Source organism: Arvicanthis niloticus, chromosome 14 (genome assembly GCF_011762505.2).
Source record: "Arvicanthis niloticus isolate mArvNil1 chromosome 14, mArvNil1.pat.X, whole genome shotgun sequence".
Lineage (NCBI taxonomy): Eukaryota > Metazoa > Chordata > Mammalia > Rodentia > Muridae > Arvicanthis > Arvicanthis niloticus.
In genome coordinates, this window is record NC_047671.1 from 15,858,325 (window position 1) to 16,002,503 (window position 144,179).

A 144,179-nucleotide genomic window follows, 5' to 3' on the forward strand; every position below is an offset into this window, starting at 1 on the left:
TAAAGTTTCTCCAATAGAAATGATTTAGTCTAATAGCGGGACTTGAAGGAATCCTGATGAAAGGGAACAAGGAAACAAAAAGACACCATGTAATTTATGTTTTCTAGACGTCTAAATAATCTTAAAGCTAGGGTCTCGCTATTTAGTCCTGGTCTGAAATTTGCCTTGTAAATTCACCAGTCTGGAGATCCTCCTGCCTCTGCTTCTCAAGGGCTAAGATTACACGGATGCGTTGGAATTCAAAGCCAGGGACCATACGGTAGGCTTGTGTTCTAGTTACTAAGTACAAAATTCATAAAATTATAAAAGAAAGTAGGTACAACGTTAAAATCAGAGACGGTCCTTTTGCCACCAAATGCAACCTTCGACTTTTGTGGTGCTGGCTGGGACAGATCCAAGGCTTTGTAATATGGACAACAGATTTTGAATTGTCCCTTTAGGTTGCTCTGAAAGTTTTAGATACCGGGCCACCTAAGTAATGGGAGACAGTTTTGACTTGTAAGGCGTCAAAAACGTTCTGAAACTGAGCCTTACATGCCAGCGTGCACAACCAATTTAGCAGGTGTACAGTAAGCAAGTCTTGAAAGTCGCCTCCAACTCGAAATTCCCGCCTCTTTTCCAAGTGCTCACGTTTGGCCACACCGGGCAAGGCCCTGGAATGTGTGACTCCATAGTTGTCCCGCCCGCCTCCGAGTCTAACCTCTGGAGCCGGTGTGATGAAAGGGACAGAGGCTTGCTCCTCACCCCACCCCCGCTCCAAAGTAAACTGCTACAAACAGCCGCACTCGGTACGGCTGTGTCCACCAAGGTCTGCGAAACCCAACGCAACCCGCAGGCCTGCCCATCGCTCATCCCGAGCTGTCCCACGCTGCTTGGGTTCTCTTAGAATGGCTCTCCGTTTCCGAAGACCGTCGCTGCGCTCACCCAGCCTGGGCCGCCGGGCTGCCCGCGGGCGCCTGCGCACTGGGACCCTCCCAGCTCTGGGCGGGAGGCGGGGGCAGCCGGGAGAAAGGAGCGCTGCGGGGGGGAAAAGGGCCAAACCCTGAAATTACCCGGATGTGGTCTCCGCGCGCGCATGCTCAGTGTCCTTCCGACAAGTTGGCAGCAACAACACGGCCCTGGTCGTCGTCGCCGCTGCGGTAACGGAGCGGCTCGGGTGGCGGAGCCCGTGTTCGTGCCCGCCCGCCCGCCGTCCTCGGGAGGCCCTTCCCGCGCCGCGCTCCGCTCCGCCGCCGTCCCCGGGGCGGGAGCGCGTGACCGGAGCCGGCGCCCGCGAGCGAGGCCCCCCGCGGCGGGGCGGCTCCGGAGCTCCAGCGGCCCGGCCGGCGCGGTCCGCGGCGCGGAGAGGGGCCGCCTGGGCCGGACGCCGCGGGCGGGGCCCGGGAAGCGACAGGCGAAGCGCGGCGCGGAGCCCAGGTAACGCGCGGTCCTCCCCTGCCCGGGCCTCGGCGCCCGCGCTTCCCCGCCCCGGGGCGGGCTCCCGCGGCGGCCGGCGCGAGCGCGGGCCCGGCGGGGCTCGGGTGGGTCGCCCTCGCGCGCCCCGGCTCCGCGTGCCCGCGCGTGGGTCCCGGGCCCCAACTCCGCTCGCAGTTAGGCGCGCCCGTCGTCCCGGGAACTCGGGTGCCGGTCCGGTCCGCGCTGCCGCTCTTTGTTGTTCCGGAGGAGTTTGGCCGCGGCCCGGGCCGTCGCTTCGGGCCGGCCGGAGTGCGTTGTACGCGGGGTACCCCGGGTCGGTCCTCGTGCCTTAACCCCAGCAAGTGTTTGTTTTCTCTTTGTCCCCACTTTCTCTTCCTGGTTGTGTGCTCTGAGTTTACGTTTGTAGCTTTGATTTGTTTACTTTTTGGGTATTGTGGGTGATGGCGGCATGCGGGAAACATTCTTAGCGCCTAACTGAACCACCTCCCTCCCCTAATAAAACGTGTCTCCTAATAAAAGGCGTAGTTTATTTTATTGTTAGGGCTACATGCACGGAGCGTGAAATTGGTGGAGGGTGGAGGGCGTTGGCTTCAGCACCCCAAACTGCTGTTATGATTTCTCAAGCCAGGTTTTCAAAGACAAGGGCGTGTTTCGTTAACTTGAAAGGTTCCTTTGCCAGAGGTTTTAAAAAGCCCTGTTTTTTGATAGCTCCTCCCCACTGCCCCACCCCCACCCCACAAAACCTGGAGTAAACTTAATTTTTAAAGTTGTTTTTCAGGTAACTCATTTTAAAATTACTTTTATTAGTGCCTTCAGTTTTTGATAACTTAAGATGGGATTGTCACTTACTTAGAAATAAAATAGCATGATAAAGAGAGACTTATTTTAAGCACCCGGAATTCATGTTTTGCAGGCTTGTAATCTTGCTTAATTTTTAAACAATCGTTGAATTTTGCCAGATTTAGCATCCTTTTCCTCTCAGCAGCTTGATTCTTTGAACGTTTTAGTAATCAGGTTCAGGACTTTTCTGCTGACAGAAACCATGTGGAATCTTAACTGAAAGTACAGAAATGTATAAATTCCACAAAGCAATTAGATTTCAAGCACTGCATTTGAATAGTTTTTATTATAGATTTTATAAATTTACCTTGCATTCCAGACACGAAGCACTTACAGTTGAAATGTAGTATAGCATATTCAGAGAAATAAATTTCCCTACTGTAGACTCTGTCTCTTGGATGTATCTGATAGGATTAGTACAAGCTATTTCCGAGTGTAAAGGATTGCTATAATATTTTTAAAAATACAGTTTTCCCCTAATGCTTTGTTCAGTATACTGTCATTAGTCTATAGGGCTTCCTGCCCCTCTCTTCTTCAACTCCTGACCATTCATGTCTCTCAGCTTCCCTGGTGCTATAACAAAATTGCCACATGATGTTCAGACACTCACGATTTTGTTCTCTTCAATGAGCTTGTTACAAACACGCACAGAGGCAGACTAAGACCCATGACCTGAAGCAGCTTTAGATCTTGATGTGATGAATTATGTAGGCTTAAATTGCTGGAATTAAAACAAATCCTTTCCAAAGAGAGTTGTCATAACCTTTTTTAATTTTTTTGTGACTGTCATAAGACAAGTGACTTTTTTCTTTGCTTTCTAGGCTTTTGAGTGAGTATGCATTAAAGAGGTATTACATACTTTTGTTTTTGAAGAAGTAGTTGATACTTTGGGTTAAATGCTTCCACTGTAAATATTAAGTTGGGAAGAATTAAAATTGTGTTTACAGAATTAAGGAAAATTTTTGCTAAGCGAGTCAGTGCTGTAATTTGGAATATGTTTTATATGGACCTGAACTTTCCTGATGGCTTTGCTCTTGAAATAGTTTTGCTTATAGGAGGTGTACAGATCTTGCTTTCTTTAAGGCCACTTTCACTTATGCTACATATTAATTGAAATATTTCTGTTTGTGAATTTTGTCTCTGGATTCTTCACACACACACACACACACACACACACACAGTTGGGGTGGGGATTAAAAATGGAGCATTAAACTTATTTATGCAGACCTGTCACACTCTCTCACACTCACAGCCCACTGTCTCCATCAGAACCTGTTTTTTTCTGATTGAGTCAGAGTTATAGTAACATTGGCACACACTATTCTAATTGAGTTGTGGATGGCTAGGGCCTCTATCAGGGCAGTTAAGTCTGTGGAGTCTGCAGAGTTGGTTAAATCTAAAGTGCAAATTTGGGCTTCTTTAAAATTTGATCTCTTGATCTCATAATCCTTTTTTTTTGATGAACTATCACCTATTTCATTTCTGTTTTGTTCCCCATCTAGTTGATGCCTAGGTTTTTGTTTTTCTTTTCATTTTTCATTCATCCAGAATGAATATCTCTTTATAAATGTCTTGTAATAGCTTTTTCAGTGTGTCCTTGTATGGTTGGATCCCCACCCTGCACTGTGTGGTGGTAAAGCCAGGAGGAAGACTGACTCAGGTGATCTTGATTATGTACACAGCTAACCTGACTAAGTGCTTTTACTGTTTTCTGTGCTAAATGAAAGCTAAAGTTAGAGCCGAATGTCACATTTAGTACAGCTTTCTCAAGTATTTAGTTCTTTTTCCCATCTGTTGATTGATTCACTCCACGTAGACATTCAGATAACTGATAATTATGTATAGATAGTACACATATGAGCTACTTTGTTATGATACTGTAAGGATAGCATCCTTAGCGCATGCTAATGAGTCACATTTAGAGTTGTTGGGATTTTTTTTCCCTTTATTTTAAAATGTGTAATTTTGGTAATGGAAAATTTGGCTGAATACCAGCTTCTCAGAAACAAGATATTTTGGATTGTGTCACCTTGACACTACTACATGATGTAGCTGGCATCCAGGAACATTTATTTTGAATATGAAAGTGAATGAGGACTAGGACAGCTAAGGACGGTGATGGTGCTTACTTATGTAAAACTAGACTGCTAGGTGCTCAGGTGCTGAGATTGCTAAGGTTCATAGGTCAGACACTTACTAGAGACAACTGTATTTACTTGTATTAATCAGTTTGACATTGTAAGTCTTTTTGACAACAACCACATTTTATTATTCATAAATAAGATTTTCCCATTTTAGAAAACTTGTTATCATGTGGGTTTATTTGTTTATTTATTTTATTGCCTCTAGCCCTCCACTGTTGCTAGGGATAGAACTTAGGTCCTCATGAATGCTAGGCAAGTTCTGCCACAGAGCTGTGCCCTTCCAGCTCTTCCTACTGCTTTTTTTTCAATCTCAAGGTTTAGGGGCAATGATTTCAGTCTTGTTTGAACATTGAGATTTTTTGGAGAGCTTTACAAAACACTGATGCCTGACTCCTACCCACAGAAATTTTGATTTGGTTGGACTGGGCTGTGTAGCCAGCTTAGAAACCACAGTAGTTGAGCCTTAGGGTCCTCATCTTTTAAGCTGGTCGTTTTACATTCTTTTCTCTCTCTTTTTTGTTTGGGGGACAGGGTCTTACTTATGATGTAGATGTGGCTGGCCTTGAGCTTTGGGCAATCCTGCTGTATCTGCCTACTGAATAATGTGATTACAGGCCTGTGATACCTTGCTCAGATCTCAGATCAGCTTTATGTTCTTGTTGATGCAATCAATGGTCTGTTCATGAAGAAGGTAACCATTGCAAGTTTGATTTAGTGGGTTCTTCCTCTCCTTCCCATTCCCCCTTCTCGACCCCCTTACTTATTTTCAGATTATTTGTATTGTTTAGTAACATTTTAGGAAGCTTTTATTATGATTATGAAATTGTTTTCTAAATTAACATCTAAACTTTCTAGTGGAATTTGGTTTCTTATTTAAAAGATTTATTTCTATTAATTAAAAAATATCCAATGGCCGGGCGGTGGTGGCGCACGCCTTTAATCCCAGCACTTGGGAGGCAGAGGCAGGTGGATTTCTGAGGTCGAGGCCAGCCTGGTCTACAGAGTGAGTTCCAGGACAGCCAGGGCTACACAGAGAAATCCTGTCTCGAAAAACCAAAAAAAAAAAAAAAAAAAAAAAAATCCAATGAATATGGATGTTTTGCCTGCTTGTGTGACTTCACCACTTGCGTACCTGGTATCTGGGGTGGGGGTGGGGGGCAAGGAGAGAGGGCTATGGATCCACTGAAATTGGAGTTACAGATGGTAGGGACCCACCATGTAGGTTCTGGGAATTGAATCCATGTCCTGGAAGAACAACCAGTGCTTTTAGCCTTTGGGCCATATCTCTAGCCCCTTATTAATTTTTAGCTCTGTGTGTGTGTGTGTGTGTCTTTGCAGGTGACTAAGGAGGCCATACACCCAAAGTGGGTGCTGGACCCAAACTCCAATCTCTATAGAAGAAACAGTGTGTGCTCCTAACTGCTTAGTCAGTTCATCAGCTCTGGAATTTGGTTGTGTTAAGGGTTAGTCTTCTTGGAAGTAATAAAGTTTTCTAACCACGACTTTACTGGCCTTTTAGAAGAAAGTTGCATTCATTAAACCTGTACAGTTGGGGTTTGATTTCTGCATTGTGAGAAAGTTGCTCAACTAGCCCAACTAGCTGGCAGCTCTGTGGGGAGATCCTCTGGGTGTGTGTTCTCTTTTTAAAGTTTTGAAGTGATTACAGTTAGGGCCTTACACTTGGTTAGACTAGTGCTATGCCACTGAGCTACTCCACCCTCTCCTAGTTGTTGAACCTGAGGTCACCGCAGAGTGCTGATCTATAAAAGTTATCTGCATCTCTTGGCTTTGGAATAACTGTTTATAAAAATCTAACTGTTTTTGTCCTGTAACTCCATCACTTCACTCACACACACGGACACACACAAAAGCACATGCACAGGCACACACACTTCAGAACGGGAGTGAAATGGAAAGAAGCATGGCTCTCACTGTTAGGAAATGAAGCCCCCTTGATTGTGAAGGTTTGGTTATTTGTACTCCTTACTCTTATTTCTGTATTTGTTTATACCTTTTGATCATCAATACTTTTGAGTGTTTTATTCAGAACTTACCAAATTCTAATTTACATGTTTTGAATGCATCTTTTATTATTAAATAGAAGATTTCTGATAAATAATTGGTCTCCTAGTAAGGTATAATTTTTGTAAATATTAGTCTCCTAGTAAGGTATAATTTTTTAAAAATATGGATGAATGTATACAGCTTGAGCTTTCTCGGGTTAAATGTGTGTGTATATGTCTGCTTGTGTCTGTGCTGTGTGTGTGTATGTATGTTTTGCCACAGGACCTTGAATTTCAGATCATCTTTCCTTGGCCTCTTGAGTAATGGGATTACATATTTGTGCCCACACCTGCCTTCAAAATATATTCATAAATGCAGAACTGAATTAAGGGAATTTATTAGTGGCAACTACTGACTAGTTATTCCCAGAGAAGTTAATTAATAGGTGGACAATCACTGTATCAGTTGAATCATTTGGTTGAAGAATGATAGAACTAGTGCTTAAGTAGCCAACTGAAGCCAGGAGTTGTTAACCTGATCTACATAGTGAGTTCTAAGACAGCCTGGGCTACAGTTTGACCCTGTGTCAAAACAACAAATGAACAAACAAATAAAATAATTCTGTAAGGGAATGATTCAGCATTTGGAAATCTGGACAACTCAATGAACCAGAGTTTTCCTAGGTTACCAGTTCCCAAGATAAGATGTGGAGAGATTCATTTTCATAGGACACTGAACACATCTAATGCTATAGACCCTGTGTAGATCAGATGAAGACTAGTGTGATGGTGCAGTCTCTTTAGTCCATCATTTGAGAGGCAGAAGCAAGAGGATCTCTTGAGTTCCAGGCTAGCCAAGGCTTCACACAGTAAAATGCTTTTTCAAAACAAACCAAAAAACAAAAGTGATAAACTTTTAGTTGAAAAAATAATTTTATGGGTGTAATTACTGAAATGATGTTAGTAATTATTTTTAAAAAGCTACTTTGTTATCATTCTTAAATTAGGTGTATTTATTCATGGTGTTATAATTTGTTTTACTGTGTTTTTGGTGATGTGTGAAGAGAAGCCGGTGAATTAGATCAGTGCTTTGTAGAACTGACAGCACTTCAGACTTGGGCTCTTTAAGGTAAGCCTTCACCTGCTGTAGCTACTTGTAGCTTCTGTGGAACTCTGATATAGCCCTCGTCCAGTTGCCAGGTATTAAAATTCAGCTTCATTTCCAGTCTTTTAAAACAGTGGTTCTCAAAATATACTTTGTAGACTGCTGGGAAGCCCCATGCTCCTTTTATTAAAGAGGTCATGAGCTCAAAATAATTTTCATAGTAGGGCGGAGACATAGTTTGGTCTTCCCTGTGTCATTTGCACTGTGGCACAAGAGCAGTAGTGGGTAGAGCAGTAGGTAGCTCCTTGGCATGGCTTAAAACAGTTTACTTGTCTTTTTCACATGCAGGTAATAATGTTGAGCATTTGAAAAAAAAATTATAGTTTCACTTAAGAATGCCAGTGGTGAAGAAGTAAACAAACAGTCTATATTTTGTGTGGTTAAATAGGAAGTGTGTATGAAACATTTGTGCATGTTCAAGTATACTGCTCATGTCTACAACTGCATATATGACTGATGGCTGCATGTTGCTTCTCAAATGGAGCACCGTTTTTATTCTCCCTTCACAGAAGAATGTCTGTAGATAGACTGCCGTCCTTTAGACCTGGCTTGTTGGTGAAAGTGAATGACATGAGCCAACACTGCAAGGAAAGTAACTGAGCTGTCAAAGAAAACGCCAGTCTTTAATATGACAATTAGACTTTTGGAAAACTTGGTTCTGCCAGCATTAGTTAGCTAGTTTTCTAATACTTAAAAGATTTTCTAGGGGCTGGAGAGATGGCTCAGTGGTTAAGAGTACTGACTGCTCTTCCAAAGGTTCTGAGTTCAATTCCCAGCAACCACATAGTGGCTCACAACCATCTGTAATGAGATCTGATGCCCTCTTATGGGGTGTTTAAAGACAGCTATAGTGTAATCATATAAATAAAATAAATCTTAAAAAAAAAGTATTAACTTTGAATGGTGTATGCCTTGAATCCCAGCACTTGGGAGGCAGAGGCAGGCAGATTTCTGAGTTCGAGGCCAGCCTGGTCTACAGAGTGAGTTCCAGGACAGCCAGAGCTATACAGAGAAACCCTGTCTCAAAAAAAACAAAAAACAAAACAAACAAAAAACAGACAACCCCCCCAAAAGATTTTGTAATGAGATTGTTGGTGATTTTTAAGGAATATGGTTTTTTAAAAACGCATGGCCAGTCTGATCTACATAGTGAATTCTAAGACAGCCTGGGTTACAGTTTGACCCTGTGTCAAAATAACAACAAATGAATATTCTGTAAGGAAATGGTTCAGCATTTTGGAAATCTGAATAACTCAGTGAACCAGTCAGTGTTTTCCTAGGTTACCAGTCCCCAAGGTTATAAATATGTTTAGAGTAATATGTGGAGAGATTCATTTTCATATGGGCAGTGCCTTGTGTACTGCGTGCAGCCTCATGTGGAAGTCAGAGGATTAACTGCTTGTTAGGAGTGGTCTACTTTGCTCTTTGTCTCTCTTGAGTTTGTTTTGTTTTAGTACTCAGCTCAGAGAGCTGTCTGTTTTTACTTCTCAGCACCGTCATTAAAAGCATGGCCACCAAGCTCAGCTTTTCTTTTCTTTTTCTTTTTTCCTTTTTTGGCATGGGTTTAGGGAATCAAACTCAGGTCTCATGCGTGTTCCCTGACTGAGCTACTTCCCTAGCCTAAACCCAGTGAGTTTCTCTACAACAAGCCAAGAGTCTCAGAATTCAGATCCCACTTAATAACCTTAATTGATCTCCATTTGCTAAGCGTTGTCATTGGATAAAAGATGAATATCCATTATTATCTGAGAGGGATGTTAAAATATTCTTTCCAGTTATACATATCTCTGCATTACATATTCTTCCTGTGCTTTAAAATCTACAGCAGATTGAATGCTAAAGAAGGTAGAATCCAGCTGTCATCTGTTAATCTACAAAGTAAAGAAATTTGTACAGATGTAAAATAGTGTCATTCTTATTACTAAATTTTGTGTTCTGGAAAAGACTATTTCATTAGATATTTTATTTATATTTCAGATGTTATCCCCTTTCCCCATTTCCACCCAGAAACCCCCTATCTCATCCCCCCTCCTCCTGCTTCTATTAGGATGTGCCCCACCCACTCCCACCTCCCCACCCTTGAATTCCCCCACACTGGTGCATCCAGCCTTCATGGGGAAAAGATGATTTTTTCATAAAAAATTAAATTAGTTACTTAGGCTATCATTAGTGGGCCTTTTGAAAATGAATTAAAATTTATTTAAAAATTTATTTGTTTTAATTTGTAATAAGATACATGTTGATACAACCCATATTTTAAAAAAGTAATTAGGGTCAGAAAATATACAAATATGTAAATAAATAGAATCAATAAACAGTGTGACAGGTATAGTTTCAAAGTAACTAGTTCTGCATTTTTTTTACTGCATTGCTAATAGGATATTTTATTCATATGCTTTGGCATATCTTGATGATATTTCTGAGATACAAATGATGTAAATTTTGTTCAGTTGTGCATTCAGGAACATGTAACAGGGACTTTGTTGGCTTGAGTTTAGATAGCTAGATTCAGGATCTCAACCATTATTGTCAAAACTACCTTTTAGATTTGATTTCCTGTTAAATTCTCAGGTTAGCTCTTACCAGTATTAGGTCTAGTATGAAAGAGACTTCTTTCCTTCCTTTGTAGAGAATGTCTCATCGATTTCAGGTTTGTAGCCTGCCTCCCACTCTCCAGTGTCAGGATTTTAGGTGTGTGCTACAATACCTAGTTATGTGGGCCTGGGGCTCAGTCCAGGCTGTCTTGCTAGGCAGGCAGGCAGTCTACCAACCAAGCTCATCTCCAGCCTTCAAAGGGCTCAATTTCTTTTTCTGACGCCCTTTCCCCATTTTCCATCAGAAGTTAATGTCATTGGCCTGGGTTCTTTCCATACCTGGGACCACAGTGTGGCCAGGCTTTGGTTCAGTGTACTCTGCCTGGGAATTGTCTCACCTGCCTAAGTGAGATTTTTTTTCCCTAGAAAATCAGACTGTCTTCGCAGAAGGGGAAGTGTATGCTGGCAAATGAAATAGATGCCATATAGAGTATTTATTGATTCCTTTTAGACAGTATAATAGATACTCTATGTGTGGCTTTTAATTTATGGCAATCCTCCTGCCTCAGCCTTCCAAGTGCTGAGATTACATATATGCATGATCCATCATGCCTAGCTTCAGAACCTGTTAATTCTAAAATCAAATTATTTCATTTAAAGCTGGTGTTGTGAAAACATTTAAATCTAAGACTTAGGAGTGAGCAGAGGCATGTCAGTTGTCTCCTGTTGTCTGTCAGACTTAGGAGTGAGCGGAGGCACATCAGTTGTCCTCCTGTTGTCCTGCTGTCCATCCTAGGAGCTCGTTTGCAGACACTGTTTTTGCTGCATTGGCTGTATTCTTCTACATCATGCTTTCAGATGTTCTTGAGCTACTCCACCATCAGCATAGCATCTGAGGTGTGACTTGTCACAGGGACGTAAGTCTCAACACTTGCTTTTCTTGCTTGTGTTTAGAATTTCTTCCCAGTCATATTTCACTAAACCAGTACCAGCAAAAGAGCAAACCTCCTGATCTTTTAAAAAATATTTCCATGCTAAGTATTAGTTTTATAATCATTTATCCAAACATGTATCTTCTAGGAAATTATGCTCTGTATATGTAGTACATATTATATATTCTCTTTGTCCCTTTTCACCTCTTCCCACACTCTTCTGTTGACACTCTATCCCCAGCTCCTGAAGTCTCTTCACTATAAACAGGTGCTGTTCTTCCTCCTCTTTCGACAGAAACCTACTCTGACAGACTATGTGACTCTTGTTTCTCTGCTTTTTTTTTTTTTTTTCCTGTGTTCCTTTCACACACACACCCACTCCCCTAAGGCTGGCAGTTTATTTTCATGTGTGTAGACAGTATTATTTAACCAAGTATTCTGATGTTTCCCTCTCCTTGACATTTGTGATAGTCCAGGAACTATTGTCATTTTGGGTAGTTTTGTCCTGAAGGATAGTCTATCTGTCTTTTGAAGGATGCTTGTTCCTATCCTATCCTGTACTGTTAGACAACCAGTGGTACTCTGCTTCTCACCTTTCCTTCCCTTCAGTGACCATCAAAAATTACGCCACCTAACCAGGCCTGACCCTGCTCCACTTCTGATATCAGAGAAAGGCACGTTCAGAGTGTTATGACCAGAGACCAAAAATGTCTAGACATTGCCAGATGTCCCTTAAGAGACTAATTTGTCCTGTTGAGAATCACTGGTATTGTCATGTGACTATGACCAATCAAAGGCAAGGATAAGTAATAACCTTTAAAAAGTAACGTGTGACTGTTCCTTTCCCTCTCCTTCTACCTGACATGGAAAGATGGCGCTCTGTCAGTCTCTAAGAGGGGCAGTGGGTGGTACCACCACTCATCTGTGCTGAAGGAGGAGCTTAGTCAGTCTCTAAGATGGGCAGTGGGTAGTACCACACTCATCTGTGCTGAAGGAGGAGCTTAGTCTCTAAGAGGGGCAGTGGGTAGTACCACACTCATCTGTGATGAAGGAGGAGCTTAAACAAGATACACTTGTAAATGGTAGGTATTTAGGGACTTGGTTATAGCTGTAGCATAGCCCATTCTAATTTGACTAATGTATTATATCATGATGGGAATTTTTTATGTTGTCCCATCTGCTTCCATACCTCTTTAGTTCTTATGTGTTTGTAATATGCTAGCTTTTCTAGATATGTCGCGCACAGACTCATGAACTGGGGATTGAATCCAGTACTTCATACTATATAGGTACATGTTTCACCACTACTTTTAAACCCTAGATTCCAGCACTTGGGAGGCAGAGGCAGGCAAATCGAGGCCAGCCTGGTCTACAGAGTTGAGTTCCAGGACAGCCAAGGCTACACAGAGAAACCCTGTCTTGAACTCCCCTCACACCCCCCCCCCAAAAAAAAGAAAAATAAGAAAAGAAAAAAGTATTTTATTTATTATTTTATGAGTTGAAATCTTGCTGTGTTGCCCAGCTTTTTAAACCTTTGTACTCAAAACAGTTTTTATTTGACTTGGATATATAGCATTTAAAAATAGGTATACAATTCAAATATTGACTGGTAAAGCATAATTTATTTAATAATTTTTGGCTGTACATAAAGTTCTACAATTTATTGAAGATCAAAGTAAATTTGTGTACTAAAGGATGGACATGCTTGTTGATTTTTACATAAAGAATTATGTCTTTGCTAAACATTTGAAGCTGCCAAATAGAGGATATTTTCATTATTTTCAGATTTGGTCAGTATTTTGGTTTTATGATCATCAGTGCTGAGAATACTGCTTCACATAGACACAGTACAAGGTAGAAGAAGGATGTGTAGGGCCATTTCACAATTGGTGGGAATCTAGTTCCAATCTCAAACTCATTAAGCAAATAAAAGAAAATGAAATTCAGGTCAGCCACTCTAATGACAGTTTTTAAGAGCAAACATTCTAATACAGCATAATCCAATACACTAACTTGATACATGTCGAAGAATGCTGCCAGGAAAATGCTGGCTTTGACTTCTGCAGTTAAACCATTCTGTTGTAGTAAGAGCTGGAGACTGCAGTAAGAACATTGCAATTTGTAAAGAGTCGTCTGGAGTCACACGCTGAGTGCAGGGAAGCACCGCCAGGAATTCCGTGGCTTTATTACTTGTTTTCTGTGGGTTCAGAAACCCCTTACTACTGGGTCTGTGTGTGTGCGTGTCCTCTACATTTAATTTCAGGACCCCCAGATGGGATTATAAATTTATGATCATAAGTTTAAGAAACTGTGGCCCTTCCTGTCTTAGCTTCCCTGTTAGCTGGGGCTGCTGATGTGCACACTACACCCAGCCAGAGTCAGTTCTTTCTGAGTAAGCAATGCTCTTTAAGGGGTAATAGAGACAGTTTTATGAGAGGGCCTTGTAGATGGGGGCCTAAGTGATAGCATTCTGGAAGACTCAGTGAAGAATTATCTTGGCACCTCACAAGACTTGAAAATGTCCTACCAACTCACATGGGAGGAAAGTATAATTAGTGTATAGTCCAGTTTTAGGAATTCAGTTTTTCTTATTTGAAGCTTTTTTTTTTTTTTGAGCTTTATCTGTTCACCATTTGAGAAAAATCAATGTTGCCAACATGTCCTAATATAATGTTTGTTTTAAAAACTGTGACTGTGTAACTCTGATATTTATGAGACCACACAAAGTACAGGCATCTTACCTCCTTGGTAAAATGGGTTCCAGAGTTTAACTCATACTAAATATATATTCTGTCTGCTGAGGTGCGGTCTGGGGCCTTATCTTCTTTCTTTACATTTCTGAGTTGGTATGCCTTATATCAAAATACTTTTTACTACGTAAGTCTTTTCCTCCTTTAACTATTAAGACAGTTAAATTTCTTAAATAGATTGATTGTGTTTTAATTTCAAGACAACAAAGGAGGTGCTCTAGGTTGTTACAGAAATGGGATGCTGGTCTGAGAAAATACTTTCTTGATACATGCCTACCAATGTGTAACTCTAGAGTGTCTGCAAATGTGGGTTACTTGCCTTAGTTATGGTTCCTACATGGTTTGTATACACTGTTGCATTTTATTACTCTGTATTCGTCTGCAGGGTGGGCAGGACAGATAGATGCTGTGCCTATTGCCCAGTTCATAGACGAGACCACTGAGCGATTTAAGGCGGTCACTTATGGTATTAGAACTTTAGTTGGAACATACAGCTTTACTTACATCATGTCAGTATTTGCCCATGTCCACCACATTTTATAGTCTAAAGCCATATAATGTAGGAATACATTTATATATTCCCGCTGATACTATTTTCCTGTAAGAAACTTCTAAATTATATATAAGATCCTTATGATCTAAGGAATACAATAAAATCTAAGATATGAGAAAGCTGTTTTTATGAAAATTAAGTTATTTTTGTGTTTAAAGAAACTTAAAATTGATACAGCTTTTGCAATACTGCCAGACCCCAGACAGCCTAAGTTTACTAAAAGAGTAACTTTTAGTATTGACACTGGAAAAATGGTTAGATGCAGTTATAAATTGGTACAAATTTATAATAATTATGGAATACAAGTGAACTTCTTTGCAAACTAAATTTGTCCTAAGACAGTACCACAGAATAAAAATGGTATAGCCAGTCTATAGATACTTGCTTGGTATGTGTCGGTGTCTTTTTTTACGTTTTTTTACTGCTGCAACAAAGCACCATGACCAAGGCAACTTAACAAAAGAAAGTGTGTGATTGGAGCTTGCTTCCAGTTTTAGAGGGTCAGTTCTTGGTCATCATGGTGAGGAGTGTACAAGCAGCATAGAGGCACCTGAGCAGGAGCTGAGAGCTTGCTGTTGAGACAACAGCCATGAGGTGGTAGGCACAAGGACAATGGTGAGAACACCCTGAAGCCCCACCCCCAGTGACACACCTCCTTCAACAAAGTCATACCTCCTAGTCCTGACCAACTTGGGATATAGGAGGTGTGGGGTCACTTTTATTCAAACTACCATAGTCAGGAACTACATGGTGTTGGGAGTTTGAAAAGTGAGACTGTGTTTTCTTGACCCTCTAAATTTGTAGTTATTTTTTTTAACTCTTAGAACTAAGAGACAAATATGATGAAGTTATTATAATATGTTGTATAAAATATAATAAAGTATAAGAAAGATGTACCTTAAATTTGAGGGAGGGGATCAAGTGATACAATAAGAAAGAAACATAAACATATTAGGGAAGTAATTCTTGGGGACTGAGAGCAAGGTAACAGCTTAGTAGGGGAAACCCTTGGGGGTAATTAAAATATTTTGACTGTAATTTGGAAGGAAGCTAGAGCTTAATTACTGAGTGGTTAAAGTGGGGGTGAATGTTTTAGGCCAAAGAAATGCTATGAGTTAAGCATGTGAAATACAGCAATGTGTTTGTTGGACAATATGTGGGACTTATCTGTCCTAGGAATGGGTATATAATGATAATGATGAGGATGACAGTTCCAGTTTTGGTTCAGAGGTGCTTTAGTCATGCTGTTCATTTGCTGCACAGTGAGACAGAAGAGACACCAAGACCAAGTTAGTTGGGGGCTTGCTTATAGTTTCAGAGGTTTAGTGTTTAGTCCATTATCATCGTGGGAGCATGGAGCAGTAGCCGAGAGCTACATCCTGTTCTGCAGGCTGAGAGGGAGTGGGGAGGGCTTTAGAAACTTGAGAGCCTATCTCCAGTGACATACTTCCTCCACCAAGACTATATCTCCGAATCCTTCTAATCCTTTCAAATACTGCCACTCTCTGGAGATGAAGCATTCAAATATTTGAGCCTGTGGGGGGTATATTTATTCAAACCTCCACAACAGGTGTTTGTAATTCAGAAATTAAACTAGTGAGTCTGGCAGTGAGAGGTATAAGACTAGTAGTTCTCAGGTTAGATTGGAGGTTTTTCTGTTTTTCCAGTCTGAAGATTGAATCTTGGGTCTTCAGCACTCTAAGCAGGCATTTTAGTACTCACCCATATCCTAGCCTTAGGAAAGGGGTGTGTGTGTGTGTGCGCACGTAGGGGTGCTGACTGAGTTGTACAGTCTGGTGTTGAATGTATGATCTTCCTGCTCAGTCTCCCAAGGAGGTGGGATTGCAGGTGTGCACTACTGTGCCTAGCCAGAGCATATGTTCTCGCTTTCTGTACACTGTTTTTTTTTTTTTTTTTTTTTTGACTATACAGCGACTTCTTGTACTTCTCCCTTCCTCCTTTTCTCCATAAATAAATCATTACTTAAAAGTAAGACCTTGCACACAGTGCTTCTATGCTATGCTTTATTAGGAGATGATATAAATGAATGTGTTTTGGATAACATCCTTTAAAAACAAATATCTTAGGATTCAGACAGTGAGTACTTTGTACTGAATACTATGTACAGTACAGTTCATATTGCTTTTTCTCCTGTGAGTTCTCCTTTATTTTCAGAATCGGGTTAAATAACTCTAATCCTGATCTCTGATTCCATCCACCCTTGTGCAAATAATTTTTATCTGGAAAGTGTCTCTTCGATGACTGTTTATTAGCTGGGTGTAATCTTAGCAATTGGAAAGCTGATGGAGGGTTATTGTGGAAGGTCCAGGCCAACATGGGATACAGAGTAAGACTTTGCTTCATCTTTTTATTTATATTATACATATGAGTAAGTGATAACTATTGACAGACATGAAAATTTGCTTTATATGGAGATATAATGAGTTGAGAAGCATCTTAAAAATAACTTTAGAGCAGCAGTTTCAAACTGAGGGTTGTGATTCCTTTGAAGGTTGAACGGCCCTTTCACTGGGGTTGCATATTGGATATCCTGTATATCAGATATTTTCATTATGATTCATAACAGTAGCAAAATTATAGTTATGAAGTAGCAATGAAATAAGTTTATAGTTGGGGGTTATCACAGCATGAGGAATTGTACTAAAGGGTCCCAGCATTAGGAAGGCTGAGAACTGCTGATTTAGAGGAGGTGAATGTTAAATACCAGTGAATAGTATGAATTCTAAGGGTCAGGATTGTAGCAGTGGCATAGAAAATAGGGTACAGAAATAACTAAGTAAAAATTTGGGGTAATGGCACATTTAATAAGACTTGATTTAGTGTACCTTTGCAACAATGAGAAGACCTGAATGTTTAATGAGTTTTAGAGTATCAAAACTAGGTATATTTATAATTATAATTTATAATTAAGCCGTTTCAAACTTTAAACATTCTTAAAACTATGGGGATTGAGTCTTTTGACTTAAATGGAACAGTTTTTCTTCCCCAAATAATTGTATCTACCTTGTGAAATGTGTTCTCACCCCCCTCTCTTTCTCAGATTATCCTGCTCACCAGATGTCTTGACAATTTTTCTTGCAACATTGGCCATTGGTTTTCACTGCCTTCAAAAGATCAAAATTACTCCAGAAATTGGAGAGTTCGATTTAAAAGAAAAAACGTGAACAAATGGACAATATGTCTATAACAAATACACCAACAAGTAATGATGCCTGTCTGAGCATTGTACATAGTTTGATGTGTCATAGACAAGGTGGAGAAAGTGAAACCTTTGCAAAAAGAGCAATTGAGAGTTTGGTAAAGAAGCTGAAAGAGAAAAAAGATGAATTGGATTCTTTAATAACAGCTATAACTACAAATGGAGCTCATCCTAGCAAATGTGTCACCATACAGAGAACACTGGATGGACGACTTCAGGTTAGTCTTAGAGTTGTTTTGTATGTCTTCTGTGGTGGTAGAGTAATGTTTTACAATTTCCTCTTAAGTTACTACGAATTTAATGTGAGCTCCATCTCTATATTTTTAGTTCATATATTTAGAGATTTATTTTTATCACTTATGTGTGTATATGTGCACATGTGTATACAGATACTGGAAGAGGCCAGAAGAGAGCATTCCCAGATGCTGCCATCAAACGGCTTGTCATAATAGAGCATTGGGGATTCTCCGTGCTGGGCCATCTCTCGAGCTCCATGGCTCTGTTTCTTGACGTCTGTGCATCTTTTGCCAGTGTGCGTGATGAGAGTGTGTGGAAGAATACACAAAAGATGGATGCTATCTTTTTTTATGTCATTCAAAAATCATGCAGTGAAGAAAAATTGAAAAATAAGTGAGAAGCCCTCTGTTGAGAACTACCTACCTTTGTAGCACGTCAGTCTTCATTTCATAGTTCCCACTCCCCACCTGCCAGCCCTCTTTGGTGTTATAAAGATCCAAACTGATACATTGGTCTCTTGTCATTTAGGTAGGTTACACTACTTTCATTGGTAGGAGACATTTAGTGCTCACTTTTTTCATTTAAAGGTATATCATATGCGTGAAGAAGTATGGAAATGTGATAGCAGATTTTAGAATTTTATTTCTAGATTTTAGACATAATTTTTGACAAACTCATACTTTTTGCATCTTAAGAACCTCAATGCAGGCCTTGAAATTGAACTCAGGTCCAATTCTTGCTGTAATGTGTGATCCTGGATAGGTTATTTATTTATTCTTTGTAACTCAGCCTAACCTAGAACTTGAAATTTTTTCTTCCCACCTCAGCCTCCTGAGTGTTGAGATTACAGGTGTATACTCGAATGCTCTAATTATTTTGAACTTTGGATTTCTCATCTATGAAAGGATAGTTATAATCTAAAATTGGCTGTGGGTGTGGAATTGTGTATGGGACTCTCAAACCTGTTTTTCTTAGTGTATGCTGAAGACATATCTCTTCTGTGACCTTAAAAGGTGTGAAGATTTCTTTTATCTTGGCAGATAAGCAGGTCTTCAGGTAACGTACCTGAGCATCCTCTAATTCAGTTCACGTCTGACCCAGTCTACCTGGAGATGCCAATCATAATCGTCTGGTTGTTTTACCTGTGCTTCTGTCTGTCTGCTGCAGAGAGTTCCCACAGTCCCACCCACAGGCTCAAGTAATTTCCTCAAGCATCTCCCATAACTGAGGCAACCAAATTTACCATTATGAAGGGTATTGCAAAGGCTACAGATTGAGAGATGCATAGGCAAGGTAAACCTCCATAGCCTCTCCAGGAAGACCAGCCTCCAGCGACCACATGGCCAGTTATCCCGAGCTCTCAAACCATATTCTTTCTTTTCTTTCTTTTTTTTCTCTAGCAGGTTTAAATACCTAGTCATCATTTAAGTCATTGTAATTAATTCTACAGTATAACCTTTCCCTTCAGCAGAGGTTGGGAGTGGGGGTTAAAGTTCTGCCATTGTCTTTCTGTGATTGTCCCCTACTGGTGATACTTAGGAGCTGTAGCCTTCAGCTAGCTTAGACCTCAGAAAAAAAGAGGCTGCTTTTAGAAGCCTACCATGTTAGATGGATACAGGGAAATCGGAGCAAAGCCATGTGTGTGTTTTGAAGTGTCACAGATGCTCACTCTGTATAGGAAGTCCCTTGAACGACTTAGACTTAGCAAATGATTGCTTCTTTTCCTAGGTGGCTGGTCGGAAAGGATTTCCTCATGTGATCTATGCCCGTCTGTGGAGGTGGCCTGATCTACACAAGAATGAACTAAAACATGTTAAATATTGTCAGTATGCATTTGACTTAAAATGTGATAGTGTCTGTGTGAATCCATATCACTATGAGCGGGTTGTTTCACCTGGAATTGGTAAGTTGACTGTCACTGCAGAACCTTCGTAAATGTGTAGAGGGAAAAGACCCTAGTAATATTTTAATTTTTCTAAGTTACAGCTTGTACTAGAGGACTACTCAAGACTTCAAATGAAGTTAAAGAATCAGAATTAAAATTTTATTTAAGACTAGGTCAGGCTGGCCAAGAGCTGTCTGTGTAGCCAAAGATGACTCTTGGTCTTCGTCCTTGCAGTTCTTGAGTACTGGCAGTGGAGGCCCGCACCACCATGCCTGGCTCAGGAGTCAGGTGTTTTCAGTGAAATGTAAATACTTAAATCAGAACAAATTTGTGGTTTTTTTACTTCTAAAACTGAGTATATAAAATTGATCCTTTACCTACTTTGTACATTGTTGCAAATAAGATGGGATATGTTAGAAATTTAAACTGTGTGTGTGTGTGTGTGTGTGTGTGTGTGTGCGCACACACATTCATTCTCTGGCTTAAATTGATGTCCTATAATTTAAAATGTAATGGAAGATATGTGCATGGTAATGATTTATGTTTTATTTTCTCTCCCTTTTAAAAAAATAAGATCTCTCAGGATTAACACTGCAGAGTAATGGTAAGTAACTGGATTCTTGTAACTTTTTCTATTTTCTTTTAATGTCTTTATTTTTTGTTCATAAACAAGTAGTTTGTACATCATGTAGGCGCTAATAACACTAACAAAAAAAATGCTACACTGAACATGTAGATTTTGTAGAGGAGGTATGCAGTAACATTGAAAATTGGATTTATTACATTTTTTATTTTATGCATTTGAGTGTTTTGCCTGCATGTATGTCTGTATTGTGTGTATGTGTGTGTGTGTCTGCTCTCTGTGGAAGCCAGAAGGGTTATCATAGCCCCAGTGAAACAAAAGGCTAAAGTGTTTTGAGATGACAAAATCCCTTGGTTTTAATTTGGGTGTTTTGGTATATATATATATAAATAAATGGAAATTTAAAAATCGGTTTATTAACAAACTGAAATTTCTTTTAAAAAACCTAATTTGTGGAAATGCTTTTTCATAGTCATCCTAAAACAATAAGCTTGAGTTCTGCACCAGGGAGTAATGGGGCACTTTTTTTACTCAACTTTACAGTTCTGCAAAAGGCTGTTTGGCTCTAGTCTCTTTCCTTCCACGTGCCTGGTAATAGCGGCATGCCATTATTTTGGCTTCAGGTTTCTAGAACTGTGGTTGGAGGTAGTGTGAGCCCTGATGGTCTGGGAATAGTGACTTTAGGATTGCTGAAATCTCTGCCTCTGCCGACTTAGGACATCTTGTAAATAAGCATTCTTCAGGATGTCACCATTCTCTACCCATGGTTTTAGAATTAGGGTTTAGGAAGCTGTAGTGATAACTTCTAATTTCAATATGGAGTGGCTGTGAGGGTTCCACAGTAGCCTTGTGGATCCCCCTAGTGGTAGTTCTGTAGACAGTCTTGCCTCCTTTAATTTGCTTAGAAAACAGATTTTTCACACATTTCACTTTTGAACTGGACAAAGAAATAATAGTAGGCTAGGTAACGAAAAGTGAAACATTTCCTTCCTTGTTAGCTGGGATTATGTGGTCATCAGTTCTAGCACGGCTTATCTCTTTCCTGAAACTGTGACCATACTGACCCATGTATTCATTTTATAAATATTTAGTGAGTTTTTTATTGCCTGCTACTGTGCTAAGGGATATTAAGAAAAATATGGCACATTTCTTTTATTCAGAGTTCAGAGTCTTTTGGAGGAAAGAAAAAGTTAGCAAGACATAGCATGCTGTGTGGTGAGTGGCTTGCCTGTGTCAGTAACAGAATACCCAGTGACTTAAGCTTTCTTTGTCACCTGTGGAAAATTCATTTTTACTCTCATACAAAACTTTACAATTAGCCGGGCGGTGGTGGCGCACGCCTTTAATCCCAGCACTTGGGAGGCAGAGGCAGGTGGATTTCTGAGTTCGAGGCCAGCCTGGTCTACAGAGTGAGTTCCAGGACAGCCAGGACTACACAGAGAAACCCTGTCTCGAAAAACCAAAAAAAAAAAAAAAAAAAAAGTTTACAATGTTATGACTACTCTAAAAATATGCTTTAAAATAGCTTACTGTTATTAAATGATCATTGTATGTAAGGTACTGAGCTAAATGATTTATGATTGTTTTAGTCATGTTCTGTTGCTGTGAAGAGACACCATGACCACAAAAACTGTTATAAAAGAAAACATTTAATTGAGGCTTGCTTATACTTTCAGAGGTGTAGTCCATGGTGAGGAGCATGGTCCCATTTGCACACACGTGGTAGCTGAGAGCTCTACATTTGAATCCAAAGGCAGCAGGAAGGGAGACAGATATTTACCCTGGCTTGAACTTTTGAAACCCAAAGCCCATACTTTGTCCAACAAGGTCATATCTGCTCCAGCAAGGCCACACCCCGTAATCCCTCTCAAGTAGTGTCACTCCCTAAAGACCGAGCATTCAGATATAGGAGGCTGTAGGGACCATTCCTATTCAAACCACCACAGTGAATATCGTACCATTGTTTACTTAACACTTCTATGTGCTAGGTGATACTATTTTTATTTTTCCTGATTAAGAGCCTAGAGAAGAGCGAGGAGCTTGCTCAGCTAGGAGTCACAGTAATATGGGTTTGCTATGAAATAGTAAACCACAGAAAAGTGTCATAAAGTCAGGATCCATGAAGTTAGAGAGTCATATTTGTTTTTATTGATATATCTATTTTGTTTGTTACAAGAATATGTGGAACATGGGTACACAATCCATTTTTTTTTTTCAGTAAACAAATTTGTTGACTATAAACTCTGAAAGGAAAATATTTCACAATTTGGTATCTATAATGGCTATTCTTAGTTGTCAACTTGACTACATCTGTAATTGACCAAAAGAAAAAAAAGCCCAAGCAGTGGGGCACACCCGTGAGGGACTTTTAATTAATTAGAAAATCCAGATCATTGTAGGTTGGAAGACTCGCCTTAAATCTGAGCCACAGGTTTTTAAAATACATGGAAGAAGGAAGCTTTGTTCTTTGCCTGTTTACCCTCTATCTCGCTGGCAAGTTCATTTGTTCACTGTTATTAGAGCACACTTCTAGTAGATTCCAGTGTCTGCCGAAGAGCAGTTAACTCATTAAGCCTTGTGGACTGGGCAACTACTGGATTCTTGGATTTTCTTTAGGAAGACAGCTGTCATTAGACAAGCTTGACCACAACCTGTAAGCCACTCAAATAAATCCATATTTTTTTCAGCCATTCTATTGGTTCTCTTCCTCTAGAGAACTCTGACTAATAAAGGGTTGTAGTTATAGGGAAACAGAACTGTAAGGATGAATTGAAGTATCTGGAGCAGGCTTGGACATTTGCCAATGCCTACAATTACGGAAGACTCCCCTGAAAGTATGGAGAACACTCAAAGCCCACGGTTTGAAGTATTTAAAGGTTTGCTGTTTGAGTAGAGAATTTAGTGATGTATAAAAACTATTCTGGGAGGCTGGAGAGATGGCTCAACAGTTAAGAGCACTGACTGCTCTTCCAGAGGTCCTGAGTTCAATTCCCAGCAACCACATGATGGCTCACAACCATCTGGAATGGGATCTGATACCCTCTTCTGGTGTGTCTGAAGACAGCAATAGTGTACTCAATTACAATAAATAAATCTTTTAAAAAAAACTATTCTGTATATAAAACTATTGATAATATGTAGAATAAGGAAAATAATGATGTTAGCTGGCTGCTTCTAGCATTTCTGCATAAATTGACAATTGACAAAAATAAGTTTATGGATAAAATTAGCCAGGTGAAGGGAAAGAGACATCCCGTGCCTGATGGAGGAACTGACTTCAGCATGGGGACTTTCCCTTAATGTTCTTCCTTCATGAGTTGATGATCTTCAGAAGGATTGCCAAGGTGAAGTCTCAAAAGGACAGTCTTTGGGTCTTTATTAGGTTCCTTTTTTCTGCCAGTTAAAGAATTAAAAGGCAAGAAACATGAAGTGGAGAGTCTCTGAAGACTGCAGACATCACCGAAGAGAATCAATAGATTCTGAGCTCTAGGAAAGAGTTTCCTGGGGTGAGGAGACACAGAAAGCAGACTGAGCGAGAAGGATCTATCTGCTGGAAAGCAGGCGGGGGTCAGGGGGAGGCCGGAAAGTCCAAGTTCAAGTCCAAACTTGTGTTTGGGAAAGGAGGCTTAGCCATTTAAAGGAGACAGCAGCTGGGTCTTCTGGATGTCACAGTCGCCCGTGGAGTCTTCTCAGAGCAGTTCCTTCAAGTTCACAGCTGCTTCCTTTTGTATTAGCATTGCCAGTAGGTTAAAAAAAAAAAAAACAAAAAACAAAAAAACTCGGTCATTTCAACAAAACCCGAAATGTCCAGGGATTCGAGATGCCAAGATCTTTCTGAAGAAAAATCCAGAATTTGGCTAAGAACATAATTAGAAAACTAAAAAAGCTTAACCATACCCAGCTTATGCTCTAAACAGGACTTTATTTATTATTATTTGTTCGACATTAGTGAGTATTTAGGGTCAACTTTTAATTTAAAATTCCTTTTTACATAGAATATATTTTGTTAATATTTCTTCTTCCCTAACTCCTCCCACATCCTAACCACCTTCCTGTTGCATAAGTGTGTATGCCCCGCCTAGTCACTCAAAACCTTCATTAAACAAAAACAGAGGTCCAAATAACCATCAAGGCAAAAAATATCAAAACAAAACCACACAATTGATTTTGTGTTGGCCAGATGCTTTGGCCACGGGGCCTGCCCTGGAATGTGGTTCATATACCCAGTGATACTCCACTGGAGAATTTTTATGTCTGGCCTCATCATCTTGGTGCTGGGATTTTTGTATGCCTTGAACTTGCACAGGTCTTGCATGTGTTGCCAGTCTCTTGAGTTCATATCTATATCAGTCCTGTTGTGTCTTGAAGATAGTTTCCTTGGAGTCATCTACTGCCTCAGGCTCTTAAAATCTTTCAGTCTCCTCTTCAGTTCCCTTGGCTTGAGGGGAGGGGTTTGAAGAAGACTCATTGGGCATTCCAGAGTCTCCCAACATCTGCAGTGTTCAGTTGTGAGTCTGTTAATTTCCACTTACTACAAGAGGAGCTTCTCTGATAAGGGATGCGTGATGCGTTGGTCTATGAGTATAGCAGTATGCACTTAGAAGCCATTTTGTTGCTTTGTTCCTTTAGCAGAATAATAGTAGTAAAATTTCCTCTAGGGCCTGTTGAGCTATCTAGTCTCAGGTTCCTGACTACCTTAACAGTGTCAGGTGTGAGTTCCATCTTAGGAAGTGGGCCTTCAATCCGATAAAAAAAAAAAAGAGCCATTGGTTACTCCTAAGACATTTGTACCACTGTTACACCAGTAAATCTTGTAAGCAGGTTGCTTTTGTAGGTTTGACTTTTTTACTGATACATGATCATGTGTAAGGTATCGTTATTATTGAATTGTTTTCCATGGAAGTTTCTTTAAGGTGTATTTTTTATTGTGTGTATATTTTTGTGTCTGTGAGTTTGTACACATATGTGCAGGTACTTTTGAGGCTAGAGGTGCATTGGGAACTAGAGTGATAGGAAGTCATGACCTGGGGTCTGGGAACCAAGCTAGGATAAGGAAGCTGCTCTCTTTAACTGCTAAGCCACCTCTCCAGTCTTCACTGGAATATATGAGTTTAACAGATATCTTATTAACATTTTCATGTTTCAAAGGTCAAAAAAGAGGTTGTGTGCAGAAACTTGAACAGATATGGAACATTTCTACTGTTAGAAGTCTCAATTCAGTAGAGAAATGGGATAAGGAAAATAACACACTAGTTTTTCAGTTGAAGAGAATGTCTCTGTGACCCTTACTTAACAGCTCTAAGAAGATACCTAATACTAGAATCCAGTTGATTGTAAACTTTACAGTAGTTATCTACAATTATTAGTTCAGAAAGACTAAAGGCTGGTTTTACTGGAGAGACAGCAGAGCCCAAAACAGTGGGCCAAGACCATATAAGAAGGCTCTAAACAGAGAACTAATTGATAGGAATACAGTTCAGTTTCACTTAAAAAAAAAAAAAAATACAGCAAAGCAAATCAATCCTTAGTTGATTATTAAAGATATTGTTCTTCATGACTTAGACACTAGATTTGCTCATTAAACTGTGAAAAATTTTAATTATTGAGTGTTCTCATCATTTTTATGTAGATTGGGATTCTGAAAAGAAAATTGCAGTTTGATGGTTTGTGGTCTTCTTAGCCTGCCTTCTGAATGCCGCGTTACTTGCAAACATCCCATATCTGGCTTTAGTTTGACTTTTTAAAGGGACTTTGATTGTATAGCAACTCCAAATGACATGTTCATTGTAACCTTTGGTCCTGGTTTGAATACCTTTCAAATCCCACTGTACCACATTGTAAAGTTCAGAAAGATAGAACTGAGTCTTCATTCACAGTTTGCCTTGAGTGAGTGGTCTTCACAGCTGAGGAAATGTTTTGCTAGGCATTTGGTTTTTACCTATTTAGATGATTATGTACTTTTTAGATGAGTTTGTCAGAAAACTGAAGAATATGTCTTCAAATTTTAGTGAGTCTAATAAAATCTCTAAAGTAGTTATAGTTGATAAAATGCTTTTCTGTAATATGAAAAAAAACTCTAGATTTGAATTATTTATACTATGGTTAAGTTAGATACTGTTGTATTACTTGTGTATAGTTTTTTTTGTGGAAATGGAAGAATATAAAAACATAAATGTGTATTTTTTTTGTATTATTTATACTATGGTTAAATTTTAGATACTGTCGTATTGTGTGTATTTTTTTTTTGTGGAAATGGAAGAATATAAAAACATAAATGTGTATTTTTTTGTTTGTTTGTTTGTTTGTTTCTGGGTATAGCTCCACCACCAAGTATGTTAGTGAAGGATGAATACGTCCATGACTTTGAAGGACAGCCGTCCTTACCCACTGAAGGACACTCAATCCAGACCATCCAACATCCACCAAGTAACCGTGCGTCAACGGAGACATACAGTGCCCCAGCTCTGTTAGCCCCATCTGAGTCTAACGCCACGAGCACCACCAACTTCCCCAACATTCCTGTGGCTTCCACAAGTGAGTGTTGCAATCAGTCAGATGGAGTTGAATATTGATGTGTAGTGACTTGGAGCTGTGGTGGTCTTTCTGGTGCTGGGCATGGTTATGGAGCCTGATACATGCCAAGTGACTTCTCACTCCTCAGCCAGGAAGGAAACATGTCAAATTGGTGTTTGAGTTCATTCTGGACAAAGTAGTGTTTGTAATTTATTTAAAGTTTCTAATACTGATACACAGTCAAATATAATGACCTTGATTGTAATCTTAAATTGAAAACTTACATATGTTGTTTATGATTACATGTATAATAACTAAGTCTCCTGTATTTTTCAGATAAATTTTAGAAAAATATTTAAGTAGTTAACAAATAATTTTTAATTAATTTTTACTATTGTATGTGTTTTAATGTGTAATTTGTGTGTGTGTGTGTGTGTGTGATGAGCACATGTGAGTCACAGTGTGTTTGTGTAGTCATTTCTGTCCTTCCATCTTTACCTGAGTTTGCTGACTAAGGTTACCAAGCTTGTGTAGCGAGAACCTTTACCTATTAAGCCATCTCATGGGACCAGCAAACAGCTTTGAACCAAGATGCTTATAAAATGTGTCAATTGCAGTTAAAGCCCTTTTTTAGTCCATTATTTTATCTGAGAGTGTAACTTTGTAATAGTCTTCTCAATTTTCTTTTGTGACTACTTGGGAATAAAGGCTCTTAAACAAACTAGCTTTCAATATTTATTTCCCCGGTAGACATTCAAGTATTTTGACCAGTTTCAGTAAAAAGCTAAAACCCACATCTTTGAAAAGGATTCTTGCGGTAAATATGTTTATATCATATCACAGGAGGCTTAGTCTCTGTTCTGTCCTCTTCCTTCTTTTCCTTTTTTTGTTTCTTGATCACTTCAGTTAAGACCTTGCCCATGCTTGGTAAATCTTGACCACTGAACTACACCTTTAGCCTAGGCTAAGCTTTTCTGGGAGCCTAACAAAGATGGTGTGATCTGGTTATATTTGCTACTTGCTTTTACAACACCAAAGGATGAACAACTTTCTGCTTTGCAAAATAATTTGCTTGTTTAACTTAAAATTTTTTTAGACTTTTTTTTTAATGTGTATGATACATACGTGTACGTGTGAATGGTGGTGTGTATGCTGTGGTGTACATACAAAAGTCGGGGACAGCTTCTATCAATGGTCCATCCTTTTCATCTTGAGTCGAGGTCTTGTTTGAGCTGCATCTGCCAGGCTAGCTATCTGGTGAGCCTTTGATTCTTGTTGTTTGTAGCTTTATGTGGATTTAGGGGATTAGAATTAAGGTCCTCATGCATGGGGATCAAATGCTTTACCACAGAGACATCTTAGCCCCTAATTATTATTTTTAAATTTAAATGACTTATGGAGCATGTGAATAGTGTTAATTGCATTTGATTGCTAAGAGTATTGTTTTAAACCTATATTGGCAAGAGATTTTGATTGATAAGGATTGATACTTTGTTACTACCTAAGAGAATGTTCTTTTATCTATGTTAGATTCAACATTGAACTTTTAATCTTTGGAATAAGTAGATTTGTTTCTGAAATTTTTTTGCCCCACCCCTTTTCTCCCAGGCTGGGGTCTAAGCTAGTGTGTCACCCATGATAGTCAAGACGTTTCCCACCGGGCACGCCCAGCCCTTGTCATATTTTCACAATTTCTCAGTCCATTTCTACCACTTGAAAGCAGTATTTTTCAGTGGTCACAATCTAAGCATAGATGATCTGTGTCCACATTTGATGTATGTGTTTGTATAGCTTTTGGGGGCCAGGGGTGGAGACGAGGTTTCATTCCATAAGCCAGATCAGCTTTGGACTCCTGGTTTCCATGTCTCTACCTCTGTAATGCTAGGGTCACATGTATGGCCGCATGTCACCTACCTCACATTTCTGGCTTCCTGTCTGTATTTACTCATTTGGAGTGTGGTTGACAGAAATGGTGGAGATGGAAAATGGAGTAGATGACATCCTCTTATGTGGAGATCACTGCTGGGGCCCAGGCCTACACTTGTTTTATAGTCTCTGGAGGTCAGACTTTGTTTAGGGATTTCCAAAGTGACTTCACCCTGACCTTTTGTCCCTCTCCTCCTCTCCCTTCCTTTGTTCCCCCTCATCTCCCCTTCCCTTCCTGCTGGGAAGAGTTGTGCTTCAAGGCCAGTAAAAGATGTGAATGAAATCTATCCAGTTCTGCCTTAGTACTTTTTAAAGTAGATTTTTGTAATTGAAATGTAAATATTGTAGATTCTAGAACTTGTGGTAAGATTTTTTTTTTTCTTATATCTAAAAAGACATATTGGTAGAATTAAAGGAAAGACATTAGACAAGCAGAGGGCTGGGAAGGCCTTTGCATAAGCTGGGCTCACACTGTGACACTGTGGTGGCAGTGCTCACTAGAGATGAGTGGAGTAAGGAGTTATGCTATGTAGGGAGGAGACATTGTCCTTGTTTTTGTTTTTATTATTTTGAGACAAGAATCTTATCAGTTATAGCTCAGCTGGCCTTGAATTTGTCTTGCTTTCCTCAGGCTGGGATTATGGCCATACCTCTAAGCCTGGCAAGTTCCTTTTTCTTGGTATTTTGGATTGAAGTGACTTAGTTTGTGATTGCACTCGACAGTGTCAGTGACAAATAATAGTAAGAATCTTTCAGTGTTTTCCACATGGGATAAACATGGCTTAATGCTTGCTTTAAGAAATACACTTTTTCCACTTACAAAATAAAACCTTAAAATGCCAGATAGTATAACATAATGAAACTTATTTTGAGCAGAATAGGAGCCAATCAAAACTTATTTTCTTGATGTATTACATATAAATATGGGTGTACAGTGACATTCTTGGCATGATTCTGATTGTGTAAAAAGGACATGAAAATGTTTAAAATTTTCTGATAGGCTTTTGTTGGTTGTTTTACAAATGCTGTATTGGTTTGATGTGGAACTAGTTGTTTTATTTTCTGTTATTTTTCATCCTTGCCATCCTATTCCATCTAAACCATGTGCCTCCTGTGCTTGTTGTTGTTGTTAGATGCCATTGTCCTGCATCACCAGCACCAGTGCCATGATCATAACTTTATGTTGGCAACATTTTCTTGCCTGGGTTTTGAAGATCCTAATCAGTTAAGTCCAGCGTGGTCTGGGAGAAGTGCCAGAGGGTTGAACTGATGAGCTTCTAACGCTGTTATGATAACCTAGACATGCAGCTGCATTTCTCCGCATTTGAGACTATCTGTGAAGAAATAGGCCACTAATGTTAGGAAGACATGGCTTAAGAAAGGGACATTTTGAACAGCAACTGAAGGTTTGCCTTTATAGATGCTTTTAGATTTTTATTTGATTGGCAATGGATGAGTTCTACTTTTGGCCCACTTTTATAATTGTGGATTATCAGATATAATTAGACCTTTATTTTTGTTTAAAAGCATAAAATTGCATCTATACATGTGCCGTGTTAATGTCTTCTTGTTTCTCTAGGTCAGCCGGCCAGTATTCTGGCAGGCAGCCATAGTGAAGGACTGTTGCAGATAGCTTCAGGGCCTCAGCCAGGACAGCAGCAGAATGGATTTACTGCTCAGCCAGCTACTTACCATCATAGTATGTACATACTTTTTAAAATTTTTTAAATAGTTGAGAAAAAATAGGCAGCCTTTATAAAAGCAAATTAATGCATATGGGCCTTAATTTTTAGACAGCACTACCACCTGGACTGGAAGTAGGACTGCACCATACACACCTAATTTGCCTCACCACCAAAACGGCCATCTTCAGCACCACCCGCCTATGCCGCCCCATCCTGGACATTACTGTAAGCTCTCGTTTTCATTGTAAGCAGGGCCCTTTTCTTTTCTAGCTAGGACTTTGATTTCTATTTTCTTAAAAAATGGTTTTGCATCTTTTATTCATCTTACAATTTAATTTTATTAAAGATTAGTGCTTTTTACTTTTTCAGTATTTTTTTTATAAACAATTCTTTAAATAGTTATCATACCTCTGTGTTACACAATGTTCACTAAGTACATTCATTTCACTGTTGCCGATGGTTCATCAACACTGCATTGATTCCATTCATTTGTTTGCTTTATGTTTTTAGGTCTTGTATGTGTATCCACCGACAGTCAACTTAAGCCCCGAGAACTAGGATCTCAAGGTTTCCCTCACCACAGAATCACTGCGATAGATACAAGAGATCCTTAGATGTTGAATCTATATAGGTGTCCCTTTCATATAGGCATCATTGGGAACGACACCCTACAGACAGTCCAGTTTCAGGCAGAATAGGAACATTGTTCATTTGACTTTAGAAATCATGAGTATAGGGATGAACTAAAAAGTGAGGAGTATAAGTCTTCCCTGTCACTCTTCTTTCATTTTAAGATTAGTAGTACAAAATAATGGAAAGTACAAAAGGCATAAATAATAACACTAGAGTCTTAGAACCCAGGATGCTTCTAGTATTATATTCTTCCAGTCACATAATGAGTGTGTGTGTGATATGTATATATGGGGGGAGGGTCATGCTATATGCTTATTATTACATATCAGTTACATTACTATCTTCCTATGTGTTCAGAGAATGTGATTTCTGGACCAGTGTTACAATTATTGGGTTTGCTCTATGATTGCTGGTCACTTGTTTAAACTTATTAAGCCTTAAGGGTTGTTAATTTTTATCTTCTTAAAGTAATATTGTAAAAAGTAATTCTGTGAAGTTTTTAGCACAGTGTGTTAACAAATAGTAAGCTTTCAATTATGATTGCTACTGTTCCAGTATATAAATGTCCCTAACTTAATAAATGTAAGCATTTATTTTTAGAAAGGTTAGCAATTTAAATCATTATACATTGCATTATTAATTATACTATTATGTTATATAAATAATTAATTTATAATTGTGTTAAGTATTACATGTATAACTGGTAAATTGTTAAATAGGATTTGTCAGCTAACACTAAGAGGTTAGCTGTTAATATCACAAAATAATTCACGAAATAAACTTTTAAATTCTTGGCATAAACTTGATCTAAACAAATTTTAAGGCTTATGATATTTATATTTAAGGTTTATTAGAAATTTTAGCACTGGAAAACTTTTAATAAATAAAATGGGGTTTTTATTATGTTTTCTTTAGGGCCAGTTCACAATGAGCTTGCATTCCAGCCTCCCATTTCCAATCATCCTGGTAAGTATATTTCAATATTGATTTTCTGTATGTAGATTTATTATGATAATTGGTATGCATATACCAGTGAAGTGTATTACAGGGTAACTGAACTCAGTGTAACATTCAGTGACTTAATGAGCAGTTTAAGAGCGGCTGATAGTCACACAGACTATATTTAGTTAAGTTTTAAATGAAAGTAAAGTAAAAAATACGTTGTAAAATGAGATGCTAAGTATAGAATTGCCAGGTTTTGGCACTGAATACATAAATATGCAGCAGAAAGACACTAAGCTTAAGTAGAGGAGCTTTAGAATTGGAGCTTAAAAATCCAGGGAAGAGGCTAGTGGTGTGCGTTAGTGGGGGAAGGAGCGTGCTGCCAAGTCTGATGAGACTGAGTGTGATCCCCAGGGCCCATGTGTTAGAGACAGACTTTGACAACAGAAAAACCCTGAAAACTTGAGATGTCAAAGGCACAAACAGTAGGAGCGTGAGGTTTTCTAATTCTGTTTCTTTTTAACTGTTTTTCTTCACTTCAAAGATACACTTACAGTTAGTTGCCTCTCAGTATTCATGAGGTTCTGATCCGAGGATTACCCTCAGATACCCAGTTCTAAGACTACTCAGGTCCTTTATATAAGACCATGTAGTATTTATTCTCATATGATTTACACATGCCTTTTAGTATATTACTTGCAAACATAGCATCATTTTACATAAGAGACTTGAGGCAACTGCAGGTTTTGGTGTCTGATGGCTCTTCTGGAACAATCCTTTTTGGACACAGGACAACTGTATGTTTCTAATAAAGACTTTAAAAATATAGCTACAATGACCCTTACCTGCAAGTTAAAGGATAACTTAGTGTTATATATAGCTCAGTAGGAGATGGTCTAAAGAAAGAGTACTGAATGGAATGTATAGTGGAAATAAGTAGCGGCAGTTTAAATTTGCTTCATTCTTCTCACAATGGTCCCTACTGCTTAGAGAATAATATTGATTCCATGAGGTACTTCTGTAGCAGCCTGTATTAACATTGATACCTGCCTTTTGTAGAACACACAAGTGGCTTAATGGCAAATGCATCCCGAAAGGGACTTTAGTCCACCTAACTGCCAAAAGGAGTAGTTGTGCAATTATACTTTTAGTGAAGCAGCCATACTTAGAACTCAGGTTTTGCTTGATGATTGATATGAGAGGGCCCAGCTTACTCTAGGCAGTGCCATTCCCTGGTTGCTGGTTCTGGTTACTAGAAGAGGAGCAAGCCAGTTAGCAGTGTTCCTCCATGGGCTCTGCTTCAGTTCCTGACCTAAGCTGTGCCTTGATTTTGCTCAGGGATGGATTGTGACCTGAGACTTGTAAAGTGAAATAAACCCTTTTCTCCCTAAGTTGTTTTTGTCATGGTGTGTTATCACAGCAATAGAAACTCCAAGACAGAGATATACAAAGATGTTAGTATCACGAGGCAAACCTTACCTTCCCCTCCTGTCTGTGCTGCTGCTGCAACCCAATGCTAGCCATATTTACATACAGTAACCAGCATACACATCTACTTTCCTTAATGGATAAATAGAAAAGAAAGTCTTCTCCCCACTGTAGCCCTGGCTGTTCTGGACACTTACTATTTAGACCAGGCTGACCTTAAATTCTCTGCCTCTGGAGTACTGGATTAAAGGTATACACTACCAATGCCTTACCTAAATATTCTTTTTTTTTTTTTTTTTAATATCCCAGAAATTTATTTGATGTTTGCTTGAATACATTTTATATAGAAAGATTGGGATTGTTTGTGTTTGGAGCCCCTGGTAAATCTCTGAACCATAAGGGTGCCAATCCAGAGACATCAGATAGGAACAAGTCCAAGTTTAGGACTGCTGTTTAAGATTTGTCTCTTTACCTAAATATTCTTTAAAAGGTCAGTCACTCTGTTAAATGTTTTCTTCAGTATCTCTGAGGTTGTTTGTGTCTCAGGAGTATATTCATATGCTCACAACAGATTTATAGGCATCACGTTCATATCTGAGTTATAAAAAGAGTAAGTAACTCAGTGAGTTCATTAGATATCCATCCATAATTTATATTACCTTATTTTTATTTTCAGGAATTAAACATAAAGCTTTGCAGAGATACATTTTTCATTACAACTGTATAGTATTTGTAAAACCTGTGGTTTGCAATCCACCCCTCCCTTTACAAATAGTATTTAGCTGAGTTCTTATATTACAAGAACAAAAGAACCTCAAATCATGTGATTAATGTCTTCAATTTTTTCATTTATTTATTCACTTTAGCATCCCAGTCGCAGCCCCCCTCTGGCTTCTCTTCACAGACCTCCCTCACAAGCCATCTCCTCCACTATTCCCTCTCCTTTACCTCAGAGTAAGGGAAGCCCTTCTCCCTAACCTGCCCTGGCACATCAAGGAGAAACAGGGCTGAGTGCACCTCTCTCACTAAGGCCTGACAAGGCAGCCCAGCTAGGAGAATGGGATCCACAGAGTTAAGAAACAGCTCAATTGCTAGGGGATACACATGAAGACCAAGCTGCACACTTGCTACACATTTGTAGGGGGCCTAGGTCCAGCTCATACATGTTCTTTGGTTGGTGGTTCAGTCTTTGTTGAGCCCCTGCAGGCCTAGATTAATTGACTGTAGGTCTTCTTATAGTGTCCCTAACCCCTATGGCTCCCTCAATCCTTCCCCCAACTCTTCCACAAGACTCCCTGAGCTACACCTAATGTTTAACTGTGGGTCTCTGCATCTTTTTCCATCCAGTGCTGTATGAAGCCTCTCAGGAGACAGGCTAGGCTCCTGTCTACACGCATAGCAGAGTATCATTAATAGTGTCAGGAGTTGGCTCTCTTCCATGGGATGAGTCTCAAGTTGGGTTAGACATTGGTTGACTATTCCCTCAGTCTCTGCTCCATCTTTATCCCTGTGCGTCTTGTAGGCAGGACAAATTTTGGGTCATAGGTTTTGTGGGTGAGTTGGTGTCTCCCTCCCTCCACTGGAAGTCCTGCTTGGCCAGAGGAGGTAACCACTATCTCCAGTTACTAGGAGTCTCAACTAAGGTTCACCTCCAGATTCTTGGGAGCCTCCCCCATTTCAGGTCTCTGGCTTGTCCCAGAGATGCCCCTCAATTTCCCTTCTTCCAGTCTTTCCCCACACCTGATCCCCTCTCCCCTCCCTCCAGTTTCTTCCCTCTATCCACCCTCGGTGTCTATTGTATTTCCCCTTGTGAGTGGGATTCAAGCATCCTCCCTTGGGCCTTTTTTGTTGTTTAGCTTCTTTGGGTCTGTGGATTTTTAGCATGGTTATCCTGTACTTTATGGCTAATGTACACTTATAAGTAAGTACATACCATGTGTGTCTTTCTGGGTCTGGGTTCCCTCACTCAGGATTTGCCTGTACATTTCATGAAGTACTCTCTGGACTGAATAACCCCAGTTTCTTGTTTCCTGCTAGTCCTGAGAAGCTATAGAAGTTTCTTTCATGTGGTTTGTCTTTGAGGCAAAATAGCAAAGATATATGCAAAAAAGCTTAGGGTTTGTTTTTTGTTTGTTTTTTTTTTTTTTTTTTTTTTTTTGAGACAGGGTTTCTCTGTGTAGCCCTGGCTGTTCTGGAACTCACTCTGTAGACCAGGCTGGCCTCGAACTCAGAAATCCCCCTGCCTCTGCCTCCCAAGTGCTGGGATTAAAGGCATGTGCCACCACTACCCAGCCTTAAGGGGTATTTTCTATTTGTTTTCCATTATTTTTAAGATAAAACCTTCCCTTCTGACTGCTGTGAATGAAAAAGTTGTAGGTTGTAGCCCAGCAGTACCAAGCTCTCCTACTTAGGTTACCTGTAGCCTTGTGTCCTGATAGATAGAGACTCCTCCTTTCCACCTTCTTGGGTTTCCATCGTTGGTCTGTGTTGTGACCTAATACAACTTCCTCTTTATTCTCAGTTGCTTAGCATGTTACCCTCCATAAGGCTGCAGCTTAGATAAGCACCGCTGTGCTGTGCGATGTCTGGGGTATTAGGCAGACAGGATCTTTCTTAGTGGCAGGGAAGTAATGAAAGGTTTTATGTGTTTGCAGGTATTTCAGTTGATAATGATAAAAGTTGGTTTTTCTTAAGAGTGGAGGCTACAAACTTACTTTTTTCCCCAGTTGACTCTCGCCTATAATGATGAGGCTTCAGCTTCAGTAGAGACTAGGAAATACATTGTAATTGGAATCCTCACCTTCAGCATTATAGTTATTTCATAACAAAAATTTTTTATACTATCTACTCAAAGATCTTGTAAATGGTATTAGTTTTTATTACTGTTGTAAAATTTGGGTAGTTTTTTAGATTCTGTCAGTTGTAGCTTCAGTCAGTATACCTACTTGCTTGCTGATAACTGTTGTTTATAACATAATATGATACCTTTAGTAACTACAGGTGAGAGCAATGACTACTCTTCCAAAGGCTGGGTTTGCTTTTCAGTGCCCACATAGCCGCTCACAACCTTTTTTATAACTGCAGTTCTAGGGGCGCTGGTGTTTTGTTCTGGCCACTTTGGGCTCTTCATACATGTGGTTCACATACACATGCAGACAAACAAATGAGATGAAAATAAATAAATCTGAAAGATTTTTACTATAGAAAATAACTTCAGAAATGTTTCAATAACTGGTGTTTAATCGGGTATGTTTTATATGTTCTAAACAAATATATTTAAGGAATTATATTTGCAGTGAATTAATTGGATTGATGTTACAAAGTATTCAAACATTTCTGAGTCATCTACTCTTTTTCCCTTCCTTCCCTTCTTTCTCTCTCTTTCTCTTCTCCTTTCTTTCTTTCTTTCTTTCTTTCTTTGTCTTCTTTCTTTCTTCTTTCTTTCTCTTTTTCTTTCTCTCTTTCTCTTTCTCTCTTTCTCTTTCTTTTTCTTTGTCTTTTCTCTTTCCTTCCTTCCTTCCTTCCTTCCTTCCTTCCTTCCTTCCTTCCTTCCTTTTCTCACAATCTTCTTGTATAATCCTCCATGGTCCAGGCTGACTTACCTCCCTGAGTGCTGATGCCACAGGCTTGCCTTTATGCGCCTTAGTAACTCCTCATTGCAAAGGACTTTCTGTGTTGCTTGACAGAGCTTTGCCAAGCAATTAGGTGCCTTTGTGTATTAGCTTCTTCTCTTACTGCTATGACCATACCTGAACAAAGCAAGTTAAGAAGGAAAGGATTGATTTTGGCTCACGGTTTGAGAATGTAGTTCACCGTAGTGGAGGTGTGACGTTTACTGCTCTTGTTACTTGTGTGTGACTTAAGCTCACATTTTTGTTATTCTTGGCCAACTGTCTTTTTCATGTCTTAGTGCTCAATTTTTTGCTCTTTGACTGTAGACCTGAATGAGAGCTGTGAGCAGTAGCTGACACAGGCGGTGCTCTGCTGAGACTCACTCCATCCACCAAGCACAGGAGCGCAGTACTTTAACTTTGTCCTCACTAAAACTTACAGAACACGGGAGGGGTTCAGCCAGAGTCTAGCCAGGCTATAAGAAGAATGGCCTCTAGCCATTTCAGATGGAGTGCCTAGCCGCGACAATCTGTGTTTCTCTAGCCATTTCAGATAGAGTGCCTAGCCTCGACAATCTGTGTTTCTCTAGCCATTTCAGATGGAGTGCCTATCCTCGACAATCTGTGTTTCTCTTGGCATTCTGCTTTCAAACTCACACCAGAATGACCCTATAAGCTCTGTGACCCTGTAAGCATTCTAAGGCTTTTCCAGATCAAAGTTCTAAACTTCCACATTCCCCTTAGTTCCCAAGGCTTAAGAACCACGTGGTCAAGTGGCTCACAGCAGTGGCCCCATGTCTCAGGACTGTGTGACCACGTGGTCAAGTGGCTCACAGCAGTGGCCCCATGTCTCAGGATTGTGTGACCATATGGTCAAGTGGCTCACAGCAGTGGCCCCATGTTTCAGGACTGTGTGTCTGTTGCGCTTGTTTGAGAAAATGTGGGATGTAAGAAAGGAAGGTTTCATTCCAGCTCGGGTACAGTTCCACAGAGTTGTGGTGTCATTGTGGCAAGAGGGTTAGGAAGGAGTTGGGCACATTACATCTGCAGTCAGGAAGCAGGACCTGTGCCCTGCTCTCTTCTCCTGGGTCAGCCCAGAGTGGCAGCCTGTTTACACTGGTGCCATTCACATTTAGAGTAGGTCTTTCTACCTCAGTTAACCCAGTATAGAAACTGTCACAGACATTCTCAAAGCTTGGTCTTTTGGGTGATTATAGATCCTGTTGACAGTATTAACCAGCATCCTGTAAAGTGTTTAGGGTTTTTCTTTGCTTGTTTTTAATTAAAATTTTCCCTTTTTTCTTTTCTTTTTTTTTTTTTTTTTAATGTTTTATTTTTTGGAGACAGAAGTTTTCTACATAGCCCTGTTTTTCCTGGAACTCACTATGTAGACCAGGCTGGCCTTGAGCTAACAGAGATTTACCTGCCTCTGCCTCTGGAGTCCTGAGATTAAAGGTGTGCATTCACTACTCTTGGCTCAATTAAAATTTTCTTTTGGGAAATTCATTCATTAGTATTATATTTATGTCATTTCTTTTTAAGTTTCAAGTGTCAATACATTGGGGAGGCTTGAAATGAAGGGGTTTTTTTTTGTCATGCTAAGTATTGTTTTAGATTACTGAAAGTTCATATTCAGATTATACAGACTATAACATATTATGATACAGATAAATCTGCAGACAAAACTATTACTCCCATCCTAATTTCTCATAAATTCTTCCACTGCTGGGCCAGTGCAGGGCTTTTTACTCGGGTCTTGAATTTTCAGATAGGTTGTCCCTCAGCTTTGTAGGCTGAAGTGTCCGCCGGTCATCTTCTGTCCTGTGACACTCTTCTTCCTATCCACTGCCTGTCCTCCTCCTCTCATTCTGATTGTCTCTGCAACGTTGCTCATGATGTACATTTCATGTTCCTTTGTTCATTTGCCCTATACATGCTTGAGGTATATCTGTGAGGGACTGGAAACTCTTTCATTTACTGTTTTATATATATCACCAAAAGATTCCCTAGATGTTCTGTGTATGTCTGTTAGATAAATATAAAAGGAAAACCAAAAACTTACATGTATATGAATTTTCTTTAATAATGCAAACAAAATCAGAAGTAATTAGCTATATTGGCAATCCAAACCAAGCACTGTCTCTTCTCCCCACGCCACCCTGATTGATAGTCATTTCAATTGAATATATGTTCAGAGCTAAAATTGTACTACTTCACCAAAAAACTGCTAAAAATATACCTTGCTCTACTTGGGATGTATGTACATTGGGCAAATGACCTTTCACTTTTGAGAGACAGTATTCTCCCTGTAAAATAACTACATAATTGTAAGTGTAAGCAGGAATATGTTGGCTGATTTAGGGACTTTCTCTTAATTAGGGGTCTGTGAAAATATAACAAAGACTATGTGTTAGGGTTAGTGTATTTTTTAAAATTGAAAATTCAGACCATAGAACAGATGTATAATCGAATCAACTATCATAATAGAAGTTTATTTTAGAGTCTCATTGATTCAGCTAAGGGTTCACTGAGTAGCCCTGCTTGTCCTGGACCTTACTTTGTAGACCAGGCCTATCTCACAGAAATCTGCCTGTCTCTGCCACTGCCTCTGCCTCCCAGGTGCTGGCATGTGCCACTGCCACTTGACTAGTCTGATTTCTCATGTGCTTTAAATTCTCAGTTGACTTGCTCCTTAGAGTGTCAAGGTATACATACTGTAAGTACAATATGGAAATCACTATTCTTTCAGTGGTTATATTCTTTTATTAGACTTCTTTGGTTTGCTTCCCTACCCCATCACCCCTTCTTTGGTTTAGGTTTGCTTGGTGTAGTGAATACCTCCCTCACTAATATCTGTTACAAAGGTACATGCTCTTATTCACTTGTTTTCTGTAGCTCCTGAGTATTGGTGTTCCATTGCTTACTTTGAAATGGATGTCCAGGTAGGAGAGACATTTAAGGTTCCTTCAAGCTGCCCTATTGTGACTGTGGATGGATATGTGGACCCTTCTGGAGGAGATCGCTTTTGCTTGGGTCAACTTTCCAATGTCCACAGGACAGAAGCTATTGAGAGAGCAAGGTATGTTTAGAGAGTCAAAACATTGAATAATACATTAACTTTTATTCAAGACTATGAGTCTTAATATAGATGAGTTAAGTCGTTTTCAATACTTAGAACTTGTAAGCTTTCATTTTAATTGTAGGTACTTGCTAAATATTGAGTTAAAAAATAGAAAGTTTTCTTTGTTTTATAACTATGATTTCTGTCTGTGCTATGCCATTCAGTAGCCGTTAATCATGTGTGGCTTTTGAACGCTTAAAATACTGTTCATGTAATTGAATAGCTGAATTTACATGTATTTTAAATAGCTTTATGTTTTTAGTGGCTGATGATTTGAGCAGTATAGCATATAAGATTCAATTTTCTTATAAAAAAATAGAAATTATATAGAACTGGAGAGATGGCTCAGTCATTAAAAACATTTGTTAAGCTACTATATGAGTGGAGTGCAGTTCACAGTACCCACAGTTCCCCGGGACTGTAGCTTCCAAGGATCTGGTGCCTACTTCTGACCTTCATGGGCACCTCCCCCAACACATACACACACACACACACACACACACACACACACAAATAAAATCTTAAAGCATAGAATTTACCTTACCTCACTGAGTTATTTGGAAATTTGTTTGAGTACTTCTGAACTATAGTAAGTACTGTGTCTGTTTATAAAGAAATTAATATATTTATTTGTTATATACAAAAAGAAAAAGAAGGAAATATAAAAGGTTGTTAAGGATGGCTGTCTCTTAGGTATTATTTTGTATTCTTTATTCTTTACTATTGCTCTGCTCCTGTTATAACAAGATGAAATGTAAGTTCTGTCTTTCCCTCCTGAGGTTGCACATAGGCAAAGGTGTGCAGTTGGAGTGTAAAGGCGAAGGCGACGTTTGGGTCAGGTGCCTTAGTGACCACGCGGTCTTTGTGCAGAGTTACTACCTGGACAGAGAAGCTGGCCGAGCACCTGGCGACGCTGTTCATAAGATCTACCCAAGTGCATATATAAAGGTCAGTTGCATTTATATATAAGTATTTTAAAGGTTTTAAGCCTGGAAATGGAGATGAGGGAAGTAGAAAGCTGTCTTAGGTTGACATGTTTTGGCCAGAGGTGGAGAGACTATCTTGTAGTGGGAACGTGTGAGTTGAAAGCATGCTGGGGTTTGTAAGTTCCAGGCCAGCCTCATCCGCATGCTACTACTCCATCTCAGCAAACAGAAGCACCCCACAGCAGCGTGTGCATGTGTGCCGAGTGCAAACCGCGTCCGTCCACTGGGCTCTGGGCTCTGCTGTAAGCAGCTCTGCAGCCTTGTGCTTGCTTTTATGTCCTAGTGTCCAACTTCTCAAGTCGTTTAGAGTAATACATACATTCTTGAAAACATGGACTAAAATCTCCAAACCTGTATTCTGTAACACGAAATTGGTGAGAAAAGAAACTAAAATTTCATTTCAGCCAGTGTTTAAGAGTTTTTGAGGACTGTTTTAAGGTTAAGAGTTTCAAGGGATGGAGTGTCCTCATCCCTTTGTAAAACTGCAAATTAAGATACCGAGAAACAGATTTTTCTTTTTATTGTTGATACCTATTAAGCACAGTTCAATTTTATTTTTAACACTTGCTCCTTTGGGAAGAGAAAAATAGGTGCAACGAGTTAAATCTAGTTTGAGTTTCAGACTTTTCATCCTGAAACCTAGCACCAGTCACACCTTCCCTAGCAGCAGTCACACACAGTAGGACTGTGCGTTTGAGCACCTTCCCTAGCAGCAGTCACACACAGTAGGACTTCGTGTCTTAACCACTTCCTTCTGGAAGTGCTTCAGATGATTCAGAGAATGTGCACAAATGTGGAGAGCTTCCCAGTGGCTAACCCACTCCTAACCACTCCATCCTCTGCATTACAGTTGGAAAGTGTGCTTGTGGCCTAGCCGGTTTTGGCGACAGTGTTTCCCTCTGTAGCCCTGCCTGGCTTTGAATTCCTGAGGACATTATATGACCCTCCCACCCACCATCTGGCTTCTGTTGTGAGACGTAGAAACAGGCGGAGTGTAGAGGCAGTGGCCCTCTCCCGTGGACTTCCAGGCTGTGACACTATCTGACGGTCTTGGTTGTTGCTCTCTGTAGCTTCAGTTGTTAGTTTTCCCATGGAGCAAGTCCACAGCTATGTGTTGTCATGTGTGTGGTCCGCTCATAGAACATCCGTCAGAAAGGATTTGCAGTTACAACTTTTCTACGAGGAATTTTTGTGTTTGTCATTTGTATGACTTCTTTTGTTTTGTTTTGAGGCAGGCTCTCTGGAGCCCAGGTTGGCCTTGCACTTGTTAAGTAGCCGAGATTGATCTTGAACTGCTCATCCTCTTCCCTCAACCACTGAGATTCCAAGCAGAAGACATTACACCCAGTTTAACAGGATGCTAGAAGCACACCAGAGCTTTGTTTAATCTGGTGCTGACCGTGGATTTATAGGACTTGTGCTTCACTTTGGTTGGGTGGAAATTTTGTTTTGAAAGAATCTTTTTCTTTTTTTTTTTTTTTTTTTAATTAAAAAAAATTTTTTTCCCTGTCATTTGCCTATTGGGCAGTTTTGGTTGCCACTGGAACCCACTTTTCAGAACAAATTTTATAAGTAGGAGGTAGGGAGACTCTGTGTTTTAGAGAACTAATTTCCACGTCTGGATATGCACAGAATTGAATTCCCTTGAGTTTTTCTGCTACAGGCTCTGTTTACACAGCAAGGGGCATACCCGAGCTGACTGTCAGACTATTGTGCTAGTGCTTGAGTCATTGGCAGAGGCCTAGTTGTAGCCCTGAAAATTAGACTGTTGTTCCTTTTCATACACAGAGTCTGAATTTCTGTTTTTACCTTCTTCCGGTCATGGAAGTGCTAGTGACTGTCTCAGTCTCAGTGGCTGCCTGCCTATGGCTGTTTCTCAATCTCAGTCTCTCTTTTGTCATTTTATTTGGGGGGAGGGGGGGTTGTTTGTTTCTGTGTCTGGCTAGTCATCTTTTGGCTGAATCATTCATTGAGCATTTGTGTTTAAGTTCTGATAAATCTTTTTGATATTTCACTGTGTGGATAGATTTTTATGGTAACCACACACTTTTACGGTAGGTGTGGAGCAGAGTGTGTGGCATTGAAACCATATTCGATTTTGTTCTACTAGTTGTCTAAGATTTAAAGAGTCATTTATTGATTTTGTATTTCTGGCTATTCCAGAATTCACCTGGCTGGCTTTAAAGTACAGAGATCCTCCTGTCTCTGCCTCTTGAGTACTGGGATTACAGGTGTGTGCCACTGCCCAGCTGCTCACTTATTTGTGAGACAGAGTCTTCCTGTATAGCTGTGTACAGAGAGCAGGCTAGCTTTGAACTTACAAAGATCTGCCTGCTTCTGTCTCCCAGGTGCTGTGAATAACTGTGTACCACTGTGCCTGCCAAGGAGTCTTTGTTTTTTTCACATGTTCTTCATGTTTTCACTATGTTCTTCAGAATAATCTTATTAGACTGGTATAAAGATAGCTTATATTGAACTACTGATATTTTCTAATTTGATGATTCTTTTGGCAGTGGTGAGTAAAGGGTATATTTCAGTTACTGTTCCCAGGCAGAGTCTGACCAATGAAGAGAATTGTATGCAAATACTGTGAGCCCCTAGAAGTGCCTACACATTGAGAAGCACACATACACACAGACAGGTAATTTCCCTGTTGAATTAAAACAGGATAAACAAATGTATTAGTGTTTTTAGTTTTTGAGATAGGGTTTCATGTAGCCCCATGAGTTGGCTGGCCTTGAGTTTGTCATATAGCCATAGATGACCTTGAACTCATCTTCCTGCTTCTACCTCATGGATACTGGGATTATAGGCATGTTTCACTACACCTGGCTTTTACGGTTTTAATAAAGATTTTTTCTTTTCTTTCTTTATGTGGCTTTATTTTTTATTTTCTTTTATATGTGTGTATGAGTGCCTTCATGTATATAGTGCATTACACAGGTGCCTGGTATCTGCAGAGTCAGAAGAGGGCATCAACTCCCTTGGAACTGGAGTGGTTGTGATGAACCACATGGGTGCTCTGCAGTAGCCTTGTGTGCTCTTAGCCACAGAACCAATTCTAGTTGCTTTGTTCTTGTACCCCCAGAAGCAAGGTCTGTCTGTTAGTCCTGAGAATTGTGGTTTTCAGCAGCATTAGTGAGGCAATTGTAATTTATATGTCACACAAATCATTGTAAGTATTCAGTACTTTTAATGTTCACAGACTTGTACAACCAAACCATTTTATAGTGTTTCTTTCTTCTAGAAGGAAGACCCATATCTTTTAGGTAATGTTAATTATACATAGTAATATATTTAACAGTGACATTTTCATACATTTGGTAACCTATTCTGATCATTTCATGTATGACTTAGTGTTGCATCACAATTGACTACAGAAGCATAGCTTCCTAAACAGTGGCTACGTCGTATTTCAACAGTTTGTGATGAGCCCCTCTGCGCCTCTCTTCCACGACAAGATATTGATGGGTCCAGTTGTGGATAGCTCTTGTACAGGTGATTGCAGCTCCTGTGAGTTTGAGTCAATCCACCATGTCAGTGTTCAGAAGTCAGCACTCACATCACTTCTCCTCTTCCTCCAGTTCTTATGTTCCTTCTGACTCCTCCTGCATTGTTCTCTGAGCACTAGAAAAGGTGATAGAGATTTCTTATTTATGAATTGCATCTAGAAGGTACTTGTTAGCACTTTATCTGCGGTTACCACTGACTACTGCAAAAAGAAATATTTCTGAACAAAATTGATGGCAACACTAATCCATGGGCGTAAATGTAGACACTAGAAGGCAATTTGATGGGCATGTTATGGCCAGTTAGCAAAATAGCAGTAGTTTCCTCATTGGGGCCTCTGACTTCCTCAGCTACTGGGTTTTGGTCAGGTTTTATATACCAGAGGTGTACATCAGCATAAGGAGGAGTGGTTGGTTACTTCCATAACAGACTTGCTACTGTTGCACCAGTAGACACATCAGTCAGTTGTATTGTACCCAGAATCTACAGCTGAGTAACAGTGTTAGGACAGTTCACCAGTTGCCTGCCAGGCATCTTCTGAGAGCTTCTAGACCAGTTCCTGCTTGATTCTCTGTCCTTCAACCAAGGCTTGTGGTATCTCCAGGATGGGCCTTAACCATTATGAACTCCCAGATTTTAAAGTAAGTTTTACTTCTGGAAGGTCTGTGTGCTGGCTACTTTTTATCAGTGTGATACAAGCTAGAGTTATCTTCTCAACTGAGGGAGCCTCTCTTGAGATGTCTCCAAAAGATCAGGTTGCAGGCAAGCCTGTAGTACATTTTCTTAATTAGTGATTGATGAGGGAGGGCCCGGCCCATTGTGTGTGGTACCATCCCTGGGGAAGGTAGTCCTGGGTTCTCTAAGAAGGCAGGCTGAGCAAGCCATGAGGTGCAAGCCGGTAAGTAGCACCTCTCCATGGCCTCTGCATCAGCTGTCCAGGTCCCTGTCCTGCTTGAGTTGTCGCCCTCACTGCTATGAGTGTGAACTTGTGATATGGAACTGTGAGTGAAATAAGCCTTCCTCGGTTGCTCTTGTTCACGGTGTTTCATCAGGCAGTAATAACCTAACTAGGACAATCTGCTAAACTGCTTTACAAAACCATATATTCTTATTAGTGTGTGATGGTTTCAGTTTATCTATTTTTCATCAATACTAGTGGAATCCCATTGCAGTTTTTATTAGCATTTCTTGAATATTGATTCTGATTTGTTTTTGAACATACACATATGGGGGTGAAAAACAGAAGATGCTTTTTTTTTTTCATATTTTTTATTGGATGTTTACATTTCAGATTTTATCCCCTTACCACCCAGGAACCCCCTACTCCATCCCCCTCTCCTGCTTCCACAAGGGTGTGCCCCCAGAAGATGCTTTTAAAACAAAAATTTGTTTATAGAAAGCTAGTTTGAAAAGTATTATGAACCCATTAAGTTTAATTTATTCCCAGCATCTGGATAAATAAATATTTTTTAAAAACTTTTTAATGTATGGATGTTTTGCCAACATGTGTGTTGCAGAGGTCAGAAGTGGCTGGCGAGTGTCGTGGAAGTGGGATCATAGGTGGCTGTAGCCACCACTTGGGTCCTCTGCAAGAACAGCCAGTGCTCTTAGCACTGCACTGTCCATTCCTCAGCCCCCATCTGTGACCCCTACCTTTAGTTAGTTCAGTAACTCAGCGAATCCTGTGTGCAGTGTGGTTTTCCTCTAGGCTATTTCCTGATGTTAGTTTAAGCTGATACAGAATTATAATTGAGGCTTATAAAAATGCAAAATTTGGCTCTTGATTGAAAGAGATAATATACTGAAGTATTATGTTCACATGTGATTTGTAATGAGTTTGTAATAAACTTACATGAGAGTAACCATGATCATAAATATTCATAGTTAACTTGTTCCTTAGATTAAGAAGGGCGGGTCAGAAATACTGTTTTGTATTTTTGCTAAAGAGAATATTTATAGCCTTTGGTCTCTTTGAATTACTTCTATCAACAACTTAGATGATTCTGAAAGAAGGATGGCTCCATTTAGTGAGTGCACTTGTTTTCCCATTCAGGGAGTCTTTGTATAGAGCTAACCTTTTCTGTGGGAAGCCAGTAAGCATACAGGTCTTAGAAAGGTTGTATGGCTTGACTGAAAACTTGGTTTTCCACTCTTAGCTTCGTAGTTACATGAAGGATGTATGGAAGAAAGGGTTCCTGTAGTATCTGGCACATCGTTTTTATTCATCTTCAGATTCAAGTCATCAGTTTTCATTTTTGTGATTTCTTGTAATATATGCCACTGGTGTACTATTTGTTCAGCTGATGCAATCACTTACAACATAATTGTACTGTACCCATATGTGAAGATTATTTGGTTGATTTTAATGATTTGGTGGGTGGGGAGGAGGGTTGAACATTTTTTTTTTTTTTAGCCTATATTTAATAAGATTACATAAGGGCTAGGCATGGTGGCACATCCTTGTAGTCTAGTACTTGAGAGGCAGAGACAGGAAAATCTCTGTGGGCTCTAGGCCAGTCTAATCTACACAGTGAGTTTCAATCCAACCAGGACTACATAGGGACTCCACCCCAACCCCCCAAAAAACAATTACATGTCTTATACTTGATTAGTGATCAGTTTTCAAAAAGTGATTGCATATAGGCAATGTAAAACACAATAAAATGTGAATTTCATATAAGCTATCAGAATTAAACCTAGATGATTGTTGATAACTTTAAACACCAAAGGCCTGATTTGTAAAAACAGTTCATAATTTGGACTTTATTAAAACTAAATTCTAGGGTAAAGATTAGAGAAATGGCTCAGTTGGCAAAGTACTTTCTCCACAAGCTTTAGAATCTCAGTTTAAAGTACTTGTCAGTCCTCCAGAAGGCCCAAGCTCTGTTCTAGGCCTACATGAGATATGTCACAGCTCCCTGCAGTTCTGGCTCCAGGGACTTAGATACCCTCTTCTAGCTGTCTTGGGCATCTGCATACACATTGCATGCACATGCACACGCACACGCACACACACACACAATGTTTTAAATATAATAACTATACATGTTTTCTTATATAGTGACAATGCAGTTTGCTATATTTTCCAATTTTAAGCATTGTCAAAGATGTTGTCTAGATATCAAAGCCATCCCTTGTAGCTTAAAAGACAACTTAATAGTTTGACTCTAAAAGGATGAACTGTTTCTTGTTATTTTGGCACAGAGAGGTAGCTTATCACAAAGCAAGGGACAGCTGGCTCACATGGATCTGTTCCAGACACTGAAATGATGTACCTCTTGCTGAAAACCAAACTGTCAAATTTTAAAAACTTATCTTGAAAAATTATGTGTGTGTCTGGGTGCTTTGTCTTCATGTCTGTCTATGCCCCGAGTGTCTGGAGCCCTTGGAGGCTAGAAGAGGGCATCAGATCCCCTGGGACTGCAGTTACATAGTTACACGCTGTCACGTGGGTGCTGCGGATCCAAACCTGGGTACTATGGAAGGCCCTGAAATGTAAAAGCTTCTAGTTAGCTCTTTTCCTGTGAGAGGCAAATGGATCTCTGGGTTGTTGATATATTGCTTGTTGGAATGCAATCTTTGATAGTGCATTCATATATTAAATTTACACTTCTGCTTTTAAAAGGTATTTGATTTGCGGCAGTGTCACCGGCAGATGCAGCAACAGGCGGCTACTGCGCAAGCCGCAGCTGCTGCCCAGGCAGCAGCTGTGGCAGGAAACATCCCTGGTCCTGGGTCCGTAGGTGGAATAGCCCCAGCAATTAGTACGTATGCCTTTGATTTTTCTGTTCAAAATGCAATGGTGGCTTTTAATCTTGATTCTCAGTTGATTGTTTTAAGCAATAATAGAAATTAAATTTTTACTGAGTTATAACATTTGAATTTGTAAAAACCTTTCTTCTATTATAGTTTCACTTTTCCTAGGATAGGAGCCTGTTTGCATCAGGGCATAAAGGGGATTGGCATATTTCAGTCTCTCCTATGACACTTGCTGAGTGCTTGGCTTTGTGCTGATGGGAACAGCTATTGCAGGTTCAGAACTGGACAGCTCCATTTAGAAACAGTATTCTGGACACAGAGAGAGCTAAGTGAGGGTGGCAGTTTATAACTTGTAGACTTTTAACTTTAGGGTAAAATTGATCTGTGCCAGGTTTCACACTGATGGGGAATTTTTTACTGCAGAGTTAAACTCCTGGCTATAGACTTTTTTGATGGAAACACGTGGCACCCGTCTTGCATGTCTGAAGGCATAGCTAGTGATTCATTCAACCCCTGTTCTTAAACTTCTGCAGTGTGGTAAGCAAATCACACTGGTGCAGAGATCTGCAGAGACCCTGTGGGCTCTCCACAGCACTTGCAAATTCTTGCCATTAGTTTCAAGGTACTAATGATAACATGATGACATGACTGTCTGTTCTGACTAGGAAATGAGAGAGTCTGTTGTGACATAGTTCAAGAGTTACAATTTAGGTATACACACGACATCACTAATTCAATTAGATTGGGGATCTTAAACTATTGGCTAGTTTTAATGTTGTAGACATGATCTGTTTTCTTAAGAATTCAGACTAGTATTGAGTTTCTTACTTTTATCCATGCTTCCCCTCCATATTAGCTCAGAACTGAGAGACAGACACAAGTCAACTGAGATGTCTAAGAACGGCCAAGTACATGAGCTTCTGATTATTAGTCCTGTCTTACTCTAGTGTGGCAGTTTTGATGCTGAGGCTCTTAGAACTGTGGACATGCCCTGTCTTTCACCAAGAAGTTGGTTTTTACTCCTATACTCCTGAAGAGGAGAGTGGGGGAATTATTGGTGGCATATGGAAATGTATTTGTTCTCTGGTAGTTTGTGTGTGTGTGTGTGTGTGTGTGTATGAAATATAACTGTCTTAACCAAAATTTTCACTCACCACTGCTAAGGTTTAGGTCTGCAGTTACTGTTGATACTTTGACAGAGAAGTTGTATGCTGAGAGGAAAATAAGGTGGCAGACTGTGGAAGGGGGGATGGGAAGAGAGGCCCCTGCTCCCTGACGCCCTCCACACTTGTGCTTCTGTTAGGTCTGTCTGCGGCTGCTGGCATTGGTGTGGATGACCTCCGGCGCCTGTGCATCCTCAGGATGAGCTTTGTGAAGGGCTGGGGCCCAGATTACCCCAGACAGAGCATCAAAGAAACCCCATGCTGGATTGAGATTCACCTCCACAGAGCTCTGCAACTCCTGGACGAAGTCCTGCACACCATGCCCATCGCGGACCCACAGCCTTTAGACTGAGATCTCACACCACAGACGCCCTAACCATTTCCAGGATGGTGGACTATGAAATATACTCGTGTTTATAATCTGAAGATCTATTGCATTTTTTGTTCTGCTCTGTCTTTTCATAAAGGGTTGAAAGATGTGTTTGCTGCCTTGCTCTTAGCAGACAGAAACTGAATTAAAACTTTTTTTCTATTTTAGAACTTTCAGGCATGGCTCAGAGCTTGGAGATCAGGAAGATCCAATTCTTACTAAATCTTCACTGGTTGTTGTGTATGAAGGAGTCATTCCAGTGCTGGGGACTCAGCCTTTAAGTCTGTGAGAGCTCCTCACATGCAGGACACGGGGTGTGACTGCAGAGTACAGCCAGTGTTGCTGCTGTTAAGGCTGACGAGTTCTCAAAGTCAAGTCACCTGTTACTTAGAGGGAAGTTACTGTTGAACAGACTGTGCGCGAGTGGCACGTGGGTGAGCCAGTTTTACCAAGAGCAACTTCACTCTTAAAAACCTCTTATCAACCTTTTACTCAGAATGGTTTTTGCAAGTTAAACAGTGAAGGTGAATTAAATTCATACTGTCTTGCAGACTTCAGGGTTTTTCCCCCCAAGACAAAACACTAATCTGTGTGCATATTGACAATTCCTTACAATTATCAGTCAAAGAAATGCCATTTAAGATTACAATTTTTATCCCTAATGGATGACCATTATCAAGATGTGTACTTTGCCCTGTTAAACAGTAAATGAATTCTTCTATATTTCTAGGCACAAGGTTGGTTATAACAAAATAAAGCCTAGGGGAGGAATTGTTTTCCCTTCATTCCTAGGGAGAAGGTTTTGTATTTATAAAACACTAAAGCAGTGTTGCTCTGCCTGACGCTTCCCTGTTCTGCAAGGTGGCAGTGCTTCAACTACAATAATGACTAGTTTGGAAACTGCTAAATTCTTTGTGAAATACTGTGCAGAATAATGGAAACAGTGCAGTCGGTAACAGGTAGTTTGGATATTTTTGTACTTGATTTGATGTGTGACTTTTTTTCATATACTGTTTAAATCATGTATGCTTTGACATTGTTTAAAATTCAGTTTTTGTATCTTGGGGCAAGACTGCAAACTTTTTTATACCTGTTGGTTATTCTCAGCCCTTTCTTTGCCATCAGTGGTCACTTGGCGGTGACTGTACAGAGACTGAAGTAGAGCTGAGACACATTGACTGTACCACAGACACAATATGTATACTTTTTACCTAGTTACTAGCGCAAATAAAACTGAGTCAATATATGAAGTTGAATTCTAGGTTTGGTTTTTAAAATGCTTTCCTTTTGCACTTTTGAGTCCAATCTCAGTGGCAAGACACCTTCTACTAAATGACAGGCGACAGCCAGCTGTACTGTGCAGCTCTGGTTCCCTCCACACTCTACCAGGACTTTCCCATGTACACTATGGATCATGTGTAGAGTTAGTTAGTTTTTAAACTTTTATTTTACTGTAGCAAAAAAAAAAAAAAAAATAGGCTTGGATAAATAGTGTGACTGCAATCAAGATCATCAGTGAGGTGGTTTTACTCTTTGAGAGTTTTCTGTGAATTTTAAATTGTAGTAGGCATTTGAGCTCTGGAAACACTGTGCATAGCAGTTTTCTCTGTGCCAACAGAAATGACCATGCTGTGCAGCCTGCTTCAGAAGCTTCGGGAGGCTCCTAGAAACCAGAGCGCTGCTGACTGTACATCTCAGTCCAACGTACACATCTTGTTTTGTAAAAAGCTTCACCAGTTTCTACTCTTATGTACTTATAAATACTTTTGTTACAGACCTAATTTTATCTGTATAAGTTTGGTGATTTCTTTTTAAAATGTTGTATTGACAGAATTATAAAAAGATACCTTCTTTAGAAATGTTTGTCTTTAGATCCATTTCACTATGATTGGGGAATAGGAGTGAGAAGAGTAAGCTTTAGTGTAACAGGTTTTTAAAGTCCAGGTTATCTGACCAGGCCATGCTGTAACTTGATGCTTCCTTTTGTACTTTATGGAGTTTCCCATATTTAATCATCTTCATAAACTATGTGGGAAATGTTTGTTAAGAAGTATCTCTTCAGAGCCAAGCTACCTGTCTTGGTTTTCTTACTAAGAGCCATAGAAATTATTTCTAGTTATTGATGAAGTTTGTAATTCGCCTGTCCTATGCTTTTAAGGAATCTAGAATTCCTGACAGCTTAGTTAAACTGTTCGTTTTGTTCCTTATACATTGCTATCTTTGAATAAGACTTTAAAAAAAAAAAAAACTTCCCTAAGTTTAAAAAGTTTGGGATAAAATAGTTCCCATGTTCTTAGAGTCTGATTGTGATGTGGGTGTTTTCTGAGTCGTAGCTCAAAAAGTCTCCCAAGATTAATTTCAGTGGACACTGGGTGAGAAGTGAATTCAGCCCACCCAGTTTGAACCCGGTCTACTCTTGTCTTGTGCCTTTTTGTGCATGAGAATCCGTAATGGCATTGCCTTTCTTTGCTTGGAAGTAGATTCTTTTCTGGGATAGAGTCTACCTTAGTTGTTGTACTTTACTGCCCCGCTGTACAGAGGGGGAAAAGCACTACCGTGAGCTTGCTTTTCCACAGTCATTGTACTGTGCTAACCCATTGCTCCTGTAAATGGTGCAGGTTCAGACAGGATGAGCTGGCCGAAGGAGCACACCTGCAGAGTCCAGCAACCAACGCATGCTTAGCTGTGCTGGATTTGAAAGTTAAAAATCCAACTTTGTGGGGTATGGTGTGGTTTGTGTTAGCAACTTTGAAAGGCAAAGTAACTCAGAAGTTTTACAGCCTGGAGAAGGGAGTCTCCCTGGAACGCTTGTGAAGTCTCTGTGGAGGGGAAATGTGTGTGCTCCCAGTCTGCTAGTCACTGGCTAATTGTCACTCTTCCAATTTTCTAAAATTTTATTTTGTTGTCCCATTATTTGAGAGCCCTTGGTAGAAGTAGTTTTGTTTGGAGCTGGCCAGAGATGGTTTTGGTAGTTCCTGTAGGTTCTTGTCTTCGTCACTGTTTTATTTAATGGTCGAGTAGCAAAGTCTGAGTTAGGTCACTGCCGTGAGTGGAACATGGAGCCACTCTCACAGGCGGGGACCTGGAGGGGACTAGCCACATGGAACCATCTGCAAATAGCCCCTGAAATCCTCCTCTGCAACTCCTGCTCAGGCCTCCCTGGTTTTCCCTTCTAGCAACCAAGCAGTCTCTTCTCTCCTGACACAATAAGCAGTATGTAAAAAGCCAGTGGCCTTATTCCTAGCAGCGTCCTTGTCAGGGCCTTTTTCTCAGTGCTGTGAGGCCGTTCATCTGGCATTCCAGAGGAATGAAAGTTTTCATCATCTTGCCTTATTAAGCAGTAAAACTTTTGAAAAATGAGCCATTTATTGGCAGGAGCTATTTACACAAATCACAATATACTGGTATACCATTTCTTCTTTTTCTGCTGTCTCTGTGGATCTCGAGGGCTTCTAAGAGAGACAGTACTGCCTAGCCATTTGTAAATGCCCAAGACCTGTCCTTTAGATGTTTCAGTGTTGGGCTCCTCTCCCATCCTCCATCCTGACAGCTGCCGCTTTGTGAGTGCCTACTGAGCCACTCCTCAGTGTTTTCTGGTTGACTCTCCTGCTTACTTAGCTGAGGGAACCAGGCAAGTGAGGTTGTTAGTGTTCACCCAGGACGCGTCCTGTTGGGTTGAAAGAGACTTCAATGCAGAGATTCTGTGGTTGACATGGAGAGTTAATATTCATAGCCCATAGCTGCCCCTCTCCCCGGTGCTCTGAAAGATTGAGTTTCCACCGAATTCACTCAGAAAGCTGTACTGTTGGCTAGATGCACCAGCAAACCACACGCTTTAAACATCTTTTGCTTGTTTCGTGTCCTGACCCTGCCTGACCTCTGGCCTCCTTCCTCTCTGTAGCTACTTCTGACCTATAGGTGCCTTTATGAGAATTGAGGGTCTGATACCATGCCCCAAGAAATAGCTGATGCAATGAGTGATGTTTTCAGGGATTTTAGCATCAAATGAAATAAATGAATGAAGCTTTTAAGTCCTTTTTTCTTTTCTTTTTTTTTAATATAGGAAGGACTGAGGAGAGTTTTGATGAAGACAATCATTTATTTCTCTGTGTTGCTGAAAATGCTTTTCACACGGTTTCAGATGCTTTTCTCAGTAGCTCCAGAGTTCATGCTCTTGTTCAACCTGAGGCTGTCTCTGGACTCACTCAGACCATTGCACTTGTAGTTCATGACGTCATGTGTCCTTGGCAAGTCATTCCCTTCTCTGGGCCTCGGCTGCCTGTCTGTGAAATGAGGGGTTGACCTCTTCTGCCAGCTCTGGCTTCTAAGTGACCTTGCCCACCCTGCAGCAGTTTGAGATTTGTTCTTTACCTTTTTTCTGCTGTTTGAGGGGGATCTTACTTTTTTTCTTTGTTATTCAGTGAGACTAGGCTTGGTCTTTCAGTACTCGTTCTTCTGTGGACAAGTAGTTACATACGTCCTTATGACTTATTTTTAACCAAAGGCCTAGCACCACCTTAGGGGCTGCAGTAAGTATAATACAGAACACTGGGGAGGGGGGTGGGGGGCACCTTCATTTCACTGTGTCATCTGTGTTCAGAGCCTCTCAAAAGCTCTTGTCTGTCATGACATTCTGACTTTGAAGTTAGTATATGTATGATACTGTCCTCCTAAGTGCTGCCAATTCTTCACCTAAAATGGATTGAGATCCTGTTGTTAATGCCTAGTAATTAATATTAGAGGTCCTTTCTCTGGGTCTTTAGTAGCTTAATTCTTCTATGCTCAAAACAGGAAGTTCTTCAGAAATTATATCAATATTTTCATTGATGCTATGAAAAACAGTCCCAGTGAATGACTGTTCACTTTATTTTTGCCTTTTTTATACCCATTTTGATTAGACAGCTTTTAGCTGGATTATGCCTTTCAGAGAGTTTTCTTCCAGCCTGCTTGGATGAGTATAATAACTGACTTTGTTATTTTTAAGGACCTGGGAACCTTTCTAGGGGGTGGGCTGAGGGTGGGGGTGGGGAGTCCTGGTAGAGGCCACATCTGTGGCAGCTGTGAAGCAGGGATGAAGCCAGCTGCTCTTGCTAAGGTTGCTTGTCATTGGTAGAAGGACTCACAGGTTTGGATTAGTTCAAAGGCTAAATATAGAGTTGGTAAACTTCTCCAAACAGGGAGGGGGTTTTGTTCAATGCATTTAACGTGACTTAAAAGCATGACTCCCTATAGGTTATGAAGACCAGTGTGCTGCAGATCCAGTGTGGAAGAGGTGACTGGGCACTGGGGACAGATTGGGTGGTGACACTCCCAGCTCTGTCTCCTGCTCTGGGCCCACTCTTAGCTTGTGCTCTTAGGAAAACCTGGTCAGCTAAAGGCCCACTTTGTTTCTATAGACTTTTGCCTGGTTGAAGTCTGTGGCTTAAAAAAAAAAATAGTTGAATCTTTCTTGAGAACTCTGTAACAAAGTATGTTTTTGATTAAAAGAGAAAGCCAACTAAATCATCATGTGCTCATTTGTTTTCTTAAGCTCATGGATGTCTCGGACCTGGGAAGAGTTCCTGATTGCTTAAAGAACTTTTACACTTGACATCAACAGCTTCTTTTCTTTGTAACTTTTGAGATGGGGAAAAAAAATCACATTCTAGAGACAACCCGGGAATAACAGTCCTCAGTCTTGTCTCTGAAGCTGGGGTGGGAAGTTAGTGACTCGAGGACAGTGGGTGCTGAGGAGTGGGCGCCCAGGGTGCATACAGGAGAGACAGAGTGAGACAGGACTGAGGAAAGCTCGTGCCCTCTGTTTCAGGCTCTAGGAAAGAACATAGTCTGTCAGCTAAGTGTGCGGACAATAATGCCTCATATGACCACATCTGTTCTTGATGTGAGTTTCCGAGATGTTTAATCAGGTCCACAGACTGGTTCTGTCTTGTTTGCTAACCTGAAGTTTGCAATATTTTAGGAGAGAACTTGAGGGAAGTAGATAGACAGTCTTAGGGGAAAATTCCTTTGTGGACCACATTTCAGGAGAAAGGGAAGCTGTATATTTTTATCCTTTTGCCCTTTGCTGCCCTCTCCCTTTTTTTTTTTTTTTTTTTTTTTTTTTTTTTTTTTTTTTTTGTGCGACAAGATCTCACTGCATAATTTTGGCTGGTTTTTGAACTCACCATCCTCCTGTGTCAGCCTCTTCTACGCCAGAATTGCAGACACATGCAACATCTCATAAGGGGGACGAAGGCAGTCCATTCAGGAGACAGGAATCCTAGACAGCAACCATCTGACAGTTGACCTACAAAATACATGAAGCAAAAGGTGCTTGAGAGACTTAAGCAACTTAACTGAGGGCACTTAACACCACCTGCCGCTGACAGGGTCTGATGGACATGAAGGGGAAGTCACACATGTCATAGCTTTCTGCTGCTGTGAGACGGATCATGACCAAAAGGGGTGGTGCAGTCCCTGGGCAGGCAGTCCTGAGCTGTGTAAGAAAGCAAGCCGAGTAAAGCCACGAGGAGCAGGCCAGTAAGAGTGTTCCTTGGCTTCCGCTTTCATGCCTGTCTCTGGGCTCCTGCCCTGACTTCCCTTCATGAAGAACTGGCAGCTGCAAGGTGGAATAAACTTTTTCCTCTTCAACTTCCTGTTTAATTGGATGCAAGGCCTCAACAGAAGGGAAACCATGCCTGGTATAATGAACCCAGCCAAGTACCTGTGTCTGTTGCAGTCATAAATCCTGGAGTATCTGTTTCTACCACTTTGCTAAACCAGTAGAAGTCCTATTCCCATGTATTCTGAACAGTTGCACCCATGGTTAAGTGTAGCTCTCATCCTGTATCAGAGAAGCTTCTTTTGCAGAAGACCCCAACTGGTCAAAATTCAGAGAACGACTGGGGTGCACAACCCCAGTTGATCCATCTTCACACGGCCCCTACATGTAAGATTCGGGGAACATGGAGAAAGAGTGAACAAAGAAGCCAGGGGACCAAGAAGTCTGCTGCAGCAGTTGTTTTCTAGATGTGACAGGGAAGTCCCAGTCATGAAATCTCAACAATATGGTAACAAGTTGTCAGCAATGACTCTAATTGACATACCAACCTGAGGCCAGACTCATGAAGCCCCACCCCTCAGATGAAGAGCTACAGGCAATTAACTGCTGAACAAGGGAGAATTAGCCTTGTGCAGGGTGAGCTCTCTAGTGGATTATCCAACACTAAGTCACCAGCCTTGAAAACACAAATGACACTAAACAGACTCAGCAGATTTTATATATAACATATCAAGCAGATGATGTGTATATTATATAGTTTATATAATACAATTATATACACTGTATGATATGTATAATTAAAAACTAGGAGACTTGAGTTTAAGGGAATGGGGCATGGGAGAGGTTGGAAGGAGGCGAGGTAAAGAAATAACTATATTTTAATCAAAAATGAAAGAAAGTGGCCATATTACCCAAAGCAATCTTCAGGTCCATTTCAGTCTCCTTCAAATTTTTACTTACATTCTTCACAGAGTTATAAAATACAACCCTAAACTTCATACAGCGCACAAGGTGCCCCAAACTGTAGAAGCAATCCTTGGCAGAAAGAGCAGTATCAGTGCTATAGTAATATTTAATCTCATATTACAGAGCTGTAGTGACAAAAACCGCTCACACTAGCACCGAAGGTGTAGAACAGAAGAGTGGGATGGAAGACCCAGCAAGACAACTACATGTTTTGGCCACATCATTTTTGGCCAAGTTGTCAAAAGTACATGTTTGCAAAAAACAGCCTTCTTGACAAATTGTGCTAAGAAAATTGCATTTCCATAGTTAGGAGAATGGAATTAGATCCATATCTCTCCCCTTGAAAATGAATTCAGAATTGATTGTAGACTTTAAGATTTAAAACTTTGAAATGGCTGAAAAAATCCTTTCAAGAGGTAGACATAGCAAGGTTTTTCTGAGCAGGACTCCAGTAGCACAGAGAATAGTACTAAGAGATGACAAAAGGGATTATATGAAGTTGAATTTTTGTATGACGAAATAATCACCAGAGTGAAGAGATTGCCTACAGAATGAGAAAAAGCATTTGTACCAACTATACATCAGACGGGGGATCGGTAGCCAAGATAAGTGAAGAACTACAAAAAAATTAAACATCAAAAGTCAAAATTATTGGCTCAATAAATAAGCTAGTTAATAGGACAAGTTCAAAAGAATTATGAATGGCTTCCAGTTACTCAGAAAGTTGTTTAAGATCTTTAGCCATCAGGGACGAATGTATTGTTTTCGGTTTCTAGAGTGGGTACTGTCAATAAAAGCCAGTGGTATCAAATGCTTGCTAAGGTTGTGGGCAATTAGAACCAGAATTACTGCTGGTAGGAGTGTACACTTGGGGAGCTTCTATGGAAATCACTTCCCCAAAGTAGAACTACCATGTGACTCAGACAGAGTACTGGGGTATGTACCTGTAGGACAGACTGTAAGTCAACTTTCCAGATGTACTTGGACATCATGTGTGTGTTGTCCACAATCACCAGGAAATGGAACCAGTGCTGATGACCATCAACAGATGAATGGGTAAAGAAAATGTACCACGGACACACAACGGGATTCCGTGCAGCCGTAAGGAGAATAAAGTCATGGAGTCTGCAAGGAAGTGGGTACTAGAATGTTAAGTGACTTAGAGAAAAACCACCACGTTTTCTCCTGTGCAGAAACTACATTTAAAGTTACATAAATGCTGGGATAGGTGTACATTTGTAGGTCATGAAACTAGAAGGGGGGGGGAGGAAAAGATCTTAAGGGAGAAATAGGGTGATGGTACATGGGATAGGAGAGCAGAAGGAATCGGCTGAGAAAGGAGCTGGGAGGGCAGAGGGCAGGCCACGAGAACAGACCTGCACAAAGATGCAGCACTCGAATTGTTACCTGCTGTGCTAACCTAAAAATGCCAATAACAAAAAAGTAGCAAGATCTAAGTTGGCACAGTGATATATGCTTGTAATCCCAGGGTTCAGGTGACTGAAGCAGGGGCTTTGTTAGTTTGAAGCCAGGCTGTGCTACATAGCTAGATCCTATCTCACAATTTAAAAAAGCATTTTGCCTTGGTTTATAATCCATTAGACCAAGATTGAATATCTGAGGGTCCCTTGGTTTATAATCCATTAGACCAAGATTGAATATCTGAGGGTCAACAGTAGGTTTTCCCTAATAGTACAATAAAGTCCAAATTGGACTGGTAACAAAGATTATGACCGATCTGCCCTCCAAAGAAACAAATTTAATATTCTGAGAGACAAGATAATTGAAGGTGCCATAGAGGAGAGGACTAAGGGACTGGAGAGTTTAGAAACTTTTCTATTTCCTGCCTTTAGAAATCTTAGATGTTGACTTATTCCAAGATAATTAGATGATTTTTTTTTTAAAAAGATTTAATTTTTTTTGTATGAGTACACTGTAGCTGTCCTCAGAAACACCAGATGAGGGCACCAGTCCCCATTACAGATGGTTTGTTAGTCACCATGTGGTTGCTGGGAATTGAACTCAGGACTTCTGGAAGAGTGGTTAAGATGGCTCTTAACCACTGAGCCATCTCTCCAGCCCCATTGATGATTTTGTTTTCAACTTATTCACTTTACATCCCTCTCACTTCCATCCTTCTGGTCACCCCCTCTCACAATCCTTCCCTCATCTCCCCTCCTCTTCTTCTCTGAGCAGGTGGGGACCTCCTGGGTATCCCCCCACCCTGGCACGTCAAGTCTGTGAGGCTATGTGCATCTTCTCACACTGAGGCCAGACAAGTTAGCCTAGCTAGAAGAACATATCTCACCGACAGGCAACAGTTTTTGGGATAGCCCCTGATCCAGTTGTCTGGGACCCACATGAAGACCAAGCTGTACATCTGTTCCATATGTGCAGGGAGGCCTAAACCACATACTTATGGACACTTGATCTTTGACAAAGAAGCCAAAAATATACAATGGAAAAAAGAAAGCATCTTCAATAATTTGCCAGTATTTAAAGTTGCACACATAATTGATTAATTCTCCTTTTTAAATCTGTCCACAATTTTAAAAACTATTAAAATATTCTCAAAATGTTAAAAAGCATTTCAAGATGCATATGCTTTTACAGTGATAACAGCATGTACTGTGATAGATGATATGGGTTATAAAGTGGATACATTTTAAGGATTTGAGACCATGTAAGTTGTTCTCTGAACACACTGTAACTAAAGTAGCAGTAGCAAATACAAGAGGTTGTTCAGACACCCAACCAATGCATCTCTAAATAAGGGGATAAAGAAAAAAACCTGAGCTAAATCAGAATGGAACTGAAAACATCTGGTGGTTGTGGGGTCTGGCTAAACAGTTGTCTCAGGGTTTCTATCGCTATGGTAAAATACCAGGACCAAAAAGCACCTTGGGGAGGAAAGGGTGTATTTACCGAGCAGGAACCTGGAGGCAGGAGCTGATGCAGAGCCCACGGAGGGGTGCTGCTTACTGGGTTGCTCAGCCCGATTTCTTATAGAACTCAGAACAACCCAGGCGTGGTACCACCCACAACGGGCTGGGCCCTTTTCCATCAGTTACTAATTAAGAAAATGCTCCACGAGCTGGCCCACAGGCCTATCTTATGGTGGAATGTTCTCACTTGAGGCTTCCTTTAACTTACACCACACTGACACAAATCTAGTCCACACAGCAGTGTTGTGCTAGCTTTCTTGACCAGATGACAAAAATCACTGACAACTTGAAGGAGGAGAAAAAGACTGACTTGGTTTCAGACTATATTCATGGTCAGCTGGCTCCACCTTCCAAGGCTGTTGTAAGGTAAAAAGTCACAGCAGTGGATGTATGACTGGACAGCTGTTTAGTTCCTGGTGGACAGGAAGGGTCAAGGACTGTATACTTAAGAACCTGTCTGTCTTCAGGGACCTATGGCCACAAGCTAGCTCCCACCTCCTAAAGTTCCCACAACTTCCCAAAACAGCACCACAGATGGGAGAGCAAGCATTCAGTGTGCGTTCCATGGCTTCCTTCCATATTCTAACCATACAGGCGCTAAAAGGGAAATCCATAGGGCCACATCAAAAAACGGGTCAAAAACAGGAAGTCTCAAGCCAGCGCACTGTGCTTCCCCACTCCAGCACTTAGGATAGCAAGTAAATCAAAAGCCATCAGAAAGAAAGAAAGAAACAAAGAAACAAACAAAGACACAATCAAACACAGGTGCCGGGTATTAGTAACATTGAAAGAAAGCAATGTAACCATCCGATGGTTCTTAGCAGACCTCACTCTGGCATCCAACAGGACGGATAATGGGGAAGATATAAAAATGACTAATTTGGGGGCATGAGATGGAATGGACAGACTGCAGACACCACAAAGACAATAGAGATATGTTGCAAACACCCACACATGTGAGACCTGAAGTAAAACAGGGATTTTGTGGGGTTGGGGGCAGCACTATGATTCATCCAGTATGAAAGAAATGTAAATACTAAGAAAATCAGGTTTAGCCAGGTAGTGGTGCCATATGTCTTTAATCCCAGCACTCAGGAGGCAGGGGCAGATGGAACTCTGTGAGTTCAAGGCCAGCCTGGTTAACAGAGCAAGTTTCAAGACAGCCAGAGCTGCAAAGAAAAACCCTGCATCTCAGAAAAAAAAAAAAATGAGGTTTGCAGTTCTTAAATCTTCCCTTAAATGTACATACTGGGTGGTTTTGCTAAAGAATTCTTTAAGTATCAGTGTGTGTGTGTGTGTGTGTGTGTGTGTGTGTGTGTGTGTGTTCTTGCAAAGGTGCTCAGTATATATGCAGACATTGGAACAACTTTCAAGCATCTGTTCTCTCCTTCTACAATGTGGATTCATGGGATCAGCCTGAGGTCCTTAGACTTGTCAGCAAACGCCTTTCCTACAGGAGGCATCTCACTGGCACAAGGGATGTATTCTCTAAAACTCTCATGAATGAGTCTAGCAGAAACCACGTCTACTGAGACTGTTTTGATATTGGCAATGAACCTACGGTCATGAACTAAAAATGTACTATCATTCATAATCACGTCAGGTGCTTGAATATCAGAGCAGTAAGACTTGTGCTGGAAGCAGCACGGAGCTGAGGGCTTGAAGATCTCATACATGGACAGACACCATGGTCAGGATTGGACCACCAGTAGTAAATATGTCGCTTTTCTATAAAATCTACTAGTTTACTAACTTAATGCAATTTCTACCAAAAATGTCAACCATTTTGAACACATACATAAGATTCTATGCTAAAATGAATTTGTAAAGACAAACCCTAGAAGAGTCAATGCAGTTTTGAAAAAGGAATGAAGTAACATACCTGATTTTATTCAGGTTCTAGAGAGCTACGGTAACCAACACATGGCTTTGGTGAACGATAGACCCACAGATCAATGGCCTATTCCTCTTGGGTACTGATGAGATCAAGTTAATGTCAAAATGAGTCTTGCCGACCTTGCCCCAGCCTCCATAACATAAGCATCTTAGGGTCACAGCTGGGAATGTTTACACCTCCGATTGTCTCTGGGAAGTCTGTCTCTTTCAAGACTCAACTGAATTCTCAGAAGACCATTTTCTGACACCTCAGAAACAGACCCCACTCAGGTATGTGCAGCTCTGACAAGGGGGCAGAACCACCCAGTGGAAAAAAGCTAACCCTTCACCAAATCATGAGAAAACTGAAGAAAAATAAATGCCCATCCAAGTTTTTGAAAACTTAGCATAGGTGTGCATGAGTGTGCCACAGCTTGTGTGTGGAAGTCAGAGGGTAACTTTCAGGAGTCAGTTCTCCACCACATGGGGCCGGGTTGGAGAGCGTCTCTATTTGCCGAGCTACCTCCATGTCCCTTAGTCTGCACCTCATACAAAAATTAATGACAGAGCACAAAAAGCCGTCCAACATCCTGGCCTCAACATTCCTTGAGTCCTCTGAATCTTCAGTTTCCTCACCACTCCCCCTACCATGTCCCAGCAACCCACTCCTGCTGGTATAGCTCCATCCTGTCACTGGTACTCCCGTACGTGTGTGTGTGTGTGTGTGTGTGTGTGTGAGCGAGCCTTCACCTCTATGTGTATGTGTGTGTGTGTGTGTGTGTGTGTGTGCGAGCCTTCACCTCTATGTGTATGTGTATGTGTGTGTGTGTGTGTGTGTGTGTGTGTGTGTGTGAGCGAGCCTTCACCTCTATTGTCTGCTTCCCAGTTATCCTCAAGCCAGGTGTGTTTTGATTTCATGAACTATTGCATAAATCCTCTGTTCATTATTCACCATTTTCATTTTCCCCATTTAACTGATAATTGCATTTCATATATTAACAAAAATTTAACTATTTTTTCCTTTACTGAACCTCCCCCTCCTTCTCAAACAAAACCAATCTTATTCTCCTCCACACATAGGCAGCTGAAGAAACCTTGAAGAAAATGTTTCTGGCTGATTCAGTGTCACACTTGGGACCACAATGCTATGTGTTCATCTCTCTCTCCTCTCTCTCTCTCTCTCTCTCTCTCTCTCTCTCTCTCTCTCTCTCTCTCTCTCTCTCTCTCTCTCTCACACACACACACACACACACACACACACGCAACTTCCTACTCCCCCCGAATAGACTATCACAATGTTCATAAACTTTCAAAGTGTTACCCTCCAGTCCAGCTCCACGGCACCTTTGCGCACCCGTCGCTCTTTCCATCACAAGAAATGCTGGTCCGGTTTCTATCAAGGCGGGCACCTGGGCACACGGTCTAGAGCTGAGGTCTCTCTCGAGCACACCCCGCCCCCACCTGGAGATCCTGCCTGCTTCCTGCTTCCCGCTTCCCTCTCTGTGGTGGCAGCACTTCCACTGGTGCCGTCGCAAGTCGCATCCGCTGAATTTCCTCCCATCTGTCCCTTGCCTAGGCTTTCTTTTGAAGAAAACTTCGAAAAACTCTTCACTATGTTGCTTTTCCTGTTTCCCTCCCTTTTCAGTCTTTCCCGACGCCGCGTCAACTGGCCATTCTGACACAGCTGCCACACGTTGTTTGTTAGTCGGCAATAACCCATTTTCTCTCAGATTGCGTGGTCGCTTCCTTGTCCTTATCAGATTTCCCATAGGCATAGGACAAGATCAACGGCTTCCCTTCATACAAACACTGCACTGGTTTTTCCTTCTTCACTGGTCATTTCTCTTTCCTTGGCTCATTCTGATCTGCTCAATCTCCTGTAAACCGTGTGTCTTAGTTGGGGTTTCTACTGCAAAGAGGCACCATGACCAAAAAGCAAGTTGGGGAGGAAAGGGGTTATTTAACTTACACTTCCACGTTGCTGTTTATCACCAAAGGAAATCGGGAGAAGAACTCAAGCAGGATGGGAACCTGGAGATGGTGCTGGGCAGTAAGCAGAGGGTGCTGCTTACTGGCTTGCTTCACCTGGCTTGCTCGGCCTGCTTTCTTAAAGATCCCAGGACCATCAGCCCATTGATGGCACCGCCCACAATGGGCTGGGCCTTTCCGTTGACCACTAATTGAGAAGATGCCTTTCAGCTGCACCTCTTGGAGGTATTTCCTCAACTGAGGCTCATTTCTCTCCGATGATTCCAGCTTGTGGCAAGTTGACACAAAACCAGCCAGTACACCAGGCTTCTATTGGATCCACTGCTGGGACCCACTTTCGCTCTTCTCTGGGCAGTCTCCTGTGTCTAAGCTGAAATACATCCTCTGAGAGGCATTTCCCGGCATCTCAGGCTCCCATAAACACTGTGAGATCACCTTATCTTATTATCATTATAGTTCCAAAGCTCTTTATATTCGTTTAGAATATAAATATGACAATAGGGGAGTTATTCCTTCCAGGTTATAGGCAATTTCAAGTTCTTCCTTTTTTTTTTTTTTTAAAGATTGTATTTATTTATTTTATGTAAATGAGTACACTGTCACTGGCTTCAGACACACCGGAAGAGGGCATCATATTCCATTACAGATGGTTGTGAGCCGCCATGTGGTTGCTGGGAATTGAACTCAGGACCTCCGGAAGAGAGCAGTCAGTGCTCTTAACCACAGATAATGTATGGCTTTGATTATTTTTACCCCTCCATTATCCTCTCTTATCCCCCAATTTCAGATATTTCTCTGAATGAAAAAATTAATATTTCCACAGCCACAGCATCATTGACTAACAACTGTGGCTTCGCTGTATTTTCATGTTTATGCAGAGATTGAATAAAACGGATTAAGACTTCTGCACCTAGTCACAAAGATCTTTTCTTTTTCTTTTTCTTTTTTTTCAGTTTTAACAAAGAGCATCTAGAATGTAAAGATATGGCATCAAGCTTGATTAATCTTTCAGGGATTCAAGGGGCACAGGCGTTCGAGAACCCAGGAATAGCCAGAACCAGGAGCTAAGTCTTGACTCTGATGAGCCTTAAAGAACAGGCAGAGGGCGAGCTTCAACGGAGAGGCAAGGTCAGTGTGACTTATTCTGACATTAAACGGCCTCACCACTGCGCCAGAGGGAGAGGCCATATTCCAAGTTAATATTCCGTTTTACACCTAATCTGAGAGGGAGAAACACAGGCACTTAAGCCTGGAGTAAACACAGTCATTACTGTGACCACAAAGCATTACCGATGGACCAATAAAAAGAAGAAGGAGTCGTGGGAGAAGCAAGCAGATCTCTGCAGTGACCCCCCCCGTAAACCTGCTGCCCTGTCCTGTGACCACCTGAACCCTGTTCACAAGCCACTTGTCCTTTGTTGTTGAGTTCAGGGTGGTCCTGACAAAGGACACGTTAGTGTCTTATCCCCAGGGAGCCTGTGAAAGTAACTGTTCAGGAAGAGTCTTCGCAGATAAAATCTGAGAGAGATGAGATCAGTATTAGTATCTCCTTACAGGAAAAGGAGAAAGACAGAGTTTTAATTTTTTTAACGCTGTCAAAAAGACCGCTAAGATATAGAGGCAGAGATGTGAGTAGGACAGTCACAAGCCCAGCACCAGAGGCAGGAAAGCACCGCCCTGCCCCAGGTGTCCACACCTTGACTCAGGACCTCTTGCCTCTCCAGTGTGTGAACATAAATTCCATTGTTTAGGCTATCTAGGTTGTGGTACTTTGTTATGGTGCCCATTGTTTAGGCTATCTAGGTTGTGGTACTTTGTTATGGTGCCCATTGTTTAGGCTATCTAGGTTGTGGTACTTTGTTATGGTGCCACAGGCAATTAGTTCAAAGTTTGTTTGTTCATTCCTTCCTCAAACCAGTCTGTGACCAGTCAGAACTGGCCCAGTGCTGGGGACCGCAGGTGATTTTGCTGAGGGAGTTGCTCAGAAGGACAGGAAGATGGCCAGATGGAGAAACCCTAGAGTGGGATGCAGAGCCTCAGGCTAGAAGGTCAAGGCTGGAAAACTTAGGTCATGGGTTCAGGGAGTGGGTTTTTTAAAACTCCCAGGGCAACCTTAGGGCAGGACTTTCCTTGTTGATACCACTGAGATCAATCAAAAGTACTGCTCAGAACAGGGAGGAGAGGGACAAATGATTGTGGGACAGAGGTGCAGGTGACGGGGGGGGGGGGGTGTTAGGGCACACAGACGATGGCACCACCACTGCTGTAGCGTGTAATTTCCCCACAGATAAGTGACTGGCAGCACTTGACTCGATTAGAGGATCTCCTCATCTGTCAGACATGGATCAGTTCATGGCCGTGTTGGATCTTGGGCAATTAATTTTTTAAAATGTTTTTGTTTTTTTATAAAACACAGTCATGTTTTTTCTTAGGCTTGACGTTAGAAAAGTGTATGTATACGTCTCAGCAGTGGGCTTGGTGCCTAGAAAGGTACACTAAGCCCCTTCATTAGGAGACCTTTAATGCAAAGGCCGGAAATGGGATGTCACCTGGTTTTGCAAAGGGCTGGGTCTAATCACGCATTCACAGGAGGGATGCGGCCTGGGCTCTGGGGCTCCTGCTTTCGAACAGGCAGTCAGACTGTAGGTATGAGGTAACCCTTGCGCCGAGGGATCAGGAGGAGTTTGTCACCATTGTCTGGAAGACGCCTTTCCACACAGCTGCCCAGGGCCCTCTGGGAAGAAGGCCAGAAAGAGCGATGCTCATGCCTAAGTCAAGTTATCAGGAACAGGTATCCTAGAGCGTTGAAGATGTACGGCCCTGAGGTATCACACACTAAGATCCTTGAAATCCGTGCATGGCTGCCTAGCAGTGCCTCCAGGTGTTGGTATTCAAGGTCACCTAAGAATTCCTGGACAGTGGGACCCCAGAAAGGAGCAGCAATCTTTCCCTGGGAAGGGTTTTGCCCAGAAGGAAGGCCGAGCCCTCGAGCCCAGAGCGTTCCCGTAGCCACCACTGGGCGTCGCCATTGTCCCACTAAAGGCGCAGGACGTCTGCTTATGGTGTCTCCTTTTTCGCCTTTGCTCTTTACAAACTTCCCCGAGGACAGGCAGCCAGTCCTGGCTCCGGCCGCCCATGCTCGCTGCAGCCCAGGCGCCCTGGGTGGAGGCTGAGACCAGCCGGGCGCGGTGCAGAAAACAAGGCGGCTGCGGGACTTCTGGGGAGATAGCTCTCAGAAATATCGTTTTAGGGCCACAAGTATCTCATTCTTGAAGAACGAGTAAGCCAAGGCCCTCGTGCTCCCAGAATATGGCTCAAGCCGTCAGCATCCCTAGGGTCACCAGGCCGGTGGCACTATGTGTCTTCACTCTGACGTGTGTCAGCACATCTTCACACCCCCAACGGGTCGCAAGTGGAAAGTGCCAGGCCCTTTGTGCTCATTTGAGAGGGAGAGGCCCTTCAGTGGGCGAGCCACGGAACTTTGATATGGGGAGACGCCCGGAAGACAAGCATGTTGTGGACTCAACCTGGCTGTGGCAGGATCTACACAACCCGGGAGAGAGAAGGGGTCCGGGGAGCTGAGATGACTTTAGAGATGGTCACCTAGTGGGAAAGTAGCAGAAGTCCCAGCCAGAGGTTTTCACAGAGGCCTCTGCTTTTTTGGGCTGTTTCTGGTTCTTGGTTTAATTTAAACTATGCCCTTTTCCTTTCTGCGTTGGACGAAACTCAGGGAGACTCATGGGAGGGCCTGACTGTAGTTTTGCCTCTGAGGGGTGTGTTAACTGCCCTTGACACAGAAGCACCCGGGGCCCTGGCTAGACAAATCCAGAAGACCTGGCACTGGTATGTGAGCAAGCTCAAAGATGGTCCACAGCTCAGGAGCCCTGGGGTATCACACTCCAAACAGCTCCTTGTAATCTCATGGCTGCTTATCATTGCCTCAGTTTCCTCAAAAATCAGGCCACCTTTTCTTGGGTAATGGGACACACACAAAAAAGCATTTACGTCAGGTGCTTGCAGCCAGCCAACAGAGAAACAGCAGAACTGACCCCCCCCCACCCCCAGCCTTTTTTTTAACTCCTAGAAAGTGAAGCTTTGAGGTGTGTGTGTGACAGAGAGAGAAAGAGAGAGAGAGAGAGAGAGAGAGAGAGAGAGAGAGAGAGAGAGAGCCTCCATTGTCACTGCTTTCATCAAGTACCATCCACCGTTTTCTTTGGTTAGTTGGTTTTTTGTTTGTTTTTTTTAGAGAGGGTCTCTTAGTGGCCTAGAACTTAGAACTTAGTAATTAGCTTAGGGTAGGTGGCTATGAGCCCCAGGGATCTGTGTCCACTTCCCTAGCACTGGAATTATAAGGATGTGCCAGTCTGCTGGTCTGCCTTGTTTGCTTCCTTCCTTCCTTTTGTCTTCTTTCTTCCTTCCTTCCTTTACTGCCCCCCACCCCCCCCCCCTTTGGCTGCTGAGGACTGGACACTGGTTTTCTGGCTGGAGAAGCAAGCAGTTTAAGGACTGAGCTCTTTCCCTGGGCATCTCTCTGCCTTTTGTTTTGAGATAAACACACTCAACTTGGTATATAGCTGGGGATGGTGTTGAACTTCTGATACTTCTGCCTCCATGTCCTGCGTCCTGGGGGCTATGGATATACTGTACTACATATACCCAGTGTATGCAGGGTGGGGATCAAATCCAGGGCTAAGCAAGCACTTAGTCTAAACTGTATCCTTAGACCATGGAAATTCTTTTGACTCGTTTTAGTTTTGAAGCTTATGGGGAGAGACTGACAGATATATAAAAGTACATTTCTTTTCAGCTGTGTTAAGAGAATAGGTTGGTTACAGTTGTCCACTGCTCCAGGGGACTCTGGGAGGGGACCAGCCGATGGCCTGTGGAGAAGGGAGAGGATGTCTCCGCCAGCAGACAGCAGGGAGCAGTCAGCAGCCAAGGAGTCTGACAACCCACTGCCTCCTTGGCTGCTGACTGGAGGAGGAAAAACAAACCTCGTGCCATCAGATCTATGATTTCAAGGCAAACCGGAAATCTGTATTTTTTTTATCACTGTTTCCCAATGTTTAAATGTTGGCAAATGATTCTAATAATTTGTCCAATACTGAAAGCCAATCCAAACAGATCTAAGGGCCAGATTAAGGGCTCAGGCTGCCAGTCGGTTGACCTGAGATCCAGACCTCTACAGGACCATGAGCTGCCTGCTGGCTCAGGACCTGTCATCACTTCAGGCAGTGGGAGAATACCCCAACACTTGCCATTGGTCTTCCCAGATATTTATAGTTAGAGGCCATTGAAATACTTTATTTGGGGGCATAGATAAGTAAATTTTTTTTCTGGAGATTTGGTATCCATTTTTTCAGCACTTTCCAGAAATGTCTTGATAGAGCTTTAATTGCTCTGTGACAACACAGGTGACTATAACCTCCTTGTTTCTGGGTTTCAGTCCTATTGCATGTAATATGGAAATGTCTAACTAGACTCATCATTCAAGACTTCATTGGATCTAGAGTCAACTTTCTTTCTTTCTTTCTTTCTTTCTTTCTTTCTTTCTTTCTTTCTTTCTTTCCTCCTGTATGTGTGTTTGTGGTAATTTTGTAACATGCTACTTGTGGTGGTTTAAATATGCTTGACCCAGGGAGTGGCACTATTAGAAGGTGTGACAGCCTTTGTTGGAATAGGTGTGGCCTTGTTGAAGGAAGTGTATTACTGTGGGTGTGGGCTTTAAGACCCTGATCCTAGCTGCCTAGAAGCCAGTATTCTGATGGCAGCCTTCAGATGAAGATATGGAACTCTCAGCTCCTCCAGCACCATGCCTGCCTGGATGCTGCCATGTTCCTGCCTTGATGATAATGGACTGGACCTCTGAACCTGTAAGCCAGCCCCAATTAAATGTTGTCTTTTATAAGAGCTGCCTTGGTCGTTGTGTTTCTTCACAGCAATGGAAACCTTAACTAAGACATTACTAAGATGTAACACTTTTTTTTTAATGTGTATGGGATTGTGCCTGCATAAATGTCTTTGTACCACATATGTGCAGTGGGCACAGAGGCCAGAAAAGGGCATCAGATCTCTTGGAACTGGAGTTACAGGTGGTTGTGAGCCACCATGTAGGTGCTGGGTCTCATACTTGGGTCGTTTGGAAGTGCAACCAGTGCTCTTGACTGCTGAGCCATTTCTCTAGGCCCCAAGACAGCTTCTCTTTCTTCCAACTGCTCATCAGATCTGGGGGCAGCTTAGCTAGCTGAGATCCATGGAGAGGACATGAAGAGTCTGCACTGGGGCTCTCATGAAAGTGCCACCTGCAGCCTGTATCTCCCAGTCTCCTATCCCATCCCATAAGCCCCAACGAAGCCAAAGGCAGCTAGGGAAGGAGACTCCAGAGGGAAAAGTCAGTGTCCCTGGTCCCCTTGTAAGAGGCAGGCTTGAGCTGCAGCAGCCCTGGTTGTAAGAGTTTGATTGAATATGAAAAGAAGTTTGGGAACCATAGATTATGCTGCTTGGTTGGACTTACTGTGAAACTCAGGGCATTTTTGTTCCTGAAACTAATAAGAGGTTTTGCTTTCAAAAAATCCTAGCAAAAACAAGGCGTATCTGTTTGGGGGAGGTGGACATGAGAAAATAATGATGGAGTTGTAGGAGGAGCTAAGGTGGGAGGAGTAAGGAGAGGAAGAGGAGGAGTAAAGGGAGGGGGAGAAGGAAGAGGAGGAGCTAAGGAAGAGATGGAGAGGAGAGAGAGAGAGAGAGAGAGAGAGAGAGAGAGAGAGAGAGAGAGAGAGACAAACGTGGAGGCAGATGTTCACGTGTCTCCAGTCAAAGGTAATTGGTATATATATCTAGGTTGGATATTGGGTTACACTTCTGATTGTATGGGCATCTTGTTATTGATCATTACCAAATATATAAGCCTTTGGATAATCTAAGCATTAGAGTCTCATCTGTACCGGGCCCACATGGTTGGCGGGATGGTCTGGGCAATGCCCAGCCTTGCAGAGACAGCGTGGAAGACTGGCAGAGCCATCTCTCACGCTGGCGTCTGGTGGTGGCAGGGCTGATGTTTCTGGCTGGCTGTGTCTAGCTGTGGCGCGCATGTGGCCTCATGGCGTCTGATCTAGGCAGAGATGCCGCAGCTTAGACAGTCGGCTTGATCAGAGGCGGGCGTTTTAAATAATTACTTCAACATGGAGTTCTGTACACTGTTGTCCTTCCTGGTCATGTGTGAAGATTTTCTTAATAAAAATGTATAAACAATACTAGACATGGTAATCTATACTGTTACTCCCAGGACTCAGGAGGCTGAGGCAGGAGGATGTTGAGTTCAAGGCTGATTTTGGTTACAAGGTGAGACATTGTAAGGCCCCCACAAATGGAGGACCTCACCGAAGCCTTGGGAATTCGTGGCCACCCATTAACTGCAAGACACCAAATTGATGCAATCAGCAAGAGGCATATTTTAATCAGTATACTGAGGTCAAGACCTGTAGCCCACGCAGGGGCAACGGGGTCTGACCCCTGGGCTTTGGAGAGCACCTGTGGAAAGTCCCAGCCCATTATTCAGTTTGTGACAGGGTACAAGGAACAGGCTAGTCTCTAAGAGTCTATACGTCAGCATTGAAATGGACTCCCAGACTCTCATAAGTATGCTGGATTACTGAATGCTGTTGACGGTGAATGGTCACAGCTGGAACTTGGGGATCCCACACTTCACAAAGTGCTAGGGCATGCTTAGAGTAACATTTCAGTGCATGGGCAGTGAGTGGTTGACCTGTGGATGGGACAACTTGCAGCCCTGGATTGTGGTCACAGCTCCTGATAGCCAGAGCTCTTCGAGAGGTTTTGATTATTGGGGACGTTTAGGTCAAACCTTGCTGGGACCTCTATATGAACTTACTACTGCGTGTGAGCCAATGTCTATATCCTCTTGACCCCCTGAAGCATGGACACCCTAAATACTTTCTTTGTGGAGAGAGACCATCATTCACTTGAGACCATTTCTGGCAGCAAAATTCACAAGGAAAGCTCCCTGGGATGCCTTCCTGTGGAAACTTTGACATTTCTTTTGTTATTGTTTTCTAGTGTAATAGCTAATACTTGGTGAAAACCTTCTCAATGCTATGCAAGTTCAGATGCTTTGTGTGAATTAGTAAATCCATGTAGACCTCCTAAGAGATGGTGTTCATTTTCCTGTTATTCAGATGGGAAAGAAGAGACCTCTTGAAACTATGGCAAGGTAACAGGCCCAAGGATACAGAAAAAATTGTGACCCAGATCCAACCCAGCCACTAAGGCCTGGCCTTTACCTGTTGTTGGTTTCTACCTTCCAGGCAGCTCAAGAAAAAGTTCCATGACAGACTCTAATCAAGGTGAATGTATGTGGCCAGCTCTAGACTAGGCTTTCCACCCTGGCCCTGAAAAGTCCAAACCATCATATTAATTTACAGTCTGGCTACTGTGTGACATTCTAACTCATGTAAAAGGTGGTCTTTGCCTAGCAAAGGTCCTTGAGTTAAAGAAGGAAATAAGAATAATTTCTGACAAGAGCAAATGTTTCTTTTGAAAAGGCAAAGAGTGTTTTTCTAGGCTGAACCTTACCTGAGTTTTTCATTTGCTTGACAGAATATTCCAGGGTCTCTGCAGACACCAGCCAAAGAACGTGAACAGAGAATGCCTACTGCTTTTGGGTTTACAGAGTGTGTGCAGTATCCCCCTGCACTTAGCTCACTCTATGACTTAGAGGCTCCCATCCTGATTCAAACTACCCAACACAGACTAAGTAAGACACATAAGCTCCAGGAGGCCAGAACTTTTCCGTGGTCACTCAGATGAGACTCAGGCTTCATGTTCTAAACTGAGTTTTTCATTAAGGAAAAAAAAAATATGGAAAAGGATGACAAGCCAGTAGGTTTTCATGGAACCAACCTGTGTCCTAAGGACGTGAGGGGCTATTTCTAGGACACTCCTCTTGGATCCAGTACCTTTGTGCTATCTGATCCTGCACGTGACCTTGCCACTCTGTCTGCCCAGGCAGAATCACACATTGTGGACATAAGGATGGCACCACAACTGGACAAGTGGGTCTGTGCCAGCAGAGGTCTAGCTGAATGTCTGCTGGCCTCATTTCAATAATTAGCCTCTGCAAAGCTGTTGAGGACTGGGGTTAATCAAGCATGACTCTTCCTTGCAGTGTGAGATCCCTCACAGAGATGGAATTCATGTTATCTCACTCACTTAAAGGTGATATGAGCATCCTGTAGTCCCTGGTAGAACCGGGCTGAGGATGCTGGCAGCCCATCCTGATTGGCAGGTAATGCTTCTGACCTGCTTGATTTGTTGAGTTCCTTTGTGGGTTCTCCCTCCCTGCCCCCACCTTTTCTTTTCTTTCTCTCCCCCTACCCCCCAAACTATCACACTGTCACCAGGGCCTCTGCTCCCCACCACCTCAAAGGAAAGGCGAGGTGCTGGCTGGGCTGTTCTACCTGGTGGAGTTTATAGGACTTGGGTGACAAAGATTGGGAGATAAGAAGGCTTCTTTATCTACAAAACATCAGAGGCAGGGAAAGCTGGAACTGATCTCTCCAAGGTCATACAGAGCCAGAAGTTGAACCTAGCTACTGTGTCATCTGCCCATAATTGTTCAGCTGCAGCCAAGACCAAAGGCTCCCTTCTATAGCTGTAACAGTCACTAGCCAGTGAGTACAGTTATTTTCCAGGAGTCCTAGAATTTCTGCTTACAAGTATGCATCTTGAGAACCTCTAAAGCAACACATTCTATTTTGAAACAAACAACAGAGGTATTATCGTAGGGCACCTAGACTGTGCCACCAGATGACCATGGGACTGGACAGGTGGAGCATGCTCAAACCCCGAGAATCCCAGAGATTTGAGGCAGCAGGAGTAGGTCTGCTCCCTCCCTGCCTCCTCTGGAGCACATAACCAGGACCCTCCGCTAAGGTGACCACAGGCAGTCAGTCACATAGCACAGCACCTGGAACACCTCTCCATGTTAATGTGCCGTCTCAGTAGCCTTAGCCTTCAGTCAATGACCCTCCCTTCCTGGATATTCTCACACCCTTTCCCCAGATTATTTAAACCCTGGTTCATCCCCAAATAAAGCAGCGTATGCATCCAAATTCACTCCCCATAAAGAAACACCAACAAGCTAAGATCATCTCAGAGAACTGCATCATTAAAGATTGCCACGGGGAAGGCCTTAGCCTAAAGGACCCATAACATTTAGACTCCTTAAGACTCCCGAAGAACTGCCCACCCTGAACTCGTCACTCACTCCCAACTGAACAGGGTTCCTGCTCGTTCTGGGCCCCACTCTTCTATTCCAGCCTGGTGTGGAAAAGACACAGACTGTGGACCCCTGTCCTAGACTTTGCACAGTCTTCTAGAGGAGAGGCAACGCAGAGGACCACTTATTATAATTAGGAAAAAAGAAAGGAAAGTACATTTGGGTAGACTTTCTCCTTAGCTCTCCTGACCCTCCAATCCTACCCTACTGCCACACTGTCAGACATAGGTGAAGTCTCTGTTACCCAACACTTTTCACAAGTACCTGCTGTGGATTTGCTTATCACCAACACAGAAACCTGGGTGGAGGGAGGGATGCTGGGAGGGGCTCATTTTCTTACTTACATGGAAAAAAATCATAATTCATTTTTTAAAAATTCAGTTATCAGACTAAATGTATTTTTCAAATTAAAACTTTAAACTGTGTGTGTGAACACACGGGGTGAACACACCCGTGCCCCACGTGCTCACGTGGAGGTCGGAGGAAAACTGTTGGGAATTCATTTTCTCTTCTCACTGGGGTCCTGGGGATTGAACTCAGGTCGTTAGACTTGAAAGCAGGTACCCTTAACCACTGAGCGATCTCACGGGCCCCCACTTTATGTGTATGGTAGTTTTTCATTTTTTTTTTAAAATGAGTTGTACTTAGTGTGAGTAGATAGTAAGTTGTCTTAGTTAACATGAATAGGACGTGAGGGTGGCAAGCATCCTGAGTGTGTCCTTTCGCTTACGTGGAAAGTGAACACGTGACTGTGGTTTCACGTTCCACGTGACCCCTCCCCTGCCCTCTCATCTCATTCAGTGACACTGGTGATGACACCTTTCCTGAATTCTGTGCGTTTCATCTTCCCACTTGCCTCAGTTCACCATCCTTGTTTGCCGTTCAAACGGGTAAGTTTCACTTCACATTTTGCACTTAAATAAACAAAGTGGCTTTTAGAGATTCGTCCATGTTACTGCATAGAGCTCATTCGCTGTCAATCACTAAAGTTAATCCATTTTCTTTTGTTTTAAGATTTAGTTTTATTTGTGGTGTGCGTGTTACATGTGGGTAAGTGTTTGTGGAGACCAGAAGAGGGTATCGACACCCTAGAGTTGGAGTTATAGGTGGTTGTGAGCTGCCCAAGTGATAGGAACCAAAACTCGGATCCTTGGAAAGAGCAACACGAACCCTTAACAGCTGAGCCATCTCTCCAGCCCCACGTTCATGCATTTTCAAGGCTACCCAGGATCTCAGGAATGAACACAAGGTCATCAACAAATATCTATTATTATTATTGGGCAACTAGATTGTGGATACACAGGCAAATCCGACCTATAGCTCATTTATTATATATGTTCTTTGATCCATTTATGTAATTTATAACATTTATTGATATATATGTATATATATATATATATTAAAGCATCCTTGTATATCTGAAACAAACTCAATCATGCTTAAATGATATTTTTGATGTGTTCTTGAATTCACTTTGCAATTATTATATTGATAATTTTTGTGTTGAAGTTCCATTATGAAAATTGTTTCATAGGTTTGTTTTTTTTTTTAATCTGCTTTGGTACTGGGTAATATTAGTTTTGTAAAACAAAACAAAACCAAAAAAAGTTTGGTAATGTCCTTTCTTGTCTGTCTTGTGGGATAATCTAAGAATCATTGGTATTAGTTCTTTGAAGGACTGGTAAAATTTACAAGTGATTCAATCTGGACTCTGTAGTATCAGATACTAAATTACTGTTTTAAACTCACTGCTTATTATATATTTGTGTAAAATATTTAACCGATCTTGGCTTAATTTAAGTAGGTCATATACATTTACGGACTCATTTATTTGTTTTTCTAATTCTGTAGAATATGTTTTTAAGGTAAGACTTACTGATTTTTCTCAGTTTTATTGGTATCTGTTGTGTTGGCTTCCTTTCTGTTTCCAAATTTTGTTAATTTGGAACTTTTCTTTGTCTTTTGGTTGGTTTAGCTAAGCATTTGTCAATCTTGTTTATCTTTTCAAAGAACCAATTCTTTGTTTCATTGATTTTTGTTGTTGTTGTTGCTTCCATGTTAGTCATTTCTGCTTTTGGTTTAATTTTCAGCTACTAATTTGGGCTAATTTTCAGCTAGCCTGTGTCTTTAGATTGAGGAGTCAAGGTCATCATTCTTTAAGGGAAACGTTGAGGGAGCATGTCCATTGCTGTCATCATGCACTGCTTTTGTGCTATGAGTGTTTGTAGTCCTACCCAGTGGAGTACTTGTCCTGGCTTGCTTTTTGTTGTCATAAACACTCTGACCAAAAGCAACTAAGGAGAGGATAGGGTTATTTGGTTTGTATTTCCAGTTCACAGTTCATCACTGAAGGAAGTCAAGGGAGGAACTCAAGCTGAAACCATGGGGAGCACTGCTTGCTGGCTCACTCACTGGCTGGTGGATAGGCTCATGTTTAGCAAGCCTTCTAATATAGCCAAGGGCCATCTGTGTAGGGAATGGGGCAACCCACGATAGGTTGGGTCCTTCTACATCTTAACTGATGTAGAATCATAACAACCCATTACAGACGTGTAAATAAATCTGATAAAGACAATTACTGGGTTGAGACTGTCCCCATTTTCCTCTTTGGCAGATGATTCCAGGTTGTATCAAGTTGACACTGGATGCTAACTAGGACAATGTTATTATCACAGTGTTACTTTGTTTTCATCCTGTAGCCTCTTACACTTACTATTCTCTTCATTTCTAAGTATTTCTTCCAGTATTGTCTGCAGGCCTGGGTTGGTGGACATAAACATGAATTCCTTTAGCCTGTTTGTATCATGGAAAGGTTTTCTTTCTCTTATATTTTTGGTTGTGAGCCTAGCCTTTAACGGCTGAGCCATCTCTCCAGCCCTTTTTTTTTTTTTTTTCCATTAAACTCGGGCAGAGTCACACGGAGTAAGTGGGATTCGAACCAGGAGAGAGAGAGCAGAGGGCACGGGCTCGCCCTCTGCAGGCGGCCACTGCTGGCTTGCTGAAAGGTTTTCTTTCTCATGCAACTATGGCAGATAGTTTTTCTGGGTAAAGTAGTCTGGGTTGACATCTGTAGTCTTTTAGGACTTAGAAGTACATTGCTCTAAGCCCTTCTGGATTCTAAAGTTTCCATTATGAAGTCAGCCATTATTCAGATGGGCTTGACTTTACACATGACTTGTAGCTTCTTTCTGAGTCTTACAGTGTCATTTCTTTGCTCTGTATTTTAGTGTTTTAACTACAATATGATGTTGAAATTTCTTTTCTAATTCCTATTTGTAGCTGTGTGCCTCTTGTATTTGAATAAGTACCTCTTAGATTGGGGAAATTTTCTTTTCTGATTCTATGGAAGATCTAGTCTGTGACTTTGACCTGGAATTCTCTTTCTTGTATGGCCATAATTAATAGATTTGGTCTTTTCACGATGTCTCAAAATTTCTGTACATTTCATTTATGAGTTTCAAAAACCCATCATTTTCTTTGATTAAATGGTCCAAGTCTTTTTCCTTGTCTTAAAGTCCTGATATCCTGTCTTCTGTGTGATCCATTCTGTTTGTATGGCTCTCCACTGAGTTTTGTTTTATTTTATTTTTAGAATTGGGTTGTTGACATTTTCCTTTCCATATATATTTCAGCTTGGGTTTTCTTCACTATTTCAACCTCTTGGTTGAAGTCACAGTTTATATGCTGAATTGTCTTCCTTATTTCTTTTAGTTGTTTCTGGTTTTTTTGGACTTCAACCAACACCTGTTCTCAATCAAGTGTTTTATTAGTCTCTGCATTCTTTTCTCCATGAACATATTCAGAATTTTTATTTTAAGTTCAGTGTCTTGAGAGCTGTTTGCAATGTTCTCATTACTAGAACTGGTGGTCTCTGTGGGCGACATATTGCCCCCCCCCATCTTGCTTATGTGTTTGTGATGGGACCTCTTTGGTTTGCATGTTTGAAATGAGTTTTGAGTCCACCTATATTAGGTGGAGTTTGATTCTGTTCTGCTGTTTTGTTCTCCCGATGTCTTATCTTCACTGATTTCAGATAAGGGAGGAGGTGTGTGTAGCTCAGTCTTTCAGGCTTTCAGCATCTCTATGCCAGTGGAGAGACTGCAACTCAGTGGCTACCAGGGTTACCTGGGGGGCATGGCCGCTGTGTGAGTACTTGTGTGGGGTCTCTAGGTAAGCATGAGGGTGAGGCCAAGGTATCTAAGTACGGGTGACTGTGTGAGCAGTTTTTTGGGGAAGGTATGAATGGGGCAGGTGGCATTGAGGTGGGGCTGAGGGGGACAGACAGCCAAGCACCTGTGGGTGTGGCTGGCTACTGGGGTTGAGCCCCAGGAAAAGCAGCTTAGAGGAGGAGGAGGTGAAGGAGGTGGGGCTGAGGGGACTGACCAACAGGGTCCTTGAATGCTAAGGTAAATGTTTTTCAGTTAAGTGCTATTAACCCCTTTTCAGACTTAATTTTTCCAAGAACTGTAGGAGAAATATGTCATTGTCTCCTTGATATAATTAGGGATTTGTCTAGGTTTTTGCTCTTCGTTTTGTCTAATTTACTGTATGTTTCTGAGTGTATGCTATTTTGTATAAATTTAGACAAATGGTGTTGGCAATCAGGTACCTCCATGGCCAGGCCAAGGGACTCGATGACTGCAGGACAAGTCATCACTAGCTGCCAAGTGGTAACACATTCCGGTTATCACCTCATGTTGCCTGTCCTCCTGTGTGCATGCACACAGCCCCAATAAAAGGCCTTCCTCCTCTTCTTCCTCTTCCTCCTCCTCCTCCCTTCCTTCTTTTTCTTTCTCCATGCACAGGCAGCCTCTGTATCTCCTCTGCCATTTTTTTTTTTTTTTAAATAAACCTCTCACGTAAAGGATCCATGGTGTAACCTCATGGATCCTGCCTCTTGGAGCCAACAAATGGACCTTTCATTACTTTTACTTTATGATACTTCTTTACAGTAATGTTTCTTGATTTTAAGGTATCCCCCCCCTCCGATATTACAAGGATTCTTTCAAATTCCTTTATGTATTGCATTGCTAAATCCTTTTCATAATTTGACTTTGGCTGGCCTGCATTTTTTTTTTTTATTAAGTTTGCTCTTTGAAGGTTCCACATGTGTACTCGACATTCTGATTACTCTCCTCCTGCCCACGGCTGCTCTTGTCTCCCTCACATACCTGCCAGCTCCTCTCCCTGTTTCATGACGGCTTTTGGTTTTGTTTTATGACAGGTGATCTAGTGTAACCAAGGCCATATGCCTAGTGGATGGAGCTATTCCCTGGAGCCCTGTGCGGTCACCACTGAAAGCCGTGGCTGTTCTTATCCCTGAGTCTGTCAGTCAGTAGGTTGGCAGTAAAGAGTTGAGTCCCCAGGACCTCTCCACCATCAATCCCTGACTATTGAAAGGCCCATTCTTGTGCAGACCTAGTGCAGGTGTCTACAGCTACTGTGAATTCATAATAGCAACAATTGTATCTTGTCCAACAGATGGCATTCTGCACTCCTTCTGTCTAATCTTCCAGCTCTTACATATGTTTTTGTTGGGGGTTGGTTCCAATGCTTTGAGTTAATTTGCTGCCCAAAATCAGAAATCTGAGCATCCAAATGCTCAAGGTCCTTGTCCCCAGTTGGGTTTTGATTGATCAATAAAGATCTAATGGCCAATGGCTGGGCAGGCAGACTGAGGCGGGACCTTTAGATTTGCTGGGCTAAGAACTGGGAGAAAGGAAGACAGAGAATAGTCATGACTCAGGGGAGAAGGATGGGACTTAAGAGCTGCTGGAGAGAAAGCCAACCAGTCATGTAAGAACTCAGGTAAGTGACCACTGGCTACTTCCCAGATTGGGCCTGGGGTAGGCAGGGGAAGGGTTAGGAGTCTCAGGAATACCGGAGAGGAGCATTTTCTGACCACTGGCTACTTCCCAGATTGGGCCTGGGGTAGGCAGGGGAAGGGTTAGGAGTCTCAGGAATACCGGAGAGGAGCATTTTCTATCAGGGGAAGGTTTAGGAGTGCCCAGCCTTTGAACTAGTCATAGCATGTCACAAAAATTAACTGGCGTGTGTGTTTATTCATGAATCCAAAGAGCTCCTGGGTGGTGTGCACATGTGATCCGGGAGCCAAAGTGGTGTAGCTAAGATTGCCACTACATGTTTGCACACTCTCTTGAAATGTTCTCTAAGCCTTAGAGAAGATACTGTGTCCTGATCACATTTAAGTACCTGGTATGGGTTTTTTACTATGAAGCAGCCTTCGAATATAACCATGGGGTGGTTGGTTATTCCCGTATCAATACTTGCACCAGGATGTACATCTTGCCTGGCAGATTGGTATTGTAGATCTGTAGGGATCACATCTGGGTAAGCCCGCTGATGCCTCTTCCCCTAACACCTTTTGTAACTATGAAGGTTAGCTAGTAGGGAGGAGACTTCCAACTCAGTTCAGGTTGATTTCTTTTTATCATGCAGCCAAGATATGTGGTGTCTTCAGCAACAAGGTCTTGTCATCTGGCTCTCATGGATAATAACCAAGAGGAATGGAAAAATCCTGTACTGTTTAGGAAGCTCTGGAGCCTCACTGACCAACGACTCATAAGGAGGTGCCTCCTTTGGTGGTGGAGTTTGTGTGTAATAATTCACAGCTTTTAGGAGCAGCTTTTTCCAGGCACATAGAGTATCTACTTTTTTTTTTTTTTTTTTTTTTTTTTTTGGTTTTTTGAGACACGGTTTCTCTGTGTAGCCCTGGCTATCCTGGAACTCACTCTGTAGACCAGGCTGGCCTCGAACTCAGAAATCCGCCTGCCTCTGCCTCCCACGTGCTGGGATTAAAGGCGTGCGCCACCACCGCCTGGCTGAGTATCTACTTTCAAACCTTAAAAATTATGGTTTTGTTTTTTGTTTGTTTGTTTTTGGTTATGAGCCTAGCCTTTAATGGTTGAGCCATCTCTCTAGCCCAAATTATGTTTTTTTTTTTTTTTTTTACTTAGTCAGGTGTAGTAGTGAGAAGAGAAAGAGCATAGAACAGGTGTTCAGTGAGTACCTGACTGTGAACAATCAATTGAGATAAGTCACTGCCTTTGGACCAGCAGATAAATTATGTTTTTTAGTTTGGTTGTAAGATAGGCTTCCATATAGTCTCATGAGACTGCCGGTGTGTGTGTGTGTGTGTGTGTGATATTCCATTCACTTTTATTAACTCTACCCATACCCCCTTGCCTCCCCTGTTGCCCACTCCTCCCCTGCCCGTGTCAACATCACTGCCCTCGGTGTTCTTCTGCTTACACGCTACCTACTCAGCATCACTCCCCTCCATTAAGGCCTCCCATTCCCAATGGCCTCTTTATCACTTCCTGGCTTCTGCAGCTGCTCCAGGTTGAAATATAAACTTAGAGATTCCACGCTAGGATGCAGGTGAGAGCGATCACATGGCATTTGTCTTCCCGTGCTTGGGTTACCTTACTCCATAGAAGGCTTTCCAGTTCCACTTATCCGTGGTTATCACAATTCTGCCTTTTATCACAGGTGGGTGAAATCCACTGAATAATACACAGACCATGTTTTCATTTCCCAGTTGTTGTGACTGGAGCGGCAAGGACCACGGATGAGCAAGTATCTCTGTGATAGGATACAGAGTTCTTTGGTGATGCCGTCTGTGTCCTTGGACCCCTGAGGCTTTTCTTATCTACCAGTGCCTCTTCAGAAATCGTGACTTGCTTGTTTCCTCCTCTTGTTAGCGCTAGGATGACAGCAATGACTCTTACTGTTAGTCTAACTTTCCTCCTTGCTGAAACACTTGCTTCGCTCACTTATTCTGTCAATAATAGAAGTAGAAATGTAGTCCTAACTGCTCTATCTGAAGAAGAGCTGCTGTGGAGCGTTGCTGCTAACAGAGCAGTCTCATCCACGTGGCTTAGCAAGACCTGGCAGCACAGGCCTGTAACCCCAGCTACTGAGACAGGAAGATCACAAGTTCAAGACCTTACTGGTCCAACTTAGTGAACTCCTGACTTACTAAAAGAGAGAAATGAAGGGAGGGAGAGGATGTGGTTCAGCAATCAGGTGCTTGCTTAGCATGCATGGGGCTATAAGTAGGTTCAGTCCCCCACTACTGGGGCAGGGGAGTCCCTTCCAAAGTGTCTGGGAAAGATGACTTAGGGACCCAGCACATGACCCTGCATCAGAGGTTGTTAACTAGGCATGGGAGTTGCATAGACTGTTCTCCTGTCTGAGAAAACATAACTCAAAAGAGCCCCTGAGGTGGCCTGGGCACCTGAGCAGAGTTTGGATCATGCCCAGGGTCAGGGACTCCAAGCCAGTGGGGGTACTTAGGGTTGGTTCAACAGCCTGGGCTTCAGAGAGAGGGGTCTGGACCAAAGAGCATGGCCAACTTGCCTTTGTTTAGAACTGGAGACTAGTGAGTGATTTCCTCTTAGGGAAAACCCTGAAGAGCCATGAGAAGCCAATCTGAATCAGTCAGCTTGGAGAGGAGTTTTGAGCCAGAACAGCTGAGTTGAACCAGCGAGCTAGAGTTCAGAAAGAACTAGAAGGGGTGAGCTTATTCAGCAGTAGCTTCAGAGACATTAATTACATTTGGTGAATAGAAGCTACTAGTCTCCAGCCCTAAACAAAGGCAGGGTGGCTGTGTGATCTTTGGTCCAGACCCCTCTCCACTGAAGGGCTGATTCCTTTTGTTCTAGGTTTCCAGCCTCCTGAATGTGAAGAAAGGAACTCCTGTTGTGTTACAAGGGCATAAGAAGGATGGGTCAGATATTCACGGCTGATAAGGATGGTGACATTTCTGTTCTCCCTGGCAACGCCCACCCACGTGGTCCTGGGGTACCCATCTTCTGAGAACCCCTTCCCTTTTCCTTTTTTCTGAGTGTCTCTCTCATGTGTCTTCCATTATCAACAGCCTCCTAGTGCATGAGCAGATGTTAGCAGTTTTTCATCTCAGGAGACAGAAAAACCTCATCTCTGGGATCTGTGGTGGCCTGGCATCGGACATCTCTGCTCAGTTGCTGGAGGCCCAGAAGGCCATTGACTGGACTTAAGCATTTGTGTCCCTCAGGCAGCAGGGCTGGCCTTGGTTGGTGGGTTGTACACTTACTCATGAATGTCTGGTTCTGCATCTGAGCAGGGTTGGTTCTTGGGAAATCTCACCTTGCCCTTCCACCCGTGGCATCCTAGACCTAATCCCAGGGATCCTCCACCCTGGCTTCAGAGGCCAGGGATCAGGGGAACTTCCTGCCTGCCCTCCAAAGTCGTGGAACAGGTAAGTGTCTTAGTGTTCTATTGCTATGAAGAGACACCATGACCATGTCAACTCTTATAAAAGAAAGCATTTGATTGGGGCTGGCTTACAGTTTTTGAGGTTTAGTCTGTTATGGAGGAGAGCATGGTGGCACGGAGGACACAGAGACATGGTGCTGGAGGAGGGGCTAAGGGTCCTACATTCAGGTTTGCAGGCTGCAGGAAGAGGGAGAGTCACTGGGACTGGCTCGAGTTTCTGAACCCTCAAACCCACTCCAGTGACATACTTCCTCCAACAAGGCCACAGCTCCTAAACCTTTCAATCAGTGCCACTCCATGGTGACCAACTACTTAAACCTATGAGCCTATGGAGAGACATTCTCATTCAAACCAGCACAGCAGAAGAAGCAGTTCCTGGCTGCCATGGCAATGACCTCACTGGCTTGTGGTACCTTGAGGTGGTACATTGCTCTCTAGGGAAACCTCCCTTGCCCCGCCCCCTCCCTTCTCTCCCTCTCTCTGTATGCATGTGTGTGGTCACATATAAATCATATATCAGCTAGCCAATAGCACACATATATAAAATTCACTGTCTTTATTGACCACAGCAGTAAAATCAGAACATCTAAGCAGAAAGGATGGTATGAGACAATGCTAGACACCCCACTCCCAGCTTCGGCTGGCTGCATCTTCCCTAGGTGTTGCCGGTGCCTCTCTCTGCCCTCTGCATCACTTTGAGGCTGCCCCTGGCACCGTTGTTCCCTTTGCTAGTTCTCAGTCCCCAAATCCTTCATAATCCTCCCAGCAACCCCCTTTGTTGTCAATAATTGTACAGATGTGATTCAGATGCGAAAACGGTGATTTTTAAAACTGGAGTCGTGCAGGAAACTATTAACAAAGAAAACCAGAACTCCAGACTTGATACGAATTATTTTGCTTATCACATTAAACACAAACATTATTTAATATAAACATGACGTCAGCAGCACATAAAATGATGTAAGCTGTGTACTTCATCGGCTCTTATATAACTCTAAAACACCAATCAGTGTAGAAACGAAAACCCAAAGTCCCCACTGAACAACCCAACCTGGTTAGCGGTTTAATGAGAGCCGTTACACTATCTTCTGAATCTAAGCTCTGTGATGATGCCATTCTGAAGGGACGATGCCTGTCTTTACTGGGACTTCACCAGAGAATGACACTTGTAAATGTGGTATTTACAAGGGAAATAGTCGGTTCTATCTTTCTAAGGAAGTGGGGTCTTGCTATGGTGTGCAGGCTGATCTTGAACTAGGAGTGAGTGATCCTCCTGCCTCTGTCTTCCAAGTATCTAGGAACCCTGAATCATTGGCTGTTTTTTGTTTGTTTTGTTTTTGTTCTGTTTTCAAAGATCAGTTCTATGTAGTCCTGGAATCCCTAGAGGTAGTCTGTGAGACAGTTTTATATACGGTATGAACATGTCCACATTGGTTTTTAAGACTTTCATTCAAATGAAACTGAAATTGTCAAGAGAATACATGCAACATTCTCAGGGTGTTTGTAGACACCCCCATCTGTAAAATGTGTTTTTCTGGCTTTCCCTGTGGTTGCTTCCTTCAGTGACTGTCCCTAGTCACTCTCAATACCCCTGGGAGCCAAGGTCCCCTAAGGATCATAGGCCTGTTTTTGTTTTGCATTTCCTGGGTGGGGCTGGGCCCACAAACCATGCCCTGAAAATGTACTTTTAAGAAACAAAAGCACGGGGCTTTGGGCTTGTGACTGGAAATAGGATTTCAAATGCTACAGGAATTTGGTGAAGTAGCAGTCTCCGTACTTCCTTTACCATCTTGGTGCCCTACTGACTGCTGGGCCACTTGTGGGAACCAAGACTGGTGACTCTGGGCAGGGATCTAGGAGCTGCTTATGCCACACCTGTCTCTGGCTAGACGCCACTCTCCATGTCTCTTTAAGGGCCCTACATGGTTTTTAGGGGGGAAAAGAGAGGCTCACATCACTCAGTAGGGAGCAGTAATATGCCAGGTGATTGTGGAGGTCAAGAGAAGGGGAGAATGATCCTTCTGTGAGGACCAGTGTTTCACTCTCTGCAAAGTTGAGAAAGCCCTGCACCCCTAGGGTCTTACACTATCATGTAGGTGCAAGGCTCTGCGGAGGAGTGTACTGTGATTGCACTGCTGAATGAATCAACTGTGACTTAAAACATGTCCCCAACTGTAGGGGACTTCAAGATTTAGTTATCTACTTTTAATAATGTATTTATTTTTATTTTATGTACATTGGTGTTTTGCCCGTGTGTTTGCATGAGGGTATTGGATTCTCCGGAACAGGAGTTATAGACAGTTGTGAGCTGCCATGTGGATGTTGGGGATTGAACTCAGGACCTCTGGAAGCGCAGCCAGTGCTCTTAACCGCTGAGCCATCTCTCCAGACCCAGCTAGCTACTTTAAAATAAACCAACTCTCACACAAAAAAGAGTGTGTGTGCAGCTTTAAAACAATGTTGAAGCTGAGGTCTGGACTGAAGAGAACACTGATGTGGAAATTACAGTGCACAGGCCCACATGGCAGGCAGCAAAAACAGTCAGAGGCTCTTCAATCAGCCAGAACGATGGAGGGGATTTGGTCAAACTGAAATCGAGACTAATGAAATATGGTTTCACACCTGAGAGAGAAATGTGACAAAGTTGTCAGAACAAAAAACAGAGTCACTTCCGTCAACCCCCAACAAAAAGTAAAGCTGAGAGGACCTGAAGGAGGACCCAGAGGTGTGATGACTGTAACAATGATTGTAAAGAACTGTCAGGATTACAGGCAGGGATAGAGGCTACCACACCCTTATACAAAACATATTTCCACAAGGGAGTTGCTGCCTAGCAACGGCCTGGCCTCTGATTGGTCTTGGTATCGGTCATTGTGACCAGGGATTATTGTTTCCAATATCAGATGTCATTTTTCTCACCTCTGTTATTGAATACTATTTATGTGTTGATGGTCTGGGAATGTGAATGGGCGTGTAGACGTGAGAGGATAACTTCTTTTTTAAACTTTTTAAAATTTCTGAGGTTACAACATTTCTCCCCTTTCCTCCCCTTACACCCTCACCTAGAAACCTTATTTATTTATTTATTTATTTATACCTAGAAACCATGTTTGCGCTCTCTCAAATTCATGGCTTCTTTGTTCAGGAACTGTTTTTGCAGGCATATACAGATGCACATAAATTCCTAAATATAACCTGCTCAGTCTCAGTGTTACTTGTATATATGTTTCAGAGCTGGCCACATGTTAGATAACCAATCGGTGTTCTCGTCACTGAGAAACCCCTTCTCTCACTTCCAGCATCCTTCACTGACTGCAGATCTTCTCGTAGGGTTGAGGCCTCATGGACAGAGGACAACGTGCCTTACCCTCAGCCACCTCACCAGCCCCCTCCTCATTTTTTCTAAACCTCCCTTGCCTTCACCATAGTCTCTAGGGCATAAACATTCCTATTGCAGTGATCCTCCCAAATAAATACCAGTATTCTCTGGAGAATTCCTGCACTGTAATTTGGGCTGGTGCACACACACCGCTTCATTCTGAATAATGCCAGAGGAACATATTGTGCTATGAAGGATTGACAAAGGCATTGGAAAAGTGTTCATTTTATCTTTATCTCAACCTATAAACTTAGGGACCAGATCCAGGGCAGCAGGTCTCTGGCTTCAGATGGGTCAGAGCCAACAGGAGGCTTCCTGACCACAGGATGTGAGCATTTACTCTTTTAACAGGGAGCTCCTAGGAGATGCTGCAGCTGGCTGGAAGTGACCCCAGTCTGAATGAAAGGAAGCAACAGAAGCAGGTGGAGGACGGTGGTGGAATATCCACTGTCTCAAAGGAAAAGGCAGGAGTCCTGTGTGTGGATGGAGAATCTGCCTGCTGCACAGACTTGTGTTCATATTAGAGGCAGACTCCTAGGCCTTGAATGGGGCCGTGATACAGCCGGCAGAAAGGGCAGAAGTATAACAGAAACGCTATGACTTAGCTGGAAGCGCGTGCGTGTGTGCGTGTGCGTGTGCGTGTGCGTGTGTGTGCTGGGGAGGTGGGGAGCTGGGGGGTGTTGGTGGGAAGAGGGTTGGGTGGATGCAGTGGTAAGGAACTCACTTACTGGCCTTACTACTAAAGGTCCTTTATGGCCCGGAGACATCCAGGTGGATCCTCTATGTGGCCCCTCGGTATTTCTGGGTTTAACCTATTTTTATTTTTGTAGTTCTGGGATACTGAACCCATGGATTTGTACACGCTAAGTGAGCATCCTACCACTGAGTCATGTTTTCAGTCCTAGTGATTTTGTGTTTTGAGACAAGTGTCTCACTTGGTGGCCCAGACCAGCTTAGAATTATTCCTGATTTTGTTGTTGTTTTTCTCTTAATGGGAAACATTTATTTTGAGCCACTAAGTCTTAAGGTAATATGTAACATAAAAACAAAAATACAAGCCAGGTGGTGGTGGCTCACACCTTTAATCCCATCACTGGGAAGGTAGAGACAGGCGAATCTCTAAGTTCAAGGTCAGCCTGGTCTACAGAGCAAGTTTTAGGACAGCCAGGGCTACATAGAGAAACCTTGTCTCAAAAAAGAAAACAAACAAAACAAAACCCCAAATGAACAAATAAACAAAAACAAAGAAAAAAACCAAAACCCAGGGCTGGAGAGATGGCTCAGCGGTTGAGAGCACTGACTGTGAAGACCCCCAAACTTGGGAGACCCTTACTCAAGTCTCGGGAAGTCGCTACCACCCACAAACTCCAGGACACCATACCTGGATGCAATCATCAGAGGTTTATTAGGGAAGAGAGCTGGCAGCCAGTGGTCAAACTGCGCACTCGAGCAGGAGTAGAGTTTGACAAAGGCAGTCAGTCTGAGGAGGGTTTTTAAAGGGGTAAACCACAAACCAGGGGAGTGGGAAGGGGGTTGAGGGGTTGTCAAGGATATATAACATAAAAATAGTGGAACATTTCAGAGGAACCCACCCCAAATGATTTAGAGTCATGTGAAAATCACTCTGCACACTTATTGTTCTCAAGAATGTAGTTTTACCATATCACTGTGCCCTACCCTGTCATTACCAACTATTTCAGATTAACTATTTCTCACTTGCTCTGGCCATAGCCCCACCTAGATGACTTGTATCTTTTTCTGTGGTCAGGAATGAGTCCAATTCCCAGCAACTACATGGTAGCTCACAACCATCTGTAACAGGATATGATGCCCTCTTCTGGTGTGTCTGAAGACAGCTACAGTATACTCGTCATATATAACAAAATCTTAAAAAACAAAACAACAACAACCCCCCCAAACTAAAACCTAAACCAAACAAAAACAAAAATTTAAGAACCATATTACCTCTGATCTTTGTGTTGCCGTCTGAGAAGAAGGTCTTAGGACTGGAAGGCTCAGTGCAGGCATCATGCTTGTATGGAGGAGCTGGGGTTGTTGCTGAGACACCAGGGTGTGAGGGAGCATGTTGTGGGTAGATATGGTGGGGAAGCCAGGAGACCAGTATGGGGCAGGCTATCACTGCACTGCTTGTCAGTTCCCCAGTCAGCTGTTCTATTCCAAAAGCAGATCACAGAGGCTGAACCACGTGTGGATAAGCAGCAGGCCACAGAGGCTGAGCCACGTGTAGATAAGCACATGGATGCCCAGAAGTCGTGTTCTGACAGGATGGAGTTAGCAGGAAGCCCTTTCCATCTCCTCAGCCCAATAGCACCTTCTACAGGAGACTCTTGTTAACCTCCTATAGGACAGCCAGGGTTACATCAGAAAGACCTTGTTTTAAGAAAAAAGAAAGAAAAGAGAAAAGGGGCTTTGAAGCTAAGTTGAAGTTAGATGGACCTTCCTCCTCTGTGCTGCCTTGGCTGGGCCACTTTAGTTTTCCACATGTAAAACGTTAAGACATCTGATTTATTCAGGGCAACTTCATGAGATTCAGAATAAGTGTCTCTTATCTCAAGTGCAGAGCCCTCAGAGTGACTCAGACACCCTCAATTTGGGGTTCTAGAATATTTCCATAGATTGACTTAGCGGTGCATCATTTGTTTGAAAACCTGAAATCTAAACACTTCAAAATCTGAAACATGTGGAGTGTGGTGCTTCAGCTCCCTCAAACATGACAGCGATGTGGAACAACCCGGCCTTTTCACCTTCCTGTGTCGAGGAAGGACCCTCAGAAGGGAATGAGGCTGGTGCAGCTTCGAGCAGGGGTGAGACCTGGCTCACGGTCAGCTAGCTGGTAGATGCCAGCATCGCAGAGCCTCTGCTCTCATGAGGACTGACTGGTCTCCGATGGTGCCTCAAATACAATGGCTGCCAAGATGGCACAATGGGTAGCCACTGTGTCCCAGACAGTCCTAGGGCATAACAGGTGGCATTTAGCCAGTCAATATCCTCAGCCTCCTCTGGGACATTCTGTCACAGTAGGTTTTTGTTGTTGTTGTTGTTGTTTTTTTTCCTTCTCAGTTTCCTCATTTAGTCTGACATTAACATTTTATACTCAAAGTACAGCTGCTGACAGAAGTTTCTAAGATCCTGTGGGCCAAACCTGGCCAGAGCCTTTTCCAACATGGACTTACACCTGATAGTGCTAAGCTTTGTACTTAGAAAGTGTTGAAAACCTCAAATATTTGTGACATGAAGATGTCTTACTAGGCTCACATTCCGGTGTCACTGGCCTGTCAAGTGGTCTGCTGCTACTTTTGTGTCGCACTGTTTATGCTCTGACCCTTTGTGAAAACACTTCTCATCCCTGAGTTCTAGAGACTCTGCCTTTCAGGAAAACTGTGCTTTAATTCATGCCCATGCCTTGAGCAACAGAGACGTATGAAAGAAAGCTTCCGGTGGCCCTCCTTTGCAGGAGAGAGCATGGGGTCCCGATTTCTAATTTCAGCTCCAGCTGACAATGAACCAAATGGGCACCAACGACCCGCACTCCTGATCTTGCACAGGAAGACAATAACTAGGAAATGTTTTGAGACAGAAAAGACCACTCCAACATAAAGACTAATTCTTAAAGCATTCTGCTAAAATCTAGTTTTTCTTTCCAATCTTCAGTTTGACAAGATTATTCTAGATCTTTGTGATTTGCGCAAGAGATGCTCGGACCATTTCCAAGCCACCCAGGAGGCCCTTGGTCTGTATATGTCACCTGCTAAGGTACAAACCCGATTATTTCCTATTTCCTCATATGCCAGTGAAGCTAGGGATGGTTCCGTGCCACCTCAGGGCAGCTAGCTATGACACAGGACTGATGCAGTACCTAAAATATCCTTTTTAGCTGGGCAGTGGTGGTACACGCCTTTAATCCCAGCATTTGGGAGGCAGAGGCAGGCAGATTTCTGAGTTCGAGGCCAGCCGAGTCTACAGAGTTTCAGGACAGCCAGGGCTCTACAGAGAAACCTTGTTTCAGAAAAAAAAAAAAAAAAAAAAAAAAAACCCTAAAATATCCTTTGTAAAGGATGGACTTTGTAAGGTGGACTGTTTGTGAAGACATGGGTCTACTTTATTAACAATCAGGGACTCTGGCTTGCAGTGGCTGGTTCTAGAAACTAACATGTCTTTTAAATATAACCCCTGGGAGTGGCTTGTTTTTTGTGGCAATCACAGCTTCTGGTTTCTAGAGACTGTTGGTTTCCAGAAGCACACACTGCCCACAAGCCGTCTGAGAAGGCTTGTGCCCTGAGAAGGACAATTGCATATCTTTGGGACACCAAATCGAGTTGGAGTTTGCCTTGCAGCCACACCCTGCAACAGTTCCGAAGCACGCAGCAAGCAGCTTCAGGAGGGCACTTGGTTGGCTCTGTTTCTATTTTACTAGCTGAGCGCAGGCTCCTGATAACGCAAACCCACGTCTGGGTTTGCCGTAGAAGTTGCAACAAAATTGCATCACCTAGATTTTCACTGTTTATAACGACCATGCAAATTGGCTGGTTGTGTCTGTTTAAAACCAGTGTTACACAGCTACCCACAAGGGTGGGATTCAATTTCAGTCAGAAGAATGCATTGAAAGCCTTTTCCCTAAACCCCAGAGGAGAGCTTACCGGAGGTCTGAGGACCCAGGCAGCTGAGGACAGTCTGTTTCGTGTGTTTGTTTTTTTAGGCTGAAGGCTGGCTCTAGCTGACAAATGTCAATGGGTGGGATTAATGGATAAGGTGGGTGGGTGGCAAGGAGAGACCTGGCTGAGGTGAAGTACTTTCCCAAGGATCCAGGAGGACCGAGCTGTCAGCTACTGTCCCGAGACTCCCACCTGCCTGTTTAAGCTGGTTGACCTGACATAAGGGCTGTGGGTGAGAGCAGCCAGTACCCCATCGCTGCCAGAATTTCCATCCAGGGCCAGAAAACATATTTGGCCAAACTGTTCTCATTATAGGTCGTTGCAGTTAAGTATCTGGACTGCTGGACTGAAGACTGCCATTTTTCTCTGCTGTCTCTACCTACTTACTCTCCAGATTGAAGTTTCCTTCGTTAGTCAGTCCCTCCTCTGAAAAGTCCTGCAGTTCCACCCTGAAAAAGCACAGGGCTGGGCTGGCTGACTTGCATGAGACTAACACACTCCCCTGAGCTGTTTGAAATCCCATGACAACATAGTCCACCTCTGTTGTCCCCTTATTCCAGCTAGTCAGAATGTCTCTTCTGACCAAATTCCTTGTAAAGCCTTGAGGGTGACAAAGCATGGGGTGTCTCCTACTGGTGTGGGACCAAGAGCACCCTAAAAGACCTCCCCTGCCACCATTGCTGTTTTGAGTTTTCTAAGGGGACCAGGAGAGTGTCCCTGATATTAAGACTGTGTGCAGAGCCAAGGTATATAGGAAGGAGTCAGGGATGGGGAATGACAGGGACAAACATCCTGGAGTCTGATTACAATGAACAACACAGAACTTGAAATTAAATGCTCAAACTCTCCGAAAAAAGGCTGAGGGGCTGGTTGACTGTGGGTGATATGCACTCAGCTTGATGTTCTAGTGCCACAGGTTTGGAGTCTGAGTTCTGGAAACTTCTCAGTCTCCTCCCTACCCCATCTTTAATGTGAGGTGACTGCTCTCATGGATTGGCAGGGTAGTCCTTCTTAATACTGCCCAGAGTGGAATGAAAGAATAAGACAGAGAGCCTTCAAATGTGACCCTCAGGAGCTCCGAGCCAGAGAGAGCTGAGGACAGAGGAGGCTATCTCTCCCTGTCTTGGGCCTTTACCATTTCCTGCTAACGACAGGCAGGGTCTCTATTCCTGCTGCCTTTCTGTTCAAAACGGAATGATTCAGCTCTCTGATCCCTTTTCACTTGTTTCTTGAAGCAACTGGACCTGAGGCTAGAGGAACCTGATCTATTGATTCCAGAACTGGGCAGCCAGAAGCCCTAGACAAACAAATATCACCACCGTAAAGCTGGCCAGCGTCCTCTCATGACCCAGCAGCTACAGGAAATGGTAGGAGAGCTTTCTGTGAGCTTCTCCCAACAGCCGCCAGCTGGAGAGTAACTCAGGAGGGTCGTGAACGTCTTCCTCGATGTTAGTTTTACTCTTGGAAGGGTATGTGGAGAATTAAGCAATTAAAGACAGTTTTTATGAAAAAATGTTCAGAAAACGCTTCTTAGTGATTAAAAAACACATACCTTCAGAGATATTTCAGGCTTCTGCTGAAAGCAGGCTGGAAGGGGTGAAGCACCCTGTCATAGGGCAGTGGGGTGTGGGCTGAGGCCTCTGAAGGTGGAAGCCAGTCTGTCTCAAGTGTTCCCAGGTGACTCAGTGCTCAGGAGTATTGGGCCGCACTGCCTCAAGGGTTTGTCTGTGCTGTAAAGCCCTCGGGAGTCTGAGTACACTCCCTCAGAATTGGATTTGAGCCTTTTCAGATGAGAGAAAGTAAGTGCCTCAAGATCTGGGAGATAGAGGCAACTCCCCTGAGGAGCTTCAACTTCAAAGCCCTAGGGGATATAAGCCCACAGGGTTTAGGTACAAATAGTCTTGGTACTGTCCCCCAAACTGAACAGCTTCGAGTACACAAAGACTCACATTTAGGGGGTCTCTTCATCATTTGACAATGGGGAACAAACTAAGGATGTCAAAATAAGTCACATGAGGAAGGACTTGGTTGAGAGGAATCTCAAAGCCCCAAGGGATAACACTCCTAGAACATACTGAGGTCAAAGGTGGCAGCTCTGAAGACATTTATTCCTTACTGCGAAAAGGACCAAAGAGAGAGCCAGTGTGAAAGGAAACTTCCTAGAAAAGCACAGGGTGCCCTCATGTTCTAATAAAACCTTGGGATATAAGGAAAGTAGATGTCTGGGAAATAGAGTCACACACAAAGCATTTAGTGGTGTGCCTAATTCTTGTTTGCTCTGTGAGTGATGGATCACCTTTCACCACACAGGTTAGGGGGAACCTGATGCTGCCGGGATGGAATCTGCTCTATACGGTGCTTGGTGGTTGTAAGGCATGTCCTCAGGGCACCATGGCCAGGCATCCCAGCAGCAGGCTGCTCTTGGGCATCTGGGATGTGAAAGAGACAGATTGTAAAGTGGACCACAGGCTCAGACTGTCAAGAAGGCAAGCAGCCCAGGGCAGGAAGCCGTGTGGAACCCTGTGAAGGCCACACACACCACAATCCCACAGGTATAGCGGGGACCCTTACTATTTGAGTCTTCTCTTCTGTCAGAGGGTATTACATCCCTTCCAGAGTTTGATGGAGTGTGCCTGTATAGCAAACATTTAGCAGAAAGCTTAATTCAAATACTTAAGAGTGGGTGTCTTAGTCAGGGTTTCTATTCCTGCACAAACATCATGACCAAGAAGCAAGTTGGAGAGGAAAGGGTTTATTCAGCTTACACTTCCACACTGCTGTTCATCACCAAAGGAAGTCAGGACTGGAACTCAAGCAGGTCAGGAGGCAGGAGCTGATGCAGAGGCCATGGAGGGATGTTACTTACTGGCTTGCTTCCCCTGGCTTGCTCAGCCTGCTTTCTTAGAGAACCCAGGACTACCAGCCCAGGGATGGCACCACCCACAATGGGCCCTCCCACCCTTGATCACTAATTGAGAAAATGCCTTACAGCTGGATCTCATGAAGCCATTTCCTCAACTGAAGCTCCTTTCTCTGCTGTAACTCCAGACTGTGTCAAGCTGACACACAAACCCAGCCAGTACAGTGGGAGATATTTTTTGCTCATTGAAAACTTTCCCCCCCTCACTTGCTCTAGTACCTAGGACTTATTCAGGGCAGGAGGCAAGGTAAAGTCTATTTTCTATTTGGTTCAAGCAATGGTTATTGGGAAGGGACAAATGTACCCTTTAGAGTGTAACTAGCAATGTCAGAAGTCAACAGTGTCTGTGTACTACTGACCTTAAGTGGTCAAAAGGCAGGAGATACTGGGAAACTCTGTACACTATACAGGAGAGTCCCTGCTCACCCCTGCCCTGACAGAGTATTCAGCCCCCAAAAGCAGTAAAGCTAAGGCTGAAACCTGGACCTAAGGAAAGGATACAGGCCTTGACCAGAAAAGGAGGAAGTGGTGACAAAGAGCCTCATAAGCATGGGATCTGGTGGCAGCGGCAGCAGCAGCAGAATTCAGGAACCACCCGAGGCTTTTCAAGGCTTTTCTGGATAATCAGCAGGATTCAAGGGAACATTAAAGATATTAGACTCAATTAAGACAGACTCATCAGTGGATGGAGTTAAGTAGCTTTTTTGGCAAGATGTTGCTCTAGTTTGGGTATAAAATGTTCCTGAAGGCTTCTGTGTCAAAGGCTTGGTTTCCAGCTACTTATACTACGGAGAAGGTGACTGGACAGTCACTGACTGATCTTACCAACCAATAAAACCATTGATGAGTTGAATGGTCTGTTAAAAAGTGAGGCAGGGAGGGAAGAAGCCAGCATCTTTCCTGCAGCCCCTTCCTCTCCATTTCCTGTCCACCAATGAGCTGAGCCAAATCCCCCTCACCACATGCCATCTGCCAATGATATTCTGCCTTAGCACAGGTTCATCACAGAACCAAGTGACAGACGGAGACCTCTGGCACTGAACCTACGTCATCCCAGGTACTTTTAGAACAACTTTGTGTATGGGTGTACACTCCGTACATGCTGTGTGCCTGGTGCTGTCGGGGATCAGGAGCGGGAATCCTCTGGAAGTTGAATTATAAGAGGCTGAGAGCCACCACAGGGTTGCTGGGAATTGAACCCAGGGCCTCTGGAAGTGCAGCTAGCACTCGTTTCTCAAGCCCCCATCTCAGGTATCTTGTCACAGCGGCAAAGCTAAGTTTATACTGATGTGACAAACAACAGAAGTGGGAGGGTTGGAATAGCGCCTGGGGATTGAAGTGTGCAGGCAGAAACAGGAGCACCTCACAGTAGTAGGCTGTGAGCCTCACTCCCCGTACGTCAATTCCCCTCTAGGATGAGGTAAACTACATATTAAAGCCTCCAAATTCGAAGCAGAAGTCTGCACAACTCTGGAAAAAGACAACAAACTTATCTGGCTAGGCCTCAGCTTATTTGGCCCTATACACTTTTAAGAAGCAAAAACCAAACCAAACCAAAATCCAATTCCATTAAAATTTTGACATTTCACTTTAATATCTAGTGAGTTCACAAACCAACACTGAAATGAGACTTGGTCCCTTAATGTAGGCCAAATTCTTCAGGGCCATTAATGTCTTGAGAATACAAATTAACCCCATCTTATTGTTGCTAATCTTTTGATTGATATTTCCAGAAATTATAAAAAAATAATTAAATGAAAAATATTTAGCTTAGCAATAAAGGAGACATTTTCAATGGAATCTTTTGAAAATGCACTTACACTTGATGGATTTTTAATTTTTATGGGTTTAAAATTTTACCTCAAGCCAATTAAATTCTTAACACTCTGCTTTATTCCTTGCAACATGGAGATAACAGTGCCTACACTCTTAGGACCATGGTAGGTTAAAAAAAGATTATGCACAGGAGGTCCACTTTGTATCATAGTGGCCACAGGGCTCCAGGCAGTTCCTAACTCAAGGCTTTCGCTCTGACTACATTGCTTGTTAAGAACACTTCAGTCATGCTGGGCTTTACAAAGAATCAGAAGCAGGAGGCTAGCTAGGTAGGGGAGCGAATTACCCCTCAGCAGCTTTAGGGTTCTTTTCAGCTTCATAGAGTCTGTAGAGGTGCTGTTTCATAGATGGGGAAAACAAGACTGAGTACAGAGTCAGCAAGAGAGGGAAGTAGATACCCCTTTAAGGAAGGCAGAAAACAGACAAAAAAAAGAAACAAAACAAAACAAACAAAAAAAAAACCCTCCAAAGGCCCAACCCTGAATTACAAGGAGTGCCCCAGGCTAGAAGTTAATGGAATTCTATTACTGGGTCTTGGGAGATTTGTAGGCCTAGCTCAGAAGCAAGCTAGGCTCAATCATCAGAACTTGGTAAGGGTGGGAAATGCTAAGAACTCAGATGAACTCCAAAAGGTAGTTCAATACCCTTTGCTGGTCAACTTCAAATTAAAAAAAAAAAAATCTCTGAACGACAGACATAGTCTAAGTCAGTGGTTTTCATCCCCTTTGGATATCAGATGTCCAGCATACCACAGAGATTTACATCATGATTCATATCAGGAGCAAAATTATAGTTATGAAGTAGCAACAAAAATAACCTTATGGTTGGGGTCAGGTCACTGCAATCTGTATTAAAAGGGTCACAGCATTAGGAAGGTTGAGAACCATGGGTCTAAATGGTTCTGTATTTTGCTTGGAGGGTTGTACCCGTGTGTCCAAATAGTGGTGGCAGAGGAATGGCTATAGATGACACTCCTGAGGAAGGTTTTAAAAGATGAGTTCCTTGGAGAGAGGATATACTAAGGGCAAGAACTGAAATCACTTAAAAGGTGAGAAATAAAAGCAGGAAAGGCCTGTCTATTCAAAGGCTTACCTACTCTGTGCAAACCTTGATTATAAGCTGACACCAAGATGTATCTTACAAAAAGAACTAGGAATCAGCTGTTTAGGGAAACTATAAGGACTTGAGCTCTCACTACAAGCCTCTCTCATCTTGAGAATGAAACCTTATCTCATCGTTTTAAATGCAGCCAAGAAAGGCCACTGAGAACAGGCCAGGAAAAGTGTGTTTTTGGAGATTACTTTCTCAAAATCAAATGACAGCAGCTATCTAAATATGAATTTGAAGAACCTTCATTCTTAATGCTGAAAGGTAACTAACCTGGCAATGGTCTGTGTAGCTTCTGGGTAAGATCTTTGAGGTGCCATTCAACATTTCCACTAGAGATGTAAAACCTGTGTGGCGCCCCCAAGCTTACTACTGGTTACTGGTTAAGTTACCATTTAACCTAAGCATAATCAAGTGTTTGTTCATAGTCCACTCTTGGTTTTCTTGTAGCCTAGATACAAAAAAAGTCCTTGATGTAGCAAAGGCTATCTTAAGTTAGTAGCTTTAAAGGCGGGGCACAGCTTGGTGGTAGCACCTCCCACCTGAAGGTCCATCCCCATGATTGGATGAAACCAAACCAAAGGATAGCTGGACACTTGTATTCTCAGTACTCAAGAGGGAAGATTCTGAGTTTGAGGCTAGCCTGGGCTATGCACAGCCAAGATCTTCTTAACACCATGACTATTATGTATAAAACTTAACATCAAAGAAAGTTTTTTGCAGTTAAGATGAAAGAAATAAAAAGAGAGCAGATCTAGCTGTTCTGTGATTTTAAGCTGCCTTTCACAAAATTTTACCTTGTGAACAACTTCTTACCAAGTATGGGTTTTTTTTACTAACTCTATTGCTTAGAGACAGACTGGGGATAGCTAATGAGTATGTTGAGGTCATAAAATTATACTTTATTCTCTAATAAACTTCACAGCTGAGCTAATTTACAAACACCTGTTAGAATTAGCTAAGATTATCAGGTATTCTTTCAACCCTTGAGATTGTTTATATTTTAAATTGCATTTATCTACAATATTCAGAAGCTACCACACTTCAGCTCATTCAGTTCATATCTGCCTCAAGTACACCTCAAACTATCTCCCTTGTCTTGGCAATTTCCTTAGTGGGGAGAAATCAGGTCAAAATCTCACTGACTTTTATCTTGGAAAATGTCACCAAAAAGTTATGATCCTTGGTGCTTTAGGATGGAAATACTTACAATTTGATTCCCAGTTTAAAGCAATTATTCTCTTGACGTCTCAGGATCACATAAGGAAATTCACAATTTCACTTTTGAATACAGGCAAATTTTTAGCTTGTCTAAGAACATTCCTAAGTCAACAGAACTTCCATCAGCCGAAGTTGTTCTTTAAGGATTTATTCAACCTTTAAGATGGTGTGACTGTGGGTAGCTCCAAACCTAACTTCCATGCACACATACAGCACTCAGTTGACATATGTACTATGGATTTGAAGGTGAAAAAGTATGTTAGGACTAGGGAGGTATAGAAATATATTTTATAAATATATAAAATTTTAGAGAATGTTGGGAACTGAACCTAGGTCCTTATACATCCCAGGCCTGTGCTCTACCTCCTAGCTGCAATCTTAGCTCTATTGTTTAAGTAACTTGACAAATATCAAAGGTTTGTAATTTTAAGGGTGTCTAAAGACAGCTGGAAAAGTAATTGTGTAATTCTTGTCTCCTTAGGTTACAAACAGCTTCAGGAGACATTATGGAGACCCAAAGTCATGGGGGCCTAGGGATTTAAAAATATCACTGATATTTTCTTTTGCTCAATGGTCTCCTCTTTTGACCAAAGAATTTTGATATTTTAAATCTCTGACCACTTTCCTCTACCGAAGTGCTCTGGCACTATAGGAATGGTATCCTTTAAAATTGAGGAACACGAGTGAATAGGAAGGTAGAAATCTCAATGGCAGGAAAACTCAATACTTTCTAACTTGATAATTCCACATGGCTAGCTTAAATACAAAGTTCCTAAGAGATATTCAAATGTGGTCTCATTAGATTTCCAAAGTCCTGTATCTTTTCAGTGCCCCATTACCTAGTGACTTAATGACCAGCCAGCAGTAAATGGCTGAAGTGTGCAATAGTCATAGCATCACAGCAGCCATTAAATTGTAGAGATATCGTGACATGGAAAAGACAGAACTTTCTACTCTTAACCCCTTAATGGTTGTAAGGTTTCTGAATGAGAAAAAAAAGAAATTTAAGGGAAGGGAAGGCAGGTTGCATAAAGAAGTGTCCAGCTCTACAGGAAAACCCACCAGAGTAACTTAGCTCCTAGTATGTTCATCATGTCTGTGTTTATTTTCTAAATCCAATTGTTCTAGTCTTTCCCACTTTTGCTACATACTTTGCATAGGGGTTCTGTTGATGACTAGAAATGACACATGTAACACCAGGAGCATGCATGTGTGCACACACATACACCCACTCTCTACTCTTTCTCTCTCACTACAACCAAGAGCATAAGTTAGAAATTAGGAAAATTTGGTAAGAAAATGTCCTTCTTAAGTAGTTCCCTTTGTCTAAGATGAAACGCTAACAGTTATATGAAAAAACACCAAGGAGAATACATTCAAGTTAATGGAAACAAGTCTTTATTAAGTAACTTTTAATATCAGAAAAATAAAACTCTTATAATTCTCTTTACAGCAAATATATAATATCAGTGCTTTGGCCATCTTAAGTTAAAGGCCCTTTATCATAAAATATATGGTTTTAAACTTTACTCAAATTGAATTTATAATCCCTATGACTTCCCTACATATACATAACAAAAGAGTGTAGTAAAATTAGCAAATACTAAACTATATTGATAATTTATCATTCTTAGTTTGTGGTTTTTAGAAACAGTACACGCACCTAATATATGTCGATTCCTTGGCTTATTAGTTGCAGTGTACGATGCAACAAAATAGGAAACACATGCTTGGTGACATTCGTCCATATCTACAAGACGGCAGCTAGAGATGAGGAGTCAATACTGACAATCAACTATCCTACAAGCAATTAGCATTACATCATAATATGCCATCAAGGCAACTTTTATATACTGAAAAAAATCAAAATAAAAACCGTTATTTGTAAACTTTATACGAAATGTAACTCTTCAAGTGGAAATAAAAAATAAAATTTTGTCTATTTACTATTGAATACACATAAGATTTCAATTTTTGTTATACTGAGAAAAAAAGCTCTTTTGTGTTGGGAAAATAACGCTTCAAAAAATAATTAGTAGAAAAACCCACCAGAATAATGTTTTGTCCTTTCAATACCAGTAAATTTGGGGACATACTGAGGATGACGCTGAAACATCCACAGGTGAAATGTACAAGTGTGTCTTAAATAAATCTTTCCTTGTGATTGGAAATAGGTTTGAAATGAAGTAAACTGATTGGAGGTTGTCACAGCTGCTTTCCTGAATCATGCCAAGGGCATTATTATCTCCCTCCCCATCCCCTACATTACTAAAAATAAAAATATATTTATAATGTGCAAGACAAATATGGATTGAACAAAAAATGTTTCACATTTTGAGCTACAGTCTAAATAGTAATTAATAGCTTGATCAGACTAACGAATGGAATGTTCGCATTCTCAATTTTCAGCCAATAGAGGTGCTTCCCAATGCCCATCCTGAAATGAGAAAACCTAGGCGGCCATTTCCACATTCACTGAGAGAGGCAACGGGTAAGAATTCACAATCAAAGACAACTGTATTCCTGATCCACTGAACACACCAGCCTTGAGCACTCTGGGCGAGATGAAGGTCAATGTAGCAGTTTTTGTCCCAAATTATAACCAGTGATCTAGTAAACTGCCATCAGCCCTATTATTACTAATAAGTAATCACAATGCTTTAAAAAGTTACTTGCAATCCTGCAGAATTAGGCAGAAGTTGTTGTAAAATAAAAAACAAACCTGTTTTTGTCAAAACTGGCAGTGTGAAGAAGGCAGCACTGGAAGTGTCAGTCATCTGTGATGCCAGGCACCCTCCATAAACTCTTAATGGGCCAGGCTTTGGGACCCACTGACTACAATCTCAGACAGATACATTTTGCTCATAGGTTACACAGCCAAGTACAACTTCAGCTTTAACAGTTCCTATACAAGCTATGTCTCTGAGTCTACAAGATAGTATTAATAATTCAAACCAAACTAATAGACAAGAGACCACTTAGGTTTAGTGTTACCATAGCAGCCTTTTATAAGTGTACTAACAACTTTAGCCTAATCCCAATAAAGCCTGATAACAGTCATAAGAATTCATTAGGAAGTTTACTGGGGTACCATTATACCCATGCCTTTAAGAGTCCATATAGAGATATAGTATTTATGTATATATATATAGTTAAGAGTGAATTTGGATTGCCTGAGTAACAGCTGTCTGGCAAACTGGACATGATGGCGTTCTCTTTTCACAGATCTTGTTGGCACATTCCATGCAGAAGAGGTTGTGGCCACATGGAACTAGGGCAGCAATAACTTCATTCTCAAAGCAAATCACACAGTCGTGCTTTCTTCTTGATTCTGGAGGTGAGCTAGAGGTGGAACCACCGTTGGAAGAGGAGTAACTATTGGTACCATTAGAAAAAGCAGGGATGTATATTGGAAGGCCAACATGGTTGCCTGTACTAGGTGGGTCGCTCCTAACCCTTCGAGCAAGTGGGTGTTCTATGCTCTCAGGAAATGTAGGAGACAGACGAGGAGTTGATGGCTGACTTCCTCTACGCTGAGTCTTCATGTTACCAGAAGGATCACTCCCAAAGCCAGAGAGTGGGTTAACTGGTTCAAATGGAGTCCAGATAGTTTGAGCAGATGTTGGTAGAGAGTCAAAGGCAGGAGAATCTACTGCAAGATCTTCTGAGCCTACAGATGGTAGTGTATCTCCAAACCAAAAGTTCCCTGTGCTAAATGGGCTTGTTGGACTAAAGTCAGCTAGCCTATTGCTTCCAAAATAGGAATCAGTGGAACCACTTCCGAGAGAACTAGAACTATCATTTCGATAGTTGGACATCATTCTCGCTCGGCTTGGAGGAACTGGATTGGAAGAGAGCCATGCAGAGCTAAGAGTGCCACCTTCAAAGCTCACGTCGGTACCGTTGTAATGGAAATCGTTCTCTTCATTGAGCTCTATGTAGTTCCCTGTGCGCATGGCGATATGCATTTCTATTTCTTCTCGTGCTCGGTCAACATTTTCGGGCATCCCTGTGACTTCAAAGACTGGCTCCTTATCTCTGCTCGGAGTAACTATGTATGTGTGGGTCTGTTGCTGAATTCTCTTAATCGTTGCTCCTTTTGGTCCAACCACCAGCCCTACCACACGATAGGGGACCCTGACTTGGACTGTGGTTTGACCAGGCAGATTAGGACTACATGATAACCCTCCCAGTGCAGGGCCATTTTTGTTTCGAGATGCACGGATCATAGAGAAGTGCTCTGCAGCTGAGAGGATTTCCCTTTTGGCCATGGCAACATCTTCTTTCCGTCCAGTGACAACAAAAATGGGTTCTTCACCACGAACCGGTGTCTTGATATATGTGTTTGTCTTGGCTCTCAGTGCTTTAATTTTACAACCTGTTAAAAGAAAACATTTCAGAATCAGTATTTACTTTAAAAATACTTGTAAAGGCAAACTAAGAAAGGTTCTATAAATGCTCTTTAGTGTGCAGTTGTTAATAGTTTATCATAATCTTAACACGAAATGATGACATTCCCCAATTCCATGTAATGCTGCTAGAGACAGAGGTGTGCTTGTCTGGCATCTGCTCTTTTGGAAGAGTGGGAGAGGTCACAACTCACAAGTCTAGTTCTCTCTCAGTCATACATTGAAAAGATGTACAAAATAGGTAAAATATAAATCAGTAGGGTTGAGTTTTATAATACTAACAAATTTTTACTTTGCTAAGATAAATTAGTGGCAAGAAAAATACTAACACATCAGTGGCAAAATCAGAGATATGGTCATGTGACGTAGAAATCTATGGTCTTTTCATAGTCCAGGAATTTTCTCATACCATACAAATTTCACTTGATTTATTTTATTGCTTTAACATGACTCCTTTGTAAAATTTTACTGACAATAATGTTCACAGCTAGTGGCTATTTTTCTTCAGCATCTAGTTAAATTCCGGGGAGACAACCACAAAAACATAGTAATGTAAAATAATTTTTGCCTACTGTAAAGTTCTTGATCGGTTAAAAAAAAAAAATATTGAAGACTCATGGGAAATGGCTAAGAACACCAGCTCTAAACCCAAACTAGAAGCTTTGGTTCCCAACCTCCAACTGTACCTATGTTAAAATAAACCATGGGAGACACAGTTAATGTTTCCTAATTCCTAACTTTAAATAGGCCTCCAAACTGTCAAACACAAAACTATGGCTTAAATCTCTGGAGTTAGAGTTTTCAAAGAAAGCAACAAGCAGATTCCCAGAATAAATTTATTCTCATGACTACATCATATAATTATTTCCTCAAAAACATAAAGGAGGTGCTATTGAAGATAGCAGCCTTTTTCTTAAGCCCTCTCTCTCTTCCTTTCTTATCCAACAAATCACTGATGGTTAAGGCTTTTTTGATACACAGTCTTGAGCCCACATGCCTGCTATACATATACACAATTTCAAATGTCTCCAGCCTTTTCTCACGGCAGTTATTTCTTGCTATTCTCTTTAGTAAGACGATGCTTTCTCAGTATAGCATGGTTACATGGTCCCTTCTTTACACAGGGTATTTCAGCTGGTTGCCGACTTTCTACGTTTACTCTACAGCCATTCCTCCACTCTTCTGAACTCTGTCACATCCTTCAACCAATGGCATACTCGTGCTCCTGTTTCCATGACTAAACTCTTCCCTCTCTAACCCCAGCTCTGTTTTGCTCAGCTCCTAATGACTGTCTAGTTTTGGTTTAGGTGCCTTGTCCTCAATGATGCTCCTTCTCTCCTATGGCTATATGTCTGTCCTCATGTATTACAGAATTGCCATGTAACATTTATGGAAAGGAAGGTTGCTAATTTTCAGTATTAGAACATTGGGGCTTTGTTATATGTTATTTTGGACCACAAAGCCCCCGTTAATCCTTAGCTTTCAAGACTTCCATCTTCTGGTCCCATATTGCTAATCTCATCCTTAGTAAAAGGACTAAAATTTAATTTTAATTTGTTTCTGTTTTTCTAGGGTGTGTGTGGTGCATACAGTGCTAGGGAATGAAGACAAGGGCCTCCTGCCCTTTAAATTTTAAATATCACAGCATATTTAAAGCAACTTAACCTACCATGAAACTTTTGAATCATAACCACAAACTGATCGAGATTCTACTCCTCTCCTCCTTCCAACAAACTGTAGAAGTTACAAAGAAACAGCCTTTTCTCTGTGGGTCTTAGGTACATTACCATGAAAACCCTGTCAGGTTCTCTGAAAACAAAATGTATTCAAGCATCAAGATGAAGCAATTTTTCCTCAAAAAGCGTTTTCTTATTTTTTCCCCTTTATCTTATACTTTCAGAAATCTTACTGCTGGTTACATAGTTTAAAAGAATAAGTAGAACATAAGAACTATACTGTTAGGTAATGAGAAAACAACCCTCACTGCTAACTGTAAGCCCCAACCAGAATCTTTTTTTCCCCCCTTTTCGAGACAGGTTTCTCTGTGTAGCCCTGGCTGTCCTGGAACTCACTCTGTAGACCAGGATGGCCTCGAATTCAGAAATCCGCCTGCCTCTGCCTCCCAAGCACTGGGATTAAAGGCGTCCGCCACCACTGCCTGGCATCCCAAGCAGAATCTTAAGAGAAGTATTTAGTGCAGTAGGGCTATCAGGAGGAGGGTGTCCTATCAAGAAATCACAAGTAAAATTTATACTACTGTGAAACATGAAAACGTTTCTAAGTGCTATGTATGGTAAGACCATATGTATAATCAACTACACTAAAATAAAATAGGTATTGGTTACTTTTGAGTAAAAGATGAGTTCTATTTGTTTTTACTTTGCAATAAAATGACTACATGATCACAGCAAATCTTTTTTCTCTTTACACACATAAACTTAAGAAAAACAAACCCCAGCCCATTCCTAATAACAGGCAGCCATGGTTCATGCAGCAGAAAAACACGGGCAATTAAGGGCAAAGTATTATTCAGAGTTCGGTTTGTCTCCTTTCTATGTTTACTAGTTCCACCAACAGATTAAGACACCTTTCTAAGTAACTACTATGGAGGGCTGAGAGCATAGCTTAGCCATAGAATGCTTGCCCAGCATACAGAAGGCCGTGGGCTCAATCCCTAGCATCACACCATACTGTATCTATCACACACCACACTACACTCCTCATCCCAACCAAACCAACCAACCAAATCCCCACTGAAACAGTAATTTAAGTAAGTGTCAGTTCTAGCTTACAGGTACATAGAACACTTATTTGACCCCATGGGTGGTATTAAAAAACAGGTATTTAATGCATGATCAGTGGAAAGACAGGATATATAAGTTTTGAATCATTTCTGAGATAGAAAGGCTCAGGCATCTCACCACAAAGGGTAAAGTACTCTGGTTTTTCAGAGCAGGAGAAGGAGGGTTTTTTAAAGATAGTTTAAAAAAAAAAAAGCAAGCCTTTAAAGTCACTGCTCCCCCGCCCCAAACAAACAAAAACAAACAAACAAACAAACAAACACACTTCAGAGGCAAGCACGCCTCTCTTCCAATTTTTTTTTGGCAGTTCAATATAGAGTAAGAAACCTCACTTATCACAACATGGCTTCTTTATGCTGAGTTGTGAAAGACATGATTCCTAGAATCATATTGTTGTGAAGGTGGGGACTACTTGAATAGGTAGTTTTCAAAAGTGACATTAACTTAAGGAGAAGTAAATTTGTTTTATTATTTCTTTGTAGGTTTAAGGAGTATTTAAGATTGAATTTCTTTTTGAAATTCTGATACTTTAACTCCAGGGTGACACCAAACAAAAGCAGCAGGGCACTGATAAATTGTAGTGTATTTAAAAATAATTGCTTCATGGCAAAGTGCATCAAAAGTAGCTAAAAAGTTTATATGCTTACAACTTATCTCATAAACTAATTTTTCTTATACCCTCATATTTTCCCACTATAAATTAAAACACTAAACCCCAAGAGACAAACAGGTAGAAGAAACAGCTTATAGCAGAGCACTGCTTTGAAGATGGAAGTCCTTATTTCTTCAGTAACTAAGCTACTTTTCCTACCTACAGCTGTCAATGTCAACATTTTAAGACCACATGCAAAAGTGTGATGATGAGCACATATTTAGCTGGTGGGCAGTTTGTATCCCAAAATTATCTTCTGCACTTATAATCCCATTAGAAGAGGTGATCCTCAAGTAATATTGATATAAGTGCAAGATGTTCTCCTTATTATATTACTTATTGTTGGGTAAGCATGAGGCTAAGACAGCTGTAGAATGGAATATAATGTATTTGTAAAAGTAGCTGACTTGGAGGGACAGGGACTTTTCATTGTGTACTCAAATCAAATAAATATGATTAGAATTTATGATTATTTTAATACTTTTAAGTAAGACTTTGGTTAGCACTGCTAATTATTTTTAAATTACAGCATCAGGATAAATGATTTTATAATCTCAAGGTCAAAACTCAGTTTTGCAACTCTCAAATATATAAACTACTATTTGTTTTCATATAGTACCATATATACCAAGGAGGGAGAGGACAAGTTGGAGAGTTTTAGCCTGAAACAGCCCTTGCAACAATGATAGAAAGGGAAAAATGGGTTCACATGCCAACTAGGTAACCTGTATGCTGCATTTCAGAGAATTTACTTCAAATTAAGTTGAAATTACAGCTCTGAAGTTTGTTAGTACTGTAGTTCTTAGGCCATAAACTGATCCAGGTTTCTGCCTTGTAACTACCGTCAATTAAACTTTGATACATGTTGGCTTTATCTATAGCTATATGACTGATGGAGCATTCCAGTATTCAGCCCAGCCTAGCCTCAAACTCTCAGCCTCTGCAGTGTTTGGATAGGTGTGTGCCACACGCTTTGTCTAAATACAGAATTCTAAACCAATCCTTTGCCTCAAGATTTCTGGCCTTTGGCTATGTGTAGTGGGTCATGTCTTTAATCTCAACATTTTAGAAGCAGAGACAGGTGGTTTTGTGAGTTTGAGGCCAGCTTGAACTATACAGCAAGTTCCAGGCCAGTTAGGAGAGAACATTCCTGCCTGGAGTTAATCAAACACAAATTTAAGTACTACTGGAAAGAGATTTTAGAGATGTAATTATGCCTTAAATCAGTTTAATTGTTGTTTTTCTGAGACTGAGGCTCTCTATATAGCTCTGACTGTCCTCGAACTCACTATGTAGACCAGGCTGGCCTAGAACCTGTGCTTTCAGAATGCTGCTGTTAAAGGCATATACTACCAAACCTGGCTTAGTTCACTTTTAAATGGAGAGATATCCAGGGAGGTTCTGACCTAATCTTGAGTTCTTTGAAAAGTTTTTTCATCTTGTTTTAGACAAGTTAGATATCATCTGGAAGAAAGCAAACTATGTAGTGAATTGCCTAGGACTGTATTCTGGAATTGAGAGACCTGGAAGATAGAGACCTCCATTTTCCAACTAAATTCTACCAGCAACCTTAGGTAGGAGAGGATATGTACCCCATATGAAGATACTACACCTCTTGCTAAACACCTTGACTTAAGCCCAGTTAGCTCTGAAACAGAGAACCAAGAGGTACCACACCCAGATTTCTGAACTACAGAAACTGATATAATAAATTTGCATTGTTTTAAGCAACTAAAGTAATGGTAATGATTATGCAGCCACAAAGCCCAATAAAGTCCTTAAGTCTTTTAAGGGCTCTATAATCTCTGCTCTGTAAGAACAGATAAAAATATGACTGTACTAGATTCTAATCTAGTATCCTACAAGACATTGTGAAAGGCTTTCAATCAGAACTAAGCAGTAGCTTTAAACATATAATCCTGTATTAATAAGGTCTGTTTTTAGTTCAAGTACAGCTCAGATTCTCTGTGACTTGCTTTAGTTTCCCCTCTCCCTTGCATGTATGTGTGTGTGTACATCACATATCCTGCTTTCATTTTTGACCTTCTTCCCTCAAGACTAGGACTCAATGAACCAAGAGTTAGGCTGGTGGCCAAGCCAAACTTTTTATGAGTATTGGGGTCTATTCGGGCCCTTATGTTTAAGCAGCAGGAGCAACCTCTGTAGCTCTGCTATAGTTTTCCAATGCTACCACTAATTACCATAAATGATGTTTTCAATGACATAAATTTACAGTACCTATCTATCTACAGAACTCTCACAACAAGATTAAAATTAAAAAAAAGTAGTAAGACTTTTGTTTTCTGGAAGCTCTAAGGAGATATGTTTCCTTGCAGATTTAGGTTGGTGGCAGAATTCATGTGTTTATAGTTCTAGAACCGTCTATATTCCTTAGCTTTTAATCCTTCTGTATCCTCAGAACCAGCAGTAAGGCTTCTCATCTCTCTCCCTTAGCCTGAGCTCATACCTAGCTGGGAAGTTTTCTGCTTTTAGGGATACATGTGATCACAAGTGGGCTTACCAGATAATCCTAGATATCCTTCACATAGGTAAGCCCATGCCCTTAAGCACACCTGCAACATGCCTAGTGAAGCCAACACTTCAGTTGTTTCTTTTGTGGTGATGGTGGGTTAGGGTTAAAAATATTTTGGATGAATGGGGCTATTCTGCTAATTATATCACCCTTTCCTTTCTTCAAAGCCCCCACCTTTTGAAAGATGTATCCATTCATTAGAATTTTAAACCCAATTTAGGAATAGTAATCAAATGACTTTTTGGCTAGGAAGAGGTTTGGAGATTTATAAAAAACATTGAAAAAGGATAGTGTTATTGATCAAGTAGAAAAAAACATACTATAAGTATCTGTAAGAACTCTTACTAATGCGGCTCTATATAAAGGTGAGTGTTTTGTGGGGATCTGTCCCTTCTGGATCTGTCTGAAGGGCGGTGTCAGTCAAGGTGTTTCTAGCTAAGTCACTTCTTGGGCTTCAAGAGCACTTTACTAATCCTGAACTTTAAGTTCAGCTTAATGACTGAGTTTATCCATTCAAATGTCATCCCCTCTCCCCCACCCCCCAAAGTACAAACAGGGCTTACTTCCAGTAGAATAAGAAACATGATCATTTCTGATTTCAAGGAGTCCGTGTCCAAGAGATGCAATTAACAGTTACTTTAAGGAACAACAGTTACTTAAGGAACAGGCTTACAAAGCAGTGGAAGCACAGGAAAGAAGATGAGTTTTATGGCTTTAAAATACATGAAAGAAGGCTTCGTGGGCCAAGAGATGGATGGTGAAGAGCCTGCTGTACATGATCTCAGTTAGGATCCCTGAGGCTACCTAGCAAGCTAATCTAGATGAATCAGTGAGCTCAGGTTCACTGAGAGATCTTAAAAGATAAGGTACTGAGTGGCTGAAGGCAAAAACCTAACATGGACCTCAACATACAAGCACAGGCCAACTTCAAAGGTATTTTGAAGAGGCTTGAAAGAAGTTTTGTCAAGTAGAGAGGAAGTGCAAAAGCAGGAAACTGGTACCCTGGGGATATTAAAGCTAGTTCAGCATTTTGATCTTCAGGTGACAAGAATGGGGAGGGAGACGTCTCCAATGTCAGATAAGGGATTTAATCTTGCAAGTACAAAAGATTTGGGGGAAGATGATTAGTTAAGGATTCCTTATCGGAAATGAAATTCCAACACAATTATCAGCAGAAAAAGAAGAAAATGATAGTATTTCAAGACAAAGTCTGTCAGAACCACTTGCATTTTTCTATCTAGGGCATTTGGTGTTCCTAATCCTTCTTTCGAACAAATTTGTTTTTCAGAAATTACACTCACTGTACTTTCCAATTATTTAATAAATTTGTGTAGTATGCATATGTATAGAGTGAGTTAAGAAAACTTACACCCTTAAAGAGAAATCTCAAAACCATGCCTATTTTAACTTCTGGTAGTTAGTTCTCTGCAAATACTGGGAAATTATGCAAACATTCTTTAAGTAAAAACGGGAAGAGAAGGTTTAAACTTGAATAGTACACATTATCTTAAAAAGAAAAAATAGAATTCACTAGTCTTGAAGAAAATTCATTTCCCTCCTAGCATTAAGTGGCCAAAACTATTTCCAATCTCTCTCATAAGCATGTGCGCAGTGCCTGTTCCGTTCTTTGTTCAGATCTTCTCTTAAACAACCTGGGATACCTTCCTAGCATACATACCACTCTCTCCTGCCAATTAACACAATGAAACTTTGAAAAACAGAAATTTTGTGTATGGCTTTAACTTTATCAAACAGGGATGGGAAGACAGCTAGTGGCAAAATGCTTGTAATGCAAACAAGAGGAACTGAGTTCAATCCTCCAAACCTACATAAAAACCCAGATGTGTTGGTGTACGCTTGTAATCTCAGAGCATAAAGATCCCTAGGGTGCTGTCCAGCCAGTCTAGTCTGAGCAGCTCCAGGCCAATGAGAGACTGCATCAAAAAACAAGTTGGGGGGCCAGAGAGATGGTTCAGTGGTTAAGAGCACCGACTGTTCTTCCAGAGGTCCTGAGTTCAATTCCCAGCAACCATATGATGGCTCACAGCACTCTGTAATGGGATCTGATAGCCTCTTCTGGTGTGTCTGAAGATAGCAACAATGTACTCACACACAGTAAATAAATAAATCTTAAAAAAACAAAACAAAAACCAAGTTGGTGGACTGGAGAGCTAGCACAATGGTTAAGAGAGTACTTGCAGCTGCCCAAGAGGAGCCTAGTTTGGTTTCTAGCACTTATATTAGTCACTTTAAAACCAACTGTAATTCCAATTCCAGAGGATTTTATGCTCTTCTAGCCTTAGTGTGTGAAAGCAAACACACACACATTCATTCTCTCCCCCACCCATCTCTCATTTTCAACACGAAACGACACCCATGGCTGACCTTTGGCTTTCACAAGGAAGTACACCAGTATGAAACACAACCCATGTACATAAACAATAGATTAACTCAGTGTCACAGCTACCACATGGGAATAATTTACGATCTAGTTCAAATAAATACAACTGGAACAGGGGTTGGAGAGATGGCTCAGTGGTTAAGAGCTGCTGCTCTTCCAGAAAACCAGCACTCACACGGCAGCTCACAACTGTCTGTAACTCCTGTTCCAGGGGATCTGATACCGTTATACAGACATACATGCAGTCAAAACACCAGTGTACATAAAAAATAAAAAACCACTAGAACAGCAATCAGATACTGACCACACTTCACATGTGTTTATCTAATTTTTCCTCAAGGAAGATTTAGTGAATATTGAAAATGGAAGACTACGTGGACAAACTATCATCAATCAGTTAGTGAACATAAAAAACACGTCATGAAGCCTCTATTTACCTCTTTGTCACATGAGAGAAACTAGTATTAAAAAGTTTCCCTCATTTAGTTGTTACAAAAAAATTGTATTAAAAAGCTTACTGGAATGGGTTACACAGCAGTGGTAAAGCATGTGCTTGTCATGTTGAAGGCCCTCGGCTCATCCTCGTACCCCTTCCCTCTTGAAGCTAATCCTAACACACGCCATCAGCTTTTAGCAGCAGTCCTCATCCCTCCACTACTTCTTACCAACATTTCATGAGTAAAGTCATCTAGGACCAGGGAGACTGGAAGTAGCTTTGACCCAGTAAGGATTTGTAAAGCACTCCAGTTTTCTAAAACCTCTCTCCTACACACATTTTCACTTACTCTCCATAGCAGGTCCTTTGGGAAAGGCAGGAAAGGACTTAATTGATCTTAGACCCAGACTATCATAGCTTCACACTCCTGCTGCTCTTTATTCTTTTCCTCTAAAAACACTATTTCACATGCTTCATAATATAGTAAGTACAGTTAACAAGAGGAGCCGTATTATTTGATCTAAAAAGGTCCTTTTTCTCTTACAATAGACTATTTAAAAGTTCCTTTCACATTATAAGAACTCGGTTTCAGCATTATATCTTTAAAGTCTGATGAACATCAGCTAAGTCTAAAACGAGAGTATCTTTATGCTCACTGTGTGTTTGTGTGTGTACTGTAAGAAATCCCCACATCCACAAAAGAAGCCACATATGGCAGTCCTGTGTCTATACTCTGTTGTGACATGGAGACAGGTGGATCTCGGCTTCCTTGTAAGTCAGCCAGCCTAACCAAAATGGGGAGCTGCAGGTTCAGTAGGAGACCCTGTCTCACAAAAATAAAAGGAAGAGTTGAGAGGGAAGACATCTAAGATCCTTCTCTGGCTTTTACACCTGCATACATGTGCACACAAGCATTAAACTCCTAACTTGTAAAGAGAAACATTTAGATTGTAAAAGATGATTAAAGTATTATAAACTCAAAGTTGGGACAAATGTGGAGTCAATCTAACTGGTAATCTGAAATCCAGTTTACTTCTACATGACTTTAGGGGTTCTTTCTGGATAAAGTTTAGACTATGAGCCCATCAAATAGTCTAGTTTTATACATTTAAAAGTTAGAATTGTCTAAAGTTAAAAAGAATGATGACAAACCCTCCCCAAATAACTGCTCAAAGCTATAGACAAGTAATTTTTTGATGTATTTTTATTATTTGTGTGAGTGTTTACACACATTTGTGTGTACAGGTGCTCAAGTAGGCCAGAAGAGGGCATAGGATATCCTGTAGCTGGAATACAGGCATTTGTGAGCTGCCCAATGTAGGATATAAATCCTGGTCCTTGTGGACCATCTTCCCGCTCCTCAACTATTGATTCTAAACTTCCCTCTTAAGTATGTTAGAGAAGAGGTTCAAATAGTAAGATAGAATTTCACCCTCACAGCACAAAGTAGGTTTAGGGCTGGTCAGAACAGAATCTGGAACAGGTTTTCTCCAAATAGAAAAAAATGGAGGTGTAAAGGATTTATCCCAAGTCATAGGCAACAATGATGAAGTTAACATTAAGTTAGAGAAGGTGAAGTGTGGTATAAGGAGGAAACACTAACACTGTTCATGACAAAATCCTTCATGTCTAACTTCAACTGCATCTGCAAGTTTCAGTAACAAATTTTCTTTATTATTTTAAAGCCAAGTCTTATTATTTCAGCTACTATGTGTGGTCAAATAAGGCTTTCCTTACATTCAGTGATTTGTAGTCTTCTGCTTACTAGAAAGGCAATAACCACACATTCTAAATACTTAATTTAAAAAACTTGCATTAAAGAGTCTATAGTTACTGAAGGGTTAACAAAAAGTCTCAAAATAGGTCACAGACAACCATTTAAATAACATTATGTTATGCATATATTTAACTTAGTTGGGCCTGATAATTCTAGTATTAGAAACTTACTGTCTGGGTATGATTATATGCCTATAAACCTAGCACTCAAAAGGCTGGGACAGAGATCTGAATTTTTGACTGGAAGCAAGCCTGGATTAAAAACAAGTAGCTTAAAGGCTTAATTACCACACCGAATTTTGCAAATCTCTATATAGTAACTAGTGGTATCTTAAGTTAAAAGCTGAGGCTGTATAGCGAGAAGCTATCACAAAGAAAAACACATTTAAAGTTTCCAAAACCAACCAACCAACCAACCAATCAACCAACCAAAAATGGCAGTTTTAACCATGATCTACGTACCTATTTGTTTCCTAAAACAGGACCCTACTATAATAGATCTTTCTCATCTCATGCATGGTAGGTAAATGCTCTACCACTGGCCTATTTCCCTAGAAACTGCAAACATATTTAGTTTTTTTTTTCCCCAAAATTTTCATTTTGAGTTTAAATTACTAATAGTGAAAATAACAGTTTAAACTGGCCTAAACCTAGATCTATTAAGTATATAAACTATCTTTTAGAACCTCAGGTTCCAAGATCTGCAAAATGTCCAACAGTTACATGGCACTGGTAAAAATATCCAGTAGTACTTTAGCAACAGAGTCAAAAACAACCCCTTGGGGGGGGGGGGGAGGAAGACACTATGATTTTAGTGTTATTCTGAAATTTTGAAATTTCTCTCTTTAGTGAAATAAATATGTACTTCTCGATGGGAAATCAATGCACAGCAAGACCAGCAAATATTCTGTTTCTCCTAATCAAATGCTACTGACAACTTGGAACAGTGGGAAGGTCCCCGCACCCCCCAATGCACACTTCACTGGAGATGAGTAGTTACCAAGACAGCACAATCAATGAGGAAGTTTCTAACTGGGCTAGAGCCCAGTGACATCTAGGGTATAAGAGTATCAGCACACAGATAGAAACAAAAAACCATTTTCATTTTTTCTTATTTGTTAAAATGTTTGTATGATATACATTTTTCTTAGTATAGATTGTTTATACAGTGATGTGTGTAAACTTTTGGGGGGTACAACTTTAGGGGGGACAGAGTATACAATTAAAAAAAAACTTTTCTAGACCTGTAAGGTTAAAAAATGTATACTATCAATTAAAGTCATACCAACAGTAGCTGAAAATGAACATTTATCTGAAACTAAATTTATAGCATTCAGTATTAATTGATAGTATAGTAAAGAATAGATTCAGAGTTCTATTGTAATTCTCTTTTTAGACTTACTGGACAGTAACACCTGTGCAAATTATAATAAAACCTGTTGTCTTCAGTCAAACCTGTCAACTACTATTAATGTCTTACAGGTACTACAATTAAAAAATGGAGATATTTCATATTTATAAAGTGAGATCTTACAATATTTTTAGTGTGCACATCTGTGCATGCCCACGTGGAGGCTGGAGGTTGATGCTGTATGTTTTCCTTCTTGCTGAACCTGGAGCCAATGGCTAGACTAGCTGGTTAGCAAGTCTCCAGGATCCTCCTATGTAGGTCTCACAGAGCTAGGATTATAGCTATATGGCACCAGATCTAGCTTTTTACAAGGATGCTAGGGATTTCAGTTCAGAACTTCATGCTTGTAAGCAGGCTTTTTACCTACTGGGCCATCTTCTCAGCCTTAGACTTACTCTGATGTCTATATTTTAAAATTTCTTTTATTGTTAATATATCTCTAATTCCTAATGTATCTTATTATTAAATATAATTAGTAAAATTTATTACAACTGTTAGTTTCACAATAAATAAAACACTTAAAAAACACAACAACAGTAATAAGACCAATTTAACGTGTACAGAAGGCCATTTGCTTCTGGGAATAAAATAGCAGGTCAAATGCTCTAGCAGTCTTCACACTATTAAAACTGGTCAATGGAGAGGATGAAGAGATGGCTCAGGTTAAGAGGACTTGAGTTCAATTCCCAGCATCTACATCAGGCGGCTTGTGCTTTCAATTCCAACTTCAGGGGTATCTGACTCTAGTCTCTGCAGGCACCTGCACTCATATACACATACAGATACAGAATTAAAACAGAAACAAGGTCTTGGGGGTGGAAAGATAGTTTAAACATTTAGTAAAACTCACTTGTGACTCTTGCAGAGAATCTGGGTTTGTTTTCCAGCACCATATGGTGGCATATAATCATTTTTAACTCCAGTGCCAAGGGACCCTACCACCCCTCTTCTGACCTCTTCGGGCAGCAGGCACACATACATACATGAAGGCAAACACTCATACACATAAAACTTTTTAAAAGTGGGGAGGGGTTGTCTGGGGTTAGATGTAGAGGTACATGTTTGTGAGCCCAGCAGCCGGGCTATATGATGAAAACCTGTCTTACTGACAAAACCTGTCTTACTGACAAAACCAAAATAAGAGCAAGGTTTCTCTCTCTCTCTCTCTCTCTCTCTCTCTCTCTCTCTCTCTCTCTGTCTGTCTGTCTCTGTCTCTCTCCCTCTCTCTTTTTTTTGAAAGACAAAGGGAACCAGAGGCTATCTCCAAGTGCTGCCAGCACTTTGCTAAATAACATGTCTGACTCAGATTTCCATTTATCCTATACTCTTTACTTCAGAGCTGAAGTCATGAAAGTCTCCGTCTGTGACATAATTATTTCCAAAACTAATTAAGAGATGTCAAAGAGAAAATTATGACTTCAGGTAATGAATGAGATGGCAGGAATGGTTAATTCTTAAGGATGAACATTTAGCTCCTCCAAAACGAACAAAAAGCTCAAAATGATCTACCTCACCTCGAACCCCCAACTCACTTTTAAAAAAAAACTCACTTAGGACAGGTACTCCCAACAAGCAGTTTCTGCACAGTAAAAGGATATGACTACCAGAAGCCATTTAGTTCTCCATAGGAGTAAGCAAATACAGGTTTTATTACCATGCTGCTGGGGTGTGGGATGGCAGAGGAGTCAATGATCCACTAGTTGAATGGCTCAAAACAGGAAAAGGGCAAGACTTTCTGCTCTTAGATAAGATAGAGGAAGATGACATACTTTTAACAGTACCGACAACTCTAGGAAATAGTTAAGTACATGACAGTCAGCAATCTGTCTCCATGTTCTAAGACATACATACTTTACTAACCAATAAGCACAGCCCAAGAAGAAAAACTAAGACAATTATCATGTAATAGCACAAAACAGAAACTTGCCATTTCCATTTACATAAATACTACCAATTTACAATCAAGGTGCTTAGGAACGTAAAGGACAAAAGTTCATGGTAAACTCAATCTACCAAGACATAGTACCTTGTCACGGGGTAAAACTAGCAAGCAAATGTTCTTTTTCCTTTTCTTTGGCAAGCCAAGCACATGATATGAACACTGAATTCAGTTGTGTTTTTCCCAGTATGCCATTCAAATCTCTACATTCCACAGCCCCAACAATCACTGCCCAGGCCATTCCCCCCCCCCACCCCCCCCAGCCTACCAGTTTCTAATCAGTAATGAAATTGGGGTAATTTTCCAATCACCACCTAGCATGTCTCCTCCACACTTTCCTCATGTTGTTCAATACTTGCATATTTGTTTGCTAAGTTGCATTCTTTATGGGTCATGTTCTTGTGTGTAGGACTGTTTGCCTTCATGTAGTTAATTACTCGTGTGTCATTCTATTAAATGGTTAGTTTTTAATAAAGAGCAGAAATTCTGTATAAATCAAGCTCAAATTTTCAGCTTACTTACTTTTCATAAACTCATTATTCAACAAGATCAAGTGCTCTTTCAATATATTAAATGAAAAGCTACCTCATTATGGATCTATAAATAAAATGCATTTTTATTTCACGAACATAAAAGAGTTTCCTCATGAGCTATTATCCTGACCAGCTCCTACTGGCAAGCAAGACATGTGAAACTGATTAGTCAAACAGTCTGAAACAAGTTATTTTTTTTTCTGTTCAGGTATCATATAGGCTTTTCTTATCAAAATCCTAGCAAAGAAAGCCACTCTTACATGTGAAGTCACCAATCTCCTATTTATGTGTACTTTAGACCACTTGGGAAAATGAGATCATTCCAGTGCCATCGTCTCTATTTGACCTCAACAAGAGGCATGTATCAACCACGTTGTATTACAGGAGCTGCCGATAGTAAAAAGGGGCAAAAATTACACCTCAGTATACAGAACCTTCTCTAAAAATGTCGAATACCGAGGTACTCTGTGCATCCCCTTCCCCCACCTTCACAAACCTACTCCTGGAATCTGAGACATAGGTCCTTTGTCTGAACAATGTGGGAGGAGTCTGTCTGCAGAACGGGTGTGCTACCAAGTGAAGAAAATTTATCGAAAACTGCACGAATGCATAAAGTTCCTTAATTACCTAAATGCCCAGTTTTCCCTTCACGGTACTAGCTCAAGTGTTCTAAAAGACTGACACTATCGCTTTTTGAGAAGAGAAATGTGAACACTGAGTACTAAGATCACCAGAGTTGGGGTACTCTACTAAAGCCAAGTTTCTGAATAGCGGAGGGAGGAGGTGATACGGCCACTTGAACATCTCTTCCCTCTCGAACAAGCTTTGCACATGCCTCCATGTCGGTCCAGTTCTCATCAGCACAAGCAGTTCTAAGGCAGGCTGATTGCTTTTACAGGCCACTCGGCTACACAAACTCCCAATCTCGAAGCTTTCGGAAACACTACCGTAACCCACAACTTCTGACCTGACCTTACCACCTTACTGAGGTTTCTGGGGCCGCGCCAGTCTGGTGTTCCACGAATACACGGATTACAGTGAACTCTACCAGACTGGGTGGCCCAAGAAACTTAACACTTCTTGCCGGGCTGAAGAAGGGGAACGGCGTGGGTTTTCGCAAGGTGACCCCATCCCCTTCTCGGCGACCCTCGGTTCTTCCCAGACCCCTTCTCGGTGGACTTGGGGGACTCTCCCGGTTCACTCTTCCGCTGCACGCTCGTCTTTTTCGTCTCCCACCCACGCCCAGGGCCGTGCCCAGACAGACCTCGGCGCACTCACCCTGGCGTCCGACAATCTCAGCGACATGCTCGGAACTGGGCACCGGGACGCACTCGGTGGTGTTGACGCTCTTCCTTCTCAGCAGGGCCGCTTGCTCTCCGTTCAGGGCGGCAGCGGCGGCTCCGCCGCCGCCGGGGCCGTAGGCGTGGGACAGCATCGCCGCCATCATGCCCTGGGCATCGTCCCCTCCGTACAGCACCCCCGCCGCCGCGGCCGCCGCCTCCCGGGCATCGAAGCCCGCGGCCGGCAGCAGCACGGACCCCAGGGGCCCGCCCGGGATCGGCTGGGTCTGGGAGGCGGTAGCCGCGGGCGGCGACAGCAGCAGCAGCGACGGCCGGTCCTCCTCCTCAGCCTCCTCCAGCTCCTCCTCCTCCAGCAGTTCTCCGTCCAGCTCCGCTTCCTCCCCCTCCTCGTCGTCCACCTCCAGCTCCAGCTCCGCCGTCTCGGAGGTCGCGAGGCGGCCGGGCGGAGCGGGCTCCTCCGGAGCCAGTCCGGCCGCCCGCCGGGCCTGGCACTGCGCCGCCGCCGCCGCGGCCCTGAGCGCCGGAGCGCAGGGCTCCGCCGGGCTGGGGTCGTCGAGGCCTAGCGCGGCCAGGCGTTCCCTCAGCAGCAGCCCGTCCCCCTCGAGCTCCGGGCCTCCCGCGGGCGGTGGCAGCGGAGGCGGCTGCGGCAGGGGGGCCGGGGCCGCCGCCAGGGCCAGGGCCGCGGAGCTGCCGCTTGGCATCGCGGCGGCGCGCTGTCAATGGCGGCGGCGGCGGCAGGCGCGTCAGGCGCGGCGGGCGGCGGGCCCCATGGCGGACAGGGCCCGGGCCCTGCTCAGCGCGCAAACACCTTTCCTCGGGGGAGGCGGCGGCGGCGGCGCCCGCGCCCCGGGCTGAGGAGCGCCAGGGCCGCCGGAGCGCGCGAGGGCGGGGTGGAGGGGTCGGGGACGGAGCCGAGGTAGGTAACTAGGTGGGTGGGTGGGGACCGCAGCGGCTCCCCTCTCAGGGTTTCTTTTGTTTCATGGCCTTAACCAGCCCCCGGCGCGCGCGGCGGCGGCGGCGACGCCCCACGCCGCTCTCCGAATGAAGCCGGCGCGCTCTGATTGGCTGCTTTTAATCTCCGGGAGCCCGCCCTCTCGTCCCGCAGCCTTCTCGCTCCTTTCCCTCAGCCCCACCCCCGCCCTCTTCTCAGGCCCCGCCCCGCCGCACGCCAGACCGTTCTGATTGGATGACGAGAACGAGCTAGTCTTCGAAGCCGGCTCTTTCCGTCCCCCCCTTCGCCCCGCCCACCCCTCTCCCCGAGTGCTCTCGAAGGGAGCAACTGGATTGTTCCATTTGCACGCCACTCTTTGTGACGTGCCCAGGTGCCTGGGGAACGGGGCGGGAAGGAGGCGCGCGAGCGGAGGAGCAGAGAGGGCGGGGCGATGGGAGGGGTTTGCGCAGGCGCGTGCGGCTCAGGCTCAGACTCGGGGGGCTTTTCCCCGCAGCTTCCCTGTCTGTGGTCGACCTGGGGCGGTGGTAGGGAAGACGCCGAGTGAGAAGCCGGGCTCGCGGGCTGCTGGGCGGTGTGCGGAAGCGACTGCCTTTCGGGCTTGCGAGCCGTCCGAGGCGGGGCCGGAGTGCACGCCTAGCCACTCGCGGGGGTGGTTTCCCGAGCCGCGTGGCTCCTGGGCCTTCTCTTGCCTCTTACCCGGTACTGCTCCTCCCCAGGTTGGCCGCCCACGCTCGGCCGGCCAAACTTCCCTCGCGGCGCTGCTTCCTTAGTCTGGGGCGGGGGAGAGCTGAAGTTTCAGTCCTCGGGGCTTTTGAAAGGAAGTGAGTTGGGATTGTCCTGCTCTTCCCTGAGCCTTCCGGACCCAAGCCCTACCCCTCCCTTTAGTACCAGCTAGGCCTTTTCGGGTTAGCCAATTGAAGCAACAATGGAATTTCGAAGTTTCGAGCGGCCCCATTATTAATATGTAACACCTACTTCGGCGCGTCCCCAATACTTACATGTCATTTTGACAAGTAAGCCACGTACAACTACGGTGTTTTTTTTTTTTTTCTTCTTCATGCTAAGCCTTCGAGAGCATTTTCTGCCAATAGCGTATGCCGACTCTTTTTGCTTCTTCACACCAGCCACGTCTCAAGTACGTTTTGCCACGAAAAACTCCAGCTCTCCTGAGGTTTGAAATGTATCTTCGTCTCCCCACGGTATTGGATACATGTGCTAGATCGTGTTGCATACAGTTCGTCATGGTACAACTGTAGTACTCTTGGCTCCTATCACCACAACAGCACTCTAAAGAAAGCGGAATTCATGGCTTCCATTCACTGTTTGGTGACCCAAGAGCTATTAGCAGAAACCTCATTCCATCTCCAATCAAAAGCGCTGGAGAATTTTAGCTAATACTAAACCTTCCCTGTTACCCTAAGGTTTCAAGCTCTAGCTGTCATAAGTGCTCGTTTGTAGATGTAGCTGTGGAACATGGATTTCCCAACCCTGCCTGTATATAAAGGTGTTACAGAAACAGAGCTGGCCTGGTGGCTCGTTCTGTGAGAATGGGCTCTGGCCTACCTCAGGTTCTAGCTAGCCTGAGCTACAAGTTTTTTAAAGATAAATAATGACCACCCCCACTCACAAAGACAGGAAGAGGCATATTCTGAATATTTCGACCTAGTATACCGGTGCTAGGGGCCTAGTTGTAAAAGTCAAATAGGTTATCAAGTTGCATTACATTTGAAAACCGTTCCCGGGTTTGACTGAGTTTACAGAAGTCTTAATTTATGAAATGCGTGTTTAGTTTCAAACGCGATAGGGTGGGGCCGAGGTACCTGTTTAACAAAGCAAAGTGGACCCTGTCCTCTGGGTTCTCCCAGCATCCCTCAGCCCCTACCAGTTACAGGATTTGGCTAGCATACCCCACCCTCTATTCCGAACTCTCCAACCCAGAGGCTAGGCTGCCCTTCCTCAAAGGCTCTTTCCAACTTAATCTAGACAATTTTGTCACGAGCTGCTTTGAATCTTTGGCCTCCTGCTGTTGTACTTGGTTCCCTCTCCCTTCTCCTTCCCCATCCCAGACTTGACTTAGTCTGCTCAAGTACACTTTGGACTCTTCCAGATGTTCCTGCCTCTGCCTACCCTCTCCCCTTAAATTTTCTCCTCCACTATACCTACCTACTTTCCTTCCTTTCCTCCCTCCCTCCCTCCCTCCCTCCCTCCCTCCCTCCCTCCCTCCCTCCCTCCCTTCCTTTCTTCCTTCCTTCCTTCTCTGATCTCTCTCTCCTCTCTCTCTCTCTCTCTCTCTCTCTCTCTCTTTTTCTCTCTCTTCCTATGAGATCCTACCTATTTTTCCAGTTAGGTGGCTCCTCACTGGTTTACCACAACTGAGATTTGCCTCCAGGGCATAGTTAATGGTGTCTTAAGGGGACTGAATCTTTTAAAACATACCAGTGAATAACCAATGACTAGACATTCACTTACAGAATATGCACTGGTTGTTGCCTGATGTTTCAGTTTATTTGGATAGGATTTTTACAAAAGCATATCCACTAAGGGAGAAAGTCAAATAAAACATGCAGCGGATATATTGGTTATTAGAAAGGAATATAATGCAAATAGAAACTTTTGACAGCCTCTCTTTTTGTGAAGTGTCTTAAATTCTCTTTCTCAGGCCCCGAAGCAACAATTGTAGCAGAAGTGCTGGTCCACCACTGAGAGCGGGAAGACAGATCACATACACTAGGTCCACAAAGATAAGATTCGTTTCAGATTTTCACAAAGATGCTAAGTGGTTTAATTTAGGTGTTCACCATAGAAAAGTTGCTTTCTGTTTCACTTTCACATAATAAATGAGGTTCCATGTGTCCCCATACACAAATATATATTCATGCATTAATTTATATGTGATCAATATTGTGATTTATGAACAAGACAGGAAATATTGAAACTTACCAACCTTCCCATTTGGGCCTAAATTTATTGTCTTATATTAAATCTTGCTTGTGAAGCAACTTCTAGATTTTCTTTGCTATAAATATGTGACTGGGCTGCTCATTATATCTATCAAAGAAGCCCGTCCCTTCTGCCCTTTCCTAGCCCTGCAGCACATTAACTTGGCAGCTGAATAGGATTTCCCTTTTATTCCTTAGCTGCTGATTATGATGCAGTTTGACACAATAGGCTGTTGTTTTAAGGTTCTTTGAAACTCTACTGTGCAGCCAATAGCAAGCTGATTGTTAAACTTAGCCTTTTAGATCTATTAAAGTTTTAATGTGAAGACTGAATCAGCTACAAACCAAGCAAACCTGAAGACGTCTGTTTTTGTAGAAAAGCAGCTGAGAAATTGGAAGACTGCTAGGAGTGTGTTGCTGAAACTGAGATGTGCTCTCCCAGCAGCCTAGACCCTAGACTAGGCACATTGTTTTTTTAAGGCAGGATGCTTTCTGTAGGGATCAGTGGTACCTGCCTGAAGAACTCCAAATGAAGGAGCTTAATCTGTGGAGTGTGTGCATCTTCGGGTAGTATCAAAATTAAGAGTATAATGGCTGCTTGGTGCCCAGAGAGTTACATTTCCTGGAGATGGCTTATCCTACCTTGGATTTCAGGCTCTGCAGTCTGCTCAAAATTGCCCAGAAGCATGTTCAACTCTCTGGTTTAGTACATAAACTCTCCTTTGGTATCACACCCCATTTTTGCCACACTGTCTCATTCCTACTCCAAATAAACTGTCTGTTCTTCACTGTACATCACAATATAGCCATGGCCCTTGATGCTTTACAGGGACTATTTTTACCAGACTCATAAGTTTTTTGTTTTGTTTTGTTTTTCAGGTCTCATAAAGCCCCAGGATGGCCTTGATCTTGTCATGTAGCCAAGGATAACTTTGAACCCTGATCTTCCTGTTCCTAGTTTGTGAGTGCTGAGATTACAGTCACATGCCACACCCAGTTTAAGCAGAAACTGATGCTGGGCATAGAATTTTTAAATCTCTTGGGATTTCCTGAGAAATAGGAACATTTTTTTTTTTCTAATGAGGTGACTCTTGAGTATCCTCTAGGTAGTCACCTGAGAGACCAAACATTGATTAGAACTTTGGAACTTCTAGCTGTATGCTTAACCTCCTTCCCTCCAGGGAAGAAAGTGGGGCTAGAGATTGGTATATGCATGGAGGAGGGAGTCCAGTCAGAGTGAATCCTTAACAGGTCTGTGCCTCCTCAGAGAAGTGCCAGACTAGAATTCAGTTATAAGGCAGCCAATAGCACCTAGAGAGATCCTTGGAGTGGGGACAAAGGCCCACACTCTTGCAGACAGACTGCTGACAGTAAACACAATTCAGAGTCACCATTGCTCCAGTCCACATCTGTCTCACTTAAATGATAGGCTTTAAACCAATATTCTTCTCTCCAGTCTGGTACTTTGTATTCATTTTCTGGGCCGCAGAAATACATGCAATTGAGAATTTTATACTTGAGTATGTTGTGTTTTCATCAAATCGCCTGCCCATTCATTCTCTTCCCTTCAATTCCTTTCCTATGCCCAACATTATATTTCTTTCCCAACTTATGTGCTTTTAAAAAACAAACAAGCAAACCAATAAACTGCTTAATGTGCATGTGCATGTATGCATGAAAAAGGACTCTGTACTGGAGTTGGGTACCCTTCCAAGGGTTGTATCCCTAAAGAAAACTCACTTTCCCAGCAGCCACCAGTTGCCAGTAGTTCCTGAGCTAGGGTTGGGATTCATGAGGCCCTCCCCCAATCCATGTTGGGATTTTGGCTGGCTTGATTCTGTGCAGGTCTTATGCATACAATCATGGATGCTACAAGGTAATGTGTGCAGCACCACGGTCGGTCGTTCTGGCAAATACTGTTTTACTGACTATCCACTATCCCTGGCTCTTAGAGCCTTTCCACCTCCTCTTTAGTGGTGGTCCATGAAACTCCAGGAGTGGGTGTGATACAGAGGGTCTCTTAATATCTGCACATTGATCTGTTGTAGGTCTCTGTATTAATCACTGAAAAGAAAGCTTCTTTGATGAGGGCTGAAAGGTGCACTAATCTATGGGTATAAAGATAAAAACTAAGAGGGACAGTTTCCCACTCAGTGGCTTTCATGGTGTTAGAGAGTTCTGTGCATGTTACTGGGGAGGAAAGTAGACTATTAATAGTTTTACCCATCCGTGTGCTCTTTGAGCTATAATAATAATTGGCCTGGCAATATATGCACAGTAATAGAATACTGGCACAGATGTTAGAGGACTAACCAACCAGTTTCTGATTGGACTGAAAGCCTGCTTCACAAAGTTGGTGTGTGCCTGGTACCATTGACTGCCCCCTACTCAGGGCTGACTAGGTCTTAGGCCCTAGGGGCGAACACTATTCTTTTGCTAATGGATGTCGATCTTTTTCTTAACAACAGTACAAGGTTGCCTGCATCTGGAGCTCTCCTACACCTTTGGTTTCATTTTTTTGCCACTCTTCTGTCTGCATTTTGTTTTAAAATGGGATCTCACTGTGTAACTCAGGCTGTGACCTTGATGTCTCAGTGCCTCAGGGTGATGGTCGATTATCAATTTGAATGGGTTAAGAGATGCCTAGAGGTGAGAAACTTCTGGATATGTTTTGGTGGCTAAAATTTAGAACACTCGGCATGTTGGGCAGCAGCTGTGGGGAATGATGTATTCTGAATGGGGATGGTACCACGGGAGAGATGGAGGACTGGGTGGAATAAAAAGCAGAAGTATCCCACCAGTGCAAGCCTCCTTACTCTGCTTTGTGACTGGCTTGAGGTGAGTGCCTTTGCTTCCCTATGCTCTTTCACAAAGATGCGGTACCTCACCACAGGAGAAGCAACAGAATCAACTGTCCTTGAGCTATAACCCCTGAAACTGTGGAAACTGTGAGATAATACAATTAATTCTTCCTTTAACTAGTTTCTCCCAGATACTTGTCAAAGCAATAACAATTCATACAGTCTTACAGTTTGAAATATTGTATGCCTTTTTGTACATTTTACAGCAGTTATCTTACCTAACATATCAGACTACAATTCCTTTACTTGTAAAAAGAGAGTGCAGATTATTAGTGATTTCCTGAGAAGGAAGAAAGGAGGAGTGGGTGGAGCATAGTGGATTTCATTGGCAATGAAGATGCTCTTGCAAGATGTGCAGGGACTCTAGTTTCTACTCACTTTTTCTAGATTTCTAAAACTTTTAAAAATGAACTCCACTGAAAAACCAAGTATCTGGTTTGAACATTTAGAATATTTACTATGGATTATGTATGCTGTATAGCACAGAGCTGTAAAAATGCTACTTCAGCTAGACTAAGGTAACATTGTCTTGACTCTGAACTCATCTAACAAACCTTAAAACATACATTAAAATGTGGCAAAATAAGAGAAATAGAGAAGTCCATAGTTGTAGTTGATGACTTGAATGTGTCTACTTCAGTAATTAATAGAACTACTATTAAAAACACAGGTAAATAACATTAACAAAACCAAACAATACAATAAGCCAATAGGATTTAATTGATATTTATATACTGCTTCACTAACAATAGCAAAATATAAACTTAAGTATCCATTATAGCATTCGCATATATAAACCTTATCTGAATTGTACAAACAAACCTCAATAAACACAAGAGTCAAGATTGTGTGAAATATGAACTGGCTATAATAAAACCAAGCTAGAACTCAGTAATGGAAAGAGAATAAGAAAATATTTAAATACATAGAAACTATGGAGCACATTTATAAATAAAAACATTAATCTGTATAAAAACACAGCTATGAAAGTTACTTTTAATTGTGAATTTAACACAATATAGAACTACCTGGGAAGACTGTCTCAATGACTACTGTTGAGAGTAGGTTGGCTGCTAGACATGTGTTTGAGGGATTGTCTTATGTTAACTGACCCAGCCTAAAATTGGGTGGCACTAGTCTTTGGGTTTGGGTCTTAGACTATAAAGGAGGAGAAAGTGAGTGAAGAACTAGCCAGCATGGATATATTGATTCCTTCTCCGATCTGCACAGCTGAGACTCATCTGCTTTGAGTTCTTGCCTCCTGACTTCCCTGAAATGCTGGATGAAACTTGGAATCATGAACCAGATGGACCCAGTCTTTAAGCTGCTCTTGCCACAGCAAGACGAAGCTAAACCAATACAGTTTATGCAACAGAGCTTAGAAGTTTGTGGCACTAAATATATTAAGAAAAGTCACATGAAACTAGAAAATGAACAGAAGAATAAACATAAAAGTAGATAGAAGGAACTAACAAAAAAGTAAAAATAAGTGAAATTTAAAACAAGGAAAAAGAAAAAATCAGCGTCGATATTTCTTAGAAAAAAATCAATAAAATTGACAAACCTTTATCAATATTTACCAAAGAGAAGATACAAGTTGCTAATATCAACAAAGAAGTGGAGGCAGTCAGTGTAGATTCTGTACCTATTAAAGAGTTAAGAATAACAGACAACTTTAGTTCTTAATTTCTCATCTACAAACTGCCAAAGTTCAAGTAAGATGAACGAAATGAACTCATAATTGAAAAGCTTCCACAAAAGATGCCTTCAGGTATTTTAAAGCTTTCCTAATAGGTAAAGGTTAAGCCTAGGATCCTGGCTACTTGAGAGAGTGAGGCAGGGGGACCTCATGTTTGAGGGGAACCACAGGGAACTTAACAAGATCCTCTTTTAAAATAAAAATGTAAAGGGCTGAGGGTATAGTTTAGTGATAGAATGCTTATCACTCAGAAGGTTCTGGGTTTAATCCCTACTAACACACACACACCAAAAAAAAAAAAAAAAAAAAAAAAAAAAAAAAAAAAAAAAAAAAAAAAAAAAAAAAGACAAAAACATGTACAGGGTTGTTTATTACAGCAAATATATATATGTTAAAAGGCAAAAACAAATCAAAAGCCCACAAACTAATAAATAAAATGTGACATATTCATATAACAAAATATCTACACAGAAGAATGAAATATTTCTGTAGATATGACACACACAGAGAGATGTTAAAAAACATTTTGCTAAATAAAAGAAATAAGTCATAAAAGACAATCCACTGTGATTCTATTTCCATCAAATTTCACATTAGGTGAATCAGAAGGAAGATCAGAACTTCCCAAGGGCTGGCCCGGAGGGAGGAAGGGGGAACTACTGTTAGGTACAACGTTATTTTGGACGATGGGTATGTTCTAGAATTGATAGTGATGCCGCCGAACCTTGTAAATACACTGAAGTATAGAATTATATATACACCTTATGTGGGTGAATTTTAAGTGAATTAGGACTTTAAAAAGTAGGGGCCAGCAAGATGGCTCAGCTGGCAAAGGCATTTGTTACCATGTCTGATGACCTGAGTTTAATCCCTGTGACCCAGATGGTAGGTGGGAAAATGGACTCCCACATGTTGTCTGTCCTCTGCCCTATTCACAAATGCCATGGCACGTGTGTGCTTGCAAACATACTACAGAGAGGGAGAGACTAAATTGAATGAGGTCAATCAGTAGACTAAAAAAGAAGTCATATAAATTGATATAGGAAAAACCATGTGATGACAACCATTCATGATAAAATCTTCAGACTTAGAGTAAAAGGGAACTTTGAGGTGGTTGAGATTATCTACAAAAGGGCTGGGGAGATGGCTCAGATGGTAAAGTGCCTCTCTTACAAGCTTGAGGGCCTGCCTGGATTTGATTCCTGAACATCCTGTTCACTACGAATTCTAGAACACATCCATCGTCCAAAATAACTTTGTACCTTATACAAGTGACTCCCTTTCTTCCTCCTCTCCAGTCATTGGGATGTTTTGAATTAAATCCCATGTCAAAGAAGCTAGTGGTGGTGGTGGGTGCTTGTAATCCCCTTGGAATTCCTGGCTAGACAATCTAGCCTATGTGCTGTGTTCCAGGCCAGTAAGATGCCCTGTCTCACAGAGATGGACAGAGCTTGCGTAGCAACAGCTGAGATTGTCCTTTGGCCTCCACATGGACAAATACATCCCTGCATGCATGCACACTGTCCTGGCTGGATTATGTCAGTTTGAGACATGCTGAAGTCATCTGAGAGGAGAAACTCTCAATTGAAAAACAATGCCTCCATAAGATCAGGCTGAACCCAGGAAAGCCTGTAGGGTAGTGGTTCTCAACTTTCCTAATGAGATGACCTGACCCTTTAACACTCATGTTCTTCCTCATGTTGTGGTAACTCTAACCATAAAATTATTTTGTTGCTACTTCATAATCATAATTTTGCTAGTTTTATGAATTGCGATGTAAATGTCTGATATACAGGACATCTGATATGAGACTCACAGGTTGAGAACCATGGTTGAAGGATATTTTCTTAGTGATTAATGGGGGAGAGCCCTATCATGGATGGGGCCATCCCTGGGCGGGTGGTCCTGGGTTCTATTAGAAAGCAGGCTGAGCAAGTCCTGAGGGTAAGCCAGTAAGCAGCACTCCTTCATGGTTTCTGTATCAGCTCCTGCTTGCTGTGTTTGAGTTTCTTCCCTGACTTCCTTTGAGGATGAACTGTAATATGGACATGTAAGCCAAATAAACTCTTTCCTACCCAGTTTGCTTTTCATCATAGCAACAGAAACTTAACTGACACACATGCTAGGTACTCCTGTGTGCCACAAAGATCTACAGCTAACATTGTAGCTAGGAGTGAAAAAAATTTCTCCTTAAGATTGGGACTTGGCAGGAATGTTTGGATCCTTACCACTTGGACTTGATGTAATATAAAGAGTTTTTAATACATATGTAAGAAAAGAAATAGGCATATGGATTGGAATGAGAATGATGCTACTTTAGGTGGACTTTCCTAATATATATAGAAATTTAATTGAGAATCTAAAGGGAAAGAGAATCTCAATTTCAAAAGTTCAGGTTTTGAAGTTAAAGGGAGAAAATTAGTACAGTTGATCACCAAATTTGAAGGGAACTGATTTAAAATACTCAATGTCAATGCTTAGTTAATATAATACACGAATCCTGTAAAGTAAAGCATCATACAGTCACAAAAATGTTAGGAAAAGTAGAAAATTGTCTAAATAAGACATTATACCTGTAGAAATAGAAATAAGTTATGGCAAATAAAGCATACAATATATAAAAGAATAAAAATTTGCAGGAAAAAACAAGGAAAGTAACAATGATTGTAGGAAGCAAGGAAGGAGAAAAAAAATGACCAAAGTCAGTTTTGAATATAAATAAATAGTTTGACAGAGAGCCAAGAAAAACATCTTTACACTATTCAAAGGAGACAGACAAACTTGATACAATTTAAACTTACATTAAAAAATAATAGTCTACACTGTAGAAACAACCCATAACATAAAGTAACATCACTCTCTTTAACCTTTGCTCCTTTAGCCGTTATCATCTGGCTTGAGAGTCTTTACTCTTCTGCATTCTCCACTTCTATGTCCCTGAGTTTTTAATATCTAATCATTGTGAAATGGTACTTTCTCTCTTTTTTAGGCAGTCCCATGTAGCCAAGGCTAGTTTTGAACTCACTATGTAGCTGAGGATATCCTTGACCTGCCTGCTGGTCCTCCTGCCTCTGTCTTCCAAGTGTATTATCATACCCAACACATGCTGTTTTTAACTTCTGAGTTTTGCCAATTCAGTTCATCATTTTTGCCAAATTATCAGTTTGCTAGGCTAACCTAACCCACAGAATATATTTTTCTGAGATCATGAAGAGGATTAACCAAAAAGAAGTTGCTACTTTTTAGTTCGATGAATCAGTTATCTGTTCTGAGCCTCATTTATTTATTTAGGAGATTATTCTTTAGCCTTTTCTGTATCCCAGTTGCTGTATATATCCCAGATGCTTTATTTTATGAATCTCACACATTCTATAAGGAAGACATAGAAACTAAACAGCAAATAAAGTACTCAATGTGTTAGATGGCGATAATATTATATATATGGTTAGTGACGCATTTATGTGTCTCTCCAACCAGAAATTAAGAGTGTGGTGGAGCAAAGAGAGTACCAACTACAGTGGCTTGGGCCAGGCTGTGATTCAAAGCATAGTGACATTAGAAAGTGATGCATACATATAGATTTGACCGTTAGGAAACTTAGTCAATTTGATGGCTGGGGAATAAGTATTCCCATAAAGGTGTCATTGTAGGTCATCTGGAGGACTTAGCTTTAGTCTGTGTGGAATGAGTCTTAAGTGAGACGTGACATTACAAAGGTGTTGCGAATTGACCATAGAAAGTAGGAAGAGAAGCAGATGACTAGGAGTTGATTCAGGGGCTAGTTCTCTCTAGGTTAAAAATGAAAAAGGACCCCAGGGTAGTTACACATGTTGCAGTGAGTACAGAGGCTGGGGTTAAAGAGAAGATTAAAGGTTAAAACAGCAACACTGAAGAAGATAGGTAAAGATCCTTGTAGCTGGATATGAGATGATCAAATGGAGCAGTTCAGGGGAGGGAGGGGATATTGAGCCCGTGGCAGCAATACAGCTGCCTCCCCTCTTCCTCAGACTCCCAGGGAACATATATAAAGCACCATTGTCTTTTCATATATGCCTGCTTCTAGTGCAGCTAATTGTTAAAGAGTGGTAAGAAAGGATGGCTTCTAACACAAGGCCTCCACCTGCTCTGGGAAAGAGACCACAGACCTAAGAATACAGATACTTCTTAGTAGCCGTGAGAATAAAGGCAGTTTAGTGTATTTATCAGCATTTGGGACACCTGCAAGGCCAGAGATAGCACTGTCAGCCCAGGACTAGTAGCTTGTAGACAGCCAAGGTCAACAGCTAACAAAGCCCAAGTCAGAGCTGGACAGAGATAGCTCCTAGCTGGATGAGCAGTACGTGCACAGTACATAGGCTACAGAACTGCCATAGTGTCTGATCTCCACTGGCTTGGCTTACCGTATCCCAGAGAATTAACCTTGATAGAGATTACCACAGCCTTTGTCCAGTGTCTGCATGTAAAGAATTTGGGGTCATTTTTCTCTTTTGAGAATCCTTCCAACTTTCAGGAATTTCTCTCACTTTTCCTTAGTTTCTTATTCCTCCCCCTCAATTTCTCACCTTTCTGTAAATCTTTTTTTTTTTTTTTTTTTTTTTTTTTTTTTTTTTGGTTTTTTGAGACAGGGTTTCTCTGTGTAGTCCTGGCTGTTCTGGAACTCACTTTGTAGACCAGGCTGGCCTCGAACTCAGAAATCCGCCTGCCTCTGCCTCCCAAGTGCTGGGATTAAAGGCGTGTGCCACCACTGCCCGGCCTTTCTGTAAATCTTAATGAAGTTTGTTCTGTTGCTTCTGCACAAAAGTCCAAATCTTTAGTCTTCATTGGCTTGAGGCAAGAACCTAGCTCAGAGTCAGGGTCTCTGGCTAACTTGGTGACTGGTAAGTGTCCTGTGTCTCAGGAAAGAATTTGTTGTACTAAAAATGTATTCTGTCTACAAGAAATGCAGGGACAGGGGATGGAGCAGAGACTGAGGGAATGGCCAACCCACCAATCCCTGACACTAATAATGATACTGTTTTGCTTGCAGACAGGAATCTAGCATGGCTGTCCTCTGAGAGGCTCCACCCAGCAGCTGACTCACAGATGCAGACACCCACAGCCAAACAGTGGGTGGAGCTTGGAGACTCTTATGGAAGAATAGGAGTAAGCAGTGTGGGCCCTGAAGGGGATAGGAACTCCACAGGAAGACCAACAGAGTTAACTAACCTGGTCCCTTGGGGCTCTCTGAGACTGAACCACCAGCCGATGAGCATACACTGGCTGGTCCTAGACCTCCACACACATGTGGGCCCCGAACAACTGGAGTGGGGCTGTCCCAAAAGCTGTTGCCTGTTCGTATGAATATTTGCTTCTGTTTGGGCTGCCTTGTCTGGTCTCCGTGGGAGGAGATGCACCTAGCCCTGGAGAGACTTGATGTGCCAGGGTTGGGGGATACTCAAGGAGACCCCACCTACTCAGAGGAGAAGAGGGATGGGGGAAGGATTGTGGGAGGGGGTGCCTGGGAAAGGGGCAGTGAGCAGGATGTAAAGTGAATAAACAACCAAACCAAACCCATGCAGTAAAGCTATGGGTAGTAGGAACTATTTGAGGACAGCCACATGATGACAAGATCATTTGCCTGTGTGACTGGAAGGGTGATGTTGCCCCCAGTGGGAGGGACTGCAGGCAGCTGGATTCGGGGCATTTCTACAATTTCAAGTTTCAAGATGATTGGTGCCCTCTGTTTGTAGTTTGAATCCAAAGATATTTTCTCTGGTTTGGAACTTCTCGCCATCTGTGTTCTCAGTTCCTCTTCCTCCTTTCTAACTAACTTTCTGGGCAGGAAGGCCAGCTGATTTTGGCAATCTCCCTCCTCAAAATTGACCCTCAGGGCCTGTCTTTGAGAGAATGTGTGATTCTTATCTGAAAAATAAACTTTCACTTTTTCTTAAAATGAATGTTTTCTTTTATCTTTTCATAAAAATTTTGGGGAATGGAGAGATAGCCCAGCAGTTAAGAATCCTTGCTGCTTTTGCAGAGAACCCGAGTGGTTCCCAGACTCCATGCCGAGGGGCTCACAGTGACCTGTAACTGCAGCACCATGAAGTCTAACACCCCTTTTTAGCCTCTGGATAGCTGCATTCAGGTATACATGCATACATACGTATGTACATATATACATACATACATACATACATACACACACATATGCACACACACATATATGCACAAATACAAATTAAAAATTATGTTTTGTAGTAGTTTACTTTTCTGGAAGCAAATCTAAAGATAATTTTGCAACACTGGGGGGATTCATTTCTCTAGGTAAGAGGAATGTGCAAACATTTCTTCTTTCAATGTTTTGTAAAATATTTGAAAGCTGTCCTGGTTTAAATTTCTCTTAAGGATATAATACCATTTCCATGTCAATCTAGTCTCTGGTCTATTTGTTTTGGGTCACACATAGAAGTCATTGAATCCACTGTGGATAAAATGAGTTTTAAAATATACCAGCTGTCCACTAGGACCTGAGCTGAAACTATTAACTTATTTTATTCAGGTCCTTGGGTAGCTGTGATACAGACAATGGTCCCTCTGGTCGGGTTTGCACTAAAGTCATTGCGTAGCAAAACTTCCCCAAGGCCGTATTTTTATGTTTCATTTTCGGGATGTTGGTACCATAGGAGCAATTAAAATTTGTGAATAATGTATTTTCCCTCTTGATAAATAATGTGGATGGCCTGCAGTCTGCTCATATTCCTGGCTAGGGATTTAACAGGCTATTGTGTTAGCAACAATATGGATGCAAATTGTAAACATTTATCATCGCCAACATTTCATGCAATTTTCAAAACAGTCTTGAAAAAGATGCTCCAACTCTATCTCCATATAAACCACGGTTTGGGTACGTTTTCCAGTTTCCCAAACCAGCTTATTTTCCAGTAACTTCTATTTATTGTATAAAATATTGTAAACTCTACCAGAAAGTGAATAGTAGTGGATTAAAAGCTTAAAAATGTACCATCTCTTTAGATGGTATGAACTATTTAAAGGCGTATTACCAAACCTCCCATATAGTGGAATTTGGCAGTAAATTCCGTCCATGTTTACTACAAGGCAAATTAAATTCACGTAGTGAAAACTTCCCAATGTTATCTTTAATCTTAGAATTTTATGACAATTATTATCTTTATTCATGAAAACCATTGATCCTAACTGGGAAGTCTGAAGATTTGAAGGTCTTAAGATTTTGCCAGGGACGGGAGACTATCATTATGATTGGGTATGGCACTGTTGAGAAGGACGTGGGTCAGCACGGCACTGTTAGGAGAAGGGCATGATCCATAAGAGTTGGCTACCTTCCTCAAAGCCTCTGAACTAAGCATGTGGGGAAAAAGAAAGTATAACTCATGAAGTAGGGCCACAAAAGATGAAAAATCTAGTTGGCAGACTGGTCAAAATGTAAAGCACAGGAAGATACAAGGAATAAAAATTTAGTAAGTGGCCATCAGATAAATATTATATATTTCTTAAGAAAAAAGTGCTACTTTCTGGGATGCAAAGATCTCACAGGAAAAGTAAAATCAAATGAGAGGTTTTTTGGGGGTGAACCCTAAATAACAGTAGTCCCCTTTATTCATGTGTATATATTCTAAGATTCCTATAGACGCCAAAACACTATGTATTGTGTGTTTTTCCTAAATATATCTATGATGAAACTTACCTTAAAATTAGGGACAATAAAAAACTACCAATGACTAACAAGCAAGACAACTGTTACAATATTTCTGCACTGCATGACTGCCAGTCTTATGCCTTGGGTTGTCTATTAAGTCAAACAAAGGTTACATGAAAGTGGACATTGTGATATATGCAGCCAAGGCCATGACTTTGGTGTTAGAGTGACTAATGAGTAAGTAGCTAGGGTACATATGTGGAGGGGGAGAGACACCTTTGTTGGAAGCCCCATAGAAAAGTTAAAGACAAACAAATAAGCTTACAGCATTGGGGGCAACAAAGGGACACCTGGGAGACAAGTTTCCTTAACCTGCGAAGTAGAGAGATGACAATGACAGGAAGCAAACAACATTTGAAAAGCCTGAGACAAATTGTTTTGAGATCTGGTCGTTGTGGGTTGACAGGTTCTCTGGTAAGGATGCAGGCAAGAGAGGTCAGGATTCAGCTGTACCACATCAGAACAGTAGAATTTGTATGATCCAGTGTCTTTGAGCTTGAGTGTTTCATCTATGCAGAGGAGATGATATCTGTCACCCAGAGGTGTGAGGGTTAGAAGTACAAATTCATTGTGACCCAGCCTAAGGAGCTCTGACCACGTTAGCAGTCATTTTTCGAGTGGTAGATTGGCAGGCTGGACACAGGGAGGTCTTGTGCAATGGGAAATGATGTCATTCAAGGCGTAGGTGCCGAGTCTGGGGAGTGCTAAATTTGGGATGATGTGTAGAATGAATTGGAGAAGCGTTCGTGTGTGTTGGGGTGAAGGGAATGGTACTGGAGTATACTGAGATGAGGCTTGAGGTAGCCATACTGTAGTGGGGCATAGTAGTAAAAGTGAACTCAATATTGAAAAAAGGATACAGAAGACAGTGATTGACAGACGAGGAAACCTGGAGGAACGTATGTTAACCCAAGGATAAAGAAAAAAACAACAAACTTGTAGAAGAAAACACTAAGGAAAATGTTGTAAAGAATGATCTTTTAAAAAAAATCATTTTATTTTCCCAATGGTCTATTTCTTATCTTCTTAGTTGGTGACATGCCTTTTATCCATCAACTCTGAGTACCTAATTTTGTGGCACTGATCATTGGGTCTGAAGGTGATCATGTCAGAAGGTCGGGCCTGTTTTCTTACAACATTTATACTTGAAGACAAATCCCTCCAATCTCTCTGGAGCTCAAAGGTAACCAACCAGCAGAAGCCTCTGGTGGAGTCTAAGACCGAAGTCAAACAGGGGTTAGAGGAGAAGCAGCAAGATTTAGAGGTTTCGTGACAATAAGATTAGTTAAAGCCTGCAGAGTTAGCGGGCGTCTTTTACACTTTAAACTAACTTATCTTTTCAGTAGATGCCTTTCTGTTTAAGCTAGGCTGAGTCATAGAAATATCAATCTATTTGACAGCATAAGATAAGTTTCTGCAACCTAAAATATGATAAAAGATTAAGCCGAAAATTGGGAAATACTTATAATAAATACAATTTGACAAAAAGAACCTTCATATTGAATGGAAAGAATTTATAAAGAATTTATGAATTAGCAACAAAACATTGTGAGAGGGAAGTGACAAGCCACAAATAGGGCTCTTGCAAACAAGTACGATCAATTAAAAAAAGCCTGCTTAAATATCAATCAAATATAAACCCAATCAGCAAAGGATTTTCACCAATCATATTGCAAGGTTTTGGAAAATAGGATAGTAATATTTGTGAATAATAAATGTGTGGGATATTCCAATTTTCTTAAGGTATCTCTCTGTTGTACATCAAAAGCCTTCAAAATGTCTGTAATTTTTAATGGAAATATTGCATGTTTAGGACTTATTCTAAGGATACAATTGAACATCCCAGTGCGAATCTCTCTGTCTATAAAAACTCAGTGTACATAGGCACAAAGATTTGCATTTAATAGTGATATTTAGACTACTAAAATTATAAGTATTATCAGATTAACTGAGAATGGAGAATCTCATGATGGAAAATGAAGCATCAGTCAATCACCTGAATTTAGACTGTACTTCTCTTCATTGGAAAAGCGCATTGTAGAACTCTAACTGCAGAGTGAGTGGGGGTTAAGATGATCTGCTAAGGTCTCAGTATTGTTCCAAGTGCATATGATGCATGCAGACATTAGGATGTGAAATGAAACTTTCACGGTGGTCTTAAAACTCTTTGGCTAAAATGGTGCATGATTGATGTTCACGTTCTTAACAAAGGTGCTGCAGCCCCTGTAGTGATTACTATTAACACCCGCACAAGGCTGCAGAAGAGATCTCCCCTGCGCCCAGAAAGGATCACTGGTAGCTGGTTTGTAGAAGTAAGAGTGCTGTATGGCATGAACCTGATGGTACTGGAGGTGTCTGAAGATGGGAAGTTGACTGTCACTCTGTGTGTGTGTGTGTGTGTGTGTGTGAGAGAGAGAGAGAGAGAGAGAGAGAGAGAGAGAGAGAGAGAGAGGCGCCAACAACGGGAGCAGGCATCAGGTTACACCTAGGTGATGCTGGGTGGTTTTTCCCATAGTGAGAGAGGTGAGGAAAATGAATGGCTTCCTCCACTTCAGGTCCCTGAGCTGCATATAGATCTGGGCTCAGGAGTCCAAATTTTGCCTTGAACTTAAACCTGCATTTGTTACTGTTTGCACAGCAGGAAGCTCCAGTAGCTCAAAGAGGGCAAGCCTATGGGGTCTGCCTACATTTAATGGCTGAGGATGGAGGATGATGGATGACTCTTTGAAGGTAGTGTGCCTGTGTATGGTGTGGGGAAGTGATGACTCGTGCTTGAAGCAGTGAGCAGGTTTGTAGAGCTCAAGCCTTTTCTATTTTCCGCCAGGCCCTTCCTATTAACAACTGCTCCTAGCAACACATATCAAGATTGGAAAAACTTACACATAAACAGTATCCACAATCATCTCTGTGTGCTGAGAGTGTGGGTGCCTTTAATCCGTCCTTTACACTTTTTCTGTATATATATTTTTTGTCCAAAATAACTATATACATTTTTATGACAAGCCAAAAACATTACCACAACTAAAACAAAGACAAGCAAACAAAAAATCCAAATCAAAATGAAACAGAATTAAATGATAAAATAAGATATAAGTGAACGGTATTGTATAAGAAATGGTGCATGGACTTAAGACCCGGATGGCAAGAGGGGAATCATGCCTGCTACTGGAAAACTGACTACTCAGTGCTAGAGAAGTCAGGGTTTGGGGAGGAGAATCTACAGCCTCTCATTTCCTAAACTAGCATAATCCATGACAACGATCTAAACATTAGTCTTTATACCCGTAGATAAGTGTAGTCTTCGCTCTTCATTAAAGAAACTTCTCTTTGCAACAGATGGCGATCATTACAGAAAACCACAGTCAGTCACTATGTAGAGTTGTAGAGCCCAGCCCCAGTGGACACACTCACAAACCAACTCCTGCACCCAAGGCTCAGGGAACATTGCAGAAGGGATAGAAAGATTGTAAGAGCCAGAAGATCAGGGAGTTTACTGCTGAGACTACGTCTCCTAGTAATGTCAGAAGTGGCACACAGAAACTCACACCAACATGGCTGACCAAACATAGGTTGAACAGGGATGAAATTAATAAACATGCCAAAGTGGTTGGGGGAAAGTCCCACAGGGCCTCAGCCTTATGTGAAGAACTATAGGCAACTGAGGTGAGCTGGGAGAGGTCCTCTTCCCCAGGGAAGAGCACACCAATTGGTTGTCTAGTGCCAAATAGTCAGCCCTGGAAACACATATGCAAGTAAGAGTAGATGAGTTGAACAGGTTATATTTAGGGAAATATATCATATATGTGTGCAATAACAATTAGTGAAAAAAAAAGAAGCCATGAATTTAGAGAAGATTGTGGATCTGTATATGGGGGGCTTTAGAGGAAGAACTGTAATTACATCATCATCATCATCATCATCATCAATCATCAATCATCAATCATCATATCATCATCATCATTATTATTATAAATGGCACCAGGAACTAAAAAAGAACCAAGATCAAAAGTTCCAGAGGGGAGAGAATTGTCTTCTACTTATGTCTAATGAGCTACTCCTTGTATCTGTATCTCTGTCAGAGTGGCTTTCCGTATCCCTCTTCATGTCTCTCCATTCTGTGCTCTGTCACCCTCCTCTCTGAGAAGATTCAGTGACCTCATAATTGGTGAGTATTCTGCCCGTCAAGTTCTGTTTCATCAACAGGGCCATCTTCTCAAAATAGACTCTCCTTACTTTTCATCTCTCCCCAGTTCTTCCAAAACATCTCGTTAACTCGGGTCAAGCCAATTTCTTCATAGGTTTTTATTAAAGAATGAGGGTGACTACTTGGGCCTCTGTTAATTTTTCATCAATTTAAATTGTTAACATTTCCAGGAGCTCACCCTGGGCTCAATTTTCTTTTTGTTTGAAGCAAACACTTGGTTTAGTAGTTGGTAATATATTAAACAAAGTTCTCAGCTCTCTCTCTCTCTCTCTCTCTCTCTCTCTCTCTCTCTCTCTCTCTCTCTCTCTCTCTCTCCATACCCACTCTGTCCACGAATGATGGGGACCTGCTGTGTGTGTGCATTTTGTGTGTTTCTGGAATTTAAGCTGGCCCCTCTTTCTTTCCTGAATCTGATAAATGTTCTAGATCATGTGTTTTTTTTTTTTTTAACTTAATGTTATAGTTATGTGGAAGTATTTTAACATAACATCTTAAATCGGATAAAAGGGATTTAGATTAAAAGTGAACCATCCCAATTTAAATCAATTTGTACTTACAATAAAAAGAAACATCTTTATGTTACTATTATTATCTTAAGATTACTTTTTGAATCTCCAAACAAGCTTATTAAAAATATGGGAGGGGCTGACAAGCTGGATTAGTACGTAAAAGTACCCACTGGCAGCCCTGGCAAACTGGGTTGATCCCTAGGACCCACAGGGCAGAAGAGAGAAAAGGTTTCCACAGTTTGTCCTCTGACCTCCACATACAGGCTGTGGCATGTGTATGCCTGCACATATGTGTACATTTACATACACAATAAATGTAATAAAACAACAGGAAACTTATCACATCTTCAGATTTGCCATCTGGTAAAATAGCTTTTGGTTGACATTTATGAGCAGACTCAGGGAAATCAAACGGAGGCTCCTGCTTTCCTGTACACTGTCTTATACTACGTCAAGGCTGAGGTAGGCGTTGAGACACTAAGGCCTGAATTGGGTCTGAAGGTCAGCCTGTCTGGTGAGGAGCCTGAGATCCGGAGGTAGGTAGGTAGGGTCCTCTGCCCCGCCCCTCTCCCCACAGGCTAGCTTTTCCCATCAGACCCTCCCCGCTCCCACATTCCTTCTTAAAGAGTAAAGCACTCATGATTGGGCAGTTCCCTACCGTTGGGTTGGCAGGTTGCAGAAGAAAGGCGAAAATCTGGCTGTTCCTGCTGGTGGCAATGGCAAAGGTATGGGCTTTACTGGAATTCAGAACTCGCTTCTCCATAGAAACCGGGCTATACTGTTAGGTAGGTTCTATAGCTCGCTCAGAACTCCAGATGGGATTTGGGTCAAATGGGCTTTTGTCAGTTCTGAGCAATCCATCTACCTCTTTTAGGCAAAGAGGAAAATTGTTCTGTGTTCCAGACAGTTGTTCGTTTGCAATGGTGGATGCTTTTGGGGTGCTATGCTCACCGTACCCCCACTCCTTGCTCAAAACTCTTGAGGTGTGTGGGAAATGAAAAAAGCCCCTTAGTGTGAGCACTCCAAAAAGATATGATAGTTCAGAGGGAAACTATGTGCATAGGAGCTCTGTGTAAGGTCATGGTAGGACTGGATGCCCAGGACAGGCAAGGATGGAAGTTTCTAGGAGGTCTTTTGGCTTAGCTCCTAAATATTGTACTGTTCTCATATCCAGTGTATTCCGAGTCTTGTGCCAACTGTTGGTGCCTTGTAGGTTGTAACAAATAGCAAGTAGCTGTATGCTTAGAGTCCATCAAGGAATGGGGGTCACGGCTAGGGGTGTCTTGTAACTGTTGTTGAAGTACCTTAGAAGAGTGCGTGGACGAGTGTGCATGTGTGTGTTTATATGTGTGTACATATGTATGCGTGCATTGAGAGAGATCAACTTTTTAATTCTTGTGAGGTGTATTAGTCACTTTTCTGTTGCTTTAATAAAATATCATGAATAAGATGACTAAGGTAAATTATAGAAAAAAATACTTGTGTGTGTGTGTTGGATGGGACTTACAGTTCTAGAGTTAGAATCCATGAATCCATAATGTGGCAGCAGGTAGCAGACATGGTACCTCACATCACTAGTATGTGTATGAAATGCACACACACACACACACACAGAGAGAGAGAGAGAGAGAGAGAGAGAGAGAGAGAGAGAGAGAGAGAGAGAGAAGGAGACTGGGTATGCTAGGCTTTTTAACCTCAAAGTTCACCACCAGTTATATACTTCCTTCAAGGCTGCACCTCCCCCACCTCCTCAAACAGCCCCTACTGGGGATTGAGTGTTCAAATATGTGAGACCTGGGGGGTGGGGGTGGGGTGGGGGGGTGGGGGTGGTGCAGTCATTCTCATTCAAAGTACCACTTGGGGTTTTTCTTTGAGGGCAATTGCTCAGCTAGAACAGAAAGTGTCTAGTTGTTGCTGAGGTCATAGCAAGGTGATGCGGTCTCCACGTGAGTGAGAGTGGAGCTTTAGGAAGTGAGATCTAGATCAGAATGATGTCTCAGTTAGGGATAAATACTCTGTCAGTACTTGTTTTTGGTATTGGCCACTTGACAGTCTCTTCATCAATTTCTGTCTGTCGCGGTAAGAAGATTGTTAGTGAAGACTGAAGTCAGCACTGATGTATGCAGATACATATAAGTATTTGGAAGGCAGCTTGACCACGGGTCCACCCAGCAGAACAGTGGCAGTAGGTTCTTCCCTGTCAGATGGAGCACCCTGAAGGTCAGTGTAAAATCCAACTGACCTCTTTGATAGCTAAACTCCCAAGTTTCTTTGTTGATTTTTCAGTTTCCATCTAAAGATGAGAGTGTGGTTCTGAAATTTTCCACTACTGCTGTTATTTTGAGTACTTATCTGGCCTTTTATGCCTTTTTAGTGTTTGTTTTACACAATTAAGAGTCCCCAAATTTTGTACATATATATTTATAATTTTACATATCTTCGTTGAATTCCTCACTTTATTAATATGCAATGGCCTTTGTTATCTCTTCTGGCTAATCTTGAAGTCTACTTTATCAGATTAACTACACTAGTTTGTCTTCGGGTTCCATTTGCTTACTAGGTTGACTTGCATCTGGCTGGGCTGCCTGTAGCACGCACATATCACCCTTGAACCAGTTCCTCTCTGTGCCCACAGCTCTCCTTGGTAGATACCCTGTGGTCCTGGCATCTCCAAAGTCCTGGGTTTCCACTGAAACCTTGCCTTTGCACACACATCATGCAATGGCCTCTCAAGACCTCCTTGCAAGGATTCTGATTGTGCCACATGTTGCCTGGTGTGATGGTTTGTATGTGCTCAGCCCAAGGAATGGCACTCTTAGAAGGTGTGGCCCTGTTTAAGTAGGTGTGGCTTTTTTGAGTAGATGTGGCACTGTGGGTATGGGCTTTAAGAACCTCATTCTAGCTGCCTGGAGGAGAGTATTCTGCTAGCAGCCTTCAGATGAAGATGCACAACTCTCAGCTCCTCCTGCACCATGCCTGCCTGGATGCTGCCATGATGATAATGGACTGAACCCCTGAACCCGTAAGGCAGCCCCAGTTAAATGCTGTCCTTATAAGAGTTGCCTTGGTCATGGTGTCTGTTCACAGCAGTAAAAAACCCTAAGACACCTGGCTCCAGCTATTCTCTGAAACTATGGAGCAAAGACTCCCCTCAAGGCTGCATATTTTAAATCCATATTTCTCCAAATGCTATTTTGACATTTTTGCTCAGTTGTCTTGGAGCCACTTCAGAGTCTCTGTGTTTAAAATGACACCCTCTGTCCTCCAGACAAACCTGATTTTGGTGTATTGCCATCATCACAGCAATTCCATTGTCAACTTGGTTGGATTTGGCGTCGCCTCAGAGATGCACCTGTTGGCCTGCCCCTGAGATATTTTCCAAAGAGATTTAACTGAGGGAAGGCCCACCCTGACTGAGGATAGTATTGCTTCATGGGCTGAGATGCAGAGCCAAATAGAGAGGGACCAGAAAGTGAGCTGAGTGTCAGCATCCATCTCTCTGCTTCTGGACTGTGCATGCAGCATAAACCGACTACGTCCCAGCCGAGAGATGCTTCTGCCACAGTTCTTTCGCTGTTGTGATGGACTGTACCCTCTAACCATGAACAAAGCACACCCTTTCCTTTCTCCCAGGAACTGCTTCTCGCTATACATTTTGTCATCTCAATGAAAAGGTAACTAATATATACCTGACTGCTTCTCTCCTCATTCAGGAAGTCCTCCCGAATCCCAGTAGTTCCTCCTCCTTCCACCCACAGATCATCCCTATTCTACTTTTGAGTCCTCCTACATATAAATACGCATGTGCATTCTGTATAAGAGGGAAAACATGTGACACTTGCCATTCTGAACATGGCCTCTTTCTCTGAATAAGATGAACTCTTGTTCCATTCATTACAAATAACATAATTTTGTTCTCCTTTATGGATGAATAATATTCCATTCTGAATATACACCATGTTTTATTTACCCACTGATGGGGCCCCAGGCTTATTATTTATTTTTATTTACTTTTTTTAAAAATAACATTTGTTCTTTCACACTTTCATACATGTGCTGTGTACTTTGGTCCTTCTCCTGTCATCTCCTATCTCTCCCCTCCTCAACAGCTCCTCTCTCATAAGTCCCCCACCCTTATTAGTTAGTTCTGATTTTATTTAGTGTCCTACAGA

At 41.9% G+C, this 144,179-nt stretch overlaps 2 protein-coding genes and 1 long non-coding RNA gene across 3 annotated transcripts; 2 read left to right on the forward strand and 1 right to left on the reverse strand.

Moving 5' to 3' along the window:
- The first annotated feature begins 1,276 nt into the window (after nt 1–1,276).
- On the forward strand, nt 1,277–51,165 carry Smad4 (SMAD family member 4). Its single transcript, XM_034517773.2, has 12 exons — nt 1,277–1,416; nt 17,399–17,775; nt 19,523–19,697; nt 20,254–20,283; nt 26,581–26,796; nt 30,281–30,400; nt 30,495–30,611; nt 31,935–31,985; nt 39,896–40,079; nt 40,901–41,069; nt 48,243–48,381; nt 49,680–51,165. Exons 2-12 carry the CDS (start codon nt 17,527–17,529, stop codon nt 49,889–49,891), a joined length of 1,662 nt encoding a protein of 553 aa, XP_034373664.1. The 5' UTR covers nt 1,277–1,416; nt 17,399–17,526; the 3' UTR covers nt 49,892–51,165.
- A 49,147-nt stretch (nt 51,166–100,312) lies between these two features.
- On the reverse strand, nt 100,313–120,152 carry Mex3c (mex-3 RNA binding family member C). The gene is made up of 2 exons (XM_034518291.2): nt 119,107–120,152; nt 100,313–103,315 (listed from the first exon to the last, which is right to left on the reverse strand). Exons 1-2 carry the CDS (start codon nt 119,828–119,830, stop codon nt 102,090–102,092), a joined length of 1,950 nt encoding a protein of 649 aa, XP_034374182.1. The 5' UTR covers nt 119,831–120,152; the 3' UTR covers nt 100,313–102,089.
- A 113-nt stretch (nt 120,153–120,265) lies between these two features.
- Nucleotides 120,266–124,533, forward strand: LOC143434277 (uncharacterized). Its single transcript, XR_013103629.1, has 2 exons — nt 120,266–121,216; nt 123,900–124,533. It is a non-coding gene; the product is annotated as an uncharacterized LOC143434277 (long non-coding RNA).
- The last annotated feature ends 19,646 nt before the right edge of the window (nt 124,534–144,179 follow it).

Coding starts and splice junctions, on each gene's coding strand:
- Smad4 (XM_034517773.2), top strand. CDS start 17,527: ATGGACAATATGTCTATAACAAATACACCAACAAGTAATGATGCCTGT. Junction 17,776..19,522: donor CACTGGATGGACGACTTCAG/GTTAGTCTTAGA, acceptor TTCTTTTCCTAG/GTGGCTGGTCGGAAAGGATT. Junction 26,797..30,280: donor CATTCCTGTGGCTTCCACAA/GTGAGTGTTGCA, acceptor TTGTTTCTCTAG/GTCAGCCGGCCAGTATTCTG.
- Mex3c (XM_034518291.2), bottom strand. CDS start 119,830: ATGCCAAGCGGCAGCTCCGCGGCCCTGGCCCTGGCGGCGGCCCCGGCC. Junction 103,316..119,106: donor TGAGATTGTCGGACGCCAGG/GTGAGTGCGCCG, acceptor TTCTTTTAACAG/GTTGTAAAATTAAAGCACTG.